The 142,444-nt window shown below is 47.2% G+C and overlaps 3 protein-coding genes and 2 long non-coding RNA genes across 10 annotated transcripts; 1 reads left to right on the top strand and 4 right to left on the bottom strand.

Annotated features, from left to right (window-relative positions):
- Window positions 1–57,268: 57,268 nt before the first annotated feature.
- Window positions 57,269–75,610, bottom strand: LOC137672765 (uncharacterized). 3 transcript variants are annotated; one of them, XR_011049629.1, is made up of 8 exons: window positions 75,004–75,610; window positions 74,556–74,699; window positions 73,412–73,622; window positions 72,046–72,212; window positions 70,464–70,589; window positions 69,086–69,420; window positions 66,693–66,823; window positions 57,269–59,821 (listed from the first exon to the last, which is right to left on the bottom strand). It is a non-coding gene; the product is annotated as an uncharacterized lncRNA (long non-coding RNA). The 3 variants fall into 3 exon arrangements; XR_011049627.1 differs by having other exon boundaries at window positions 70,464–70,586; XR_011049630.1 differs by having other exon boundaries at window positions 69,086–69,302; window positions 70,464–70,586.
- Window positions 75,611–83,195: 7,585 nt separating this feature from the next.
- LOC137672766 (uncharacterized) lies at window positions 83,196–98,030 on the bottom strand. Of its 2 annotated transcripts, XR_011049631.1 has the most exons (7): window positions 97,932–98,030; window positions 97,526–97,675; window positions 96,467–96,578; window positions 92,053–92,157; window positions 89,963–90,072; window positions 87,416–87,515; window positions 83,196–83,308 (listed from the first exon to the last, which is right to left on the bottom strand). It is a non-coding gene; the product is annotated as an uncharacterized lncRNA (long non-coding RNA). The 2 variants fall into 2 exon arrangements; XR_011049632.1 differs by lacking the exons at window positions 83,196–83,308; window positions 87,416–87,515; window positions 89,963–90,072 and adding an exon at window positions 90,120–90,395.
- Window positions 98,031–102,276: 4,246 nt separating this feature from the next.
- On the top strand, window positions 102,277–124,704 carry DELE1 (DAP3 binding cell death enhancer 1). 3 transcript variants are annotated; one of them, XM_068417157.1, is made up of 12 exons: window positions 102,277–102,410; window positions 102,577–102,688; window positions 102,895–103,015; window positions 103,398–103,538; window positions 110,160–110,215; window positions 111,810–111,903; window positions 112,624–112,766; window positions 113,517–113,675; window positions 114,583–114,675; window positions 118,129–118,285; window positions 118,534–118,798; window positions 122,223–124,704. In XM_068417157.1, the coding sequence occupies exons 1-11, from the start codon at window positions 102,292–102,294 to the stop codon at window positions 118,788–118,790; spliced, it is 1,452 nt and encodes a 483-aa protein (XP_068273258.1). In that variant the 5' UTR covers window positions 102,277–102,291; the 3' UTR covers window positions 118,791–118,798; window positions 122,223–124,704. The 3 variants fall into 3 exon arrangements, with proteins under 3 accessions (XP_068273258.1, XP_068273257.1, XP_068273259.1); XM_068417156.1 differs by having other exon boundaries at window positions 103,395–103,538; XM_068417158.1 differs by lacking the exon at window positions 103,398–103,538.
- On the bottom strand, window positions 122,235–132,620 carry PCDH12 (protocadherin 12). The gene is made up of 4 exons (XM_068417122.1): window positions 129,551–132,620; window positions 128,969–129,063; window positions 127,479–127,630; window positions 122,235–122,599 (listed from the first exon to the last, which is right to left on the bottom strand). Exons 1-4 carry the CDS (start codon window positions 132,464–132,466, stop codon window positions 122,235–122,237), a joined length of 3,528 nt encoding a protein of 1,175 aa, XP_068273223.1. The 5' UTR covers window positions 132,467–132,620.
- Window positions 132,621–140,479: 7,859 nt separating this feature from the next.
- On the bottom strand, window positions 140,480–140,887 carry SMIM33 (small integral membrane protein 33). Its single transcript, XM_068417107.1, has one exon. It carries the CDS (start codon window positions 140,885–140,887, stop codon window positions 140,480–140,482), a length of 408 nt encoding a protein of 135 aa, XP_068273208.1.
- Window positions 140,888–142,444: the final 1,557 nt, after the last annotated feature.

Below are 142,444 nucleotides of genomic sequence, written 5' to 3'. Positions count from 1 at the left end.
TCTCATCACATTCACAGGGAATAATTTCTTCCTTATATCTCATCTCAATCTCCCCTCTTTCAGTTTAAAACCGTTCCCTATCATCCTATCCCTACATGCCCTTATAAAAAGTCCCTCTGCAGCTTTCCTGTAGCCCCTTCAGGTGCTGGAAGGTGCTAGAAGGTCTCCCCGGAGCCTTCTCTTCTCCAGGCTGAACAGCCCCAACTCTCTCAGCCTGTCTCCATAGCAGAGGGGCTCCAGCCCTCTGAGCATCTTCGTGGCCTCCTCTGGACTCGCTCCAACAGCCCCATGTCCTTCTGATGTTGGGGCATATGCCCTAGGGCACCTCCTGATCTCCAGCTACAGCTTCAGGAGGCAGGGTCTCTCCTTTCTCTGCCTCCATGCAAACATCATGGGTGCCAGGGACTTTTTTTATCCGTCTCTAAACCCCTCCATTTCAGTAATGCCAGCCTGCAAAGTCAGGGGACAGCTCACCTGAAAGCAGAAGTGTGCTGGCCAACCCTGTGACAGGGCTCAGAGGCTGCCAGCACGCCCGGACACCTACGGCTGGACTGCACAGTGCAGGTGGTTTAGTCCTGAACAGCATCCCAGCCCCTGCCGCTGGCTGCCTGAGCACTTCTCATCTGCTCCAGAGCAAAGTCAAGCAGGTTTGCTTGAAATAACTCCCAGCGCTGTCGCTGAGCCACTCACGGATGCCTCTCCTCTAAGATGGGTGGAGGGGCTAAGCACACATGGGTACCTCAAGCACGGAGGCAAATTTGGTGTTCGAGCAAAGTGTGAGACTGTGGGAAGCGTCTGGACCCGATGAGGCTCCGCTGTGACTGGCGGCGAATCGCTATGTGCCAGCCTGGCAGCCAGCTGCCACCGTCCTTATGGCTCTGCCTACATGCATCCCCTCTGCAGTGATTTCTAAATGTGCAATATCAACATTGCAGTAGCACAGGATTTTTGCATGTAATTATCCTAAGGTTTATTTGAATAAAAAGATGATGGGGGGGAGGAAGAGCCCATCTAAATCTTGCAGATCATGCGGAGTCTAGCAGCTCTGCTAGCAGAGCTTGGGAACACCGATAGACAGTTAAGAGCACAGACACACAGCCATAGCTGTATTTGCTTTGAAGCGTGCTGCTGAAACATGTTGCCATTGAGATTCCTAAGCCCCACATTTTAAAATATTCATTGCCACAGCCCAGATTCTATCCCGAGGAGCAGAAATCCAGGCAGAGACGAGAATCTATCTGGCATCCCCTTGTGGCTTTGCTTCTCCTTGCTGCAATGGGAGAACGAGTTGTAAAACCAAAGGACACCCCAGATCTCCGTGGATCACAGTCAGACCTCATGGCAGAGAAGAGAGTGTCCTCCAGTAGTTATCTCTTCGATATCTGCAACATCTGGGATCAAGAATAATGAGGAATCCACAATAAGGGATCCTTAAGGAATATCCTTGCTCCTATCAAGAGCTGCAGCAAGGAGCAATAGCCAGGCAGTGTGGGCAGACTCCTGTAGTGATACCCTCAGAGTCACCTGGGCACCTTTAGAGACGGCCAAGCCGGGTGTGCTGTGTCCAGGGGCAGGATGGACATACAGGCATGACCCTCCAGCACGGACCATCAAACCCTCTCTTCCTGCGGTCAGGTGGCTTGCTCTGATCCCCTGTGTGCTCTGCTTGCCTTTCGGGATCTTGCTCACTGCCTCCACTTGCTGCTGCTACCCAGAGAAGTCATGAATGGCTTTAAGTAAGAAAAATACATGCATGCTCTTGTAACCTACAACAGGACTCGTCAAGTTTTATTCTCCCTGAGATTTCCCTAAGGTCTTGGTCACAGAGACCACATTTTGGAAGGTCTCAATGTGTAGGGCGTGACCCCAAGATGACAACAGCTGCTTCAAAATGACCTTCTTTGGGGACAGGGGTCCTGTTCCAAAGAGTCCAGGCACTTTGCTGTATGGACAGGGACCAATACCGCAGCAGCCCCGTGAAAAGGCTGAGATTAGGAGGTGCCCCAGGGGTTCAAACTGCATCTACAAATTGTAAAGTGCAGATGTTCCTCCCACCACACACAGTCCTCCCAGCAATCTGCAGACCAAACCATAATTTTTGTGGGTCAAATTTCATTAAGGAAGGCCGGGTGCTTCTAAGACATTTAACATTTGTCTCTGGTTATTGTTCTGGTGATTTACATAATGGATTAGTACAGATTAGCCCAGCATTCGGAGAGTCACTGGGTTGCTTTGCATGCACCATAGGCAAAGGATTCAGGCTGTAAATGAGATGATCTAATAACAAGCATAATTGCTGTTTTATAGACTATAAGTATTGCCATGTCAGTAGCTCGTCTAACTCTACAGTGAGGCCATTGTACAAATATAAATCCCCCAGTCACCGAATAGCTCTTCGGAGGCTCCTCCGCGCAACAACTACAGCGAGTGTCCTCGCACTGACTTAGATGCACACGGGAAGTTGAATACCTGTATAACTAGCAGCAAATTAATTGATCCAATACTTTAAAGCTGCTAGGCTGAGCATCAGAAGACATAGGGCTCCCCTGATGCAACGATTTCTGCTGTCCCAAGCCCCGGAGTGATGCTGTGGGGCAAACTGAGGCAGAAGCGCAGGATGGCCCTTTGGAAGAAGAGCATGAAGCACAGCATGGGTTTCCCTTATCATACCCCACTCCCAGTGCTTTTCTCTCCCATTCACTGGGGGTAAATTCAGGGTCCAACAATTAATTTATCTATCATCTGAGGTGTTTTGCACCGCTCAGGAGCAAGCCAGTCCCACACTGTCAATACTACAAAGCTTTTTAGAAAAGGAGAGGCTGGCAATTGCAACAGCACTTTTGAATCATTCATAGTTTTGCACAGGGGCAACTTCTGTAGGTGTCTTATTTCCTGTATGTTTGTAAAGTTTTAGGACTAAAAATAACAACAAATTGCTGTTCAAAATGTAAGCGAGGAATTAGAGCTGCAAAAAAACTTGAGAGCAAAACTGTAGCAGAGGACATCAGAGCTTTCCCACAGCCGCAACTACAAACCCAATTAATCCTGGGTTAGGCAGAATGAAAACGTGCAGCTGGAGAGATTTGCACTGAATGCTCTGAACCAGCTTTAACTTTCCATCCAAGCAATATGCAGATAGTGATGAGAAACTTCTTTGAAAATTAGTTTGAGCTCGTTTGTAACCACAAACAGCGAAACGCTGTGATCCTAACCACATGGCCACCTGAGCGCCTGTGTTGCATCCCTGTAGTTTAGCCTGTGCATTTCTCAGTAGAGAAGTGATGCTTTGGGGCATCGGAGCTGCACTCCTGCTCCTGCCATATGCTTCCCATGTGAGGCTGTCCCCATCACTTGGACAAGCTACTGCGGTTCTTGGATAAGCTACTGAGGTTCTTGGATCCCCTCCTGCAGATGGGCTCTGATCTCCTTGCTGGAGCTGCCTGGGCTCATTCAGTGTTGACAGCAATGGAGCCATGCAGCTGGGCTTGAGAATGGACTTAAGGTTGCATGGGGAGCACGGCCATTGCATGCATGGAGACACCGAAACTTCAGGGAATCACAAGTAAGGCAGTCTGGAGAGTTGGAAGTGGGGCAGACCCTCGTGGTGGCACAGGAACTGGGCACGGGGCTGGCAATCCTGCTCTAAGGATGCTTTCAAACATCTAAAAGCAGGGCAGAGGGTGGTCGAGAGCATGTTGGGGCCATGGACAGGGCACCTGCAGAGGAGCATCAGCACGTCCCCATGCAACCCTGCTCAGGGTCCTGAGGGGAGCTGAGGTGGTTTGGGAAGGCAAACCCATCACTGACCTAGTGCCTATCACTGGTCTCCCTGTGGTCACTGTCCCCACTCACCAGGAAAGGGCATGTGGCTTGGAACCAGCTCCAACCCGTCACTCTCTTCAAAGTTCATTTTGCTGGTTGCTCTGTGCTGAGCTGAGCCACATAGATGTCCCCTGCTCCATGCTGGTCTGGCTGTATCAGAAAGATCAGTTGATCCACCCAACTGGTGAAGCCGTTGACGTAAAGCGAAGGCCACCCTCCAGCCCCCTTGGTGTTGGGATAAGCTCAGCTCTCTTTACAACAGGTCACTGCCTGTATTCCTCCCTGCGCTTCCCACGCACATTGCCATGCCCATCTCCTCCGAGCCCTCCTCCATCGTAGGGGTCTGCTTAAACTCGTTGCCTAACGATTTCCTCTGAGCCTAAGGGATGAGAATTCACATCCTGGAAGTTTCAGCCTCTTATTTTGAATTAATTTTGCAAGCTCCTCCTTGGACCGAGCTCTCTGTGGGCTTAGGCATAACAGGGCCAGTGAGAGGGGAAAGTCATGTTGCTGGTTAAATCTCCAAAGCAAAAATAATCCATTTTAATGAAGGTTCACAATCTGCAATGAATGTGAAACAATGTTGTCAGCTAAGCTGTTGCATTATTCACTTTTATTTGTACAAGGTCCTTCCATTAATATTTGACTACAAGAGAATGCAATTAAAAATTTTCTACTTGAATAATCTCTCACCACTGTGTTAGTTAAAGGATAAAAACCTTTTACGTTGCTGTAGAAGAGAATTTAGCACACTGGCTCTGTGCACGTGGGTCACACAACAACTCTTTTAGTTTCCCGCACCCCATATTTTCTTCTCTACTCCCATTTCTTTGTGGTGTGTTCCCTTCAGCCCTTACCCCATATTGGCTCCTCTGTGTTTTCCTTTTCCCCTTCCCTGTCATTTTGAGTATCCCAAAGCAATCGTTTCCTTCTTAGCAGAGCCAAAACAAGCAGGGCTGTGGGGGGCTTTGTGCAGGCAGGTGGGAAGCACCCGCAGTCCACAATTCCCAGTAATTTCACGAAAATAATGGTAAGGCTATCTCAGACTGAGACAGAGCCCCACTTTGCCAGAAGCAAGTGGGGCTTTGCATTCGTGTGCATGGGTGTCTGCTGGCAGGGAAACATTATTTATTATTTAAATTTTTGCACGCATGGATGGGCACTGAATTAGTTGTAATCTGCCAGGGAGGGAGGGAAAAACCTTCCAGGATCCTGGAAGACAGTTCAGAGAAGACACCAGTTCAGCTCACAGACTAGTCACAAAAGGGAAGATGTTAGGAACAAGGGAAAGAATGATGATGTGCAAAGCATGGGGTTACATATGAGCATTATGCACTATTTCCCTTTCCAGAGCATCCAAGGACAAAGGGCATTTGGTGAAAATAAACAGAGTTCAGGTGGGCACAGAAGTGAATACGGTTGGTTTGTAGAGCATGATATGACAAGGCAACGATGAAGAAATAGGTCTGTGTGTGTACAGACTGGTTGCAGAGAAGAGGGCAAACCATGTGTTTTGAGAAGAGCTGAAGCAGGAGGACTGAAGTATCGGCTCTTTTGAAAATACTTCCCTGCTTCGCAGGCCACTTCAGGGAGCTGTGATGTACAATGAGGAGACGAACATTTTATCCTGTTCTAATTATCTCCTGCAGTCTCTGATACTACCTGCCTATGACTGTAGCTGTTGGGAGAAGCAGCTGATGGCAAAAGAAAAGTTCACCCGTGGTCTAGGAGACTGAAATCCAGAACTAGATGGGATAGAATGAGAAAGCATCTATGCATGTGTAGAAGAAGAGCCTCTTCTACAGTAGAGGTTTGGAGCCAGGGATTTTGAAGTAGAAATTTGGGGGCAAAGTGGGCCAGCCTTGGGAGCAGGCAGATGTCAAGGTGTAGGTGACCAATGCATTGGGTCAGATGTAGAAGGGACACCAGGACCAGGTGAATAACAGTACCTTAGTAAGTGGCTTTTAGGGGAAAAGTACCCCCAGGAGAGTTTTCGCCACCTCAGGGACCTCCAGATAAGCAGAGGAGCAAACAGAGTCGATCATGGGGGATAGACGCTCTGGTTCAGCAGGTTCAGGTTCAGCATCCTGTAGATCACCATTGTTTTTATGGAAGAAGATCTGCCGGGGCACACAGTGGATAGCCAGCTGCTCTCAGAGGCGGTATATAACCCCGTCACATGCCAAAACCTCACTGGTCCCTGTGGGAAATTTGTACGCTGACCATTAAACACCACCCAGGAACATGGTAACATTTGTAGATCTACATCTGCCTCCTTTCAGGACCAAGCAGGCACCTTACCGCTGTGCAACAACATCCATGCCATGGTGTAAGAAGCCACCAGCACTGTCCTCCTCTTCCTATGATGAACATTTTCCTATTTCTGTGACATACACAGCTCCACAGCTAGATCTCCTTCACCGAGCAACTGAGATTCGTTGCTGAGGTTGGAGCAGCCCATATATGTGGAACCTGGGGGAGAGGGACACAACAAACAACCAGTAGTAACTGCAATCGATAATTAGGGAATATTCTGCTCTTCCATCCTCTCCTGATCTCAGAGGTGGGCTCTATCCCGGCCGTTGGTGCGGAAGGTGGCAGTGATGTCCAGAGCTCACGAAGAAGCCGCTGGCACCATCTGTGGGCTCTTCTGAGATGCTCCGGCTGCACCCCTGGAGATCTCATGTGCCGCAGCCGCTACTGCAAGTGGGGGAATTAGCTCATCTAGTGCTAAGTAACCTGTCCATCGAATATTAAGCACCACCTAAAGCAGGTCTTTGGAGTCTCAGATTGCACAACCATATATAGAGGAATCTTTGGACCTTAAATGCTCTATGCTTCAAGTCTTCACTGATAAAATGAGGATTAAGAAGCCCATTCATCTCAGAGAGTGTTGTGAAAAATCAGTCCATTAGTTTGTGTCCCATTAATGTTATCTAGGCCAAGGAGATGAATAATTCTGTCCCCAGAAGAAGATTTGTATAGTGAGCGGCATATAAGACAAGGGGCCATACCAAACAATGAAGCTAAAGCGAGGTATTGAGAAATGGTTCGTTAAGTGTATGCCATTCATCGCAGCACAGGGTCAGGCTGTGTCTTACAGAAGCAGTACGTGTTTATAAGCAGAGGCTGCGGTGTGGTGTACGCACACAGGGGCTGCGTTAAAGCTTTGCAAAACACCCTAATTGGGATGTGTCCCACCTTGCTGGTGATCGATTTGCAACCTACGTATTGTTGTGGGGGTTTTTAATGCTGTGTTTTTCTGTGTGATAACTTCAAGAGCTCTAAGCCTTGTTAGGCGACAGCCATTAACCAGGGAGCAAGGGAACAAGCTCGTGGGGACCAGCCATCCTCACTGCAGATGAGCTGTTTCTGGAATAGCTGAGGCAACGCAGAGCCACGGTGGGGGCGAGTGCAGCTGCACACCGATCCCACCAAAGCAGTTTGCTTCCAGCACTCAGAGATCTCACCATTATCACCCACCTTTGTCATCTGAAGTGTAACCCCTTCTTACCAAGGCTGCATCTGGAGGCCACTTAAGTGTTGGAGCTCGTGAAGAATGCATGAGCTTGGAGCTGCATCCCTCCTCAAAGACACAAATCTGCTTGAGTAAGGGTGGATGCTGCCAGCAGACTGCAAGGGGACCCAAACATGTCCATCTCAGGCACCCAGGCAGCTCTTCGCTGTAGTGGTCCTCTAGCCGTTGTGAACAGCTGAGCCCAGAGCCCTCTGCTCCTAACAAGGCATTGAGGTCCTTGAGAAGGGGACCCTTTGAGCATCCAGGTGGGTGACAGGAGCATCTGCTGCATGGCCAGCACCTGCTTTCCAACACAAACGCAGAGCAGGAGGGGAATTTGAAAGAGGACAAGTTCATTCAGTGAAGGGGACAGGTTTTCTGATGCTTCTCCTGGCTCCTGAGGGAGCTTGGTTGCTTTGCACGGCTCCTTGTACGCTCCCATCAGTAAAATCAGATGCCAACAAAATCCATGGCATCAAGACTTGGTTTTAAAGATGGAATGCTTAGATTTCTTCTTCTCTGTCCTGCATTAGTCTGTAGTCAGGAAAGATTTTGGTTAAAATACCCCATTTTCTTTCCTTTCCCCCCTCAGCTCTGGAAAGAGCTGGGGTAAATGTAGGCTTCAACAGCTGGGCTTATATGCTGAGCCACAGCCAGATTTCAAATCCTCTGCAGAGCATGTAAACTCTTTGGGCTTCTAACTGTATCTACCAGAGTTTTTCTTCAAGCAGAGGTAGTCAAAGTGCAGCCTCTGCGTGTCCAGGACATACAAGGCAACGTGGAAAGACATCTCCACACAAGCTGTCCAAGTGATGTGCCCAGATATGCTCAGGGCTCCACAAAAGAGCAACTAACTTACCACCCACTTTTTAATCTATTAGTTTTAAACATGCACCAATTGCTGCACCAATCAGCTTTTGAATTTGGTGTGTTGTATATAATAAATGTAACCTGAAATATCAGTTTCTGACAGTCTCCAAGGTGTTGATGGACAAGACTTCCGATGATATAAAGAAATACTTTCATTTAATTCAGAATACCTCTACTAGTTACTAGCTTGCCCTTTTAGCAGACACTGATGTGGAAAAATCTCAGTGCAGACAGGCAGCCTGAAAAAATTAAAAGCAAATGGAAAAGGCAGTGGCTGAACAGGAGCTGGCAACTAATCTTATCTTCAGTGAGCCCCACTTGTAACAGGTACAGAGCTGCCTGGGAAGGACTAAAGGTGCTAAAATATGATGTTTATCGAATGATCAAGGAGTACTGCACTAGCTGTTCAGGAAGATTTATTCTCCATCTGTGCTTGTTTTTATTCTACTGGCATGCCTAATAAATATCACCTCTTTTAAACAAAAGCATCTCCATTTGCAAACGTGTTAGCAAACCTTTGGCATTTCCCAATGATTTTTGCCTCAAACCTCCCTGCCTGGAGGCCCATGTGTTTATCCCCAGGACTTGCCCGGATTTCTCACACTGGAGGGGCTGGAAGTCCCTTGGGTTCACTCCTCTTGCTTGTTGCCTGATAAAAAAATCAAAGATCTCTTTTTTTTTTCAGCGCACGCACTTCCAGATGCACACACAGGTGACTACCAGTAATCCAGGGAATTTTAGAAAGCAATTACCAAGTGAAAGGTCCGTATTACAAAAGCACACCAAGGCTCAGAAAGTTTTTCTCCACAAGTAGAGAAGAAAAAAAAATCCATATAAAAAAATAAAAATCACCAAATCCCAGGGCCCTGTGAGGCGGTAAGTAAAGTTTGGCAACTTCCAAATGCATAACCCGTTGTTACAAGCTGTTCCATGTGGCTCCCCAGAGGGCTGGTCCATAAAGGATAACAACCTTTGCCTGCTGGGAGCTATTAGCTTAAATGGTAGCGGGCTGCTGCAGCATTTAAGCCTGATTATAATAGTGTCATTGGATTTGTATGCGCTGGGATCCATGCAGATGGATTTCACAAAAATTCTAAGAAATTACATCCAGGAAAGGGAGTTAACGGGATGTCTCTATGCGTGGCAAGTGCTGGCTGACTAAAATTGCAAATAGAGGATCACCAGGGGAAAAAAAAAAGAAAACCCCAAGTGAGTTAAATGAGGTTCAACATTGTTATGGGGAAGTTAGGAGCAGGAACATTTTCCAGGCTCTGGAATCTGCTGGAATGGGCAGATATATTAATGATCAAAATGCCCACATCTCTCTTCTTCATTTTTGCATTAAATTCGTATTATTTTATTCAGGCAGCCTATGGGTACCTGCATTAGGTATGCGAGCACATTAAATCATTCACTCTGTTACATATGGCATTACACGAAGTCTGGCAGGTATCGTAACCCTCCGCGCAGGTGTTATCTGTAGATTAGCACTTCTCCCTTCCCATCATTTCTAGGGATTCAGAGGACAGATTTCAAGCCAGGAAATCTCATCAGATCAGATAGCAAAACCTGAATTTCCACATCCTGAAACCGAGATGGTAATTTATACCTGGCTAAAGTACATCACCCAGAAAAGCATCGATCTTGTACAATTCATTTGTCTGCCTTTGACTTGCAGATGTCAGGGCATTTACTCATTGCAATCAACTCACCTCGCCATCGCCCCATTGAAAAGGTAATGGACTATGATCCTGCAGCATCTTCTGCTCAAGGCTTTTTTGTTTCTGTTTCCTTTTTGGGTGGCACACTGAACTATTTAGTGGATCTTTTGGGCAGTTTTCTCACCCATGGAGCTGCCATAGCATCCACACTGCTCCCCAGCTTGCCGATGGGCCATTCTAGAGTTGCTGAGATGTGGCTGATGAAGCTGGGCTTCCCCTAAACATCATGGATGTGGCAGGTGATGCCACAGACAGTCACCTCAGCAAGCCCAAAAGAGCCCAGCACAGTGCAGCTGGGAGGCAGTGAGCCTTCCAGCAGCTTCTTTGCTTACAGAGCCATTTATAAGCTTCAACTTAATTAAAATAATCACTAATAAGCCTGACATCTTAACAGAAGCAGCCTGCATTCTTCCTGCGGTCACAGAGGATTGTCTGCTCCCAGTGTCTAAAGCCATTTCCTTGGCTGAGTTGTGATTTACCAGGGATGTTGGAATGAAGGAAAGGACAAGCAAGAGACACGACTTCAGACTGCCTGGTACCAGCCTGAAACAACCTGACGATAATGTTAATTTTTCAGAGCCAAGCTTCAGCATCCCCATCACATGCCCATCCTTGCAAAGACCCGGATGAAGCCGGTACGGGGGGGCACAGTACCCACGACCCGTGCCCCCACACAGGCAGGTAGCCCTCTAATTTCACCCCCACTACCAGGGCAGCAATCCTTGACTCTACAGCCTCGGCCAGGGTCACCTACCCAGCCTCAATAGGTTTAACCCTTCGTTACCTGTCCAAACCTCCACTGCTTGAACAGATGGTGCCTCATTGCCCAATAATCTTTTTAACATTTTGCAAAATCTTTCCCTCCTTCTTAAGGCTTAAGGAGAACAAAAAAAAAAGCACATACCCTATTTAGAAACATTCTTGTGATGTTTATTGGAACGGGCTGAAAGAGCTGAGGTTTGAAAATTAGTATCTGGCAAGGAAACAGTGTCCTCAGGGGCCAGAGAACAAGCCGCTCTGGGAGGAAAGTGATGGGACCAGCCTTTAAAGGCTGGAAAATTGCAAACCAAGTGTGCTCAGCAGTATTTTCCTTTATGCAGTTCTTTTATTCTTAAGATGAAAATTGCTTGGGACAAAAGCATCGGACTGATACCTGGGACACTCTGCTCCTTACTCTCCTTTTTCCTGAGAAAATACGTGGTTCTTTGAAGAGAAAAAATGTTCAGCAAGAAGCAAAAGCCAACGTGACCATTTTTAATGCAAATTCTCCGAGATCTCTCCCTGCTCCTCTAATACTGCATAGGAAATCTGTGACAGTGCCTTGGCAGGGCTGTCAGTCTGCACCACCTCTGCACCGCCAGGAAGGGAACAGGGGCCTGTGGTGGTTTTACATGATGAGAAACTGCCTTGTTCATTTTCCAGCCTCTGATCCCGCCTCAACGTGATAGTGAAGGCCTCTTCCACCCCTCTCTGGGACTAGAGGTTTTAATGAGTGGACAAAGCCGATGCTGGTGGTATCGCTGCGAGGATGCTCCTGTGGGCAGGGGTGACCAAGGTGCCCCTTGCACGGGTAGGGGCAGGCGCAGAGGCACGTCCTGCACCACCAATCCCAGCCTCAGGCAGCGTGCACAGAGTTAAGCCCCACGCTGGTATTCCCGGGGGGCTCATGCTTTAGCTGCCGCTCTGCTCCCGGCTCTGGGGGGACGCGGCTGTGACTTTCCCAGCAGTTCTTCCCACACTCGCCCTCCGTTGGGACCGAGTTGCTCCACAGAGCATCGCACCGACCCATGACCCCATGCGCGGGGCCCGGGCTGCCGCTGCACGCCGCCCCCGCTCGCCGCCCCCGCAGACAGGGAGGCCGGTGGTTCCCACAGCCCACGCCGGGGAGGGAGGAGGCGCAGCCCATCCAACGTAGCCCCTGGGAACCACAAATCATGACAGCCCCCTGCCGCCGCTCCCCGCTGGCCCCAGCACGGTGCGCGCCCAGATTGTGGATGCTGCGCTAGCAGCCGTACCCCTGAGCCAACCCCACGCTCTCTTGGGGTGCCTGTGGGATTAGATGCATGCAGAGCACATGTGCTTTCCAGCAAGAGTGTCCACGTTCCTATTCAATATACCCCCTAGTGCCCATCCTCCCCAAAACAGCCCCATGTTGATGGAACTCTGCCCACCCGCCTTATTATCATCTCGACACCAGCATGCACCAGTGTTCGGCACGCACAGCATTGCTCGCTGGTGCACACGAGTGCGCACACCCCTGGGGGATCAGTGCCTCTGGCTGATTGCTCCTCTGCCAAACAAATCACGCCCTGATTAACATTCCTCTGTCCATAAACACAACCTCAGTCGCAGTCCTGACCTGCGCAGCACCCGTACTGCCACACGCACCACAGTGCAGTCCATCCATGCAGATGCCAGGAGTTCATGCACCATCATTTGGGGGTCAAGACCCGTTTCTGCAAGCCCTTGTCCAGACATGCACTCTCATGCTAACTGGGGGTGACTCCTCTGCCCCAGGAATGTCCGTCCTGACTACAGCTGCAGAGGGAATACCGGGTGTAATGGTTCAGCAAGTGATGATTCACAGTTTCCAAGTGCTTTAGTAGTATTATCTAATTCATACTCATTAATTAGCCCCATCTGGTCAGCATTCGACTGAGTGTATAGTATGCTTGCAGGAAAGGTCACTTCTACCAGGTACCTGTACACCCTGTCTTTCCTTTGGACACAACACTCCCAAAGCAGGAAAGTGCTGGGGTGAAGGGAAAAGAGCCTGTGAATGGTGTCCACTGGTCAACCCAACAAGGAGAGAGTCCTTCCTGAGAGATGAGGTGACTCCATGGCAGACCAGATGATTTTCCCACCTGAGATGCGCCAGAGGTGTGAGAGAAGATGGGAGGAGAGCCCCATTGACTGCTCCCAGTCGCTGGGATGCCCAAACCAATGGGAAGGCGATGGAAACCCGCTGGAAGACTGCAGCAGGCAGGGAGCTGGTGAGCTGTAATCCAGTGCGCTTGGCTATTTAATGCTGCTTATTGCAGCCCTCAATCCTTCCTCTCCCTGCAAGACAAATGTGATCACTACTCCGTATGCTTCACTAGCCTTCCTCAGCAACATTCAATTCACCACCGAGTTTTGCTGGGGGGCAGGATAAGATTGTGCAGATATAATAACTCCATTCATCACCGCTGAGCAGGGGTGGGCAAACAGCGCTTTGTAAATGACTCGGGAAGTTTGGCAGCTCAGATCCCACCAATCTCCCTGACAGGCAATACCAGCATGCCCTTGAGCCCCGGAGCAGCACAGCTGGTGGAGCCAGACCCGCTGCCACCATGCCAGCATGGGCCCTGCCACTCCGCAGTCCACCAACCTGGATGTGCATGGGAGCTGATGGAGGGGAAGGCTCCCACCACCTGGTCTCTCCCAGTGAAAACACTCAGAGCAGCAGGAGCACTAAGTATGGGGATGCTGGCACCCCAGCAGTGGTACCCCAGCCATGAACGATGGTCTGAGGGCAGCTGCTGAGTTCAGTGGACCTGCAGCTCCTGGAGGGACCCATCTGCAGCCCCCCCATAGGCTTTGGGAGCTTTGCACTTGGACCCCACCAGGTTCCTGTGTCCCACTGTGGATGTTATCCATGATGAACCTGAGTTTCAAAGGCTTTTGTTGCTTTCCCAGCACACTCACACACACTGTGCATGCACAAACACACATGCGCACACACGTATACACAAAAACACACCACATATATACACACACACAGCCTGGCACTGCTGGCCAATGCATCCCCTCCTGCTCTATCCTGCCTTAAAGAAATAGCTTCCACTAGCCAAAAGATAAAAGAAAATCACAGGTATTTTTAGAATAAAAGGTGCAGACATACATGGCAGCGCTGGCTGTATCCCACACTGCCTCAACACCTGGGAAATGCAATCCTGCTGCTGACATGTAGCTTTGATTCAGAACCTGTATTAGCCCTAATTCCCTGTACCGATATCCTCTGCCGATCCAGGATCTGTGGGCAAGGAAGCCTGAGCCAATACTGCTAATTTCCATAGCCATCCTACAACCTCTGTTGCACCCACACTGGAAATTGCAAGCCGGAGCCGTGGGGAAGCGCTCCCCATGTGTGGGGCTCACACCGTCTACGGAGAAATCACTGCAGGGACATGGCTCAGTGACCTCCTGGGCAAGCTGGCTATTAAAAAGCCATGGGCTGGGGTGATTGTCGATTTTCAACAAAATTTTTGGCCTACATCTGTTTTTAGGTTTTTGGGGGGTTTTTTTCCAAATTTTTAATTACCAAATTTGTACAGAAGGAGCCCTTTGAAAACCACTAGTTCAGCGAGGGTTTGCTACTGTCTGGGCTTTTCATTAGAAGGCTGGCATCTGTTAAAGCAAATCCAAGGCGCTGACTTTTTCTTTCTTGACGCAGAACAACCTTTCCAGAGCTTAACAGAAATTTGAGTAAGGCTCTTGCTGCCAAGGATGCAAAAAAATTGATTTAGTGTGTTCAAGTTCATTCATCATTTTTTGCAAAATAATAGTTTTGAGGGTGAAATTTCTTGTGGTTGTTTTCAGCAGAGTTTGCAGGAATGTGTTAAGATGCTTCTCAGCAGAACAGTGATTACTAATGTTCATTTTCAGGATTAAAAATAAAACCAGGTTCTTATGACTATTTTCATTTCGCAATCAATTAGAAAACCGTTGCAGCTTCCTACACAAATACCATATTGTGAGTATCTCTCTACAAAATACGTAGCATACCTAGTCCTGTTTAAAGTAAGAGTAAGTAAATAAATAAATAAATGACACAATTATCAAAATGCCTTCGAGCAGTATATATTCCGACAGAGTAATGAAGTCAGGTACACACTGTACTCTGTCAAACCAAACAACTCATTTTTAGTATTCCTCCAGCGCTTTCTTCCAAGTAAGCACTATATTTACTTATAAATTACTAGATAGGCACTGTATTTACTTATATATTTCCTCCACTTTTCATATTTCAAAGAAATGGTGTTACAGGTACATTACATCAGGGGATGGAGGAGCTTTAGCCAGAACACGTAAGTCAACCCATGATCAGATCTGCTCTGCGATGCCTGTTCCCATTATCCTGGGAGCACACGGTGAGGCTCTCCTGCCCAAGCATGGTCCTTTGGTCTGAGCAACTCAGGCACACAGCTGGGCATGGCCATGCTAGGGACAGCCAAGTGTTTGGGTCGGCTTCCCTACCTTAACATATTAGAAGATTCACACAGTGAGTAGAGAGGAGAGGTTTTTCAGGCATAGGAAAAGGAACTGGCAAGTTCTTCTTACAAACCATTGAAAAGTCAATTTATTGTTGTTGCTATTCTTCTTCCCTGTACTGGAATGGGAGAGAATTACTCTCAAAGAGAGAGAAATAGGATGAGAGGTGCCATGTTCCTTCCAAGTGACACCTTCTGTCAGAAAGTGCTGAAAGTCCTCACCCTTCTGCTCAGTGATGGGTTGAGGGTGCAAACGGCTTGGATGAAGGTTCAGGGAAGAGATCTTGTGAGCTGGAGCTAGAGGGTGACCAGCACAGTAAAAAATGGAGGAGTATGGGGACACAGCACAGACAGCTGTGGCTGGTCTGGTCTGGACTGGGCAGGCTGGGAGGAGTAGCAGGCAGGGCAGGAGCAGAGCGCTAGGAAAGCCACACAGAAAATGGCAGTGGCTACAGGACATGTGCAGAAACACCACGTAACAGCATGTCCCTAAGCAACAAACAACAGGGAAAGCCACATAAAAACCCCCATCCTGTGAGCACCCATGGAAAATAGCAATACACAGCAGGATACAAGGGTCATTAGACCAAAATTCAAGGACTTTTGGTGGGGCAGCTTCATTGCTAAGAAAACTTTACAGTTTTTTTGCTACATGGAGTGTACTATGTGCATTTATTGTTTGAAATAGATGAACACTTTCACAGGGGCCACGGTCTCTCCTGAGCAGACCGAAAGATATTGGCATCATTCTCATCCCTGCATCTTTGAGTCCTGGAGAAATCTGTGAGCAGAGCCCAGATCAGTTAAGGAGAAGTGAGCTGGGACCACTGTGGGGACAAAGGTAAGGGCTTGAAGATGGTGTGACACCCAGGACCAGCCTGGGGTTGACTCCATTCAGTCTTTGCAACTATTTTTCCTCTCTCGTCTTCCAGATGCAGCTTTTCACTGGAGTTGTGGATGGCTCATGGACTATTGGGAAGGAGACAGAGCAGCCTGGTAAATACCTAGATGTGGAGATCTTGGCCACCAGTGGGGTCCTCTGAGCAGCAAGGAGCAAGACCAGGCTTCTAAAAACTACAGAAATGAAAACAGCCATAAACGGGAAAACAATCTTGTCTCTCTGATGGAAAGGATGCAAATCTCAGAGGCTGCAATGACATTTTATGCCAATGTCCTAATGAAGCACAAGAAAAGGCACATTTCTGACTATGGCTGTAAAAGAGACATTTGCATAATGTTTGTCTGCAGATTGGAGTGTTACGCTATGATAGCTTTAGAGGAAGGACAGGCTGTCCCCTTGAAAGTGTCACTGAAAAATGTGCTCCCCTCAGAGACTAAGGGACGGCATTCGTATTCTTTGTTCGGTGGAAATAAGCAGCCCAGAGGCTGCTTGGTGAGACGTTCACCAGGTCACCATGTGCCCTGGGACTGCAGTGAGGGTGCAGAAGGGTGCCCATCACCTTCCTGAGCATGTCCCAGTCTGGGAGGAGCTGGGACCACTGTGCCAGTCAGGCCCTAGGAAAAGTGGGAGCAGTCAGGGGGGATCAGCTGAAAACAGGAGCCATCAGCCCCAGGAAGAGAACACTGGGGACAAGTAGCCCCATTGCCTTGCATAATGAAATGCAGATTTCTGAACGAGCCTGGGTGCAGGGCAGGAAAGCTATTTGTCAGACAGGTATTGGTAGGCAGGCATGAGATCTCAGAAAAAGACTAGGGCAGCTGAAAAGGTTGCACAGGTCACCAAGGTGGATGACCATCCATATGATGACAATGTTGATTTTGTGGGAAAGGATCTTCTGATCAAATTTTACTTAATAAAACTGGATAGAAGCAGCCAGCATTTATGTGCTTGATGAGGAGTGTAACAGAAAGAGAGCTAATTACTTATTGCAACCTGTGGCTTAAAAAACAGTCAGAAAGTTGGTATTTGAAATGCTGCTTTCACTGGCCTGGCTGCTCCAACAGAGCACGGAAAAAGCCATGGCCACACCACCAACCCCATCCTTCCCTGTGCTCGGGGAAGGGGACGTGTCCGTCTCTGAGCTCAGTGGAAGTGGAGCCGTACCCAGCTCCCACTCTTACCTGCTAAACCTGCAGGAGGGCTCATGTTTACAAAACTTGACCTTCCTCATAGATTCTAACAACAGAAATACAGGAGCTGAGAGTAGACACCAAAATGGACTTTTAAAAAAAATGTTTTAAAGACTTCTATACTTGGAAATCTCCTGTTGGACCTCAAAGTGGACCTGTTACTCTCTGTTCTTTGGATGATTTATTAATTACAGGCAGAGTGACGGCAGAACTGCAGTTCCCTCAGTCCTGGTGATTTGTGTGAGACTGGAAAAAACTTCGCCCTTTGCAGGAATAAACCCCATGTGCATAGCCAAAAAAGGGAATGTAGTCCTTAAACGACTACACACACACAGAGACACACAAAAACACACACAAATATCTGTTCATATACATATATAGCTTGTGGTGATGTGTCTCATGCTTCAGGACTGAATCTATTTTTACGCTTTCATAATGACCATGGAAGAGCATTTCAAACTAATCTCAAAGAATAACACCCTTTTGTTCACAGGCAGAGATACACACAGAATGGACTTGGCTGAAAAATAAAATAAGACTTTGAAAGAAGGAGAAAGAAGAAAGCTACCTGAATAACCACAGACTTAGAGCTTCTCATCTTGTTGCCACAGCATGAGATATTTCTCCAGTTTGTAGAAAGAGCTCTGGGTTCCCATCTTAGGAAGGACACAAAGAACAATATAAAATGTCCTTCAAATTCTGAATGAAAGGAGGCATTTGATACTGTTTTGGAAGTAGTTAAATACTGTGAACACTTGTAGAGATCTGTTAATTACAGAGTACCTGCTTCTGGCTGCATGGAAGCTCTGACATGGAAGATATTTTAGTGCATTCAAGTAGAGAGCAAGAGCAGACACACAAAAAAGTCAAATCAGTAAGTGGACTCTTGTGCTCTTTCTTAAACTTAAAGCAAGTGCCAGACTTGGAGGAAAAAGCTGATATTGTTTCTTACTGACCAAATCAGACAGTAGAACTCAGCTTTATTTCTCCAGAAGCAGAGCAGGTACACTGTGGTATGAACACGGGGGCAGGCATTGTGTTCAGGACAAATATTTAGGAGGCTCATGGTGTGACATGAGCATCAAACAGGCTGATGGAAGCAAAGGGTCAGGTTAGAGAGTTTTTTTGGTGTTTGTCTTCAATAATTAATCACCAGTGTGGTCTGTACCCCATGATACGCCCTGACTGCTACGTGTTGGGTGCAGGCTGGGCGCTGAGCTGCACAGACTGCAGGTTGGGAAACTCTGGGGCTAGTACAGCCTCAGGGTGCCTCTGCACATCTCTCTGCTCATTACCTGCTGCTCCAGCTTCCTCTGAAGGAATCACTCCAGATAATGCATCTTTATTTGTTTTGGAGGAATTAAATTTAAATTCACAAAGAAATTCAATGAAACTACATAATAGACAGCACAAAGCCCACGAGCCCCAGCTCCGCATGCCTTCAGACCAGAACAAAATCCATCTTTTCAAAACTCAGGTATTACAAACTGGGAGAAAGTTTTTGTGAGAAAGATGCCTGGATTAGAGCCAGGTCTTGAAACAACCAGGAGGCAGCCTGACCTGTTGTTCCTAAATAAGGACCTAGAAAATAGCTTCTAACCAAGAAAGCTTTGAGACCCAGAACATTCGTATGCGAGATCCAAAGTTAGGATCTTAAATTCCTTTTCAAGAACATCAGCAGGAGGGGGACCAAATAAAAACTGTCACTGATATTTTTCTTGTTGTCATTGTACGATTACAAGTGAAAGCAGAATGGGCCTTTTTGCATCAGAAGATATAATGCAATCTGTAGGTGTTCTAGGAAGAAAGAGAAAAGAATAAGAAGAATGGGAGGCGGGGAAGATGAGTGGAAAGTTACATAAAACTGCAAAGTCAAAGCCATTTTGGGCAACACCGTCATTAGGAAACATAAAAACCATGAAGGTTGGGTTTGAATTGCTGTGCTTGGTGGCAACTTGGTAACATAGAGAGAGCCTGCCCATGGGGCTGTCCCAGAGTGGGCATCCTCACAGAGCCTGGCCAGGCACCGTGAGCGGGTTGGGTTGAATTTCTGACTTCCAACAGGGGATGATAAAGAGGATGTGAGCCCCTGTCAGGTGTCTTCAGCCTGTTCAAGCTCCAGAAGCTTCTGAGCAACTGGATCTGACATAGGGTTTCCAATGCAGCAGCAAAGCCAAGGGGAAAGGTGAGGGGTCCCTTCCCTCTGGGGGAAAATTTCTTGAACCCAGAGGTGTTAAGACCATCCACGCTGCCAGCTGCAAGGTGGGACAAACCCTGCTGCCCCTGCTGTGCTCCTCAGCAGGGATGTCTGCTCTGGTGACACTGAGCAAAGGGATGAGTGTTGTCAGAACCTGCACAGCGAAGGATGGATCTTGTCTGTCGGGCAGGACAGGGTTGTGGCCGCTCACCTATGCAGCCAGCGTTCATCATTAGGGCAGCAGCAGAGATAAAAGCCAGAGTAAAACCACAAAAGTGCAGAGCGTGGCTGAGCCGCGGGGCAGAAGGGAAAAGCACCGCACAAGAAATTGATTCCATTAAAAAGTAATCTCAAATTTAATAAAAGTTATGATTTGATTATAGCCATAGAACCGGAGGGCAGGGAAGGGAGCGCAGAGAGAGGAGGTGGGGGGAGGCACCGGGGAAGGGGAGAGCAGCTCTCGGGTCTGGCCGAGCCTCCAGCACGGCTCTCACAGCCTGCCTGGGTGCACAGCTTGCCTGGCTACTGCCTGGCTTGTCCCCGAGCATCTCTGCTCCTGCCTCCATCCCCCTCCGACCGGCAGCACAGCTCCCTGCGCTGAGCTTCTCTGTCCTCACTGCGGGAGTCAGGCACGGGAGGGTGATGCAGCTGGGCAGGATGGAGAGCATCACAGGGGAGCTCATCCAGATAAATTCAGCATTTATGAAATCAGTGCGTCAATGTGCTTGGATGAATGTAGAGGAGCCCTTATGCATCCCAGAAGATGCTCTTGCTTTTCTGAAGCCTCCTCGCACAGCTTCTCTGTGCAAACCCACCTGCTCCACTCTGACCTGGCTTCTCTGGCAAGGCAGCAGCAGCCCCTGCCTGCCCCTACAGACGCGTCCTACCCTCCCTCTGTGCATTGGGACTGCCACAGGGGCAGGCAGACTCGGTGGTTTGGGGCAGAACAGATACCACAGGGATCTGCCTGGAGCAGCAGATGCTGAGCTGAACCAGGTGGCTGCTGGTAGAGCCCAAATGCCAGGGAGGAGCTGATGAGGCTGATATCTTGAGTGCCCTCAGCTGTGACACATCTGCAGCCTTTAAAAGCTGTCCTTGCCCCCAAGAACTGCTTGGTCTAGGAGCACCCCTTTCCTCTGGCTGCAGTGGGGAAGATAGCACCTGGTTGCAGAGTGTCCTCTCCTGGTAAGCTGAAGCTACCCTTGGGGGTATGGTTGGAAGGGATGTGTCATGGTAACACCAGCAAAAGGATGATGTAGGGCATGGGTATAGGTGGGTACTAGTCTGATGTTGATCCAAACCCCAGGTTGCTACAGGCGATGCAAGCAGTTCCGCTTGTTTTTGCTGGGGGAGGAATGGGTATGGCCTGGGGGGGGGAGAGAAGGACCACGGTGGGGAGATGCTCTGTTGCTTTCTCATGACAATATTAGTGCTGAGCAAAACTGGTTGTGAAGGAAAACATAGAGGAAATTCCTTGTTCCCAGAGAGGTTTTTCTTGCATGTTCTATTAGATACCAAAGAGACATGATTCTGCTGTGCAAAATAAATAAATAAACGCAAATTGTGTTGGGTGTTAGGGTAATGCGAAAGCCCAACCCCCGTCCTGTCAAAAAGGAACAATAACTAGGTCTGAGAGTCCATGTCTCCACTGAAATTGCTGTCTGCCCCCTCTCCAATTTCTCTGTTTATGTTGATAAGGTTGGCAGCTGGATGGCTGCCAGTGTCTTGACAGTAAATGTATATGAATGATATATGTACATACATAATATAGTTACATGTTACAGGTAAAGATGTTTCTTTAAGTGCAGGTGACAGGCAGTGGTTGTTAGTGCAGACATATATGCATGCACATATATAAAGAAGGGAAGAGAGAATAATTAATATAGCACCAATTATCTGGGTTTTACCTTTTAAGCTGAGCTATTATGTTATTTGAAAGTATGTGCTTAGGGAAGTAAAGAACAAAAGAAGCAAATAAAAATGTGTTAGGACTAAAAGAAATCTGATATTAGGAATTAAAAGGAATCTAATGCTGGTAGAAGGCCCACTACTGAGTGGGCATGATAAAATTGATGGTAGTGTTTCTGAAAAGGCAAATATGTTCCAAAAATATTTCTGCTTGATAATTAAAAAAAAAAAAAGATAGTATATTGCAAGTTTATGGAGCTAATGAGATATTTCTCATTCTAAACTGTAACTATGGTGGTTATTAAAATGTATTATTGAGTCAAATGCATTTAAATTAGAGATGCTGTGCAATGGGCTTCCAAGTGTTTTGGAGAAACTCCTGGGGAACTTGTGGCTTAATAGTACGTACTGTGGTAATGTGAAATACTGAGAAAGCTTCAGAGGATGGGGAGAAGGGAATGCTGGGCCAAAGCAAAGAACAGAAGGAAATTGCTAAAGTTATTTTGCTGAACACTGATCCTACATTAAATAGCAGGAGGGCTGGTAAAAGATATAGCTTATAATTAATTGAGAATATAATATTGTTATAATATTATATTAAGGCCACTCAGCAGGCTTTTCTGAGTGTCTCTGGTAAATGACTGTAAATCAGTAAGGATAACTCTTGGAGTGATTTTCTTGGGTCCCTCTGTCAGTCATGTGCGGTGTTGCGTAGCTGGAGAAACAGGAGGACAGAGGACTGCATGGGGCTACTGGGAGCTCAGGCAACTCTGGAATAGGAATTAAATTCAGGGGTTCAGAGGAACATCTTGAAGCTTCAAAAGCCACAGATAATCCTCCAACATACCTTAATGTACTTATCTCTAAGTCTAAAATACCAAACACTACAAAAAGCAATGTGTCAGAGGTAGAAAGCAGGAGAGGCTGTAAATGTTGTCAGTGTCACGGGCTCCTGCAGCAACAGGGTATTTGCCCAGTGAAAATGCCTGGGTGGCCTTTGATAGTGTAATGCCATCTTACAAAAGCAGCTGAAAAATGTAAAGGCATCCCTGTGATCCTTGACTTAAGGAAAACCTCCTTCTTGATCCGAAACCTGGTGATCAGGTTAATCCTGGGCATGGGAGCAAGATGCATCTTCCCATGCCAAATCTACCTTTACCTATGGCTGCTTGCTGATGCTTCAGAAATAAAAAAAACAATCTCAAAATCCAAGTTACTCATCAAGCGGCAGAAATAGTAATTCTTCCTGATCCCCAAGACCACAGGATTATATATAGCCTAAGCATGGCATACTAAATAAATCTCCTTGCATCCCCTGTTTAGATATACCAAGAACCTCTACACCCAGCCCCTCATATCACAAGTGGCAATTTCTCACCATCTCCTGTCTGGTGTAGGATGCACAGAGTTGCTTGGGATGAGGTGGTGGCGTGGGTTTGTGTTCTGCCTGTCCTGCAGAAGTGCTGGGCAGATGGGAGTGACCACTCCTGGGGTGAGCTCATGCTGGTGGGAGCAGTGTTGATGCCTGACTGCCCCAACCTGCAGTCATGGTGCCCTTAGAGGGAGGCAGGATGACTCAGCTGATGTCATGGCTGGTTTTACCAAGAAACTAGAGAGGGACCTGAAAAGCTTATTGCTGCATTTTGGGAGAGGAGAAGCTGGCTGCTGCCTCTTCATCATCCCATTTTCTTTTCCTTCTTGATCTTCAGTGTGGTGCTGCTCTCTGCAAAGCTGTCTGACTCACTGCTGCTGAGTGGGAAAGTGAAGCTCACTGTGAACTTGGCAGTTTAATTTTCAGATTTTGATCAGGACTCAGTTTATCAGGAAGGCCAGAAGCTGAACCTCGCCAGTGGGTGCAAACTGGGAGTGATAGCTGATGGGCATGTGCCCTTCTCCCAAGTCCTCCACACACTGAGCCAGCTCTGCTGCCGGAGTCATCAGGAACACTGTTAAACCAGCACAGCTCCTTTTTCAGTTGTGGGGTTGTGGGATTTTGGCATCATGTCAACTATTCTTGAGACAGTTCCCAAATATACTCTCTTTGTGGTTTCTTTTTTAAAATTTGTTGTTTTTCTCAGATAGTTGGTGCACAAGTGTTCTCAGCTATGTAAAATGGGTTCTTACAAGGCTTTTAAGTAAATACTTGTCTGGATGGATTTGTGCTTTATTCTTCTGCTTGTAGCTGAGTCATTGGAACTGTAAACTGTGGTAACAAAAAAATGTTAGCTTCTGTGATTTTGTTTTTATCTGTGAAGATGATGTCTGGTCTACAGTTGGACATGGCACTCTTTACATTAAGTGCCAGCCCATAATAACTTTATGAATTCTGTGGTTCCTTGAGCCCTGGCAGCATGAGAGTGCTCAGAGATAAGGACAGCAAGGTCTTGGCTCACGGATGTGGCTGGTCCAGCAACTGAGCTCTACATTCCTACTGCTCAAAACGAGGTTTGGTTATGTCTAAGCAAGAGCCAAGATTATCCTCAGAAAATCAAAGGGCTGCTTCTAGAGAAGCAGCAGTTCATCCCCAGCAGCAGAGCTCTGCATTAATGTCTCCAGAGAGGCACAGGGATCTCTGGTTTCACCCCCAAGTGCTACACCTGATGATCATTAGTCCCATGTTTTGCTAATACTCAGTCCACTGAGGCTCCTGCCAGAGACACATGTGATTACCTGGGAGAATTCTCATGAACTTGCATGAAAATGTGCGTCATCCTTATCTCAGCAGCCTTTGTGCAAAGATGAAGCCACCCTGGTCCTTAGTGCAAGCAGTTTACCCCCCACATCCTCGCACCTGTGTGCTAATGCAATGTTTTGTCTGTGCAGTGTAGCAACTGTGAGCCCAGGAGACAGCTTTTTATTCAAAAACCGATCTTTGGGCTGTGCTACAGAGCCCTTGATGGGGCTGTTGAGTTTTTCCTTCCTATTTTGCAGTACCTTTCGAGTCCTAGGGAAATGTGATGTTTTATCAGGCACTGATTTTGCTACTGAAGCAAAATCCTTGCTGCCACTCACTTACGTGTCATGCTCTCACAATACTTCTTTGGACCTGACTTTTTTTTTATTCATTATTAATCATGGGAAATTGTTTCTAAAGTGGGATGTAATTTATTTATTACCAAGTCTTCCAGTGGAATGTGATTTGCTGGAGTCCTTTTCCCTGAATTGTGCTTTGGCAAATATGATAAGGCTCTGGAAGTAGGACAGCTTTGATGCTGAAGAGTCACTCTTAACATCCCAAACACGCTGTTGTAAATGTGGCTGTACCCTCCCTTCTGTGCTTCTCTTCTGCTGGTGCCAGAGGCTCCTCAGCTCTTCCTTTTAAAATCTAAGCTCTCTCCCTCTGCCATTGGTGGCAACAGGTAGGGCTTGAGGTGTATTAGACCCACTCATATCATATTACATCAATATTATTACCCTTGATAAACTCATAGGAAGTAGTTTAGGCAGAATAAACTTTTTATGGAAGGAAGTGAGCAAATGAAATGATATATGTATAGTAAAGGCTACTTGCTAGCCAATGAATAGGTATTTTTTTATGGTCTGGTATGTTATTCTGTTTGTCAGAACTATCCCTGATTTTAGGATTCAAAATTTTTTTGTATGCCAGGGTGTTCATCTTCCCCATGAAGTGAGGGTCAGTGGGGATGGGGGGGGAAAAAGGGATTTGAGTACTCCCAATCAACTAATATTCACTGACACCCACTGCTCTGCGAGCATCCACAAGAGCCTATTCCAGCCACAGACGTATTACGAGCTCCAAAAATAATCTGTGTGGAAGGCGGAAAGCTCCTAAAACTGGTGTTATAATCTGTAAGACCAGAAAAGCTTTCTTAGTCTAGCCTTGATCATATATTTTTTATGTAGAGGAATGCCATCTCTTTCATTTCCTCTGCTCTCCCTCTCTTACAATTTACTTTTTTTACCCATAAAAGTCTGAAATGTCCTTTTGCACTTCTGCTGCTATTGTACCCAGGATTTTAGTGGGAACATTTGAAAAATAAATACTAGCCAAGGAGCACATTCGTTTTTATTACAGCTATTCTCTCTGCATATGCAATGGTGAATTAACTCTATTTCTGCAAGTATCTTGATTTTTATGTATTGGTGGAGAGAAGCGAAGGCCATAAAGCTTGTTTGGTCCTGTAGACACTTGTGTTCTTAAATATGTAAAGATACCCCAGCGGAGCCCATACTGTTCCTCTATTTTGTGTGCATTTCTATTTTAGTGCATGTATCACTAGCGATTTCCATTTTGTTTAATTCTCTTCAAAAGCTGAAAATCTCTCCAAATCTGTCTCTCTTCCTATTTCTGAGACTGCCTGTTATTGCTGCAGAGTTATAGCATGACACTGCCTGAATATAGGCAATTTTCTACTGCAAACATGTTATCATTATTCCCTCAATAAATTTATTTCTCCAGAATCTCTGGGGCAGTAGTGGCTTTGCTCTAGTGAGCACTAGAGACAGCAGACACTTGCTGGCCCTAAAGCTTTGAAATAGGTGCCTTGGTCCATCCTACACTGGGGCATTTTGGCAAAACCTGTATCTACCTAAAACATTTTAATTTCCTTGGGCTTTTTGACCTGATCCTAATGCATCTCTGGGTTCATAGTGGTGGGATGCTTGTGGATGTACAGACTGGAGCTCAGTGCCTTGTTTATTGAATTTCTTTTATGGTAGCTTATATCCTTCTGTCTTAATCTCATTTTGTCCTTTTTTCCTCTCCCAGTCTTTACAGTGGTAACTGTCTGTGATATTTAAATGCCCACATACATGATCAGTAGATCAGTAGATCCTAAGAGTAAGATTTTTATCTCATCCATTTAGTAAATGCTGGGTATGGCTTGCTTTACAAGTAAATCTGCATGATGTGATGCTCACAGTGCATGGTCTTCTCTTCAGTGGTCACAATAGTAATAAATAGGTTTATTGCTATTGTCAGAGACATATGTTTTAAGGCCAGCAGGGCCTTCATGATTATTTGGTTGGAGATTATGGATTGCTCAGAGCAGAATTCAAAGCACTGAGTCAAACTTAATAATGTGGAGGGGAGTATGCGTGATCTGAATACATCGCTTGGGAAGACACAGCCCTTATGTAGGTATCACTTGAGTGTGGAGTGCCAGCATGCGCTTGGCTTTAGTCATGTGAACAGTCATCTCCCTTCTCAAAGTCCACAAGGCCATCCCAAATCAGGTGTCCTAGACTGGAGGCGATGATCTTCTACATGCTCAGAGTTTCCTTTGCACTGTGCAAAAGTTGCACATTATTTACAATTTGTATTCTCGCAGCAGCTAGACCTTGGAATGACAGTGTATGTCAGCAAGCTGGCTAAAGTCTCTTAATAAGTATTACATGAATCACTGCATCCTTATGGTCCTGAAGACTTTCTGCTTTTCTGAAGGAACCGCTGTTCCCAGAGATGCCATCTCAAAATGACACATCTCCCCCAGAAAAGCACATTCCTCAAGGGGTCTTTAGAGCCACTCGGCTGCACTTAGGCCCCGCTGCGTTGTGTGGCTGATTATGATGCTCTGCAAAGAGTTGTTTCACAACTATGATTTTCCAATTACTTAAATCACCTGGAACTGAGAACTAAACCAGAGTTCCCTGTTATTTCTTTTTTCTATTTGTTTTGAGTGGAGCTTTTAGTCCCATTTTTCTTCCTCCAGAGAGCACTTGCCTAATGTCTAGTCTTGCCATCTGGGTGGAGGTGTGCAGTCCCACCCACTCTTCCATTGCAGGTGGGCTTCAATTCAAATTTAGGATATCTAACTGCAGGCATCTACATGAGAGCTAAGTGTCTGAACTGCTGTTAAAGTGACCACAGTAGGATCCACAGGGCACACAGACACCACAGGCAGCTAAATTTCAGTGCCTTAATCTCCAGCTCAAACATATCCTTCCCATGTGGGCTGTATTTCTCCTGCTGAAACCAAGTGAAAGAGGGATGCTTTCCTTGGCACCTGTCAGACCAGCTCTTTTGGGAGGTCACAGCCAGGGCATTAGTAGAGTGGCCCAAAGGCACTGCTATATAGACAGCCACAGCAAAGAGGAGCACCTCTGCCCACCCCAAGCTGCCTGGCCACAAGCTGTTGTCACAGACCCTGAGTTTCCCAGAGCTTTGAGGTCGATCTACCCAGACGTCCACCTTACTGCTAGGGCCCAAAGAAGACCCAACCCAAGCATTAGACAGAAAATACACTGAAAGTGATTAAAGGTAAGCTGATCAGACAGAACATTTAAAAGGCTTAGCAGCTCTTCCCCTGCTCAGGATGTCTTTTCAGGCAGATCCTTGCTTCCGGACTCAGGTGAGTGATTTGTGGATTTCAGGATTGCAGCGAACTCTGCACAGCCACTTCTTATCCCAGGAGATCTTCCCTTTCCACTTTCTCCTAGGCCTGGCTCTTTGATCCCTGTCCCTCACCATGGGCTCTCTGACACTGCCTGGGTTGCAGGTTCCCAGCTCCACCAGCCCAACCTTGATACCACCCATCCTGTCCTCTCCAGCACCTTCTGCCTGGAGCAGGCTCAGCAGCAATTTGCCATCCCTCCATGGTATATGACTTGATCCAAACTTCTTTCAGGAAGGGGAGACAGCTGTGAGTGTCTCCCCCACCCAAGATGCTTCATACAGGTCCTGGTGACAGCAGAGGGTAGGTGGGTGTGCAGTTGGGTAAATTCCCATGACAACCATAAATGGTCTTTAGCAGATAGGGGGACAAGACTGGATAAGGATTTAATACATAGCAGTTCAGATCTTTTTGATAAAAGGAGCCTAATTATCTGAGGAATTCCTTAATTACCAGTCCTTTCATAGTATACACTCATAAAAAGCAGCTGGAACTTGGAATTACCTATCCAGAGCAGTTCACCATATTGTTGCTTCTGTGAGAACAATGTTATAAGTTACATACCAGTTAAGCTGTTTTAATTAACCAATTATCTATTCAAAGTTTCTTGTAGTTCTCTTTATCTTTGTTCTTTAGCTACAGTACAATATGTAAATTAGAGTAAATTAAAGCACTTTATTAGACAAAATAGAATTAACAAGGAAAACAAGAAGTTACAGTGAACAAAACACAGGGCACCTGATCATGCTTGCAACATGTAAAATGATAACTTCAACTCTAGCTGTTAAAACAGATGAAGCATAATTAATTAAATCAGTTAATCCAAGTCATCCTACAGTTGCATTACCAGAGTAAACTGTATCTGCAATCTGCTGGCAGGGCAGATAACTTCTGGAAGAGTGTCAGAGCCCTCACCAGCACTGTATGGGCTGCTTGTTGTCTGCAGGAGACCATCTGTGCCTGCACGCCCTGTCCCACATCAGACTTGCACTGGGAGTGGGACTGGCACTGATGGGACTCTGGGCTGATCAGCCAGCTTGTATCAAAGTGCCCTTAAAGCCATGTTTCTTCCCCAGTGGGACCTAATCTGCAAGTCTTGCGAAACACATAAGATAACACTCCATACAAGACCCAGCAGCAGCTGTGTGCTCTCAAACCACAGCTGAAGAATCCCCCCATCTCTTCCCTCCACACTTTCTGCAGTAACCCTGTTATCAGAGCACTTGTTTGGGGTGCAGGGCAAATCCCATCCTTGCCTGACACATCCTCTACCTCCAGGCAGTGTGTTATTTCCTGGATGAGCTATTTAGCAGCACGTTCTCAAGCAGTGCTTAATAAAGCCCCTAAAATCAGGATGGATAGGCAGGACTGAATAGGGTTGCCTCTCTCCAGGGCTTTCCTCCTGGGTTGGGGTCCTTGTGGGAAAACCCATCGGGGGGCCAGGACCTCTTGGCCATGTTGTGGTCTTTCAGCTTTTTCATACCTTGACTGCCATGTCAAGACAGGCAGCAGCTTCCTGTGAAAGCAGGTTTTTTGCCACTGAGAACATCACGTGTGCTGGGCAGGCAACAACTATTAACAGATAAAACCAGGCAAACCAAGGATATTATTGCCAGGCTTCATGTTTGCAGGTTGTTCTTTGCATCAGCATTGCTCCCACACAGCAGCAGCCCCTCTCCTTGCGAATCAAGGGCAGCATTGAAAGCTGAAGTCCCTTGCAAGGCTTCATCTAAGTATGTGCTTTCAGAGAAGTATTTGGGCACAGTCATCTTGTCACTTGGGTAAACAAGACACAACTATCGGGCTCAGTTTGGGGCTTATCAATCGGAACCAGCGTGAAAGTGAGTTCTCCAGCTCGCAGTTGCAATGACTGGTTTCTCAAGATAAAGTAAGAGTGCATTCAAGTACTTTTCTCTCAAAGTGATATGAAAGTCACATTGTTGTTACTCCTCATCTTATGAGCCGGTTCCCTAAATCGGATTTCAAAGAAACAAAGTTAATGGGATGCTCATCTGGGATGTGATTTAAGGCATTACCAGATGGATTGATGGCTGCTACCCCCTCGCTGCTCCCTCCTCCTTCAGCTTTCATGAGGATGCTTGGTGCTCCAGGGAGAGGAGTGTTGAACAAAGCACATGTGTTTTATTCAGCCTCTTATGGGCAATGCCTGTTGCGTTCCTCTTCTTGGCAATCCTGGCACTTGCTAATCAGAAAGTGATCAGATCTATGGGTAAAAAATAGGAGATGCCCACCTGGAGCATGTCTTCTCTTGGCCCTTCCCAGGAAGGGAGTAAAGCATATTCTGTATTTTGGCTGCTCCCTCCTTCTGGGAATATAAAAGGAGATATGTCCTACCAGTTTGGGTAAGACAGCTCCAGTCATCTCTGACCTCTGATTAATTGTACAGCTGCAAGTTACCCTGGGATGTCTGTTAATTGAGGCACTGGCCAATAATGATTTGTGCAAGGTGCAGACTGGATGACCTGCTCACTGGGAGGCCACCCCCAGCTGTCCTCAGACATTCTTCTCTAGCATGTTCAGACATTGGTACTGGGCTGTAGATCTCCATTTCAAAGCTGTAACAAGGTCCCCCAACGCTTCTCTCTGTTCATGGGGATGTCACTGATGGTGGGGAGCTGGGAGATGCGTCACCCCACTGCCCCTTTGCCCTGCCTCCCCTGCCTGTTAGACCCAAAATGTCTTTATGGGTAAAATGAGAACACATCTTCTGTGGAGCTACAGATTTATTGTTAGTCTGATCACAGTCTGAACATTCTAATCAAAATATAACAAACAGTTATTATCCCAGTTACAATAATACTAATGCTCTGAATTAATATGGAAAAGCATCATTAATACAGTCATAAAAATGCTGATGGTGTCTGTGTCAGGTTATGCTCACCCTTCTGCTCTTCCTAAGCCTCATGGCACTGGTCGTCCTGGAGCAGAAAATGGGTCTGGGTGTCAAATGGGTCAATGGCATCTCAAGCCCTTTACCAGGATGAGCTCAGGGTGGCTGCAAGGGCCCCTTCCCAGGGGTGCTTGGTGTTACCTTTATACCTTCTCTCAATGCAGCCTGCTTTCTTGTCACTGCTAAATCTTGCAAGTTGCACAAAAGCCCCTCAGCTCCAATTAATGTAAGGAGTTGGTTGTTATGCAATTACCACTGAGGTTTGCTGCATCCTCATGCAGCATTTGTAGAGCTAAGATGAAACAAGTTAGGCAAGTCACTGATCAGTGGCGATTGCAGCCAAGATGAGCTAAGACCAGCTCATGGGCCAAGGCGAGCCCAGCAAGCCCCATCACCCTGCTCTTCAAGTGCAAAGCCAGCAGACGTTCCCGGGCCATGCGTAGTGAAAACCATGTTGGATTTGGCCATTTCAGTAGTGACAGTATTAGTGATAGTTAACGGAAAACTCAATGCAGTAAACAAGCCCCTTTACTGCTTCATGAATATCCATTGCTGATTTGGATATTGTTCCTTATGTTAATAATATTATAATATTAATTTTAGTTCAGTTTAACATTATATTGCTTATATTTAATAGGTTGTATATATTAGAGAAATTAATATAAACATTTTATCTTCCTGTACTTTTATGAGTTATCAAATATTAGAGCCAGGTAGCTTTTAAGAGATTTTTTTTTTCCATCAAAATGTTATTCTATCAAGAATGAAGCTTTAAACTGGAGTAGGGCTCTTTAGATGCTATGAGGATTTAATCAAGGAAGCCGTGATGATGGCTTTTGGTTTCAAAATGACTGTTTTTTACAATAACTTTTTATTTATGGACAACTGTAACACAAAGATTTTTTTAACACTGAAGTTATATCAGGATGATTTGTTGCAGATGGTTTAATCCAGTCCCTGTTCTAGCTTTTAAATGTGATAGGTTCTGAGATTTTAAAGGTGTAAGGACACTGTGGGAACTAGCTTTTGTCTGAAGTTCTTCTGCCTTTAGGCCTTGATTTTTCCAGCATTAGTAGGTGTTCCCTTGGGGACCCAGCTCAACTGATAGGAGGTAATTGTGAAATCTGAAAGGGCTCCCTTATGACTCTGCTCTTCCATTCCTGCTTTGAATGGCTGCAAGAGAGTTTAGCTATGGCTATGCACTGCACAGAAATTTTCATTGACTCCCTGATTTTGGTGCAAGAAAGGCTCATTAAATTAGAGTCTTATGTTCTCCAGAGGAAGGGTTGCTATCTGCTTGGGATTACAAAAACTTTCAAAAAAGCCCAAGAAGCCTTACAGAAAGCAGTGCTAGCAGCTCTTTCAAAGCAGAGGGGTGAGAGCTTGTTTTAATAATACATTGCAAGAGTTGACACTACCCAAGCATCTGCTAACTGCCCTCAATTTCAGGTTAAAAAAAAAAAAAAAAACTTCTTCCAGGGAGAAGAACATATTTATAACTGTAGGCAATAATTAGAGGCTGGTGATTCAAGGTACTACAAAGGGAACAGTAAAAAAAAAACTGGGGAAAAAGAGCTGAAAACTACTCAAGTACTTGTTCCAGGATAAATTTAACCTTCCTGAAATTTATCCAGGCTGAGCTTTTCCCACCTCTAGAGAGACACTGCCTAGGGCTGTCTTAAGCCAGTATCTGTTCTGTGTCTCACCTCATTCTGGTCCTACAATGTGCTCCTGCATCTGGGAAGCACCTGCAGGATGAGGGAGCCTGTTGGGCAGCAGCTCACCTTGCGATGATGTTGCCCTGGTCTCCTTGGCAGCTGAGAGTGGTGGGTGCACCCAAGGATCCACACCCAACCCCTCTCTGCTTTAGAAAGAGCTGGGTTATGTCTCAAGTGCCTTTGGCTTCATCTCCATCAAGTATAACAGGAGTGCAGGAGACTGCTCTGATGAACATCCCAACATCTGATTGGGTGAATCCCCGTCTCCATATTTTCTCATGTGCAGCACTCAGTCCCCGAGGTATAAGATTGATGCAGACTGCTCTTGGGCTCTTCGTATGTGCCAGACACTTTAATCCTTACCTTGCGTACTATAAGAACATGTTCACAAGCTTTATACAAACTTTTAATACCTGATCCAAACAGGATGGAAGCAAGGTTTCTGAACAAGCAGCAGGGCTTGACCAGAACTATTAAATAGTGATTTTTATCCATGCTCACACAGGTCTTGGATGAAGGAGTGGCGAGTACATAGCATAACAGATTTTTTTTTTCTTCTTTTTACAGGAGCTTTAGATTAAATAAATTTGTGGTAGCTGGTAGGATAAATTAGATAGGAGCTGGTGAGAGATAGCAGGGAGGATTAGTGGGCACTTCTAGCAATAACATAGAGCAGGTCTGAGGTGAGAAAAGTTACCCAGTAAGTTGGGGGGACCTAGGCTCAATGGGACAAGAGCTGAGGCTAGGGTTGGGGAAGGACTAGTCTAAAGATCTCCCTTTTCTACATGAGCAGTGTGGTCACTATATGTTTTGCATATCACAGTGTGACAGTAACATCCACTGCTCCACTCTGCAACTAGAAATTCCCTCTTTCTTTAATTTTCCAGGGATGTGGAGCAATCTGGCAAAATCTTGCTTGGTAAATTTGTGAAGAAATCCAGGAGATAATATTAATTCTGTATTTCTCTTCTTCATCAGATCACTGCCCTTTAAATGTGCTCATAAAGTCATTTTGCTCTTGTATTTCTTTGCAATATCTACAGAGAGGTACTTAGGCAAAACTATTTCTTTTTCCTGAGTGCTTCTCCATTGCACTGTTATCATTTGCACATTAACAACGTTTGTCCCCCATTTCTCTTGGTATTTCACCTTCACACTTTGAAGGAATTTCTTCGGTCCTCTCATAGCTCAAGAATATTCTTGTTTGGAGAACAGTTTTCCCTAACCCTGCAGATGTCCAGACCCTTTGCAGTACCTCTCACTTCTTTTGCTGTCCTTGCTTGACCTGGCTAGTTGGACCAGACCAGTAACTTTAAGTTGCCTATTAACTACTCAAACTAATTTTGCGCTGATTAAGTGCAACTATAAACAGCCGTCTCCCTGCTGCACAGTTTCTCTCAAGGAAAGTGTGCCTTTCCCAAAGAGTGTTTTTGCTTTGACTGTAACATCTGTGACAACACAGAGCCATTTTCTAAGAAACATTAAGATGTGCTACAGACCCCTGATGCCTCTAGGCTTGCTTGTGGCCTTGTGCAAAGGACTTACTTATCTGGTCTTGTAGCTCTTTTTTTTTTTTAAAAGTACTAAAATACACCAGGCAAGATGCAGAGTGTGCTTGTATGGACAGCTAGTTTGAGGTTTATAGTGCCTAAAGTTGCTTACTGAGTGCTAGGGGTGTGCTTCAGTGTGCTGAAGTTGGGTGATGATGATGACTAACCCAGAAAGCCACCATGTTTACCACAGCACCTACGCTGCTCACCATTTTTATCAGAACTGCCTCACAGAAGGGTTAGACCATACCTTCTATCTTGCAGAGAAGCTGTTCACTCCTTGGCAGGTTCATTTCTTTTAGACTTAATGTGTCCAAACAGCTCAGCACAGGCTCAAACCAATGCTGGAGCTGTATAGGAGAGGGAACCAGATCATGCTAGTAGTTGGGTAGGTGACACAATGAGCTGTGTCCATTAGTATAAATCAACTGAAGAGAAAGTGATAGTGGCATTTTCTCTATACCTAGCAGCATTCACATAAAGCCTTCTTCCAATGGCAAACCTTGGCTGACCTGCCTCATGACCTCAAGGGATCTTCAGCTCATAATTCAGTGAGGAAAAAACAGTCCCCATGCTCTTGGTTTTGGAGTCCCCTGCACAACATGGGCACAGCCCAAGAAGAAAAGTGGCAGTGTGGTTTTACCAGTGTCCGGAACATCTATGTTCACACTGGTAGACCCTCTAACTCTCATCCTTCAGGTCTGTCTGGGATGTGATCACAGTGGTGACAGGACAACAGGGTCCCCCGGCAGAGTCTGAACATGATCCTCTTGGCTGGGTCAATTTTTAGTGCGGTTTTGCAGTTAACACCTAGGAAACTTGATTTAATCAAGGATGTCAGGAAGGTGCTGGCTCGTTTGGGCATCCAAGACCAATATGACCAAAGAGTAGTGTGGACCCTTGTCCCTGATGCCCCTTTGCTTTCAGCAGAGGAGCTGCCCTTTCTGAAGGGGTAGGAGGCAGGGGAGTGGGAGGGCAAAAAAACTGGGTGATAGAGAGCAATGTAGAGGTTTGTAGGCAGCATCACAGCTCCACAGCCATGCCGTGACATCAGACCACTGGTTTTCTGCCTCTCTTAGGGTATTACTACTGGGACTGCAGGAGGCCCTCTCAAACCTTTCCATATCTGGGTATTAACGTGGGATTCCCAAAGCTCAAGTGAGTCTCATCTCCTGGGGCATGACACCAGCCTCTTTCTTTCCATGGCACTTATCTCTGCAGGCTGCCCTGACAAGCTAGAGGACAGAAGCTATTTTAGGTGGTGAAAGGCTGGCTTGACACATTCCTGCAGAGAGCCTCCCCCAGTGCCTGTTGAACTTGGGTAAGCTGTCAGACAGAAGCCCACTAATTAGTGAAGACCCTCGTGCCACAGCTGGGAGCAGAAGGGGTGTCTCTGTGCAGCTCTGTACACAGCAATGACAGCTTCAGCTTTGCTATTCTGTCCTGGCTTGTTTTTATTGAAACTTTGCATAGATGTGGAAAATGCACAATTAGAGGCTGTTATGTGATTGATTTCTGGGCGCAGGGGCCTTTCCTCCTTGCCTGGAAGGTCTGGCAGGTATTATTTAAAGAGCTAATGAATGTTAATGGGCACATTATTTGCAAATCTTGAAGTGGAATATTAGATCAGGGCTCCTGTGCGTCATGGTAATCAGCTTGCTCTGGCTCGGGGGGAGAAACACCCTGCAGTTGCTTTGTTGTACACTTTTCAGATTAATATCCTTTTTCCAATCCAGCAGCTTTTCTCTGGGTGTTTTAGTCGAAGAAGCAGATGGCTCACATGCTGGTATTTGATGCCTGACCAAAGGGATTGTCCTGCTCAAAACCACCCCGCCGGGAGCACGGAGCGAGTTTCCTGCTTTGTCTTCTCCTGATGAGGAAAAAAAAAGTGCTTGGAAGGAGGCAGGGTTGGGCTGGCTTGCCCACACCACAGCAGCATGCCTGTGATGGAGACCAAGGGCAGGGACGGGCAGGCAGCATCTCTCCTGCTCAGTGCCTGTCACAGCCCATGTGAACCCTCCTCTGGATGGACACTGGCTATGGGAACACTGAGGTCTGGCCATGGGACCAGCTCACGTGGTGAGCATCTTGCTGGGCTCCCCACTGCTGCTCCCAGCTTTGCTCTGAGCTGCCTTTCCCTCCGTGCTTCCCAAGCTTATCTTGTCTGCTGCCACTGACCACCACCCTGGTGCTTCCCCCACACCTCCATCCCTTACCCCCAGTGCCCTCCAGTATGCCTGCATCCATCCAGAGCCATCTGCCAGCCAGCGTGGGGGCCAGTCTAGACCTCTGTGCAGGTTGGTGGCCTGTCAGCCCACGTCCTCCTGGTTAGTGACCTCCTGCTGAATGCTACAGGTAAGGCTTGAGTCTTCCCCACCATGCTTCCAGTGAGAACACAAATAAAGGTTCTTCTCCTATCGTGTTTTCTGACTTTCACACAACTCCTAGAAATGTGTTGTCTGTGGACCCCTCCCAGCTGTGGCTTTGACTGCCCCGTCAGCTCAAAATGCCTGGCAGACCACTGAATAGCACACAAGTCGTTTCCTTTAGGAAGCCAAACAAAAAGAAAGGAAGAAATCACAGGTGACTTTCCAAATGCCTTTGCTGGAGCCTTTCCCAAGCACTGGATGAAGGAATGAAGCTGCTGTACAGTGAAAAGTACAACTCTGCTGTGCATCAAGCGGTGCTCGGGGGAGGATGTTGCTCTATAGCATCCAAAGTGAGCCGCAAAAGCGGTGAGTTGTGAGGCTGGACAACCTCTGGGTGACATGAAATTGTGATTTAGGTGTTATACTTTGAGTGTTGCTGCACGCACAGAGGACCCAGGTGAGATGAGCAGCACCAGGGAGCCGTACCGTGGGAGGTGGTTGCTGCCGGGTGCAATGCGAGTGAGTGATGGGGGAAGGCAGGCAGGACGCTGCAACAGTAAATCAGCAGATTAACGATGAAAGAAGATACAAAACGTACCTATATATTTCCAGGATCCTTCTTGGTGAATCAGGAGGGTTTCTGCCTAAGAAGGGGAAGAGTTTTCTACTCTAGTATATCTGCTCTGTTGCCTCCAGACTTCTCAGCATCTACCCACCCGTTCTCCTTAGCTTATTCGTGCCAACCTACTCTGTATTAACAGCAATTCAGATATTAACAGCTGCTGTCCACGTTAATCAAAAAGAAGCTTAATACAGGTATATGATTACTGTCTGAGCATTGTAGAAATGATACTTGGTTATGTCTTAAGCTAAAATAACAATATACACTTTTATCCAATCCTGATATGTTTATAAATATATTTAGATGGATATAAATATTTATAAATAGTTTCTGTAATCTTCTGTAATTAGGCTTTAAGCTCTGTGACAGACAGCATCTGTTTGATCTGCGTGCACTCTCAGTGTGTGTGTGTGGCAGGTTTTTTTAATAAAAGTGATGAAGTCAGGCAGATGCCTCTGAAGGGAGCCAGTGTACCTTGCTCCTTGGGAGAAGGCAGCCCAGACCTGCACCAGCCTCCTGGGTACAGGAGGAGGAGGCGAGGAAAAGCCAAGCTGGGAGGGGAGCAGGGGGCCATGGAAGGACAAACAGCCCAGATGCTGTGGCTGCTGCAGCTCTGCAAGTTATTGTCAGCTGGAACTGGGTCTGGGAGGAAGCACCAGCCGGCAAGGACATGGTGGGTGGGGAAGCTGTTCATAAAACCCTTTTTATTTCTATTCATAACTCTTTTTATTTCTGCTCTGTTTGACTGGGTTGCTTGAAGCTATCTTCATTTCAGAAAAGAAGAAAGTACCTTAATATATGGTCAAACAAAACTGGCCCTTTTTGCTCTAAAAGCCTTTTGGGGATGCTCTCTACACAGATGAAATGGGGTGGATTTTTCTCAGGGCTATAGGCACCTGCTCACTGCTCAGGACCAACTGATGAGCGTGGTGGCAGCAGGGCAGGATGATCCATGGCCACACAATGCCACCAGTTGCTCCCACAGGTACCTCCCCTACGCACAGGTCCCAAAGTGTCTGCTGGGACAGAGCTGCATGCCTGCCTCAACTGCTCCATGCTTGTCTTTTTACAGCTTGGGACAGGCTGATGTTGCTCAGATGGCTCCTGGCTATTCAAGCAACACCACACAGTAACACAAAGCAAGCAGAGGAGGATGCTTAGACTATGCCATGCAAGGATCTCACAGCGACTCTGGTAGGACAAAGGACATCTGCTGCTGGGTGCCAAGGTAGCTTGATGGGTGTGTTCAGTGAGAGAAACAGAAGCAGACATTGCAAGAAGTTTTACTGGGCCCACCAATTGGTTTGTTGGGGTTTTTTTTGTTTTTTTTTTTTTCCTGGAGAACCCTCTTTGGGGATGATGACACAGTCCATACTCTGGGGAGATGATACCAAATGGTGCCATGTGCAGTGGGCACAAGCGAGATGGGGAGGAGAGGCAGAGTTTGCCTAGTCCAGTTCAGATGGGTGCCCTGGAGGGTGCTCACACGCAAGGCTTTGATCCCTGGAACTGTGAGCCTGAGCTGGAGAGATGTACCCGGCTCCCAGGGGAACTACTCTGCATTTCCCTGCTATGCACGTTGCTTTCGAGATGGTGGATGTGGATGTGTCCCTGCACTTGGCCTCTTTGTCCAGCCAGCCCAGCTGTGTAACTACTTCTGGTGCCTCAGAAGAGCATGTTTTGCCCATGGCCTTGAGGGAAAAAGGTCTTTTGGGGGAGATGGAGGGACCTTTCCTGTCATCAAGGCTGAGGAAGAGGACATGGAGGGGGATGGGGAGGTTAGTATGTGTGGGATGGAGACAAGTACTGGGAATGAGAGAAAAAGAGAAAGTGAGGCAGATGAGAACACAGCCAGACCGAAGCAGGAGCCTGGGGCTGCGTAGGAGTGGGACACTCATCCAGTAGTGCGGAACTGGCTGTGCCAAAACACTGGGGCGGGAGGAAAACCCTTAGGAATAGGGACTGACTGGACTCTGGCTCTGTTTTCAGTCCTGCTCTCAACCAGGGGTGCTGTGATGCTCAGTGGTAGATGATGGTGTCTTCCAGCTTATGTGTTTAAAAATGCAGAACTGACTGAAAAAAAAAAAAATCAAATTGCACACTGAAAAGCTGTAAACGATCTTTGCTTTGCAGCTTTGACTTGGGCCCTCACTGTGTATCTTTAATCTTTCAGAAGTCTTTAATCAGAAGAAAATCTGGCTTATCCCTAAAGCCCAGGGTCTGAGCCTGTGCAGTGCAAAGAGGATCCTCCAGAGCCTCCTGGAGGAGATTGCATGGAGACAAGCAAACACGCGGCTGTAGCTGTATGGGACAAGCACATCACCGCACAGGACAGCCCGGTACGCCGTCCAGGGAGCTGTGGTTGGCGGCGTTCGAGGCGCTGGATGCAGAGGAAGAGAAGTGATGCTCAAGGCGTGAACGGGGAAGAAACGAACCCGTGAGAGCTGCGAATGAATAAGCAGGCTGTGCATTTCAAAGGGAGAGTTGAAAAGCCTGGGAAATGTTGTCCACACTCACCTGGAGGGAAATTTGCCGGTTCTTGTGAGCCTGGATTTATTTAGGGGTGATGTTGAGGATTTGCAGGGGTTTGGTTTTTTAGAAATGGGGCAGTGTGGCTTGCTCCCAGTTTGCTAAGAGATCCCACAAAACAAGTAGAAAACATGACAAACCAGTGGAGCCTGTGCAGCCCCTCGGCTCCCCACGGTGCCAGCCGCACCGCTCCCGCAACATAAGCAAAGTCAACCCTGCCAGCGCTGCCTTTCAGTTTAAAGCTAAGTGCATCTTCAGGCCTTGCTGGGACAAATTTTTTTGGCATGAACAAGGATTTCCCCACTGCCTTAACAGAGAGCAGACTTGCTTTACAAATGTTTTCAGGCAGAGCTGGCCAGGGTAGACAGCGGATCCTGCCGGCTGTCCTCTGAGAAGCGCCTGCTGCCTGCGCTACCCGGGTTCTGCTGCTGGCAGTTTTTAGTTGTCATAAAACGCTCAGAGGAAATTCTGAGACCTGGAAATAATTCTGCTTTCGGCCTAAAAGATGGGAGAGGGAAAGGTACTTGAATTTTCCAGAACCCTCCCTTCCCCTGTCACACGCTCCTGGCTCCTCTGTGGCAGGTGGGATGGGAATGGCCATAGCAGCCTTTGCAGACAATGTGGATGGTCATGGAGTATGATGGCAAGTTGCAATCCTAAAAGAAACCTGAAAAACACTCAACATCCTTTAAAAATTTGCGTTTTGGTTTGGTTTGTTTTTTTTTTTTTTAAATATTCCCTTAAAATAGCAGCCATGGCTTAAATTTTATGAACTGGGGAGGAGGGGTCTGTTTTTTAATTTAGAAAATGTCAAAAACATGTTTGGACCATTTTAAATTAATTTTTCTACTTCAGGGACAACCTGAGGCTTTTAATTGCTTTTTAACGTTGTCTCACTTATCTGGAATAACACTTATTTCAACAGAAAATACAAAGTCAGTCTGGCAAGAGGCTTGGGCTCTCGAGCTGCCCAGTGCGGTGGGATGAGCCGCTGGAGCTGGCTCCCAGCAAAATCCCCAGACTGGGACACGTTGCTCCTCTGCAGTGCTCAGCCGTGGCCCCAGCTCTCAGAGGTGACTCAGGAGACCCAAGAGGACGTGGCACCACTTGGCTGGCCAGTGGCACCCAGGGACGGCAGGAGGGGAGAAGCATGCAGGCATCCGTGCAAGTTCAAGTTGCCACAAAAGAGGTCCCAGCCCAGAACCCATCTGAGGAGGCGGCTGGAGATGTGGAGAGACCTGGGCCACCACCGGGACAACTTCATAGACATCCTAAAGAGAGGTGAGACCTCCATGGGTCATATAGGTGCCCTACAGCTGCTGTTTCATGAGAGGCTGGGGTAGTGCCTGGTCCTCCCAAGCTCCCTCTGCTCCCTACTTCTGTCCCCTGCATGATGGAAGGGTGTCAATGGGGGCTACCAGCACCGCTCTGCAGGGTTCATCTGTGGAAGCTGCTCTCTAGGTCCATGTCTGTGTACCTGGGCTAATTTTCCAACAGCTCAGCTCACCACTGGGGCTGGCTACCAGGACCAATGGGACTGGCAGCAGGAACCACGTCTGCCCCCGATACCACCCTCCTGCACCCCGCATCCCCTCCTGTTTCCCCACCTTCCCACTCTGGTTCCCTGCTCCTGTTTTCTGTCCTTCAAGAAAACACAGCCCAAAGGCAAAGGTACGCAGGGATCCATCGATTTCCATGCTGCCCTTTGCAGCGCTTCTGTCTGGAAAGCTGGTGTGTAATTGAACAAGGGGCTGGCACTTGTACCGATGGGAAGCTTCACTGAACCATTAATATCGGGGGGGCTTGATAGCAGCTGGAGGGGGAGGGAAAGCACCAGATAGCTTAACTAGCTCCCTGCCACCTTCCCCCAGCTACCACCCCGCTGCAGACTAGGATAGGGAGAAATTCCTGGTGGAAATGCCAGGGGGCTCAGGAAAACAGACAGGTCTGAACATACCTGGGTTTTTTTGCACTCTGCATGTGCCGAGAGCAGAGGGATCAATGTGGTCTGCCCCCAAGAGCTCCCAGACTATGCAAGGATCAGTGAGAAGGGACAGAGGTGGTGGTCAGAGGTGGTGGTCAGGAGGACCTTCGCACCTGGGTGACTAGCATACGGCAACAGGAGGGATGGTGGGAAAGGACTAGGGTGGCTGGGTACTCAGCTGTGGAGATGTGGAGACAGGAGGGCTTGGAAAGAAAGTGATGGGAATGACTTAATGAGCATAGGAGATTGTCTGAATCGTGCCCAGGTGCATGCCTTGGGAAGAAAGGTGTCTAAGACGCAGCCAGGCACATGTCCTACCATTTGGGATCAGATAGAAGGGCCATGCTGCAGGAGAGGTCTTCAACACGTGCCAACTGGGGGATTCCCCAGTTCTCAGGACTGCGGCATGTCTTCAGGAGTTGAAGTGAAACACCACAAATGTCAAAGTAGCCTTCCTCATTAGGAAGACCTGCCAGGTTTTTTGGGGCTTGGTAGCCCTCTTATAAACTTTGTAATCAATAAGATAAGCTTTCCATTGCTAGAGTGAAACTTATATTATTTTGTATTGTTTTCTCATATAGATTTATTTGGCATCTCATATGAATGCAGGTACAGTTGTATGATCATGGACATGCCAGTCTTTAGGAACAACAGTTCCAACTGAAGTAGGCAACTCTCCCAGACCTTTACTTTGGGAAAGGGAGATCCTGGATGTCCCTTTTGTCCAGATAAAAAGGTCAGTGCAGGACACTACTGAGGTTTTATCCCAGCCCATAGGTTTTCAGTGAAAAGCGGATGGACAGGGTGACCTTCACGGTGCCCACAGACCCTGAATGGTGAGAACGTTGGCATAACAGGCGCATCAGACCAGGACAGAAAGCATGTGCACCAGTGGGGCAAGTGGAGGAGTGGGCTGGATATTAATTAGTGCAGAATAAGACAACAAACAATAAATGTTAGAAAATAACAGACCCCCTGTGGGTTTAAATTCAGCACCAATGCAAAAGGTTGAGGCTACATCACCCACCCAACCAAATGATTCTGAACCATATCAGCCATCAGGAAGATGGGGGGGACAAGGGGGTGTAAACCAGCCCAATACTGCGGGGACTTCAAATACTCCCAGACAGAAATGGACAGATCTCTGGAGATAACACAGAACATAACCAGCTCTCAGGACAGATAGGAGAAGCAATGCTAGATTTAATCCTGAGCACGTCACAGGGCTGGTTTAAAATGTTATTATTGAAGAGTCCCTTGGTAAAAGTGCCCGCAACATACTTAAACTCAGTAACACTGTAGGAATTTTAAAATAAAAACGAAAAAGTCCATTGCAACTTCATTTCAAAAAGGCTATCCACATAAAAGTGGAAAGGCTTGTTAAAAAGAAATTAAAAGCAGCCGCCAAAAGGGTAAAAATCTTTCCAGGGGACACAGACATTGTTTAAAGATCTTCTATTCAATGATGAGAGCAAATCTATACAATTATCAAAAGAGACTTTAAAAGGACAAAAAATTAGCTGTTCTCATTAAAGAACCACCTAAAGGAGCCTGTCAGAGGTAAAACAGGATCCTTCAAAAAGTAGAAGTCGTGTCCAAGTGAGGAAATAAAAAAAGAGCACGAGATGACAAATTAAGCGTAAAACTATGACAAAGGAGACAAACTCTTTGTTTTTGATGAGCAGCTTTCTAAGGCGTAAAAATCTAATAGACCCTTTTTCTCAAACCCCTTGGCAGCTGAGGAGCTGCCTGGGGCTCTTCCCACCATGGAGGACCCATCTCAAAACCAGCTGTTGTTGGAAGAGGTTGGGGAGCAAACTGGGGAAAATAAGAGTATCAAAAGGAGTAGAAGGCATTCACCCCAGAGCCTGAAGGATGTCTCGTATGAAACAGCCGTTTAGCAGTGGTGTGGAAGGGACTGTTTCAAATAACTGTGGTACCAAAGGAGCTGAAGGTGGTAAATGCGATGATATTTTAAAGGGCCCCAGCAGGAATCCAGGGGACTGTAGAGCAGCTGATCTCTGCGCTGGGCAAACAGAAAAATATAACAAAGATGTCAGTAGGCACAAGAATAAATATGAAATAGCAGGGAAGAGTCGGTGCAGGTTTTGCAGAAGGAATTCCTGCACTGTGAGCCCTCGGAGAGCCGGTGAGCTTGCGGAGCAGGAGGTGCATTCGGCAAAAGCTTTGGAAAATTGTCATCATCGGGGGCTCTTAGAGAAATCAAACCACTGTAGTGTAAAAGAGAAAATCCTCCTCTGTCTAATAACTGCATAAGAGTCTGAAACACAAATTAGGAAGAAATTAGCAGATTTTGCAGTAGAATAACGGTGCCAAGAGAGGCACCCAGGGACCTGCGGTGGAGCGTCATCTCCAGATCAGGAAATGACCTGGAGAAGGGAAAGAAAAAAAGTTATGGGATGAAGTTGCTGACAATATTTCAATATTCAGAGTTGATGGTGAAAAGCTACGGCAAGGTCTCTCAAACTGAGCAATTAGACAGTAAAACAGGAGTGAAATTCAGTAGCAAGACGTGTAAAATCACATGCATGAGTGAAACCATTTGTACTTGAACCAGTCATAAGCCTTAAATGAGCTATTAGTGCTCAGGAAAGATAACTTAGTCCTTGCATGCTCATGTTGCAGGTAGTGTTATGAAAACATTGCCTCAGTGATCTGTAATAGCCTAAAAAGTAAATTGAGTGTGGAAATTTTTACGGGAAAAGTGTTAAACAAAACAGAAGAGATCAATTCGTCATTGTGCAGATCAATAATTCACCTGCTACTTAAATATTGTTTGCAAATCCGTTCCCTCCACTGGAGGAAAACAGAAAGACAGGAAAAACCCCTAGAAACTAGAAAAGATTCAGAGAGAGGTGGGAAGGATAAGGGCTGGGGAACAGCTCTGCGGGTGGAGAGATGACATGGACTGAGACTCTTGACCCTGGAAGAAGTGTGAGTGATGGGCTGTGCGGTGAGGAGCAGCACGGGAGAGATTATTCATGGTTCCCCACAGCACAAAAACTAGGGGTATCAAACTACAGATCAGGACATTCGAAACAGGCAAGAAGAAAATGCTTTTTTCATATTCTGTATGCCTAAACTTCTTCCACCCAAGGTGATGTTGTAAGCTTTGCATGGGCTGCAGGAGACCTGAACAACTGAAGGGAGAGCATCTGCTGGGAGATACAGCAAGGTGGTTTGGGCCCCATCGGCCTTACAACACCAACGCAGGGGGATGGTTTGCTTCTCTTAATTTTATTTATGGTTTTTAAGCTTCATGTCAGAATCCATCAGGAAACTCCTGAAATGGGTGACCTGGGCCAAGCTCTAATTTAAGGTCAGAGGAGGATGAGGAGGGTCTCCATGCACATGTTTCTGTTATGTCTAGTCCAGACTGGAAACTGAGAATCTGCCTTTACTACAGCACATGGGGTTTGAGGTTGAAACAGGCTCTTCCTTGTTGTAGGGGACATCCAACCACTTTTGTAAGGGGATTCCCCATCATACATCATGCTCATCTTCCATTATTGTAATGAGATAATCAGGATGATGGTTTAATTTCTTGAACAGCATTTGAGGAAGATCATTTTTAAAATTCATCTCATGCTTCAGGAAAGCTCCAGTCCTACAAGCAGATGAGCATTGGTGTAACTGCACACATGGAGGAAGGCAGCATCTCTGGGACGAGGGCCACGTGACAGCTTCCCATCTGATCCTTTGCAGAGTTGTGCTCAGTGCCAGCTGAGGGCTGGCAGGTCATCAAACAGGCAGGAAAAAGAAAATAACAGGGCACAGCTTCAAAGCACATTTCTAAAACGAAGCAGAACCCAAAGCACGTTTCCACCGCAGCACTGGGGAAAAAAAATAAATATATATATATATTTTGCTTACAGACTGCAGTTCTGCCATGTTCAGGTTTAAACCATCGGCCACGGAGCAGCGGTGCATAAAGGCAGCGCTGTAATTTTTCATTCTGCTGTCCTGAAAATGGTTAAACCATCATTTGTTCAAGGTTAAACCACCCAACAAAAGTTCCTCTTGTGCTGAGTAGAAATAGGCAGATTTTCTGCATGAAAAGGGAAATACATAAAGTTTTGAATACTTTGCATTTGAATGGAAATTCTTGCACTGCCAGAGCCCTGCCAATGATGTGCTTGTAACGGGGAATCAACGGCGACGACAGGGCTGGGGAGCATGTGCCCGGCGCAGTGGCTGCCTACCCGCACCCCGATGAGAAAATAATTTATTTTCTCAATCGAAATTTATTTCATGAAAAGTCATTATTCTAAAATCAATGTAAACAAATCAAATGGCAGAGGAGAGCAGCCCTCCAGCACGGGGAGCAGCCTTGGTGCGTGCTGCAGCCAGCAATGGCAAAGATGGGCTGCTGGCATGGCAGAGCAGCTATGGACCGTGGCAGCCGGGCTTACAGAGCACCAGGGCAAAGATTCTGGTATGTCCTTCTGGTCCATGGGACATTAAGACATTCACACTCTAATCTTACCCCCTTCTGTACACTCCACAGCATTTTAGCCGTGGTCTGCTGCGTGGGATGCTCTGGGCAGGGAGATGTGGGGTCAAGTTGTTCTACACCCACCTCTGCAGGATAACATACACACACACATATATATATTTTTTTTTTCAGATTTAGGTATTTATAACCACTGTAGATCATGATCTAGGAAACTAAGGTGATTTTTGGTGCTGACACCAGGTCAGGGTGCACAGCAGCTCGTGCTGATGGGCTCTACATCTGCAAGAGAGGCCCCAGGGATTAACCATCATCCCATTCAGATGCAGTAACTAGGCAGAAGCCCTTAGCAAAATCTGCTGGCCAATTCTGACACACGCAGCACTTTTTTATAGCGCTCTCCAACGATTCATTGGAAAACAGAAATTTCTCAAATTCTCAGAGAAATAAATGCCTTTTGTTTTGGTTCCTTCTTGACAGGCGTATTTATGATGATCACAAAGAAAAGATCACAACAAATTCTGGCAAAAAAAGGAAGCAAGAAGAGAGAGCTGAGCTACAGATAATAAGTAACAAATCAGGAAAGGGAGGAAGATAATGGTCGTGATTAAAAATCAGATGCTGTGAAATAAAGAACAATGAATATAAGAAGTAAAGGTATCCATTAAAAAAAAATCCATATCCAAATGTGTTATGGACAACAAGAAATCATTTTAAATTATCTGGAACAAAAGAAATTCTAGCAAAATTACAGTGCTATAGATCCAGTTTTTGATAGGTGCAGTAATGCTGTCAATAATAATGCGGACAAAGACCCCAAAACCCTGCTCTGTGAGACAGTGAAGACAACATATTTCCAGCTCTCGGTCCCCATCATTTTCTATTCCAACAGCGACTGCGTAGCAGCTACCAAATTGTTAACACTTTAAATAATGTTAAGATGCAACCTTAATTAACTGAAATAATTATTAATTTTTAAAAGCTTTCAATTAATTTTTAAACTACTTTTCATCTGCAAGATCAACCAACTTGTTTCTAAATTTGTGGAGAAAATCACTAAATATTTTAAAGGAATGACAGATTAAAGCTGGTGTCGCGGTGGTGTTGAGAAGAGGGTGAAAAATGGGGCTATGGCGCATCATCAACCCCCTGTAACACCAGCTCAGGTGTGCCACTGTCCCCCTAAGGCTTCTCCCCTCCCTCCATACACCCCTACTCCTCTATATGCTTAGGCTGGGTCTAAGCTATAAACTACCCTCCTTTGTTTTCCCCTCAGCATCAAACATACTATATTTTTTTATAAGCTGGGGGGAAAAAAAAGTGTTCCAAAAGCATCTTGCAAGCCTGCGCTTTGCCTTTGATGCAGAAGTTTATTGTCCTTGTTATTCTGGAAAAAGTTTTGTGACATTTTAGTTTGTTGGGTCACAGCAGGTAGAAGGTGACATCGAAGGCTTGACTCATGATTTGTGAGATTAAGGGTTATTTTGGACATTCAGGGGTTTGCTCTCAGTTCAATCACTGCAACTCAGGCAGAGTATCAGCAAAATAGTTGCAGGGTCGCTGTGACCCTAATTTTATTAGAAAACTTGAAGCAATACAAGTGAACTGATGTTTAACCAGGGAAATGACGTATTCCACCCCTACTGCGAAACCTCAGCAAACAAAAAAAATCAGGTGATTTGGGTTCCAAAAGAGCATCTTTAAGAAATAACTCCCTCGAGCCTTCCTTGAGCTTCTCCTTCCTTCTGGCACACCGCTTCTCTCATTTGGCCAAGTTGGGGAGGCTTTGCTATGGCAAAGGGATGATAAGTCGCTGGCAGGACTTTGCTTTGCTAGAACGGTTATTTGGGTGGAAAGGAGCGTTTTGTGCTGCTGCTGCTTTGTTTCTGCCCAGCCGAGCCTGGACCTTCCCTTGACAACTTCCAATGTGACTAGTTGGAGTCAAACTACCAAAAGTAGCATGTGTTATTTAAGCTTTGTCTAATCTCAGCCTAACTGGGCAGTGAACTGGCCTGGAAGGGCCCCTGTGCTGCTACAGAAAGAATGAACACCCGCTGGGGTACGCTGGCACCCACACCCTGGAACCCGCGGCTTTTGGCATTGCCAGCTGTCCTGTGTTTCAGCAGGGCTTTGCACAGCGGTGTCCTGGCTCCTGACACCAAGCAACGGTGGGAATAGCTGGAGGGACATCAAACATCCCCCAGAGCAAAGCCACCGCTGTGTGAGGGCATCACGGGGAGCTTTAAGCCTGGAGAACAATGCGCTCCTCTCCCGCTGCCCCCAGGAATTGCATGAAATTCGGTAATTCGGGTTATGCAGAGCCAGCAGGCTCTTGGCTACATCTGCACTGAGGTTATAGGTGAGCCTGAGCCCATGCCCAGCTGCAAGTTCATCCTGGGTGAGTGATGGAGAGATCAGAGCAGGGATGCTGGTGCTGAAGTGAAAGCTTCAGCACACAGTGCTAGGCCAGGAGACCTGCCCAAAATGCAGACAGGATGGTAACATCCATGCGTTGATCTCAGGTGGCCACCAGCACTGTTATGAGGTCCCCAGTGAAGTAAGGGCACCTTTAAATCGAAGCAGAGGATACTCCTCAAAGAAAAATATATCAACAGAAGCGTTAGCTGGGAAGTTTCTCTAGGTTTTAGCATCTTCCTTCTGGTCCCTCTCACTTAATATTGAAGACATTCACTATCTTCTGGCAATTCAGTGTTTTCCAAAGCAGTCCGGACACGTGACATCACTCATTTTGATGCAGTACAAGCATTAGAGATTTTTTTTTCTTTCTTTGCCTTAACGGGTTTCATTTTGAATAGAGTTTGCTGAGTTGAAATATCTTTCATAGCAGGCGCGTGTGTTTTCCCACGCCGAAGACAGGAGAGGGTGTATTTTATCTCCTGCACCCTGGGCTGAAGCCCCGAACTCAAACTGCGGCTGCACTGCCTGCTTGCCCCCATGCGTAGGCAGGGCTGTCCCATCCCCAGCGGCTGGAGGGGATGGATTAGCAAGGGGAGACTGTGGCTCTTTAAGCAGGCCTGGCTGGGGAATCGAGATGGCACTGGCTGGGTGTTTGATAAGAAACCACACAGCACTGCGTGCTCTTCATCTCGTCCCCAAGGACCACACCAGCTGGGACAGGCACTGATCAAATTGATCTCCCAGGCGTCTATAAGAACTGCTGTTTGTTTTTGCAGCTTCTCCTTGTAACCCACGGCACCCACAGAGCTCTGAAGGCAGAGAGTGCATTTGGTGGTGCAGAGGAGGCTTGTGAACCTTTGTGCGAGAACCTGTTCCTCAGTCACCTGTAGCACAGGGTGTCACACCCCAACGCTTTTCTAGCATTTTCTAGCGAGTGCCTCTCGAGGTATCGAGCATCCCACTTCCCTGGCCTCAAACTCGCCCCTGGAGGGAGATGTGCATTTAGCTTCCCCAAGCTAAAGCCCTATTTCAAACCCTCCTCCACTGGTATTTGAAAATAAGTGGAGTGAATTGAGCTCTCATCTCCCCACTTCCAGAAGCCCAGGAGAACGGCTCAGAAAACTTCAGCTTCTCTGTTTCCAACCTGACCAAGCTTCTAGAAGAAGACAGAAAACCATAAAAAAAAAGAAAAAAAGTTACCTAGCCCCTGCAGCAATGGTTGTTATTAACCATCACTGGTGCTATCTCAGCCCGACCACGTACCCCAGAGACAGACCACTTGGATCACGCTGAATGCCTGGTTACGTGCCCAGCCCCACCCCAGCACACCAGGACAGCAGAGCTGACAGCGTATTCACACCTTGCACGGCACCAACCCTGCCAGACCAGGGTCAGCCCTGTGACACTGTGGTCATACCAGGGATGATGCTTGTCCCTGGCACTGCTTGGGCAGGGTAGATGCTCTCCAGCTGAGAAGGGTGGGCAGGGTGGTCACAGGTGCTTCTGGTCATCAGCAGAGCCCTTAAATTCCCACCAGCGGGGCAACACTTTAAGTGGCAAAGGGTGTAGAAGGACAGGCTCCCCTTGGATGTGCTGGAATACTTATATTGTACTCGTAAGGACCTGGTCTGGCTTGTACGCCTGTTGGCCTAACTGATGATGGCTTGATAGCTGCAGCAGGGAGCTTGTTAATTGAATTCCCAAGGGACTAATTACAGCAGGAATAAGAGACCTCTCTGTCATCTCCCAGGTTTTTCCACATAACTGGATTTGAGGGGGCTGCAGGAGCCAGGACTGGTTGGCAAGAGGCAGCTGAGGGAGCTGTGCTGCCCCAGCCTGTGGTGTTGCTGCCCTCCTGCTGGGCACAGAGAGGGGTGATGCCAGGTTTGGGGGAGATGCCATCAGCTGTTCCTCTTCTCCAGGTGCTGGAGAGGTGCTTAGCTCACTGGGGACAGTGAGGTGCTAAGGTAAGTGGGAGGAGGTGGGTGCAGCACGTGCACCCCTCCAGCTCTGGGGTGTTCTAAGTCCTGCTACGTGTCTCCTGTGGTCCTGTTTGGTGGCTCCTGGCTGGGTTCTTTCAGCTCCTCAGCTGAAAATGGCACAAAACAGCAAGCAAGGACGTGTGCAGACCCCATGCCCAGGAGAAAGGGCAACCCTGGACAGGGGGGATTAGGGGGTCCCTTCAGGATGGAAGCCCTTGGCTGCTGTATAGCTGAGCAGCCCCACCAGGGCAGGGCTTGACGCAGCTGTGCGGTGCCAGACGCACGCGAGGGCCCCCAAAGCGAGACCCCCCAGGCTGAGTATCACAGTGGCTCTGGTCTGCAGGAGGGTTTAAAAGTATGTATATTTATATGTGTATCTGTACAAACACAATCCTCCTTTCTGCTTTCAAAGTCACCATTAACTCCAGCTGTGCCGGCGATGCAGTTCACAGCACAGACCTGCAGACATAGACACGTGCTGCCGGAGAAGCAGTGAAGGGGGTGAAGGACTTCCCCAACCACCTTAGTGGCTGGGAAAAACAGTGTACTGCGCTGCTACATCCTAATCCACCTCCTGGCCCTGCCTATTTGACAACTTCACCGACTGATACACCATGCAGAAAATTATTCTTGGCCATTAAATGGTTTTATTGCAGTCAGGGAGTCAAATCACAGTAGGGATGTGCATTTTCACCTGGCCCTGGCTATGTGTTTTGGGGCTTTGTGGCAGTTTGGGGATGCCTGGGGATAGGTGGCGTGCGTACCATTGCCCAGTGCTGCTGCTGCTACAAGGGTGCAAAGTGATTTTTTTTGTCATGGGGTAAGGAGAATGGTCGTCCCATACAGCTGGAATAGAATTTGGGGTACTCTATGCACAAAGGATGAGCTGTGTATGAGTTTCACCTCCTTCCACCAAAGCCAGTAAGGGCATTGCTGGCCCTTGGGGATGAGGAGGGCTGTGCTGAGCCGTGGTTTGCAGCGGTGGGAGCAGGACCCATGTCTCTGGCAGCCTCGGCCATGACCCCAGACATATCTGCCCAGGGTCAGCCCCTCTGCTAATCACCATATGCTCCTCTCCTGGTAGAGCGTATGGGTCCCCGTATGCTACTGCCACGTCCAATCTCATACGGTGTCCCTGTTCCTCTTAAGCAGCAGGTTACAAGTGTTTAAATGCCTTGAAAAGTGAGTTACTGAAAGGTTTGTAAGGGGTACGGCAGCAGTGATTGTCGTAGACTGTTGGCTCCTCTGCCTGCAAATTTTGGGGAAATGATGCAGCCCAAATGCCTCCAACTGTGCTTCCTGTTTGCGTGACCATGCTGGTTTTTGAAGCACCCAAAAGAGGGACCTCTCAGGATGGGGAACTGCAGCTTCTGCAGCAGCTCTGGATAAACCTCATGGCAAGATGAGCTGTCCCCAGAGGCTCAGATTTTGGCAGAAGGGGCTTCAGCCCAGTGGAACCTACAGCACCCCACAGACCATGGGTCTGGGGTGCAGGTGTAGCCAGGGAGAAGGTACCTGTCAGTAACTGCTCGCAGCAGCTTGTTTTGTCCTGGGGTAGAGGCAGAAAGAGGTTTATAGACCCGTACCCAGGAGCTGCAGCTGGGTCTTCCACCTTGGTGACTCCAGGACACCAGAGAGCAATAAAAGGGACATATCTTAAAAATGTAGGAAACACCTCGCTGGGAAAAAGGAAAGACAAAGGGTGAATTTAGTGTAGCCAGAGTTTAATAGAAAAGGAACTAAGGTTAGAGGCAGCTACAGAGAAATAAAGGAAATCAATTTTTGAATGGATTTGCCTGTACTTCAGATTGGTTCCAAAAAGCTTGGAGTGATCTGGGTAACAAGTTGCTGAGATATTTATCCTGCTTCTGGACAGGACTATGGTCTGGCATATTCCTTTGATACCCCAGGGAGGGGGTGTGTATTACAGATAAGCTTCCACTTCTTTCCTTGTGGTTATAATCAAACCCAGATTATTTTTATTTTTTTTTCCCCAAAGAGTTCCCATTATTTCTAATTTAGGGTTTGTTCCCTGGGGGTATCTGCCCCGTTTTAAAGGAAAGAAAGGGGCTTTTTCTGGGGGCCAGCAAGGCTGAGTGGGCATGTGGTTACCCAGGGAGGGTTGCAGGATTGAAAACAAACCTGAAAGAAAGGACGTGCCTGCTGGGGAGAATATTTCTGTTCTGTGTCATTGTGTATTTTCTGTAATTGAAGAGGTCCAGGTGCTCTAATAAAACCCAGCTCTTGGGTTTTGTACTTTTCCTTGGGGAAAAGGTGCAGGCAGGCTCTCCCAGAGCCTGGCTCAGGGACCTTGCGGGGTTTTGCTGACTTGTTATCAATAATAGAAATGATGGTAATGAAACATCTCGGGGAGCTTCAGGTTTTGTTTCTCCTTCAGCCTTCATGTCTCAAAGGTAAACTATGACACCGCCAATATTGAGTGCGGGGTTGTTTGAAAGCATTGAGGCTCCAGTTCATCAGAGGTCACGTTTTATTTGATTTTGGCCAACTGGCAGTTCCCTGTGTTTGCATCTGCTCCTGGAAGTAAATGTCTTCTCCATTTCTTGCCAATGCCAGCAGTGGCTGAAGCCTTCCTGGGTGCCTGGGGGTGTGTGTGGGGGATCTCTACCACCACTCTGCCCTAAGGCTGGGGACCAGAAAACATCCTGAGCCCCACTTCTGAGGTCTGACATTGAGCCTCTTCCAGCATCTATGGCTTCCAGGCTGGAATACCTGGATCCGAGCCACAGATGGAGCAAAACTATTTGAACCTAGCAGGAAAAACCCGTTTTGTGAGCAGACCTCTCATCTATCCTACCACTGCCTCTCATGGTACCTGGCTGATCTGTGCTCATAGGGTGGCCAAAGCTCCCAGTTGCCTGGAGGAGGGATCGGGGTCAGGAGCTTTCAGCATTGGTGCGTGGATGCCTTCCAGCACCCGCGATGGTCTTGCATGTGCAAGGTGCATGTTTCCTGCCCTGGGAAATGCTGGGCTTGTTCCTAACCAACTGTCCATGGGCAGTAAGTCCAACCTGAGCATGCTGAACACATCAGGGTTTGGGTCCTGCCAGTGATGTCAGCCCTCTGGAAGACACGAAGACCTTACAAGATCCTTCTGTGTCCTTAAGAGTGATAGCAGAGCTAAAAAAGATTGATCAGAAGCTAACAACAGAAGTGTTTTTGCATTTTCTTCTGAAGAGTTAGGTTTCCAAGCTTTCGTTTTCAGATTTAAATAAAAAAAATATGTATCTGGGGGGAGGCAGGCATATTTCATAAAGAGTTCAGTATTGTCCAAAACATGACAGTGAGCCTCCTCTATCTAAAATTACCGACACAGACCGCTCTGGAGCAGCCCTCCTGTGCTCTCTTTGCAGGACTGCCAACAGAACTGCGAACCCAAACACCTGGACTGGGGACCGGCCTTGCCATCTCAGCTCCTTTCACAACACAGGTACAGGTTGTTTTATTTGTTTTTATTGCTGCTTTCACCTTTCATCTAATCAAGGTGCATTTTTTTTCATTGTTTTTTTAATCAGCATGGCTTTTTGGAAGACATTTAGGGCATCTTTTTAAATGGTCTTCAACAACTCTAAATTAATCACTCAAATTATTCCAATAACTTTCCTCCCAGTTCCTAAATGTTTTCAGCGGGGCCCTTCTCTGGCCACAGTATGTGCCTGTATCAGTGCCCGGGCACTGATTGTATTTGGGCAGAGCAACAAAATCAGGGCACGGTAGGTAACGGTTCATAACGAGTTTTGTTTGGTGATCAGTTCACCTTAATCCATTAGAAAAGGGGCTAAGACAACAATATGCTGAAGGTAATGAATACTTTGAGTCGGAAAATAATCAGGGTATGTTTCTGAAGCTTTGAGGATGTGTGATTAGGAGCCACCCAAGATTCACAGAATCACAGAATCAATGAGGTTGGAAGAGCCCTCTGGGCTCATCGAGTCCAACCATTGCCCTGACACCACCATGGCAACTAGACCATGGCACTAAGTGCCATGTCCAGTCTTTTCTTAAACCCCTCCAGAGATGGTGACTCCACCACCTCTCTGGGCAGCCCCTTCCAATGGCTAATGACCCTTTCTGAGAAGAAATGCTTCCTAATGATTCCCCAGAAGCCACAACAGCATGGGGTGTGCTGATTTCCCTCTGGGTACAGTGAAACCAGAGTCAGTCAATCTCCATTGCTCCCTTTAGGGTACAGTATGGGGACACGGAGGAAAATTCTCCTCCTTTTGAAGAGGTCACTCAAAAATCCCCAGTCCACAGGCACAGGCTGAGGAGCAGCAAGTTATCATGTGTCGGGTGTTTTATGGGAGGTGCTGGGGGCTGGCTCCTGCCTCCTGGCACTTTCTTAGAGGGAAAATACATCCTGAATTACCTTGTTTTCATTTCCAATAAAACTGCACGTTGGCAGTTGCCTTGGAGCTGATAATCTGACACGGTGCTGTGCATCTGTGAATGTCTGTAGCATGGGTGTGCCGGTTCTGTGTTTGAGACTGACAGTGCAGCACTATATTTTTGTTTTCCTACCACTATACTGTGCTTCCAGCACATCATAATAAAAAGAAACATGAAGGTAGGCGATTTATCATGATACAAAAATAAAAGGCATAATAATGTAAATTATGGACATCATTAACCCCAACTGTTGCTCTAAATGGACACAAATTCCACGAGAAAATCATCTTTAGGTTAAGCCATGACAATTTTCTCTTAAGGGCTGCCCTGTAGGTGCTGGAAGACCCATGTGTCCTCTTCTCTTGAGGTTTGGAGAGCTGGCTCAGAGCCCTGTTAATGCACTAACAGCAGTGTAAGGTGCCTGTTCCTCCTTGGGTGCCGCATTGTGCCGCCTATGGAGGGGCTGCAGTACCCCCAGGCATGCTCCTGCTCCACCAGCAGACCAACAGCAGGCCAGGCAGCACCGATGGGACTCTTCGGGCTGCGGTGGATGTGGACCTGTCATCATCAGCTCCTCATCTGTTCGAGGCAGATGAAGTTGATGGCACAACTCATCTCATCCTGCAGTAGATGTCAGATAAGGGCAGGTGAACTACACACCACCCCAAGCGCTATGTGTCCCCTCTGGCTGTGTAGGAAGCCAGTAACAGCCAGCTCGGATGTCTCACTTGGATGTCTGACTTTGCTGGAGGTGAATCCCGTGCCATGCTGCTGTGTTTTCAAGAAATATAAAGGTGTGAGGGGGAATTGGTGTTGAATGCCTCCTCCTTTCCAGTTGCTCCCCTTCCTTTCTGCTCACTCTTTCCCCTCTTCAGAGAGGACAGAGTCTGTTTAAACTCTTTCATCAGATCACCCTCATCAAAGGCAAGTGGGCTGCAGCCTGAGTGGGATTTCCCAGCCTCCTCCCATCACCCAGATTCCTAAAGCTTGTTTAAAGCAACTTAAAACCTTCCTGTGTAGAATTTTTCCTTGCAAAAATTAGACCTTATGAAAATAAATAATTCCCAGGGGAAATTTCAATTTGATTACAAATATTGACTTGCTGGGGGGAAGTTTTTTTAAAAGAAAAATCCATTTGGAATCAACATTTTCAAATTAAACATGTATGTTCGCTCTGTTATAGTACTTAACTTGGAAAAATACCAATTTTGTTTCCACTGGTTGGGGATTTTAGGAGTTTCTTGCATCCATCTTTTTCTGCAAGAGCTGAACAAAAGAGATGCTTTAAAATTGGGCAAAGAAGGGAAAAGATTTGTTTTAAAGGATTAAAAAAATGTAATATGAAATGTTGTAAATCATTTTCATGCTTCTAAAAAACCCATAAAAATGCATAAACGTGTATTAAAGCTGTAGCCCCAGGAGATGCCTGAGCTGCAGAGCAGACACGGCGGGTGATGTTCCTCTGGTGTCACTCAGATTCTCTCCATCACCCCACTGCTCCCGTTTACAGCAGGTCGGAGTGATTTTTGCGAGGACGTGGGAGATGAGCAGACAGCTGGGAAGAACTTGGTGGTTCACCAGCTTAGAGGTGGCACCAAGCTGCACATGGGCTCCCCATAATTTCTGGCTTGAACCCATGAGCGTGGCAGCCCTCAACACCTAGAGATTCTCCCCTAGAGGCATCCAGGCCAGCAGATATTTGTATGGGTCACTGAACTCCATGTTGGGCTTCACACCCCACCAGAGCTCTACTTCAGACACCTCTGTGCCCTTGTGGGGTTTGGGCCTCCTGGACACAGCAAAAACCAACTGCTTAGGACACGTATTTTTGTTCCCCCCCCCGCCCAGGTTCTCTCTTTCTCTGCTGAGAAGTGATCCTTCTGCTCTCAGAAACGCTGGAGTTGAGCTGAAACACTTCAGAAACCTCACGTATTTCAGAACACGGGGTGCTTGGATGTGAAGGCGTGCGGCTTTTGCCACTTTATGGATTAAAAAAAGGTAAGAAATCAACTTAGCTGCACCCAATGTAGGAGCCTTGTCAAGGGAGAGGGGCAAATGGTTCTTCACACAAGAAGACCCTGGTGAGCTCTGTGTCCTGCTTGTTTTTGGAGGGGGAGGAGTGGGTAGGAGGAAGAAGGAGCTGGAGGAACAGCAACCTTCTGATGTAGAGAAGGTTTCCACGCGCGGACATTTGTCCTGCGGGAGGTATTGACAGGGGCCAGCCTTCAGCCAAACATGTCTCTGCCAAAATAAAACCAACCCATTTATTTTAAAACGGAAAAACGATCATCATAAGTGACGCTGCCTGGAGTTGGGGGCTCTCTTGAAGCCTGAATGAGGGGGCAGAGGGGCTAAGCTCTCCCCGGAGTGGGGGACCACCCCAGGTCCCCAGCAGCATCAGCTGCTCAGGTGCCTGCTGAAGATGAGCAAGCTCTAGCAGAGACGCTGCTCGCTGGAGGTACCCAGGTATCAGCCAGAAATTACTCCAGACAGTGCAAGTGCTTTTGAGGAGCACTTTATTAATAGATGCAGACAACAAATCGCTGATAATAAATGCACAAAGCCCTCGGACTACAGGTCTGTTTGCCCAGGCGATATCCCCGCTGAGCGCAGCAGCCGTCCGTCGCAGCGGGAGGCACCCGGAGCAGCTCTCTGCCAGGAGAGCCGCACGCTCACATCAAAGCGGGGAAACGAGCGCCTGAGCTGTTCACCACAGCAAAGGTGCGATTCCTGCCCCTGCCCAGCCATACCCCAGCAGGCGCCGGGCTCCAGCCAGCGATGCCCGAGCCTGCCTTGCACCACACGTGGCCCAGTGAAGCCGGGGACCTGGCTGCAGTCCCCCGTGCCTGGCGTTTGCCCATCTCTGCCGCGAGCAGTGCGGGTGTCCAGCACTTGCTCTATGATTCCTCAATTCCTCTTTCTCAAATAATCGTGTTTCAAATACTCTGTGCAGACATGATTAAGCTGTTTAGGACAAGGGATGTTGCCAATGAGGATAACCTCTCTTAAGGTTAATTAATCATTTGTAAACCGACCTTTGGTTGCATGCATTATTCATCAGGACTCCTGAACTAACAGGCCAGATCATTTTCAGCCACTGGCTTTTTTGTCGAAGTCCTTAGTTATTCCATAATCGAGGGCAATTGCAGAAGTACAGGGAGGGCAATGCCCCTGGGTGCCGTGTTTGCACGGGATGCTCATGCCTGCCCGTCATTTAGACCACAGCCCCAGTTTAGGCTGGACCACAGCCCCAAAAGCAGCTTTTCTTCCCCACTTGCGTATTTCTTCCTTGAAGCCTGACTGACCTTAAACTATCTTGAAGACTCCTCTCCAGGAGCTTGACATTTAAAAGTGCAGTGACAGAAAATAACTTCTTCTAAAAATATGTGTAACTTATTTACCAGCACGAGGAGAGGGAGAGAAGAATTCAAATGAAGGCATACATATACATTGTGCCGCTCCATTGTGACTTTGCACTGATGCCACGTGGTAGCACCACCTTCTCCCAGCAAAGCTGCTCCCTGCGTTACGGTGGCATGCAAGGCTTTTCCCCCACGTCCAAACCTGGGACTGGCCGAGGAGGAGAAGGGGTAAGGAGAGAAGGGATCCCTGTGTCCCTTCCCAGGCTGCAGGGAGAGCACAGGGCAAGGCTCCACTCTTGGGGAGTGATTTAACATCTCACAGCCACCAAAAGTGGAAGGCAGGAAAAGAGAAGCCAGCATTTATTGAGAAAATACCTCATGGATCATTCTGTGTCAGGTTGTATAAATGAAGAAGAAAAAAAAAAAAAGATTAAAAAAGAAATCAAAGACCAAACGCTGCACAAGTCGGTGAGCTCAGTACTTGGGAAACTGCTTGTATCTCCATGGAGAAAAGCCTCCTGCACCCCATGTCCTCCCAGGCAAGAGCACACCCTGCCCAAACAAGCTCTTCACCCCCTTCCCTGCCCAAAACCACAGCGTAGCCAGCGGAGGAGTCTCCTGAACATGAGGCGTTCATGTATCTTTAATTATTGTTTCAGCCACATAAATCCATGCTGAATTAAAATTCATGATGGTTCTAGGGTACAAGTGCAAACAATTTGTTCGGTAAACTTTGCTCTAATTGGCATTCTGAAAATTTCCTGTTAATCAAGCCCCTTGGGCTTGGTTTACCAGTGTAGCTCTGCCTGCGAATGTCAGTGCTCAGAGGGTGCACACGCGTACGCTGATTTCAAGGGTCTTTATACGATATTAACTCATACACCTTGTCCTCACTTTAATTTGCAAGTAATTTTTTAACAACCTTCTGTGGCCCTGTCTTTTATCTCGCTGCTTCATTACTCGAGGCAAGCGAGCGAGCGGAAGAGCGTTTGTAAAACCTGAAACACAACTGCACTCAGAAATGTCTAGGATCTGAACCGAGGACGCCTGAAATTCCTGCCTGCAGGAGCCACGTTTCCAGTGGCACTTGACTCCAAGTGGCCATGGGAGAAGTGAGAAGACGTTCAGGTCAGCGCGGTAAACGTCAGGCGTGCAAGCGGTGCCGCTGCAGGGAGGCTCCAGCCAAATGTGCCCAGAAACAGGGTTAGGGAGGTGGGTCATCCTCTTGAGCCAAGGACATGAGCAGAGCTTGTTTTTCATCCCATCCCCATGTGCATGGAGAACATCAGAAATGACTCCAGGAGATACCAGGGTCTGGGGGGTCCTGCTGCAGAGTCCCACTTCCCACAGACCACCCAACAGGGACTGACTGGCCAATTCTGGGACCGATCTGCCAATTCTGGATCTTAAGCAACACCCTCTCTGCAGTCATGTCCAGTCAGTCCCACCTGGGACCACCGCCAGGAGGATTTTAGGAGCTTTCAGTGATCCCACCCCTTCAGTTTTGCAGCCTTATCAGGCTAGTCCTTAACTTACATCCCAAGAGATTTGGGAACAGGAGAAGCTATGTATAACCTAAGTGTCTCTTCCCACCAGCACAGTAAGACAGAAGAATAGAAATAACAAAATAATGAGCATCTGACAGAGATCAGGGAAGCAGTGGAGAAGCTCTCTTGGACGGAAATATGCAGTAAGGAAACATATGAGAACTGACAGCTCCCAGAAGAGACCAAAGATGGTGCACAACAGCAAACTGCTCCCCTGTGAAAGCAGATAAGAAGCATAATTAGATGGCATTACGGCAGCAGCAGGATCTGGAAGCTGGAAAATCATACGGAAAGTCGAAACGGGTACGTGCTTGGGGGGGAGAATAGAGGAGTAATACAGGTTCACAGCATGAAAGCAGCTAAGTCTGCACGCACAGGGGTTTGGAGGCAAGCAGCAAGAGTCTGCAAATATATTAGATGTAAAAGGAGAACAGCAAGGTGTGTAGGGGCATACACGTCTGGGGAAGGAGAATGGATGGACCGTTCAAAGCAGGAGTTCACCCCATCTCCCTTGTTTCACTCTTTATAAAAAGGTTAATTGTGAATGAAACTTAATGAAACAGGCTTTGAAGGGAACTGTGGAGAAGGCCAGCATGAGGAAAGAAGTTTAAAGCTGTTCGGATATATCAAATCTATTCAAAATAAGATGATCTGATGAAATGCACCCAAGAACGTTGAACCCTTGGTGGTTATCTTCAAAATTTATGAAGGCATAGAGGCCCCTGGAGATGAGAGAAGCACCTCTCATTAAAGACGATACTTTAGGAAAAAAAAAAACCACATCATCTTAATCTCAATTGCCTGAAAGAGGCTGGAAGAAAGTATTAAATGAGCAACTTGTAAGATGTAAAATGATGAATAAAATCAAAGTACATGGGTTGTCAAGAACCGGTCTTGTCAACCTAATTTAATTTCCTTGATAAAGCACCAGGTGTACTTGGATGGCGAAGCAGAAAACATGAGTGAGGCCTTTTGCATTTTCCCATGGGACAGCCTTGACCAAGCTGAGAAAACACCTTCTAAAACCAATCAGAGCTCAACTGGCAGCGTAAGAGGAGGGATCAAGGGAGAAGGAGGCTTTTCCAGCCTCCACCATGGTTCTAGAGGAGGGGCTGTCAGCCTTCCTCTCCATACAGCCAATGGGCCGCCTTTCCCTGATTTGGCAGCCCACAGCTTTGCCCAAGGACAGCTCCTTGCCCAAGGAAAATTGAGACTAAACCTTTGTTATGCTGATTTGTAGCGTCTCGTGTTGGTTTATCCTTCATTTCCCAATGACATCAGCATCCCCATGCATATTTAAGTAGAAACATTTTGATGCAGCATTATCCCCTATTAACCCCAGATACTGGCATCGAGCTGAGACAATGATTTTGGTGGAGCTTCAGTCACTCCACCCAGTTTGGAAACGGTGCAAATCTGTACAAGCAGCCTGCGAAGCCTGCACGTGAACGTGGAGCCTTTGCCGCTCCGCCCCTGGCCCTCCGGATGGACGGACAGACTGAGGGATGGGGACCCTGGCAAGCCCCCACCAAGGGACTTTGTGAGCTGTAAGAACGGCTGCTGGAGGAATGCAGGAACAGAAGCTTTTGATACAGTTTCAAACAATGTGTAATTATCAGGTAGCTGAAAATTAGCCCATCTGTGCCTCGGGAAAAGACAATGGGAAGTTATGTGTTACTAACGGCTGAAAAGCGCTGGCAACACAAAACAGGAAATTTTCAGTAAACTTTTTTCTTAAGGTAATGTAATTACATGGCATAATCCCCAAATCTCCTGACTTTTTGGTGGTTTTTGATAAAGCTTACAAAGTCCTCATCCTCCCTTTTTCCTCTCTCACCGCAGCAGCAGAGTCTTTGGCATTTTGAGCAGCGCCAGCCGTCTGGCTGGGCCACCTAAAGCAGCAGATGTGGCTAACACAAACCGCCTTTACAACAGAATAGCTAACGACATGTATCAGGTTTTTCTAAAGCAGATTGTAAGTAACCACAGAGCCTTTGCCACAGCCTCGCGATCTGAATGCAAAGCACCCGAGCTTGTAATACTTATTTTGGACAAAATTTCTGTGCTGGTAGAGTTGGCCGGCCAGAGTCTGGGTCTTGATCCAGGTCAATGCACATGGAGGCATCAGCATGGTTCAGATTTAGGAGCCCTTTTGTTTTCTCTGCTTTTGGTCCCTGCTGATCCAGCAGGGACCCGTGCTTTCTTTAAGTGCCTCGAGGATCCAGTGATAAGGTGTTTGGGGGTTGGTGAAGCAAAACTGGAGTAGCGTAAAACTCATGCAAGCAGTCCAGGCAGGGTAAATAGCTCATGATTTTTTTATTCATACTTTTGTCTGTGGAATAACTGGGAGCAAATTGCTTTTTCCTTTCCTAGTCCAAATTATTCAGAAAATTTTTCTGCTGATTTTTGCTCTTCTCCCTTTCGAGAGCGTTTACTCTTGAAGATGGCCCGCTTAGCTCTGAATGGAAAGCAAATGTTGCCTTCACCTTCAGTGAACTTTGAAGCAATTGATTTTTACCGGCATAAAAGAAGAGCTGAGAAGTGACAGCTCATGGGCTTTGCGGAGGATGAATTTTGCCATTTCACGACTGTCCGTGCAGGAGGATGCAAGCGTCCCAGCAGAAAGATGACAGATGCTCTTTCAACTCATCCCTGTTCAGCCACCAGCCCTGTCCTCTTTCACACGTGCGGTCCCCGGACCGCCAGCTTCTCTGCAGCCACCACGCAGACACTTTAAGCAACTCATAATAGGGAGGACTCCAAGGAAAATTATTCTCGCTCGCTTTTGTCTGGTAATCTGAGGTCAAGAAAACAAACTGCTTCCTCTCTGCTTTCTCCAGCGCTGCGGCGAGAAATGCAGCCAAGCTCCAGCACCGAGAATAAAGGCAGAGCTGGCACAAACACAGGAGCTTCTTAAATGACTTTGCCATTAGCCGGAAGGGCTGCAAATTGAAGCGAAGATAAGCCCCTTAGCAGTTCCCTTCTTTAATCCAAGCCTCATAATAGCAGAGATGTGTTCCTATTCAGTGGGCTTTATACAGAGGCAGGTATTTCATTTACCCAAAAAACCCCTGGATCGGATAAATTATTAATGTTATTTATAAAGGCAATTCTGCCATTCAGCAACTTCTTTTGGATCCCTACGCTTAATCTCGCTGCTTAGCATAAGATACACTCCAGTTAAAAGGCAAAATCACATTTCCTTACAAGGCCTGCGAAATAACGGAGTGCTGAGGTGCCTGAAAAAGGGTTGTAGTTTAAATTCCGCTTTAAAGACTAATACATTTATCAGTGGCAAACATAAACCCCGACTTCCACTTGCTTGCACCCTCCCTGTGTGCTGGAGAGGGCCTCACTCGCACGCATCAAGAGCTGTCAAAGCTACTCAGTGGGAACGATGGAGATGCAAAACACGCTAGTGCTTATATGAGCCTCTGTAAGGCTCTTTGGTGGCTGGGTGGAGCCGTGTGGTGAGACAGCAAGTAATCCTGTTCTCTCTTATAACGTGTCCTATAATGTGTCCTGCTCTGGGACGCCCACAGCCATGACTTAGGCCACTGCAGGCTCAGCCCTACACCTGCTCCATGGATCAGGGTGTTACCAAAGGCAGACACACCACAAGAAATATCCAAGCACCTCATCGAGCAGAGGTGTGGGCTCACGCAGTTGGGCGATGGAGTAAGGATGTTCCGAGTCCCAAAACAGGTCCTCAGAGACCCTGGGGGAGCTGCCACCCCGGTGGCATTGCAGAGCTCAGCCCCAGCAACACCAGTGTGGTACATAAAAGAATCACAGAATCACAGAATCAGTCAGGTTGGAAGAGCCCTCTGGGATCATCGAGTCCAACCACTGCCCTGACACCACCATGTCAACTAGACCAGGGCACTAAGTGCCATGTCCAGTCTTGTCTTAAACCCCTCCAGAGATGGTGACTCCACCACCTCCCTGGGCAGCCCCTTCCAATGGCTAATGACCCTTGCTGAGAAGAAATGCTTCCTAATGTCCAACTTGAACCTCCCCTGGCGAAGCTTGAGGCTGTGTCCTTTTGTCCTGTCGCTGGTTGCCTGGGAGAAGAGGCCGACTCCCACTGTGCTACAACCTCCCTTCAGGTAGTTGTAGACTGCAGTAAGGTCACCTCTGAGTCTCCTCTTCTCTAGGCTAAACACCCCCAGCTCCCTCAGCTGTTCCTCGTAGGACAGACCCTCCAGACCCTTCACCAGCTTGGTCGCCCTCCTCTGGACTCGCTCCAACACCTCAACATCTTTCTTGAAGTGTGGGGCCCAGAACTGGACACAGTACTCAAGGTGCGGCCTCACCAGTGCCGAGTACAGAGGAGCAAGGGAATAAACACGAGAACCTGGGAGTCCTGGTGCATGGCCAACATCGCTATTTCAGTTGCAACAGTGGGACGTGACGGACCAGATCCTGCAGCGGAGTGCCAGTGCTGACAGGTAAAGCAGCACCCCCCCCCATCAGCAGGGTGGCCATGGGTATTTTGGGGTTAAATGCCCACTCTGAGCAAGAGGAGAGCCAGCATCTCCCAAAAAAGATGTGCTCAAGCCTTTAGGAGGGGAACAATAGCTTCTTACTCGCACATCAGGACTACACATGGAATTAACTAAAATGTATCTCCCCTGCAGCCCCACGTACGCCCTGGTAGTTGTCACAGCACAGCTGCACACAGCCATAAGCCGTCCTCCAAATTTGAGGGCAATGCACACATTGTGGGCCAGGGAAGGGGAGTGCACGGGAATTGCAGGGAGGTTTAGAAAATTTCTCACGAAATGTTTTCTCCACACAAGATGTATGTTCCCTGAAATTCTTTTTTCAGCATTTTCCTCTCCAAAGGCTGCACGACAAATTGTTTAATTGAGCAGCCAGCGCTGGCTGATGTTTTGTTTCAGCACGATTTGAACCAAGGCAAAGTATTTTTGTTTGCTAAACTCGCTCAACCTTTTCACAGTAGGGTTACGACAGCAATGTGTATTTTCCATAGATGTCGTCACCCCGAGGGAAGGAGCACGCAGGAGGTTCAGGATCCATTTTTTCTCCTGGGCTGGGTGCCAGGGACGAGCGGCAGCTCGCGAGTGGCAGCGTGGGTTGCCTTTGATCAGCCACGAGCAGGGAGGGCTCCTGCAGCTGCGCTTGAAGCTGGAGATGTCTAAGCTACGGGCACCGCAGAGAAGTGCACTTTTATGTCAAAACGACTTTTAGAATAAGATTTTAAGTTTGTTCAGGGAGCTCAAATGAAATATTTAAACACAGCATCTTAGTAGCATTTTATTCTCATGAAAATGCTGAAATGCCATTTGCAAATCAGAACTGCTTTAAAATTTGCTTTGAAATAGCAGTGTCTTTATGCAACTGTTTTGTTTTTTTTTTTTTTCTTTCCACGAAGAAACAAATGGGGGGAAAAAAGCTGAGATATTGGCCATTTCCTCACAAATGAGACGTCTGCTTTTCAGTCTCTTCTGGTGAGTCTGTTTGGAGCTACCGTTCCCACTTGGAGCAGGGAGAATCAGCCTCAAGAGCAGCTTACATTGTTGTATCCAGCATTCAAATTACATTATCTTTGTTTCTTACACTGACAACGAGACATTTCGGTTGGAGAACTCCACTGGGCATTAGAGCTGCTCTGAGGGGTTTGCACAATTTGAAATAAATGTCATAAAAGAAATAGCAAGTTCTTGTATAAAAGCACAGCTGGCCTACTTTTTTTTTAGTGGGGCAGTTTTCACTTTCTTTAGGTACAGTTTATTCATTTGCAGTTCTTTATTTCCCTATGTATATATTATACCTTGTTAAACACGAGAAGTGAGCTTGCTTCAGTCCCTCCTCAAGACTTGGATGGCTCTGGGCTACCTGTCAGAGCCCCTGAAGCTCTTTGGTGCCTGGGTCTGGGGGGCATTTGGGCTGTACTGAAATTCAGTCACTTTAGAGTGACTGAATTTTGAGAAGTGCATTAAACTATTTTTCAATGGGAAAAGCAGGTTTTTAGGCAGTTCTGGCCAAATTCTACATTTGAGGTTCAAACCACTGTTAAAAAAGGGTTATTCTATGACAGTGACCAAAATATACTTGAATTCAGTATCTTAGCAGGATCAAAAAGCCACAAATCCCTTAAGATGCTGTCTGACTTTTTTAAAAAAAAGGCTTTCTGATTTGTATACAGTTTGTTCATAGGGTTTTTTAATACAAAATTCAAAGAACTGTAAGGATAAAGCGTTGGCAAGCAACATAAAAAAACTGCTTAAAAATAACATACGAAAGTGTAAGAAGAAATGTATATAATTTATCCAAAACATTAAGGATCCAAAATAGCTGATATGGTTGAAAAGAGGAGTAGAGTAGGCATGAGAAAAATCCTTCAGAACTGAAGGCAGGTCTAAACAGAGCGTGCAGACAGAAGCATGTCTTGGCCATTTAAATGTACACTGATAATGCCAGGCTAGTACAAGATTTTAAGGCACAAAAGGCAGCTCCTTCAGCAGCCAGCATGGGTAGAACAGACCTGGGAATTTTCTAGTCCCCAAGCTGTAGGGGAAGCTATGGTGATCCTAGGGGTTTCTCTTGGGCTCAAGCTGTCCCATACGTTACCAACATTAAGGGAGCCAGGCTGCAAACACTGCTCTTCTAAATCCTCCCTGAGATTTGATCCAAATGAGCCAATGTGAAGTCTCTCACAAGTCACAGGTGCACAGTGAAGTAAGATAAAAATCAGTCTGTTACAGCAATGCCATAATCAGTTCACACAGTCTCCAGCTGATCCCAATTTCCCCACTAGTTCACCAGCTCACTGATGTTTCAGGCCCTGCTGCCTTGCTCACAAAGCTCTCACAGCCATTTCCAGCACCCGAGCCTGCATCAGCTCCTCTTGCTGCTTCTCTCAGAGCCCACCTGTGCACATGTATCTCCCATGCAAGTAAATCTGGCTGCAATTTGTTGTGCCCCAAAAGCAGATCCTAATTAATGGTGTTCCCACCATATGGATGGAACAGCACTTAAAATGTAGCTGTGCTTGGAAACCTACACACAACTGGTGGCACGTTAGCCCATGCTTTTGGCCATGTACCTTCCTCACTCACCTGTTTCTTGCTGCTACAAATAGGGAGGCAAAAGTCCTGTGATCATCGTGCAGGTGATTAGAGGAAATTGCATTGCTGAAGCGCTCCATAGCTGCAGCCGTGCTTCAGCTCTTGACTTGCCTGCTGGTAAGCTGCCAGAGAGAAGGAAGTGTAGGCATAAAATGAATAGCAGAAGAGATTGCAGGTAATTATGTTTCTTAAGCTGTTAACAGGATTGGCCATTTGATAAATGAGAGGATTTGGGAATGTTTTGTCATTGACAATTCATTGTAAGATCCGAGTGGAAATGGGAGCGTTTCTCTTCCGTAGCACGAACAAGAAGGAAATTCTCCTGGGATGCTCACACACTGTGAAATTCATCTGAAACCTGGATGCCAGCACACGGAGGCGAAAGGACAGATATAGGACTCCTTCTGCCGAAAAAAAAGAACCAGGTCTCTTACACATGCTATTAATTTGGTTTTGATGCCTGTCTGGTGTCCCCAGAAGCTTCTGTTCTTTTATGGTGGCCCCCCCACATCCCTGCATATGGTTTTTGGTGCCACCAGGGTCCTTCAAATCCCTCCATCTGCTTTTCAGTGCTCTGAACCCCTCTGTCTCCCCTCTGGTTCCCTCAACCTCTTGGTTTGCTTTTGCAGTTCCCTAGGTAGCTGGAGAGGCAAAAGGGAAACCAGCGCTGCTGTTTGTCCTTCCGCTCCAACAGTGCCCCTCGGGGTGGTTTTGAGTGCCCCTGGAGTCCCTCTGTTTCTTTGCTGGTGCCCTTAAGGAGGGGGAGAAGGCTCCCCCAAGTCTCCATCACAGCTTTTCACTTCTTTGCTTTACCTGTGTTTAGCAGCCAAAGCCAGGTTATTTGTATTGCTTTGGTTCCCCTGTAGTTATTAGCAGGGCAGGGTTGCTGGGAAGAAGCTGGTGCCCACCAAATCTCATTTTCCCAGCAAAGCCTGGGCAATGGGCAGAGGAGACACACTCCTTGCTTGAGTCCTGAGAGCAGTCTGGAGCAAGGGCTGGGTGCCTGAGGAAGAGAGGCAGGATGGGGGCAATGAAGCCATTTTCTTTTCTTCGTAGCATATCCTGCACTGGGCAAGCGATAGCAGAAATCCATTGTTCCAGACAGCCTGGACATGCACACACCCCCCCACACAGAGACAGGATGAACAGCCCCCTCTCCAGTGCCCCTACCTGGGGAAGAAGCTTCTGTGGTCCTGCCTGGCTGGCATTCCCTGTCCCTGAGGAGGTAGGTAAAGCAGCAGCTGCCTCTTTGGGAGATTTAGGTAGTAGGAGACACAAGTTCGTTCCTGTAGTTTTATATTTGAGCTCTTCCCAAGAGCAAAGTGGTGGTTCAGCCTGAACAGACTTATTGGGTAGGAAGAAGATACATGTTTTGACCTCAGCTGCATTAGTTGGTAGCAGCATCCCAGAGGGACACAGCCTTGGTGGTTCTGCCCTGGTGCCAGCTCCCCAAGCAGGACAATGTCCTGCCCATGAATCGTGCTGCAGTTAGCCTGTTTCTGTACCAACTGCAAACAACCCCAAAAATTGCACAGGGAAATAGGTTTGGTCTGTTAACACACTCTGCTTTAGCACCCAGGGCTCTTAAAGAACAGTGATCACTGCAGAGCCTGGGTTATGTGGAGGCAGAAACCCTGAGCAGCATTTTTATCCTCACACAACTCATTTGGGCTGCAGAGTGAGGTCTCGCCTGACCCCACCCACCTCTGCACTTAAATCTCATCTCATTACCCCATAAAGGAAATCTTTTTATAGACTTCTCTTAAAGGTTTCCTTACAAAGGAAGTCTTTTTTTAGAGACTTCTCTTAAAGAGTAACAGGATGAGACTTAAGTACAGAGGTGGCCCAACTGGAGCAGCCAGTGCTGCCAGGCTTTGCTCCCCAGCCCATGTGAACAGTGTGGGCACAAAAAAAGCCACTCGGGTCTTCTGCCCTCACACAGCTCCGTCTCTGCAGCGATCACTGTTCATCTTCCAGTTAAGCTGGCGTGCCCTTGTCTTTCCAGGTGCCCGACTATTCTCCCCTGAATAAACGCTTTCTGTATTGGAACAAGGTTCTATATTGGAACAAGGACTTCAGCAGCTAGAGCTGTGTTTGCTGGGCCCTTGCTGTGGAGTGAAGAGCAAGCTGGGCTGAAGGGAGCATCTGTGAAGGCAGAGAAACAGCCCATTCTGGCACTTACCCACTGTAAGGAAATAATAACTGCTGCAGCAAGACAGCCATGGCTGTTTGCTGCCCCCTTTTAGCTCCACCAACACAGCAACAAGCTCTTCCTGATGCAGGAGCTGTGGGACAAGCTGAGGATGAGGAACAGGGCAAGGTCTGCTCCACAGATCTGTTACCAGGGATTAAGTAAACAATGCACTGAATAAACCAAAAGTCACCTTGTCTCAGTTGTGGCTTGCTCCACTTTTCATTTCCAAGAGGAAAACTAACGCAGCGTGATGCCAGCATGCTTGATTCCTGCTCAGCGGTTCCTGTAGTGCGGCTCCCCAGCGAGGGCTGCAGGGAAGTGGCAAATGCAGGCCCCTTCCTCCTGTGGCAGCTCCTTAAGGAGTAAATGAAGGCAAAATCCCGTTCCTGCTCCTTCAAACAGGGTCTCTGGAAAACAAGGTCACTTACACTTTGTAGCTCAAATTGAATTCTAACATGGTGGCCCCAAGCAGTTGGTTCAGGGCAGGCAAGAGGTGAAATAGCACTTATTCTTAGCAATGTGCACCTAGGAAAAGAAAACAGAGAAACAGCAGGAACAGAAATTCCTCTATAAACAATAGGACTCAAACCCCTGTTTTCACCCAAGCAGGGGCAGGTGTGCAGATGTGCACACTGGATTTGTGCCCCCTTGCTCCAGCAGCCCCCAGCCCCAGCAAAGCCCAGGGCTTCACTTCACACGCAGCAGGATCTAGAGCTTCAGCCACAGCTGGGCAAGGCATAAGCTCTCCCAAAGCTCATCCAAAAGCACAGGGCAGCCACAGGAACACAACTACCACCTTGAGTAGGTTGTAGCCCAAGCAGAGAGATGCTTGTTCTTGCCAGCACATTTAGGAAAGGAAGATGGTTTGCCAACACACTCCTGGGGCAGATGCATGAGAAAGACTTCCCAAAGGGCTGACCCACACTGTCAGCCTTTGCCATTTACAAAACCCTCGCCAGCCATGGGAACTAGAATGATCAGAAAAAGCTTTTATCTACAAAGAAGTGCATCTGACAAGGGAAGGCCAAGCCAGCTGCTACCTTTAGTCCCAGCCAGCCCTACGAGACATGCCCACAGGCAACCCCAGCACCACGAAGACGATCTCAGTCCAGAAGCCAACTACCACCTGCTTCAACCAGCCTCAGCTCAGCAGCTGACCCCCTGAAGGGCAGCCCTCCTGCAGCCTTGCATCCCTGTGAGGGAGGCACCAGGCCCACTGGGCGTTCCTCTCAAACAGTGACTGGGAAACAAACTTTTCAGCTCAGATTTAACTGTGCTCCTGTTTGTTTGACCCCCATCAGCCTTTCCCATGGGGAGAGCACGGTCCAGCTCCTGCCACTGCAGTGCAGCACGCTGTGCTTTCCCTGCAGAGCCCTGAAAACAGCCCCCCACCCATCACCTCAGTCAGGGGAGCCTTGCAGAATGCCTGGAATCACCACACCTCTGTCTAGCAGCAAGGGGTCCCCTCCAGGTCCCCCTGCCTGGGTGTTCTGGGCCCAACCAACCCACCAGAAATGGGGTACAGAGGCCCCCCAAAGCCTCCTTGGGGTTTAGCTTTGGTCACTCACCACTTCAGGGCACTTATCTGACATCTTCTCCCGTGTCCACATCCTCCCTTGTACCCCATATCGTCAAGGCTGTGCTCCTCGACAGGGACTTCTGACACTTCATTGCAGCAAACAGCATCGTCTCTGCTGAAAGAAAACTCCTTGTGAGTAAATGAGGGTAAAATCACACCAACACCAGTCTCTCCAACACCACAGGTCCCAGGTCAGTCTCCAGCCCTGCAAACTCCAACCTCACAAATGCTGTTTGGGGACTGACTTGCTGCTGGGGAAGATCCCAAAATCCCAGCAGCTTCCCAAGATGCCCTGCCTGAGAGGGAATAGCGTGCACCATGTCCCATCTGATGGCCCATCTCTTGTACCCCGAGCAGAGCTACAGGCCCACCATGCACCCTGCCCCACAGACCCATGGGGGATATGTGCAGGGACGCCATTTCGCACCAGGACAGAACAGGCATGCATTTTCTCTCTCCTTTTCTTCCAGAAGCCACGCTTGGGGGTGGATTTTCATGGAGGGGCCAACAGCAGCACGTCTCAGCCCTCGCACAGGGATCCTCCCCAGCTATCAGCACCCTTGTGCCCACAAGTTCCCCTCTTCCAGCCACCCTTCCATGGGGTCTCTGCACATCAGAGCAGCGGATGGGCCCCAGGTGCTGCAGGCTCAGTCCCAGCAGCCAGGAGCTCTCCCACTCCTGTGCAATGCTGCCCGTCGTGGCTCCATTCCCATTTCAGGAACAAGACCCACAGCCCTTTTTGGGGCAGAGGCCTGTGCTCCTGGTGCAAGCGCTCCTGGTGACACAGGCATCCCCCACGTCTGCTCATCCACCCTCCTCTCTGCCACATATCCCTGCAATCCAAAAATGCCCACAGACCGTAACAGGGAGCCAAGCAATCACACACACGAGGAATGAAACTCCCCATCTCCTGAGTCAAGTTGGAAGAGTAACACACCAGCGATCTCTTTGCAGCCCTCCCGAAACCCTGGCACTACAGCCCCCACACTCCACACCAGTGGAGATCAGGCACCTCCGCAGCACCTGAAGACGAACCCTGGAGAAAAAGGTGAGGGGGGTCAAAGAGCCTCAGCCAGGGAGAGTGTGCCTAGCACCACAGTACAGGATGCAAAAGCCCTTTGGCTGCCCTCCATCCCAGTAGCTCTGGGGAAGAGCCTGTGCCAAGGCAGAGGGACATCTGCCCCTGGGAACAGAGAAGCTGCTCTAGCTCCAAGGAGAGATACTTAAAATTATTGCAGTTTCCAGAGACAGAAAGAAAAGGACCAGCACAGCCACCTGATGTTGTACCTGCCCTGGAGGGGCAGTGGGAACTCAGGGTAGGGCATCGATTGATGTGAGAAAAGAGGCCAGCCAGCAAGGCTTTGGAGGTGAGACAGTGCAATGTTATTGGTTCATTTCTTACAGAGAAGGAAAAGGCAACACAATAAAACTTGCTTCTAATGACATATAAAAAGAAATACAAGGACTTGAAAGGGCGCAGGACAAACTTACAGATATCTGTGCTATTCATTAGACCGTGCTCTTTCCCTTCAGAAGATTGTTCCCAAAAAAGAAGGAAAAACACCCCTCACCTGCAGCTCTTCCACCAACTCCAGAGGCACGGCAGTACTCAGCCAGCCCCACTCTTCCACCAGCAGCCCTGGCACAATCACAGCACGGCTCGACGATGTGGCTGCTGCCTCCAGCCATCAGCTGCTGCCCTTCACCTCCCTTCCACCACAGCACCGCTGCCTCCGTCCTGCTGGATAAATCAAGTGCTCACTTTCTACTCTTTTTTGATAAAACAGATGTAGCATTAAAAAAAGAGCTGAAATTAAAAAACCCTCTTCTTCCCCCCTCCACATCTACCAGCACCTCTGCCAATCTAGTTTGGTGCTGGCAACCTCCAGTCTCTTTTAATTACCCTTGTGGTTCTGTTTAAATGTGTGAGTTCCCTTGCTTGGGAAGTGGTTAGTTCAAGATCTGTGGTGTGAGTGTCTTTCCGTAGAAAGACCTGTAAGTAACCTTACTAATCTATTATCATCTTTTTTAAGCTGCTGCCCAGGTTAAGCTCCATGTAGCTATCAGAACCAGGCACTAGCATTAAGGAAGGACTGTGTTTCTGAATGCTCACCAAGAGAAAAGGAAGTCATTTAAAGCATTTCTTAAATCTCAAGTGACTTTTGGTGCCCCCTGAAGCCTTCCATGTGGCTTCCAGTACTAACCAGAGCCCTCTCTTTGACTTTCAGTGCCCCTCCAGAGGCTTCTGTGTGCATTATGGTTTTCAAAACTCGTGTATGAATTTTGCTGAATTTTTCTGCCCCACAGAAAATGCCCTATTCACGCATGGGGAGGCTCTGTAGGTACCTACACCGATGTCTGGAGTGTTTCAGCTCCCCTGACCATATCACAACAGCATCACAGAGAGATGCTTACGGGCACAGCACAAATCAGCCTAGTCAAAACGTACAACTCTTCCCTCCGTGCTCCCTGTTCTGGGTTTTGCATATTCTCACTCCTCCACCATAATAACGTGTGCCCATCTGCAAAAGGTGTCTTAAGGCTCCATCACTTGCTAACAACCACAGCCTCTGTACGACAGATGAACCAGAAAGCAATAAGGAGGTTTTATGTGCACAGAAAGACGTAGCCCCAGCAAACAGTGCTGGAAGCAGCAGCGAAGCCTCCCCGCTGGAGGAAGGCTCAGCAAAGGCAGCGTGCCTAGTACACCGTCTCTCTTCCAAACACTAGCCAAGACTGGAAAGGACAGGACGGTCCACGTCCTTGGTATCCCAGCACTTGACAGAGTAACTGAGACTTCCTAGTTAATCTAGTGGAAAGAGTTTTGAAACAACTTGAAGGAAGCGACACGAATATGCAGCAAATATAGTCGAAACCTGCTGTCTATTGAAATGGCTCATTAATACTGCGCAGACAAAGCAAATGACTGATGCTTACCGCAGAGTTACCAGCGAACATATCTGTGCTCGGATTATCGAAGCGGTGCAGAATATTTCACCCCATATGGTTCGCCTGAAGAGGCTGTTTCAGATAATGGTTCTCATGTTGTTTCCATGGAATTTCAATATTCCCCAGAAGACACTCGCTGGAGCACTCCAGAGCAACCTTGTGTCATTTGGTGCCGCGTGAACTAGCAGAATGCTGGGTACTTACAATTAAAAGCGGATTATAGAAAAATAATAATGAAGTTCAAATTTGAAAAAAAGGGAGCATGAAATGTTTTCATTGGAATCAGGTTAGTAAAACTAATTTTCAACATAATTTTTTTAATGGAAAGTGTCACTCATAAAATAATTTCATGTACACGGATAAAATTAATCAAAGTCACTGGAAGGAAAGTAGCACAAGATTAAGTATCCACAAAATATGCCTAAACACCAGCGATCTCTTGGCTGGAAGGATGGAAGGAAAGAACTGGGACTCATGCTCCATCTGCTATAAAATGAAGAGATACAGTGGTGCGAGTACAAGAGAAAGGTTCACTAAGGAAAAGCCCTTCAGATTCAAAGCGCTGTAACTGTAGTTACAAGGAAAGAAAGACACCGGGCTTTAAGGTACAAAGAACGCAAAAACTGTCCTACTCAGACAAATCAAAGGGCCACGGACTCTCTCTGCTCCTGTCTTGTGACCTGTAGTGGCTGCTATGGAAAAATCTTACAGCATAGGATAAAAAAATACTCTTTTCCTGCATCATTTTCTGGATTGTCAGTTAATAGCCTGTGGTCACAGAAATTTACAGTCCAAAGCAAACACAAGTGAACAGAGGGAGAGGATACAGCACTACGCAGGGCTTTGTTAGTCCATGGAGGAGTAGCTGCATGCATGTATCTCTACACGTATGTATTCTGCATGTTTATCTGCCCATGTACTCTGTCCAGGGACAGGACAGTGGTGTGAGGAGGCTGGTGTGAACAAGAGATAAAAGCTTTGATAAAAGGAGGATCTCTGACATGGTGATGAAGCACAAGGTATACACTAGTCTGGGGAGCATGAATAGCTTTTGAAAGAGAGGGTAGGTTTGCCACCTGAACTTCAGTGACCGTGTCATAACTTGTGAGCCCTCTTTTCCTGCTTGCCTTACCTCCAGCTCTGCTGATGTTCTATCAGGATGCCTCTCCAGACAGAGGTAGCACAGGCAGCCCTTCCTTGACAAAGCTGTTCCCCAGATACTGCTGCTGAAGATGACAGCATTCTGGTAGCCTCACTCTCTTCTGTGGCCTGGTATCTACAAATAATGAGGTTACTGATAACAGTAAGATGCTGTCATTCTTTATAAAGACCTTAAGTAGACCGAGTCTGAACGCACACGCTGTGCTCGTGGTTTCATGTATTTGCTGCCAGACCTGCACAGGAGGCACTGTGTGATGCTGGGCTTCATTCCACATTCTTAACAGGCAACACACTTGAATGAGCACAGATCTTTCCATCTCTATCCTGTGGACATTCCCTGGCCCCACCCGTGCCTGTCCAGCTATCTTTGCTTCTCCTCCTACCTTACAACTGTTTACCTTCTAAGTCCTTCCACTCACCTTGCTTCTGAGGTCTGCCGGCATGTACTGGCTCCTCTGCTGTGCACTGGAGGCAAAATCCTGCTCATGCCTGAAGCCAAGAGTGGTGCTTGTTGTTGGACAAGGTCTCTGTGGAAAACATAGCTGAACGCTGGCAAGTCTCAGCTGAACATACGTAGACTGACACGGTGAGAGACTCAGGACATGTCAGATTTCAAATGAAAAGAAAAAATGCACATCTTTCACCGGGGTTATTCCTTTCCTAAATTTCAATCCCTTAATCCAAATATTAAGCTTCTAGCTTGTCCAAAGTGGGCTATACGGCATTGCTATCAGGGCGGGTTGGTTTTATATATATATTCAATATTAAACATATATCACAAAGATATATGTATGTATTTAAAACATTGGGAAAATGGTATCTTTTTCCTAATCCTTTTGCCATTTTACCTGTCACTGTAAAAAAATGTGAAAAATATCAGACTGAGTCAGACACTCAACACGAAATCTTAAAACAATTGACTCATGTGGTTAAAGTGTGGTAGTGATAACAGCAAAGAAAAACAAAGACAGAAATGTCAAACACTAGTACTGCGTATACCTAGTTGTAAATCAATAGCCAGGAAAACTCCTGACCTACATGAACAGAAGCACGAAACAAAGAAACCTCAGAATAAAATCCATGGCTGACAGAGCTTAGCACAAGAAAGTTGTTTGCAAAAGAAATCCTAGCAACAGTACGGGGTCACTGCTCGGTGCAGACAGGAGAACTGTGAAGGATTATGCAGAAAATGCAGAAGTGTTCAAACAGACTTTTACTCGGTATTTGGAAAGAAGGATGATTTGCTTTCATTGCTTGAAGATGATGAAATACTTTCCAGTCTATTAGTAACGGAGAGGGATGTTAGAATCTATCAGCAATGAACATTTTTAAATCAGCAGGCTCAGAAGCTCCAGCACAGTTGGCAGAGAAGCTCTCGGGTCCACTAACGTTGAATGTTAATAGCAGCAGATTTGTAAATGCCCAACTTATAACAATCTATTAAATGTGAAGGGAAGCAAAGGGAATCAATGAACCATCAGAGGAAAGAGCAATTCTGGGTCAAAGCAAGGCGGGGGGGGGGGTCCATCCTATCTATCGTTAGAATGGTTATGGGTAACATGGAGTCCAGTTCTCCTAACAAACTGGAGCCACCATCTTTCCCAGGCTTATTTAACCTGATGGCTCTGAGGTACAGAGTTGTCACTCGGCAGTCACTCAGACCAAAGTTTTCTTGGTAAGAAAACTTTGACTTCTGGGTTACCTTCAAACCTTCTGCTGGAGTTAAGAGTCAAATGAAAAAGGATAAAGAGCTATGGGCTCAAGCCCTGCTCCCTCTTATTGCCCACAGGCAAGGTCAGATAGCTTTCTAACCAGGATGTAGTTTTTTGTGAAGCTTTTCCTTAGGTGCGTACTTCTCCCAGTGACCATGCACGAGAAGTGGCTGGCTTGTGGCCACGAAATGTCCCAAATGGGCACAGAGAAGCTCAGGGAGCAGCACTCAGGAGTGCAGCGCTGTGATGTGGCTCTCCAAGCCAGGTGCCCTATCTCTCCCAAACCACACAGGCATCCACACCTTCGCTGGCTTCAAGTGCCAGCAAGAAACCTACTTTAAACAAGTTTGACTCCCTCTTCTTTGTAACAAGTTGCAGTTAGAAGTGACGTGAATTAAATCAGTGCGTACTTCGCACCACTACGTAAACTAATTCAAACAACTGAGTGGGGCTAGAAAACATTATCAGGTACTAGAAGCCATTACTGCTTCAGGATAGTACTGAAACACATTAGACATGCCCAGCTGTGCACAAAACTTTGTCTTTGGAATTTACTGATGTTTTCAATGCCCCAAAAGTGTTGCACTAAACAAGCTAGTGCATAGTGGCAGTTGTAATACACTCTGTTTGATCTCCCATTTAATGTAATGAGGCTTCACTGAAAAAAAGAAGAGAAAAAAAAAAAAAAAGATTAATCACAATCCTATGTGAATTTATTTATGGATCACAAAAAATGTTTCTAGAATATCCAAGACATGGTTGAGGGATAAAGTTAGATGAAGTTAGGATTTATCTCGATTACCTAACCTGGCATTAAAATCCTTTCCACTGATCAGCAAACAGAGGGATAAAAAGATTTCAGAGACATTATGTAGGTCTGGAATAATTCCCAGTACGAGTTCCTATAAGAAGAGGAATTGTGGGAGGAATACAAATATTAATCAGAAGAAAAGGTTCTAAATTGGGAAACTGCTCTGGCAATGAGACAAAAGTCTAAGTCATTAGTGTAACAACCTCTAATCCCTATCAGAGCAGCCAGTCTCATGACAGAGATGGACGTGAAATGGCTTTCTCCATAAATATTTCAGTTTTGATTAATTCTAACATTCTGTGCCTGGACGTAACAAATATGTTGTGAAACATATCGTGAAAAAACAGAGACATTTGGCTGAACAATCCAAAACCGTGTAGGAAACTCATTTTCTAGGAAACGGAGAAACAAATTTTAAAGCTGTTTTCTTCTTAACTCAATGCAGAAAATTCCCCAGTGTCCAACTCTTTAAAATAACTTCTCCCAAAAAAAGCAGCCTATCTAATTAAGTCCAGAACCATGCTACCGTTTTGACCCTGATTTCCATTGGCAACTCCCTGACAGGCACCAAAATACCTTATTAAATTTTTTCCAGGGATAGTAGTTCTGATTTATAAAAAATAAGTAAATATTTTCTAGGTCAGAAAAGGCAAGAAATGCCAGGAACAGTCCCGCGGTCACAGAATTCAAACAGAGCATCAGGCAGTAAGCTCAAAGTCCTGCTACGGTGACAAGTACTCATGTAAAGCAGATCATCCCTATCCAGAGACTGAAGAACATACATATGCATACCAAAGCTCGGAGATTACTCAGAGCACTCTCTTTTTTGCCTCTAATTACAAATCTTTTCCTTTCAGAGGCTGCGCCAGTATAAGAAGCTCCTGTGACAGCCCCACGGTTGTGACAGTACAACTGTGTTGGGGCTACATATAAAAGTGGATCAAGGTGGATCCCAGGTAAGAATAGTCCTGTTTTGGGAAAAGTATTTTTTACGCAGCCCCATTCTCCGTCCCAGGTTTCTGGGCAGCCTCATCATGATCAAAAGGGGTTGAGGACAGAAGGGGGTGCAAAATGCTTAAGTCTCATATTGGCACTGTAAGAAATGCACTTGTAATCATGGTCTTTGGTTGACAAAGCAGGAATTTCATGTCAGAGAGGGAGGCTGCGGTGGTCTTCTACCAGGTTCATGGACATGAGGCTCAGGCCCTTGGTTGCTCTGGGAGAGGATGGTTCCTCAATCAGCAACAACAACTCCCGGCAGAACTTGCACATTCCTCCAGTAAGTTTCACTTTGAGCTAATGAATAGTTCCCAACTTTAAAAAAAAAAAAAAAAGATCACCAAAGTACTAACGCATTTTACCACGTTGCAGCTCAGCATGCTTACAATAAAGGATATAAAAGTTGCCACCAAATTTACCCTCATTTAAAGGTTTCCACTTCTGATGTTATTATGGGCTTATGTAATACTGAAGTGTATCTTAAAGACAGCTGCATTAGATTCCAATCTTGCTTTTAAGTAGTGCTACCAATCTAATTAAATCATCATTCTCTGAGTTTGCACCCTGAAGACGAGCAATATTGCTTTCCAGAGTACTCCGAGTCCTTCTGACGTCTGTGGAGCCAAATTCCTCGCTGCCTAAGCACACAGAAAATACCTGCAAGCATTTAAGAGCCAGGTGGAAATACCCTGGGGACAGCCAGCGGAGTAACTCAAAACAGAAACAAGTATTTTTCTAAAGCACAAAATGAATAATGAAAATATATCCAAACAAAATGGAAAATGAAAGCAGATTGAAAGAGGAAAGTTTGGGACGACTACACACAGCTTTATACCAAACTAAACTTCAGTTCTCCCCCAGACCGGAGAGCTGGAGATGCTCTCCAGCCTTACTCTCCACAGCCCTGCGTATCTTGTTAGCTACTCTGCTGAGACGATCCATCCGAACTGACCATGTTTGGGTCATTATTGATTGCATTCAGGATCCCATCTGCAACTTCAGCAATGACTGGAATAGCGCTGGTCAGTGAAACCCAGGGAGTTTGGCCAGAGCGAGATCAGTTGGGCTGAATGCGGTTGTTAGCAATTTAAGTCTTCAAAAACCACTAGAGCATTGCCCTAGTAAAGACTACATTTAGCAAGTGAATTGTAGTACCTGCATTTCAAGCCCCAGGCAGGAGCGTAACCAGCCGCAAGCCCTGGGAACAGCTGTACTGCTAGTGGCTTCTAGGATTTTCTTCATTCAGTCAGCTCCGAGGTGCTGAATAACATGAGCTACGAACACTGCTCCTGGTTTCCATGTTCTGGACATTACCTGTTCTAATGGCTATTGTTTTATGGCTACCAGTCTCCCTCATTTCCTAAAATTTCTGCACAGGAATTCTTTCCCTCCCTTTCCCTCTCCTTCCCCCAAGTCTACGTTGGAGTATACCACACTTTCTACTCCTGAGATCCCAGTTGTGGTTCTCTCTTCGTGGTGTCCCGCTGACCACAAGAAGAGCTATTGGTGGGTTGTACACCAGTTTCTCACTCATGGTCTCTGTTCTGGCCTAGAAATTGCCTTTATTGTCCTACTTAGCTGCCTCAGAGTCCTTCCCGTGTACCTCTACCTGGCTTTTGACAGTTGAACGGCCTTCCTAATTCTGTTTGGCATGACGCTGGCTTCCCATCAGCCTTCCAGAAATTCTGAATTCATTTATACTTTTGACCTACACAACAGCCTCTGGCAATAAGTTCTACAATTTAATAATATGTTATATGAGAATGTATGACTTTCTGGTTTAGACCTGATGCCTAGTAATTTCATGGTGTGTCCTCAACTACTTCTATTCTTAAAAATAATAGCCATCCCCTCATTATTGTTTCCTAGCTAGGTAGGAGATCTCAAGATCTCTGTCCCATGCCCGACTATTTTCTCTGTCCTGATATGAAAACCGTTCTGTTCTCATCCACTTTCTGTGGGTGGAATTCAGATTAAAAAGCTTTGATTTAGTGTTGGAGTTTAGATATCTACCTCATAGATTGACACCTACAGGTAGAAACCTAAATGTAGGTGTCTAAATCTCTGAGCTAAATAACTCCCACCCATCCTTTTTAGTTCTATTTTATTCTTTATGAAGACAGGATGAGCAGAACTGCACATATTAATCAATAGGTGGGTTTGCCAAACATTTATACAGTGACATAATCACTTAATTGTGTTTTTCTTTTCCTTTTTTCCTTTTCTAAATACTTCTCTCAAATTCAGTTTGAATTTTTTATTGCTGTGGTCACTGCACCACTGTTTTCATAGAGTTATCCTACAGCGACTCTTTCTGAGTGATAATAATGTAATGTTCAATCTGTAATTGAATAAGTATTATATATAATTGAATACGTATATTCCCAAACTACTTTGCATTTATTAGCATTGACTTTCACATGCTATTTCTGACACAGCCACTCACTGGCATGAGAAACATCTGCCTCTCTTCTAAGGGTTGGATTTTACTATCTCAGCTAATTTTGTGTCACCCACTAACCTTGTCACCGCAACATTCACCCCACTTTCCAAATCATTTATAAGGATATTGAAAGGCACAGGTCCTAAATCAAACAGTTGCATGACTAAGCTGTAGAGCTCCTTTCACTGGGAAAAGGGATCTTTTCTCCCACTTTTTGTCCCGTTTTGTCTCCATCTTATTTACTTACAAGAGGACATCTTACTATCTCAGCTTAACTACTTTCAGAGTCTTTGCAGAAAGACTTACTGACATTTGTTTGGAAGTCCATACACACTTTATCAACTAGATCAGCCTTACCTACATGCTTGTTGACATCTTCAAAGAGTTCAAATAGATTTATGAGACATGGTCTCCTTCTGCAAGAACTGTAATGACTTTTTCCAAATAAATCACATTTATGAAATTGTCTACCGGTTCTCTTCTTTATTATCACAGTTTTTACCAACTTATTCAGTTTGGAAGTGAGATTTACTGATCTGTGGTTTTCCACTTTTGTCCTGGAGTCCTTTTTCTCAAGGCTGAAGACACATTTGCCACTTTCCATCCTTCTTGCAGTGTGGTCAACTTAAATGACACTTTTCATGCTACATTTAGCTTTCTCATAATCTAGTGTTTGAGGTCTTTCAGAACTCTTGATTGAGTATCATCTTATCTTGGTGCTTTCTTACTCTCCATTTTATTGATCTGTTCCAAAATGTCCTCTGCTGATACTTCATTTAGGGACAATTCCTCATACTCTCCACTGCTTCACCACTAATGTACCCCTTTCCAGCCTTCCTCTATAATTTGTTCCCTATTATTACAGTTTCCCACCCCTCTGCCAAGTTTCTGAGGCATTTATTATGTCAATAACTTCCTTTAAAAATCAGAAATTCTAGTTCACCTCTTTTAGGCTTCAGTTGCAGCATTTGTATAGATATATTTCTATATTTTTTTATTGATCTAGTCGCCCATTTTTCATGGGGGCTGCTTAGCTGGGACTTTAATTGCTGAAACCTTTCTTTGCTATTTCCTTCCTTAATGTTATTGATTTCAGTTCCTTCCATTTCTCTAAATTACAAGAATTCTCTTACTTCTCTGAGGAGGAGCTGCGAGCTTGAACCATGTGCTGTTGCTTATTTGGTGAGTTTCCACAACTGTCAACTATAAAAATACCTCGTTGCTTTTGAATGTTAAAACTTTGCAATCTAGTTTCACACTGATTTATATAGCTTATCTCTCTTGTAAAAACTACCTCACCAACGACCGAGAATCTGCTTGTCTGGTACTGTGACAATTTATAACACTCATTCCACTTTCAAAACTTCTTTCCTACTCATTCCTCTGTCGTCAGTACCCACATCATTCACAACACCAGCTCCCTCCAGCGCTAAGTGGGGACAGAAAAGTCCAGCAAAGGCCTCAACAGTACTGCAGAAAATGAGACTTCCTCCCATGTTTTAATAATACATTTCATTAACACCTCCCAGTTATGAGACTTTCATGATCGCTCAGTCATGTTTAATTTTTTATTTTCTCTAATTCCCATGTCTTTTCCTGGCACGCTTCAGGTAGTCAGTTATTCCTTGTTTTATATTTTGGTATTTTTTTCCTCTTTCATACATGTGGCATGCAGCACTTGTTTCTTTTATTTCATACTGGTGATTTCTGGACCACTTTCTCCAGTTTCTCAAGATCATTAGAAGTCTAGTCCTAACCTTCAAAGTGCATCTTGGTTTATCCACAAATTTTATGAGTGAGTTCTTTGTTAAATCATATAGGTCATCAACTAAAAAACAGAATAGGACTGGGCCCAGGACATACGCCAGCAGGACTCCTGTCAAAATAACCTCCCAATCTGACAGTGCACCATTGTCACTCACATTACAGTAAGATCACGTACCTTCTCAATGATGAACCTCAAGCTATGAACTGCACAGGGCCTGCCAGGACAATGAATTTGGCTGTGGTCTCCCTCACTCCTTTCTGGATCCAGACAAGTCCAGAGGGAGGAGGGCTGCTCGATGGATGGACTGTCTTAAGTACACTGCAGGCCATCTTTGCTTGGAGCCCACTTAGTGCCTCTGATCATGGCAGTATGTGAATCTGTCTGCACTTATGCAATAAATCTCATTGCCCCAGGAAGCACTGGCTTTTCTACGCTTGCACAATACAGTTATGCATTAGAGGAAGGGCTGCAACATATGGTCTCTCCCTTATACAGAAACAAGGTAAGTGTCTCACCCAGCCAGAAATACTGGGCACACTGATATAGACCATATTTCTTTAGTCTGCTTCTGAGAGAATCATGTGGAACAGTTTCAAAAGCTTTCCTAAAGCAAAATATGTCCCATCTGCTGCCTCCTCTTCATCTACTAGACATTATTTTCTCAAAGAAGGAAATTAGAGTAAGACAGCATGATTTATTCTTGGTAAATCTATGTCTTTTTTTTTCTTTTTATCTTCTATTTGCTTTAAATTGATCGTGTAATATTTTTTCAGACTTATTTCTGGGAAGAGTGGTCTCTAATCCCCTGATTTCTCTTTTTCAAAATAGTAAACTGTGTTTGCCTTTCTATAATGCTCAGTGATATCACCTGCCTTCCAAGAGCTTCCAGAGCAGTCACTAATGCTTCAATAATTGCTTCAGCTACTGTCTTCATTGCCCGCACTGCTCTCACCGCACATACTCAGAACAGTTTGAGGCCAGAGCTTCTAATCTGGAGGAACAAAGCGAGAACAAATACAAGGCACAAAAAGAGCGTAAAAGGGCATGAGGGACCAGGCCAAGCTCAGACTGTTTGCTCTCCTCTCCCCTTGGAGGAGGCTCAGACTCCTCTCACAATGGATTGTTTAGCATAGCACAGAATAGCACAGCGTAGTATCAACACAGCAGGAAGCTGCCTTCCAGCTGAGGAAAAGCAAGCTGACAGCTCCAGGAAGGCTATATCTGAAAATACATTTTCAGTTGAGAACTTTGGGTCTACTGTGCTGATGGGAATTTAAATACCAGGAGCACACCAGCAGCCGTGCATGTGATGACAGAGATTTGCTGACTCGCAGGCAGAATATGAAGGGGTCTTTTATGAGACACCTAGGTGTAGGCTAGAAAGGGCTGGGGAGGAGCATGAGGTCCTACTGCATGTCACGAATTTTACAGGGAAATGCAAGCGAAGGATCCTGGAAGGCAAAGTCAGACTGCTGGCTAGAAGATTTAGCCCCAGGGTACTGTTGACAGTTTCTCTGAAATCCTTCGTTATACACTCAACTCCAATTAGGCAGAGGGGAAGAAGACGCTATCTGGAGGTGATGGTCTCCATCAAAAGTCAAAAGTGCAATCAGACTTTTCACAAGGAAAACATATATGATGCGTTTAATTAAAGTGGGAGCTGGGGGAAATCTGTCATGAGCTAAGGCAAACAGATTGCTAAGGGTTGGCAAAACACAAATACTCTGTGTATCCAGCTAGTTCAGAGAAAAAGCTTACGACAGGGATGGGAACAGTTCATAGGTGAAACTGTATACATCAAGATGACATTGGACTAAGAAGCTAAATGAAGGTGCCCCCCAAATTAAGAACTATAAATGCATGTATATAAATTTAAAACTTTTTAAAAAGAAAGCTAGATGAAATAAAACCCAGGTAATATAATCAGATCTTGACACAGCAGAAAATAGTAAATCCCACTGACAAAACCAATAGTATACCATAGTATGTGGCCATAAACTATGAAAAGAGAGTCATAAAAGTCAAAGGGGTTTTTTTATGTCAAAGAAAATGTTTTAAGGAATCTAGTCAGACTAAAATTCTTACTGGAAAAGACTATACCCTGAAACTGTCTGGAGTAAGGATGTAAATATATGAGCAGTTATCGGATCAGGCACCAGAGAAAGAAGACTGAGCGCTTAATGTTGAGAGGTGAAATACTAAACATGGGGACCTCTATTATTCATAAATAAATCAATATAATGACAAAAAGGAAAAAAAGGTTAGAGAACCAATTTATAGAAACACAGTCTGACTGCTTTTCAGAACTATTAGCTCCTGAACATCCAAGAACAGAGGCTGCTCTCTACTTAATATTATGCAAGGTACAAGAGGAGTGAGTTCAAGAAGAGGCAGTCAATGAACGAACAGAGTATATGGGCTGCTCTTACAGAACAGAAAACTCTATCTTGGAGTGCAATGGTTATGACTTAGGAGGTCTTAATGGGCAAGGAGCTCACCACAAACGCTCAAGGTAAAAGCGTGATAAAATGGGAGAAGTGATTACAAGTATGGAATCTGTTCAACCTCTGGGTACAGCATCATTGAAACCACCAGTATATCTAATCCTGGTGTTCACATTTAGAGCTGTTGAAAGATTAGATTGGGGGCAGAAAAGAGCCATAAAAAGTATATGAGGAGAGAAGAACATGTAACTGGCAAACTTAAACAGCTCAATTGTGGGGCAATTCGATAAACACTTTCACAAGGGGAAAATATCAACCAACACTTTTTAATCTAGCAGAGACAGAAGAAAGACTAAGGGCTGAAAAATGAAAGTGATTCAAACCAGCAATGAAACACACATTTTTTAACAGCAGTGATGATTAAATTTGGGAACAAACTACCACCTGAAGTGATGGATTTTGCAACTCTTGACATCTGGAACATATGTTCCTGTGAAAAGTTCAAGTTTTGATAAATAAGAATTTTTTTTTCCCCTGAAAAACAATTTTGTCAGAAAATTCTTAGCCACTGTTTGGATTACTTGTCTATTTTAAAGCACCAGAGAAACAGCTTTGTCCATTGCAAGCTGGTCAAAATGATAATTAAAAGCAGAATAACGGAATTCCGAGATAAGGAGCACGATATGGTAGGAGCTAATTATCACAGTGTCTGTAATGAAAATTTTGTGTCACTAATATTTTAGAATTATTTAAACACATTTTTATAATAATGATCAAAATGGAACTGCTTGACATAATCTACTTGAACATTCAGAAGCCTTCTGACAGTCTTTTTGAGGCAGGGCCTATTCCAGAAGAATCCTGCATGGCCAGATATTGTGGATGCTACAGAAAGCCAAAGCACAGACCAGCATGCAAAGCCCACACTAACAGCCAGAACACTGCCTAATATCACAAACAGGTATTTCACTACAAGCTTTGGCTTTTATGTGGAGGTGCTCAGTGGCATTATGCCAAGTATAATTTTTGTAATTGCAATCAAGGCACCAAGAACTCTTGCATAAGTGCTTTTAATACACTATGGGAATGAAATATGACACATCAGGCACTGACAACTTGTAAAGCATCATTAAATATACCACAATCATTAACAAATGTGCCAAGGAAGGCTAGTACATCTGTATGTAATTCAAGTGGAGGAGTTGGGCTCCACATTATAATTTTTTTTGAGTAAAATACTTTAGAAGACTCCAGATTACCCTGAGTCAATAGAATGTGAAGCATCACTGTAAAAAACATCCTCTTGGGATTCTTCATTGGACTGATAATTGTGGCACTTCTCAGTAAATGTCAGGCTTATCAGTGTTGTGAGTAAGCATCAGTTAGCTCTCAAACAAGCTGACTCTGTTCATTTTTCTCAGAACTGCATGTAATATTCTCCTGGCAAGGAACAACTCTTTTAGTAGACTGCATCACAAATTTGTAAAAGAAGCTTGCCTCAGCTCTGATCCAAAAACCAAAAGAGATCTAGGATAGATTAGATGGCTACAGAAAGATGTGCTTTTTGACTACAAACCCTGGATCCCTTGGAGTTAAAGGGATACAAGAAATATAAATTTCTCCTTTTCAGATCATAACAGATGCACTAATTGGAAGAAAATGTTCTTCTTAATACTTGTTTACCTACTTCAGATCACATCAGTAGCTTCAAGTACATTTTTGACCTGTGAGTGGTTAATGACATCAATATTTGCAATACATTTTCATCCCTTTATAAAGATCCTTTCTTTATTTCCACCACGTAGCTTTTCTCTTTATATTGCTAGATGAGACCTAGCAGCATCGTGGCGAGATCTTCATTAGCATTCAAATAAAAATTCATTGTTTGCTTGTATAGTGGGGAGAGGAGTTCAGCGTTCACTGTTCAGTGTTCACCGTTACCATCAGAAGTGTTTACATTCATACCTATGTCTCATTTTCTTTTGACAGAACATAACAAAGCACAAGAAAGACTGCACTGGGTCAGATCGAAAGTTCCTCTACTGCAGCATCTGGTTTTCAATACAGATGCCTGGGGAAGGAGTTTAAGAACATACCAGGCATGCAGCGGTGCTTTCTTGGAATATTCTTCCATTTTCCAACAATATGTGTCTTGGGACTTTTTGAGCCACCACCCTTGGCTTTACTGTTTAACAGGTTATGCTTTAACTTCTCTCCATTAACTTTTCCTGTTACCCCCAGAGCACAAGCAAACTTTGAGCATCTGTAATCTCCTATGGCAAGGGATTTTACAGCTTAATTATAAGTTTTGTAAAGAACCATCAACCAGATTAAATTGATTTCTAGTTGTTTCTTTGGAAGAGACACTAAAGGGGCTTCTCAGTTGGGAGAGAAAGTAACGAGGGGGATACAAGTGAGACTTATAAAATAATGGTCACAGCAACAATAGGAGACAGTGCAGGCAGATGGACCACTGGCATGACCCACTGGAGCATTTCTTGTGTTACTATGACTAGGTCATCTTAGTTGCATCTTCAGGACCATTTCAAGAGCTCTAACAAACCTGTGAAATGTGGTTTCCCACTAGAAAGAACTTTCCCTAATACGTTGGGTTTTATCCATTTAATCATTTTATTCTTATAATTTCTACTCACTTGCTCAGTACAGACTCCAGCGTGACGGTCTGCAGTTCTCTGCTTTGCTCCTGGGGACCTTCTCAGCGATTGTTGTCACATTTACCATCTTCCATCCCTCCTGCAGGGAAACTGATTTAAGTGACGGGTTACACACTATAGTAACTCCATAATTGCATATTTGTTTTCCTCCAGAGCTCTTGAGTGATTACCATATGGTCTTGGCAATTTCTGACTCTTCATCTTATCAATTAGTCCTAAAATGCATTTTAATGTCATTTAATTTGAGACAGTTCCTTACACTTGTCCCCATAAGTTTGGCTCTCATGGGAAAATAACCTACCTCAACCATAGTGAGCCCCAACACAAAGCTTCAGTTTATTTTTCAACAGCAGTTTTCCTCTCTTACAGTAAACCTTTTAGAGACTGGTCATCTATTGAGCAAACCTCAGGAAAAGTACCTGATTCTGGCAATTTTGAAAATATTTTTACTAGTATTTTTATTATTCCTTTAGTGAGTTTGCACCTTAAAATTTTCCCTTGCCTGCCCTACAGATTTATCTTCACAGTTAATGCTTTTTTTCAAAAAATAGTTTCTTTATTTGCTCAGAAATCCCAGATTTTGAATACTCTCTTCCACTCTGCTGTTACAATATTGCCTTTTTGGTCCCTTATAGAATTATTTCACTTAGTGATATATTGCTCTGAGCTTCAGATAGGGTGTTTTTATCTAGTTTCTCATCTTCTGCATCTTTATAGCAGCTGCTTTTAATTTCCTTTTAAGAAGCTCCTGTACTTTTGAGTAGGTCCCATTTTTAAGTTAGGTATTACTGTGAGGTAGTTGTGGGGGAAAATCAAATACTCCTAGGACATTCTGTCACTAATCCCTCTGAAAAAAAGCTAAGTATCCACTGAAGTGTTTTCAAAGAAGGGAGGGTTTGCAGGAAAGAGGTCATCTAACACCTCCAGCTGGAAGAGGAAGGATGGGGAGGGCTCTGCCACAGCACTGCAGGGAGCAGGGACCTGGATGCTGGGTGAGGCGGGCAAAGGAACCTCTAGCACGAAGCTTTCAAAAGGGCCTGTGAGGAGGCTGTGTCATGGCCAGGTAAAAGACAGGTAGGGAATGTGGAGAAGCAATTCCCGAAGGAGGATTCATGTTCAAAAGCGGGAATGTGCCTGTGTCAGCAGAATGATGTGAACTCACTCGTTCAGAGAGGGGAGCTGGAAAGATCCTCTGTTATCACAGGCTCTCTATACTGACCCAGGCGGTGTGCATGGAGCAGAGCTGTCATATGTGGCCTTTCTTCAGCATGCCGGATCACTCCTCTGCTAGGCAGGCTTTGGGGAGGCTGCGGGGAGCTTGGGGTGAAAGCCCACGTGCATTTCCCTACACCCTGGCTCCTACCTCTGCTGCAGTGCTCAGCACCCTTGTGGCTTGCAGGAATTAATGACTCACGGATGATGGAAAAGCTGTGTTGCTTTTCTGGGTGACTGGCATCCAGCTTACCTAGAAATGATCACACACCAAAAAAAAGAGGGGCCAGCCCCCACGGGATGCAGCATGGGCCATGCACCTCTCTCTGCAAGGGCAAGCATGCAGGCAGGAGAGCTCTCTGGGTGTTACATCACAGGCTGGTGTCATCCCACACTTGATGTGACAGCGGTTGGTCAACCCCAGGGTACTTAGGATACTGGTCTGTCCAGGCAGCTTTCTGCTCACAGATGTAGGTGTCACAGCACAGCAGCACCCTGTCTGTGGGGACAGGCTCCCTCCTCACGCAGACAAGGTTTACAAAATGCAATGTAAATGGGATAGAAAGCAGGCAGCTGGCAGAAGGCAGGCAGGCCTGCAGATCCACGACGCCTCACAGAAACAAATCTACCAGATGTTTCAGCCTCACAAGGGAGCCACTCGCCTGTCCTACTGCAGGAATTGTGTTTTGCCTCCTGTTGTGCTGGCTTCCTGCAAGAATGCTAGAAAACGCTGGTGGTTTGACAGTTACTTTCCCTTCCTAAAATTGGTGCTAGCATAGGTTTGTGTCGTTGGTGAATATAAACGAGAAATAAATCAGAGCTTGGAGACATGCCGTTCTCCACTCTTCCTCCAGTGTGGCTTTTTTACACTGCTGCGCTGCAATCTGAAAAATGCCATCTATAATGAATACTAAATAGTGGGAGACTTTTTCTCAGCAATGTGTTACTAAACCTGACTGCTGTGCAGTGTAATACGCTGGGAGAGAGTGGGGGCTTGGCTGTGTTTCTCTGTTTCATGCAGCCATAGAAACTGTCAAGCTCAGGTGCCTCTGTGATCTCCAGGCAGCATGTCTCCCTACATCCTTTCCTAGCTACCCATTTATTTTTAAAATGTTCCATTGTTACTGTAGCTCAGTTCTTTCAGCCAATTTTAATGTCATTATTATTTCTGTCTCTTTAAAATTTATCTACTTATGCAATTTTAATCTTTTTTTTCTTCCAAACCAATTCATAGTAATACGTTAACAGCTGCCTCGTAGTGGAAGTCACATAGAGCTGATACTCAAAAATCCTCACCGTTAAGAAATGACTCACCTCTGTGTTATAAAACCTGTACTGCATTGCCTTGCACCCCTGTCCTCAGTATATTCACGTGTCTCTGCTTCATCACCAAAACCATTTCTGACCTTGCAGTGAGTACCTACCTGTGGAGGGTATATGCAAAACCAAAGGATATCAGAAAGCAACAACACTTTTCCACACATGAATAGCTTCTAGCGTACCTCTACAGCTCCTTAAGCTTAAAGGACCAGGAAGTAGAAGGGGATCTATATTGCAGAAGATGGTGAAAAAAGGGATGAAAGAAGAAAGAGTCATAAGAGGACCCACCACACACACTTCAAAATTCCTGCAGCCAGCATGGAATACACCTGCCTCTGTTCTGGGAGCCTGATGACACTTTTGACTTCCCTCCTCTGCCAGCAGTCCCATCTTCCAAACAGTTTAAGGTACGACCATGATGATAACTCTACATAACAAAACGCACAGCAGAAATGGTACTGACCCAAAGGCTTGTTAATGCACAGCATAGATAGGAGTTTCTTGGGTGGTATTTTCTTGCCCTTTAGAGTATTGAATTCAGGCAAAAACAAAGTTTCTGAAAAACAGCAAATCGTTCATACCAATGCAATGCATATTCTTTCTTCCTTGACTCATATACTGGAGTGTTCATATAAATACACGTACACTTCCTACACACAGTATCAAACACTCCAGCAGAAGTGCTCTAAGACAAAGTATAACACCTTGGTTTGGTAAGATCAAACTTACAGTCACATGGGCACACTGAACAGGACAGACTAAAACTTATCACACACGCGCTTCTCGTCGAGCTGTGCAAAGGTCATTCTGTTCTGTGAATAAGCCCGTGTCAACAGTGAGCATATATTAGAGTTCAGAAAACACTTTGCTGAGGAGATCCAGGCTTTCTGGGTTAAAAGGTTATGAAATTCAGTCTAATCTCTATTTCTATTTTCTTAGATATTCACTACCAATCTATTATAGGCAAAGAAGTCAGTGCAGCCCAGAATTAAGGTTTCCCAACTTCTTCTTTTACATGACCCTAGCTATATTTCTACAAGACTGTTCAGACTTGTAGTTCAAACTGTTCAGAATTCTCTCAAGCTAGCCTGAAATTTCTTTTTTAAATTAAGTTGATTTGCCTCACAATTTTTCAGACTGAAATAACTTCTTTTTGTGAAAACGTTCCTTCCACCACTCTCCTGAGAACCTTTTGTGTCTCTGTGCTTTATCACAGGAATTTCACATTTGGCACAGGGTTTCTCCTGGTGAGAGGGTTGAATCTGTTGCCTTCACAACTGTCCCCAATGTTCGTACACTTTCAAACAACTGGAACCACTAGTGGTCACCTTCTACAAGTCAAACAGAATAACTAAGATACCAGAAGATTTAATGTCCAGGAAAAGAAAAACACCAGAATAATCTGAATTATTTCTATGTGCATAGAAACTAATAAGGAGGTGAGTATTTGTCAACATTAATTCCTCATGAACAAAACAAGGTGACTCAAACTAATTACCCTCTCTGATGGATGAGACTTTGTGGACAGGGAAGAAGCAGCAGATACCACATACCTCAATGTCACTGAGAGGCCTGACATTGTCCCACTCAATATTTGTGAGTGCAAGAATGCCCTGGCTTGAAGTCACAACACAAATCTGGTTGGAATCTACACCCTGAGAGTAGTTTCCAAGGGTTCACTGTGAAATTTGAAGGACAAATTGAATGGTTACTCAGCTGTTCATAAGTTCCATTCAATATTTTATTGATAGCCTGGATGAGGGAATGGACTGTGTGTTTATTAAATCTGCCAAGATTAAATCTGCGAAGAGTGGCTACAAATACATGGGGGATAGCAGTATTAAAAACTTTTGACAACTTGGACAAGTTGTCTATAAATATAGCAGTCATCTCACTTGTAAAAAACATAGTATTTTAACTTAGGCAGGAGTAAAGTGCACAAATACAGGACAGACATCAGCTGGGCAGAAAGCAGACTGGAAAAAAATAAAGATCTGAAGGTTCTGATAGATCACAAGCTGAACAGAGGTTATTGTCCTGAGCAAAGAGAAAACACTACACAGATATATTAACAAAAGAATTACCTGCAAGACATCTTGTAGGTCCTTTGGCTGTACTCAGTATTAGTAATGCCTCAGTGCAGAGGCACGTCCAGTCTTGGGTACTGCTCCTCGAGAAAGGCTGACAGGCTGAGCAGCAAGAATAACAATAATGGTTAGAGGTCTGGAAAACATGACCTGAATCAAGAGACTGAGAACAGGAGGTGCTCAAAAGAGAGAAGACCACGGAGAGATGCAGTAACAGTCCTGACAGAGTCAGGATCGCTGCAGTAACAGTCTTGTAGCAGATAAAAGTCTGCCACAAAATGGAAGAGAAACAACAGCTCTGCATATGCCAAGAATGTCATAAGCAGATCTGATCCTGTTGTGGAAGAAGGAGATGGACCAAGTGATCAGCTGAGATTTCTTCCAGCTTCACTTTTCAATGATTCTGTGCTCAGCTGATGCTGATCAGAGTTTGTCTGTACTCAATTTGTCCTGATGTACCCCAGTGACTTCATACAGCAATTGCTCATGCACATTTACATCATTTCTGCATTAACATCATCATTAAGGTTACAGTGTTTTACATTCATCTTACCATCTTAAGACTATCTGTCTTACAAATACCTTATCAAAACACTATTTGCCAAACCAGCTTGACTCGCAACTCATTAATCAAAAGCCATTTTAATAATTAGTCCTCAAATAGCAATTCAATAAAATCTTTGTATCTCAATTTTCCTTTCTATCCAGCGCAATGGGCAAAAGGGTTTGTAATCATTTGGCACCACTACTACCAGACTCAAAGAATCTAGATTAGAGCTGCTGGTGCCAGTCTCCCATTCCCTTGCCATAATTTTAGAAACTAGTACAATGTTAGAAAAAATTGTGTCCATCTTGGGCCTCTCAGTTCCAGCTTCTTATAGATGACACCAGAACACTGCTGCTGCCATTAGCATGCGGTCCAATCCCTGGCCACATAAGCAGGATCAGCACTACCCATGGCCATTCTGACATCGGAAAAGATGTACTTAGAATCTTCCCCAGGTTACCCATTTCAGTGATTATACATCCTATATTAAAAATGTATTCCTAAGGTCTCTGTTAGTGCAGTGGCCAGGCAGGGCAGCTGACTGACATTACTGCTTCTTAGTCACGATTACTTACTCAGGGTGCCAAGGGAAAGCATTGCTGCCTTATCAAATAATTATAATCAATTACCAACATTGATCAGAACCAGCTATAGCTCAGCTTCCCACAGGATCCATCAAATTAAACCGTTGTGCTGTAGTACTGCCGGAAGGAGAACAAAGACCCTTGTGAAGTTGTGCAGGTTCCGAGATTTATGAAAATACAGTTCAACTTCACTGGCACACAATCGGTTAAATCACCATCACATAAAACCAGAAATAATACAAGCCCCAGAGCTTGTTAGCTCTGCATGCCCTCACACCATTGTTAAATTGAGGTGATATGTCAGTGAGTGGAAACCCGAAAGATTCCAGATTTATCATCTTAATTCTTTACATTTTTTTCTCAGGAATTCACACTGCTGTCATTTTCTCTTCCACTCTGACTACCTTCTTTGTAACACACTGGCTTTCTTACTCTTACTGAATAATTCCTGATCTATTATATCTATAATTATACTAATAATTAAGCATGCCTTTTCATCAGCTAGCAGCTAATTACTTCTGTTCCTACCCAGCTTGCTCAGAAAACAGTCAATTCATCTGTATCCATATCACTCTCACTGTTGCTAAGCAGTCACTGCTAGTCAGCAGTTGCACTGTAACTGGTGGTATTTGGTTCACCCTGGCTTTAAGTGTATTTTGCAGTAGCTGAGTGGTGGTGCCTTTCAACCTCAGAGTAAATGTTTTTTGCTAGTAAGCAAGCTTTAGTCACATGCTGAAGTGCAGCACCTGCTTGACAAAGACTGCTTAACCCCACCAGTTTCAGAGCAGCTTTGGAGCTGTTAGGAAGCAACTACCGCTTACTGCAAGGAGCAGTCCAGAACTGGAGGGAGCTGAAAAGAACCAGCTCACAAACCAGCCTCTACCACCTACAGTCTTAGTCCTTCTGTGGTCAGACCTTATCCAAGATTTTGTTATATGCAAACTGAAGTCATGAAGTAGTCTGAGCTCTCCTTCTCTAGTACTATCACTAGTGAAGAACTACTTGCATTCACACGCTGTCCTTCCAGACTTCTTGGTATACAGGATCACTCCCGTGTCTGCTAATGTGAGAACTGGACACTGTCAGCACAACTCTGCTACCTCACCCTGGTTCCCACCAGCACGGTGTAGATGGGCTCTGCCCAAAAACACTCAAGCTAGTTAGTACTGAACCTCAGTGATGTGGTGACAAATCAGCCCAGATTGCTTTTTTTCCCAAGTACCTGTCATTTTATCTGTTGTAGGTTGGAGAGAGAAGCTGATGTTCCGGGGTAGGAATTCCCACCATCTCCAGCACTGGCAAGTCACTTCCTTCCCTGTTTCTCAGTTAATGAAATTAGTCACATTAACATTAGTGAAATGTTAATGGCTGGTATTTCTAGCCTTCCTAGAGACCAGGCTAGGCCAAAACCCTTCATCCTTTTATCTATTTCATGACTGCATACTCTGAAATGAAGAAATGTTGGCAAATGCAGTGGTTGTGCTTGATTCCAGAGAAAGGGAATCCAAAAATGAGGAAATTTGTTTAAAAAAAATGCTCAGGGTGGCAGTCAGAAAGGTAAAATGTTTTCAGATGGCAGGTAGACTATTTTAGGATTCTACACTGGAGGCTCAAAGCAAATGCATATAGCCTGTCAAAAAAGACTTGAGAGAAAAACAAAAAGCTAGCATCATAAAACAGCAGGATCAGGGAGGCTGTTGGAAGTTAAAAGGTATCCTGCAAAAAGCTGAAGTTGTGTCTGAAAAAGGAAAACTAAAAAGAACATAAATTCTGGCAGACTAAATGTAAAAGCACAATAACATAGACTGTAGAAAGAGTTTAGAAGCAGTTTGCTAAAGAAATAAAAAAAAAAAGATAATAAATCCTTCTTGAACACATCAAGAGCAAGCAGCTTGCAAGAGCCCATGAGTACACAGGTATGAAAGAAGCACTCAGGAAAGATCATGCCATCACAAAAAAATCCCAAACACATTTTTTTTTTTTTCAAATCTCTGTTCACCTGGAGAATCTCAGAGAAACTCTGAAACCAGCATCTTGTTTATAAAGCATTCACAGAAGGCTTGTCTTAATTTAAGGTTGTTAAGAGTAGATTACAAGCCAGATAAAATGAATAACAACATGTCACTGGGCGCAGATGATATTCATACAGGATTTTTACAGAATGTTAAATATGAATCATCTGAGCTAATACCCTTAGTACATAACCTTTTGCTGAAAATAGCTGTGATTATCAAAGGACTGGAAGGTAACTAATAAGAAATCAGTTTTTAAAAATGAATTCAGTGGCAATTCAAAAAACCACAGATCGCTAAGTCTAATGTCCATATTGGTTATATGGGCTGAAGCTCTAGTAAAGAACAGAATTAGTGAATACATGAATAAAAGTAACACATTAAGGAAAAGTAAACATGCCTTTTGTAAAAGGAATCTGAGCCTCCTAAATCTGCTGGAATTCTCTGAAGGAGTCAAAAGCATGTAAATAACAGAGATCCAGCTGAGAAATTTTCTCTATATTTCCAACTCACCCCAAGCTTCCAGAAACCTCAAAAACTGAAGGTCTCATCAAAGGCTCTTAAATAAACTAAACAGCCAGAGACTACAGGTAAGGACCTCACAGAGTTAAATAATAGTTTAATATTGGAAAAAGAAGATAAGACTAAAAGATGAGTTTTCCACAGTGGAAGATGATCATCAGTGGAGTCCCATGGGGATTAAGGTCCATGGTGTTCAATGTGTTCAGAAGTGATCCAGAAAGTAGGCGGAATAGTGAAGATTTCTGATAAAAACTAAATTAATTAGGAGAATATTTACTACAAAACCTCACAGATCTCATGACGCTGAGCAGCCTCATGATAAAGTGGAAGAAAAATTTCAGCCCTGACAACTATAATCTGGCTATCCACAAAAAGCAACACTAACTTTACAGCCAGAGTGATGGGCTCTGAAATAGCTTGCACAATTTAGGAAATGCATCTTGACATTATAATAGCTAGCTCTATGAATATATCACCTCATTGCTCAATAGCAGTCAAAAAAAGAAAATCAAAAGTTCAGAATTATTAGGAGAGAAAAGTAGGACTTTGCCACTGTATGAATTCATGGTGCATCTGCTTCTCGAATACCCAGTGCAGTTCTGGTACCCTCACCTCAAAAAAAACCCAAACTGTAAGAGGAAACAGAAAAGAGACATGGCAGAATGACAAACATGGCAAGTATGAAACTGCTTCCATGTGAAAAACGAAGTTAGCATGCAGGAGTTGAATAGGAAGTGATCACTTACCATTTGTCTCTCCCAATTGTACTGAGCAGGCCAGGTGCCAGAAAGGGGAGACGGACAACGTGCAAGAGCTCTGTCATGTGCCTTTTTGTTCAGCTGCTGAAGCCTTCATATTCTGTCAGACAAGAATGTCAAGGGATGGGTGAGAACTGCGACAGCTAGGTTTCATACACAATCCCAGCATGTTCTCAGGGAAAAATACAATGGGAAAAAGGAGGAACAAAAGACTGCTGTACTTGCAGTACTTTTTGTTTCCATCACTTCTAAATCATAATTCATTAGAGGTCTCCACTTCCTTTCCCATCTGCCCTCCCCAAGGTACAATTTCAGAACTAAAATAAATTAAAAAACACTTAGGCAGCATTTACTAACACCTGACTATGGCACTCCAGCCATGTTCCTTGCCAGTCTCTATAGCGATGCATTTTAACCCAGCTCCTCTCACCTTTTTACGTTTCTCTCATTTTTCAAACTCCTTTGAGCATTGTGGGTTCGGGTTGTTAATTCAGCTCCTTCAAGGACAGCACTACTTTTCATTCAGTTGTGCAGTGGCTAGTACCAATTGGTCCCATTCCTGATAACGGCCTTAAACTACTGGCGAGCTATTAATAATCTGCAAGCAATTATTTTAATTGCAACCGGGTGTCTAGAATTTAGGAGTGTACGAAGAGTTCCTTCCATCTCAAACATTATTGTCCCATTGAGCACTTCGGAGTTTAGCTCTCATTAAAAGTAATAGAGGGAAATAGTCTGTGGCAAACTGAATGTGTTTGTTTCACAGTTCACCTCCTGCTCCTCTACACTAAAACATACTCTCACTCAGCGGCAAGACCACAGCTGTTGCTATCTTCTACTTACCTTCTAAGTGCAATATTTAGCTTGAGGGACACTGAAGTTTTCTGTTTGTTAGTTATCAGGTCAATAACTCTCACCTTATCACTCCAGTTTCCATTCCGTTGATAAAACCTGTCAGCCTTCCTTGAGTGGTTCCTGGCGCTCAGAAGAAATCACATTAAATTGGCACAACCAAGTAAATCTGTAAGGGCTGTGCTCCTGACTTACCAAAGGGAAGGGGGGAGGGCTTGAATTTCTCTCCCTCTTCCTTCTTGCACAGCTCCAACGTCCAAGTGCTTAGAGTTGTGTTGAAATCCTCCCTACGGATTCAGCAGTTCAAGTCAGCTCAGGGCTTTGAATATGGCCCAGAGGAGATGTCTGTGAAGCCAAAATTGATACGTTTAAATGCAAGAGACAACAATCATTTCTGCAAGTATAAGCTAAAAATACCCAGAAGAAAGTGGAATTCATAATGGAGATTTTAAAGATCTGTGACATACCAGAGACTCCACAAGGGTTTTAATGAGAGAGAAACCAATTTAATGGGTCAGTGTGAGCAGATGCTTTGCTGGGCGAGTCGGCTATAACGTCTCACGTTCCCGTTTAATGCCAGGAGCATCACCGCTGTGCTTACCATGGCTGCGACAAGCCCATGTCAGAGAGGCGCATCGTCAGAATCCGGAAGAACCTTGATAATCAACGTCTCCACGTTGTCAGATCACAGAGCCGAGCCACAAGCACTAAAAAGGAGGCAAAAGCTGACAAACGAATGTTTCTAAAGGTAATTGCATGACTGACCATCTCCAGTTGTCATTTTGTTTAATTATTATGCTAGGCATGAAGCTAAACCAGCCCGTTAAGTTGTAAAGTCTGTTAACGCTGCGTTAACAGGGAGTTGCTGAGTACCAGGGTTAAAATCTGCAGGCCTCCCCCGTGAGGACACCTCTGGAGTGTATGTCACCGTTCACAGCAAACCCAGAAATAACTTCCGCGGACCATTCAATTATACGCAATCCCTCTACTTGCGGCATGGCTCATCAATCAGGTTTTCTGTCACCACGTCTCTTCTCATAGCAGTCACCAGAAGGCTCCGAGCTCCCTCCGAATTCATGTGACATTTACTGTCAGGGGCTGTCAACACCAAGATTCTCCCAGGGCCTCCGAGTTCATCACAAAGCAACAAGATATATCCCCAAAACGCGCTCCCAGTTCCAGCTCTGGATTACAAGGACTGACTGAGGGGCTTTGCAGCAGTCAGGGAAGAGTGAAACCTCAGTGCAACCTACAGCTTATGCCCAAATACCTTCGCTTTCTTATTTTCTTGCTACAAAAATACAACCGCATTAAGAGAGGATTTAGGCCCTTGATTAATTAAGACTTCCTCAAAAATGCCCCTTATAAACTTACTAAGAGAAAGATGAGATTGTTTACTTTGAAATTTAGCCTTCCCATCTTTAGCATTGATCCTGCATTCAATCTCTGTTTAACAATACAGTGACCTAGTGGAAAAAATTTCTAAAACTTAATAAATTGCAGCTGGCAGTATTGACAGAGTGTGTATATGCACATTTGGTTTTGTATGAACATATTAGAAGAAATCTAATAAAGTAAAACAAACACATTTTCTTTTGTCTGCGAGCTGTGAAACTAGATCATCTGTAATTACAGTGTTCCAAGTATACTTGGTCAAAATCGCATGGTGGGTTTTTTTAGCCATAAATTTCTGGCTAGAGGGAAAAAAAACCTGTTGTGTATCCAAGCTAACATGTTCCACTAAGTTACTTCGCTCAAGATGTAGAAAAAGAGAAATGCAGATGAAAACCTAGAAGCACAAACAGCTCCAGCACCCAGGGAATAAAGTTCCAGTGGCAAATGTGCCTCAAAGAAATAATGAAGCACTTGGAGATATGTTGATTTTGCCTGGACTTTAAGGGGGCACTGGCACTAATGAGTGTTTAAAGCAGTGAATAAAAGAGTGCTTTCAATTACAAGGTTTTTAAAAGACCTCAGAATGTGTACAACCTCCTAGAACTTCGAAGTATGTTTTTAACTTGCTTTCTACAACCAGCCTGGTTTCCTCTTTCCACCAAAATAAATATATTTTTTAAGGAGCACAATATTTATTTCCCTAAGGAGCAAAGTATTTATTTTCCTAAAATTATTGTGTGATAACAAACACAGTTTTCTCAGCCTCTTCTCGTACACTCTGTGTGCTAGCCCACTGATCACCATCATCTGAGCCCAACAGTCCAGGCACTTTTCCATCCCATTTATTGTCCATTTACCCAATCCATACCTCACCAGTTTGCTAAGATGATACTATGGGAGACTGTGTCGAAGACCTTGCTAAAGTCAAGGTAAACAACAGCCACTGCTCTCCCCTTGTTCTCTGAGCCAGTCCTACCACAGAAGGCAATCAGGTGGGTTAGGCATGATTGCCCTAGTCAGATCCATGCTGGCTGTTCCTAATCACCTTCTTGTCCTTCACAGCCTTAAAACAAAGTTTCCAAGAGAAGGTGTGCCATCACCTCCCAGAGACCCAGGCTAAATAGAGTGGTTTAGAGTTGCCCAACCCTTCTTCTTACCCTTCTCGAATGAGTGTATCATGTTTGCCCTTTTTCAGTCATCAGAATCCTCTCCCAATTACTGTGACCTTTCAAAGTGGCCCTGCAAAGACATTGGCTGCTTCCCTCAGCACCCTTGGGTGCATGGAACAAAATACCAACAATGGTAAAAAAAGCTGTAGCAAGACACTGCACATGCAGCAATTCCTCATGGCTTCTCGCCTCTTCCTTCTCAACGTCCTTTCCACTCTCTGACTGCAAGTTGCAAGGACACAAACTAGCTGAGCTGGAAAGACCGAAGCAGCAGAACACGCTGTCCTCCTGCCTGCATAGCTCGAGGCGTTTCTCTCTACAACATTTACTACTTCAGCCACGTTACTCCACGCCAGCCTACAGCTCTGATCTTTGCTACCTCAACTTTGTTCTTGCTCTGGACCATCCCCTTCCTCATCTCTCAGAATCCCCCTCTCGTCTCGTCTTCATGCTGTGATTTTCCTTCTCCAGGGTAAGACACAAGCGCACAGCAACTGCACAACTGATGTTGTTCAACTCCTGTGGCATCCTCACGATATGAATCAAAACAGATCAGCTCTGCTATTGACTTGCCGGTTGCAGAAAAGACAGAGAGTATCGCACACCAGATGGCTGGGGACTTGAAAGAAAACTAGGACTAACGGCAGTAAAAATACAGTGATTAGCTGAGAAGATCTTGGATGAACTAATACCAACAAATGCAGTTCAAGTTTTTGGAGCATTAATTACTGATATCAACTTGATGAGCGAGAAAATTAAGGCAAGATTATAGAGTGGAGATGCTGATATTTCTATTTTGCATGTAATTTTCATCCCCAAATAAACTGTAGTAGCTTAGGAAATACCAGCCTACTAACACAAGACAATTACAGACACATTTACTAAAACAGACAACTAAATGACTTTGTAATTAAGGTATTAAGCCAAATCTGGGGTGAAAAGGATAAAGGATTTGTATCCATATGACACTACAAAAAAAATAAAAGCTATGGAAAACCAAAAGAAATTCAATAGGTTAAAGCAAGCGTTTAGGCTGATGAAAGAGAGTGATTACGTATATCCTGGAAAGCCACACTTGGAGCTAAACTTGCAGCCGGCCAAGCATAAAACACAGATAATACTGAACAAGAACTACGAGTCCATAACAAGAATTACCAGCAAAGAGAAAACCATATTCTGGAGAGAGAGACAAACTGCCAAAATGACCAAGAATTTCTGTGCCTATGGAACAAAGAAATAAACATGAAAGTACACTGTTCAGCTGGAACGAGCTCAGGGGCGGCAATATTCACACTTCTGAAGGAACCCACTAGGGCAAGGAGAACATAAAGCCTATCTTTTCCTCACACTGGCATGCCACGCTCTCAGTTGGGAACTCTGCCATCTCCTGTTGCAACACGGTTCAAACAAACACACAGACACACAGCCAAGGAAACCCTCCGCAAGCACGTTCAATCACAAAATCAGGCCGACTGCCGACAAGACGTTTTTACAACCCAAACTGTAACCACATCGTAATGCATTTTTTTACACATTGCCATTCACAAATGTTTTGCTTTTATACCCATTTCCCAAATATAATTAATCACCTCACTGATTAGAGGAAGATTAACAGAGTTTCTGATCACACCTGGAATTACTTTTTTTGTTATAAAAAAACTACTTTGCAGTATGCAATTTCTTGTCTAACCCAACTGCAGCACAACCCAACATCCATCTGCCCCACTGTTGCAGGCCATTCTGGGTCAGGAGAAGGCACCATTTATCAGGTAGTCACAGGCTCGGGCATACTTTAGCACTCCCCACTACCCATTTGGTTCCTACATTTAAGTCCTCTCCCCCAGGGCTCACCTCTGGGCTCAGGGACTCCTCAGAGAAAAACCACAGCCGGCTGCCCCCAGCCGCTTGCGCTCTCCAAGGGGGATTTATCCCCCCGAGCTACAGGGACTCTTCCCAGGACACAAAGAAGTACAAGGGACCCCCCCGGGCCTTGAGGGGACCCCCCAGCACCCGCTGGGCCTACAAGGGGACCCCCAGGGCCGACACGGCCCGCCCCAGCCGCGGCGGCACGACGCCCCCCTCCCCACAGCTCGGCCCTTCCGGGCCGCAGCGCCCCCCGCGCCTTTCCCGCGCTCCGCCGCGCGCCGCTCTAGCTCCTCTCTATGGTACGGCGCCGCTCTAGCCCTACCCGCCCGGTGGGCTCACGCCGCCTGAAACCCCTCCTCGGCGCTTTGCCCATGCGGGCTCCGCTCTCCCCCCGTAACCCGGTGTGGGGGCGGCCGCCGCCCCGAGGGAAGCCCCGCCGCGACTAACCGATCCCTTCGCCAGCTCCGTCCTCTCTATGGTTCAGGCCGCCGTCGCTGGGCAACGCGCCCTCTCTGTGGTCCCGCGGGCGCGATGTGGCGGCTGCTGCTGGGCCGCGGCCTGGGCCGCTGCTGGCTGCCCCCCGCCCGGTCCGCCTGCGCCGCCGGCCCCGCCGCCGAGCCGCCCGACGGCCGCGGCCCCAGCCCCGAGCGGTGAGTACGGCCCGGCCCGGGGGCCAACAGCCCCGCCGGGCCGCGGCGCTGGCCTGCAGAGAGCGTGGGGTGTCCCCCTGCCCTCAGGGCGCTGCTTGGGGCCGGGGGGGGAGTCTGAGGGGCTGATTTCTGGCTTCACGGTGTTGGTGTTTTCTGGTTGTTTTAGAGCGCCCGGCTGTCGGGATGGACGGGCCCGGGATGGCCGGGAGCGAGGAGGAAGGCAGCAGCCGCTGCCCGGCGTGGTGCCCCGCTGCTCCGTGCTGGAGGCAGTCACCTGGGTGAGGAGCAGCAGGGTGGGCGAGAGGGATGTCGCCAGAAGACCTGGGGGGGTGTGGAAGGGGATGGGTGCTGCGGGAGCCCCCAGGGAGGGGAGCCGTGGTGGGAGGGCTCCCCAAAACGGAGCTGTGGCCAAGCTGCCGAATGGAAATGGGACAGAAAGAGGGAGTGGGGCTGTTTTCCTTGACTTGTGTCTGCTTTTCTCCAGGGAGCACTCGGTGCGCTGCTTCTGCAGCTGGTCAGACAGATCTCATGGCTGAGATCGCTGCCGGATGGCAGGAGAGAGCACAGGTCTCTCTGGCTTGCTTCATTGCCCTCTCAGCAGACAGGTTAGCAGCTCTGCCTTGTGAGGAGGGGTTGTGGGAGGGCCAGGCTGTTGGACAGGATTTCTGCCTCGTGATGTGTTAACTAAGGCTGGAAGAGAGCTTTTGTGAGCTGACAACCAGCTTTCAAGCTGTCTGGGGAGAGTGAGGGCTGGTGTCTGTCAGGGGAATCTCGCTGTTTCTTAATGATTTGGTGCAATCCCACTTTGCATCCCGCATGCCCTTACCTTTGTTTTCTGTTCTGAACTCTGCTCCCTGAACTTCCTTCCTGCTTGGCTTTGTGGTCAGAGCAGAGAAGGATGCTGGGTAGACATACAGTTCGGTGTTGTCTCCTAAAGCAGACACTGCGCAGCTAACGGGAACTGTTTTGCACTCTATATTTCAGCAGTGACTGAAGCTTCCACCAGCAGTCCCAGCACGCAGCTGGGATCCCACTTCCTGCAGCAAGGAAGTCCAGAGGTTGTACCAGAGAATTCATCCTCAGGCATCCCCTCAGGGCAAGGAGAGAGCCAGCCCAGGGCAGAAGTAGGTATGTGCAATGTGCTGCGGGGTAGGATACTTGTGGCAGAAGGACTTCTGAGTCTCTGAGTTTCCCCAAGGCAAAGCTAGGAGCTGAGAAGTGTGTAGCCATTTATTGAGACTTGAGGAGATAGCGTAGAGTGGAAAGACACAACTTGGGAGAGGTGAATCAGGATTTCAGAGACAGGAGGAAAAAAGCTCCTGAAGGCAGGGAGGAGCCTGTGCTGTAACTGTGGAGGTGACATTGGCTTTACCAATACTGATCTGCATTAGCGACCTGATTACAGCATCCAGTTTCTGTTCTTTTATTGTGGACAGTTGTGTGCAGTCAGAAGGATTCGGGTGAGTAGTGCACCATTGATCTGGGAGACTTGTGTACATGGTGTGAAACTGAAGGAATTAATTTCTTCCAGGAAGATGAGGATGTATTTGCAAGCACTTGTGCTGTAGATAAGACAGTGGAAGCAGGTATCAAAGATATTCTTATTAAAATGAGTTTTATAAAAACAGGAGGATATACTTCAAAAAAATTGAAGTCTCATCCAGGAAAGCATGTCTTAACGTGTTAAATTTAAAGTCATACCAAGGAAGATCAGATAAGGCCTACAACAGGGCTGCTCACTAGGTGTATAAACACTAACAATGGCTTTAGGAAAATTGTTACAAGCAGGAAGCCTGGAGCAGATAGAAAGGGGGACATCATATGATCACATTGTAGAAGAGGCACATAAAAAAGCCATCCCACAGTTGCTGAATAGATGATGTAAGGTGCTGCAGAAAAGGTCAGAGGGGTTCCCCATTCTTTGCTTTCTTCCAGATTTTTGGCTTTCTTCTGTGCTGATTTAAGCTACTGCCCATCACTGCTTATCAAACCCATCTCCTGCCAGAGGTTACCATTCCCATCAGTTGGCAAATGGAGCAGTTTTGTTTCCATGTCTCCTAATTAGCTCCAGGAACACAGCCAGGTTAATTTACCTAAACTGCCAGTTAGACTGTTTGACCCATCTGCTTTTGCCTGGAGCGTGTTAAGAAGGACTCAAACAAACTGCCTCACTGGCAGATTGTTGGACACGGACCTCTGGGAGAAGTGGTGGGGAGTAAGTGGTGGGGAATAAGTGGAGACAGTGATGCCTTCAGTTGGCACAGCTGAACATTCCAGAGCGAACGTGTATCTATGTCTGACAAACAGTTTCCTGCTGAGAGTCAGTAGGAAGAGCTTTTAGGCAAACTGGTAAATTGAACAGTGACAAGTCACTAAGGCCACATGCTCTTTGTTCAGATGTTCTTCAGAAGCTGTGAAATCGCTGAGCCTCTAATGATGGTCTGTAATCCAGTGCTTAAATCTGCTGTATGACCAGAAGAATGAACACCGACAAATTGGACACTGGCTTTTAAAAACAGGGGGTTGTTTGAGCCGCAGAACTGCAAAAAGGGTAATTCTAAGTTGATAGAAACTATGTTATAGAACAGAGATGTTAGATACCTGGATGAGTGTGCTATATCAAAGAATCAAAGGTCTTGGAAGGATTTAGGAAGCCATTCCTCAGGCCAGCTTGCTCCATTGCAGAGACTTAAGAAGTCCATTAAGAGTTCTTTGGAGAAGTCAATAGGCATGTGGAGCAAGATTATCCAGCTTCTAGCTTTCTCAAAATCTTTCAGCCACGACCTAAAACAAAGCTACCTGGAGAAATGTAGCTGATGTGAAGGAAGATGGAGGGGCTGCTCTTGCGCTAGTAAGTCCTTAAAATACAAGAAATAGTTTTCACAATAGAGAGCTGTTACTGGTGGATTCCTCTAAGTCCTTTGTTGAAACTTGTTCTGTTCAGCAGAGTCAGCAGTGATTTGGAAAAAAAGAGATGACAAGTGAGGTGACAGAAGAAGCAAATGGTACAAAATTATTCAGGACAGTCAACTGTGAAAGTCACAGCAAAAGATTGCACAAGAACTAAACCCAGGGTAATCCCAAGGTAGGTTAAATTAGTATACACAGGGGAATGGAGCTGTAAATACACACATGGAATGAGGAGTGTCGAATTAATAATTATACTGCAGAGGGAACAGTTAAAGTCACCATGGATATGTTTTTGATAAGGTTAAGTCAGTGCTCAGCAGCAGTGAGGCCAATTAGATGTTAATTACTGTAAAGGAAGGAGCTGAGGACAAGACAGCATCATAGGTTTGTGTAAGTGTGATGCAGCCACATCTTGAACACTTAAGGAAAAGACACTGTCTTAAAAACAGTAACAAAAATGACATAGAAAAGGATGACAAGGAGACAATTACATACAAATAGAGACTCTTCAACTTAAGAAAGAAGTGGCAGAGGGTGTGCTAGTGCTCTGTGAAGCTAAAAGTGTTGAGAGAAGTTGAATAGGGACAATATTTTTCATAATACACGTATTAATAGGCAGCACAGAAATACTCAAGTAGTGGGTTTGAAAAAAGGTAAAAGCCAGTATACATTTGGCTGGGGCACAGGTAAATTGTGGAACTCATTGCTACAGACCAGAAGTATAAATGGGTTCCAAGAAGTGATTAGGTAAAATTACACATTCAAATTAAACTTAATTGGTCCAGCCGAAACCTCCTGCCCAGAAGATCATAGAACCAGAACAGCTGATTGCTGGAAACTTCTGCCAGGAGAAGCATGACTTTATAATCCCTATTCCTTACACTTTCTGCCCAAGCATCTACAACTGTCAGTTGTCAGAGATAATATATGTCAGAAATAATTTGATTTTGCTCAGTACATAAGTCCTCAGGTTACATTCTCACATTATGCTGTGCATCCATTTTGTGGGATTTTACTGAGAAAAGTCAGGGTGAAGAGATTCAGTGATTTTCACTGAAGAGTCTGAAAAAATGCATAGTTTTGTAAAATGTGGGAAGTCCTGTGAATCTTTCTGTGGAAAGTTTTAAAGTGAAGCTTGGTGATGCCTTGATGATGCCTCAGAGTACGCTTTGCTTTCTACAGAAAAAGCTGCCTAAGGTTTAGGATTTTTTTTTTCTGGTGTTTAGCTACTGAAAGAGGATGAGGCTGGCTAAATCAGAACACAGCAAGAAGCTGGAGAGAGCACAAGGAAGGGAAAGACAGATGCCTGGCAGAGGATGCAGGGGAATGTGGTAGTAAAGTCTTGCCATTAGAGAGCAGACCTCCAGAACTTGGAGTGGAGCAGAATGTACCTTCACTTCTCCAATTTGCTGTTGCCAGCAATGGCAAAGAATCTTCTGGAGAGAATTCCACGTCCTCACCCTTTCTTTCAGTGTTTCAGTTAATTTCCAGACTTGCTTGTGCTGGTCTGCGTGTACGCTGACAATCTGCTGTTGCTGTCAGCTACTTCGTTACCTCAAGTGGCAAAGATCTTTGTGATGGATCCAAACATCCCGGCTTTGCAGATGAGCCATACCAGTTTTCACAGAACACAATGTGATAGAATCTATTACTTTTAGTGTGTTTAAAAAGAAAACTTTAGGAAATTCATTTAAAAGTTGCTATAAATAGCATTCTGGATATTACTACCAGCGAGTCCTCAGCTGCATGATGGCATCCTATTTTTTTCAGGCAATTCGTGCCTCACTCGAAGCTTTTTTGCTGAAAGTTAAAGGCACATAGTGAACGAGCAGGTGATTACAGCCAGTCTCAGTGTTATAGCAGCCGAATGCTGCCCTGGGGAGTTGTATTTTACCCCTGGCAGAACTGTAAAATTCGTTATTTCAATTCTGAGATTACAGACATTTCAAAAGTGTGTTTTCATTTCAAAGCACAATGAAACCAATTGGAAACACTAAAATTTTCCATGAGGCAGAAATCCTGGATTTTGTCCAGCTCTTGTTGTGAATTCATTCTTGTGAAGCGTTTGGATGTTTTGGGATGAGCAATCGCGACTGTCTATGAGAAGATTATTAATTCCTCATTTGGAGCTAGCTTTGAGCAACACTTGATTAGTACAGGATGAACAGAGGGGAAATACAAAATATTTATTAGCTGCTGAATATGTGAGCACCCAGTACACTGACAGCAGCAAGACTGCATGGAAAAAAGGATGCGTAGTCATGTTACATCATAGCACATGTTTGAAGAAGTAGAAATAAAGTTGCACAGAAAATTCCAACTGTGATATTCCCAGCTTTTGTGTATTCCAGCATACAACCTTAAGAATAATTTAACGTGGTTCTGTGTGTGCAATACAGCATTGAATTTGTTCAAAGCCTAGATCCTATGAAGTGCTGCTGAAGCTTGACCGTACTTTGGGAAATAAGAAACAAACAGTTGGGGTGAACTTGTATTAACTAGTGTGAGGTTGAAGGTTAATCTAAGCTGGTCGTCCCATTCTGCTGAAGTGGGATGGGGTTCTGCTGCCAGGGGTGCTTTTATTTCTCTGGTTAGTGCTGAAGGAACCTAAGCATTGTTTTTAGATTGTGTGCCTGATATTAAGGCAGCTGCTCTGAAACAGGCAAGTCATGAAGATCATGATATCTGTGGAGAATTTTGATTTGAGGTTTGCCCAGCCTCAAAGGTGAATTCTGAGAGAATTCATTCGTCTAGTCCTTCAGGAGATGGGATGGGGTGTCAGGATCAGTTTGTCCCTGTGTTTTCTTCCAAATGACCTTGTGCTCTCCAGGAGTGGTAACTAATCTGGGGAAATTACTGGGATTTGGGTGAGGAGGGGTTTCTAGTGGGAGAGGGGCATGAGACAGTTTTGCAAGCTGATAAAATTCAGAATTAGTTTCTGTTTATTTTTCATGGGGTAATCGTTTGTCCAAATTACAACATGTTTTCTCAGTAAATGACCAATCTCTGATTTAGGAGTAGATGTCTATGCTAAACGTAAAGTTTCTTGAAAGCATGAATGTACTAATGTTGTTTAAACAAACAGTTGGGAGAATTTTTAATACAGACAATTTTTTTTCATGAGATTTGCTGTTGTATGTATGGCAGAAAACCGAATTACATCATGAGGGAGATACCTGAACAAGAGAGAGTTACGGTGAGAAAGATCAGATATTCTCAGATCAGGCATAAAATTAAATGTAAAGCACAACTAATAAATTCACAGAGTACATTACTTTCGATGGAAAGATGAATAGAAATCGTGTTTGCCATAGCGATCGTGCTTGTTGGGTCACTGGGGCTTGTTCAGATAAAATACATTTTAATACAGCCAGAGGGGAATGGTTTATCTGGGAATAATGAGGCTGCAGCCGGGACACAGGCCAGGGCTTCGTGTGCATTGTAAGACGGTGCAGGCACTGCAAGAAGCAATCCTGCCTGTTGCACACTCGTTTCTGCCACTGTGCTGGCACAAGTGCTTGTGTAGCCGTATAGTGCCAGGAATCAAGGAATCAGGGACTGATTTTTCACTCCTATTAGCTCCCTGCTCTGCAGCCACACAGCTTGTGGGTGGGATGGGGAGACATGGGGAGGGCACAGCTAATCCTTGCGTTAGCAGCACTGGGTCGAAGTCATCCAGGCCTCAGCACCTGGTCTTAGGTGCCCGGTGGGATCCAGCTGCTTATGATGATTCAGGTTAAAAATAATTGGCCTCAGTCAGCCCTGGCCTGTTTGTCCTCTTTGCTGGAGGTCACCATCCTCTTAGAGTAGCTGGTGTAAATGCCTGTGTAATCACTTCCAGCACAGTTCTGTTAAGAGCAAGGTGGCTTAGCTTTTGCTGTAGATGTGTTAGATAATTCTGATTGAAACTGGTCGGATAGTGGCTGAACACAGAGTCCAGCATATCTAAGAGGGCAGCGATGAGCAAGTGGGGTACCCTGGGGTGATAACCTAAGCCTGCATCCGATGCAGCCAGAATAGCACATCTGATCATCCCCTTGCAAAAGCAGAACTGTACCCTGGAAAGGAATTATCTGGAAAAGGAGCTAGGGAGGCAAGCACCTAAGCGCTGAGATCTCGGTGTGATGCCTTGGGCAATGGGAATTGGAGCACAGTTCTTCTGATACATGCAAAGTAGGCAGTTATGAATTCGAATAAGGAGGCAATTTTACCCTTCCCGTGACACTGGTGAGAGGGTCCGCACTTCAATGACAATGTTGAAAATTCAGGAATAGTGGCAAAAAGTCATAAAATTAATCAACTCAGGCAGAAAAGTACTTCAGTTGAAAGACATGAACAGCGCGGTCTGTTTAGAATCACAGACAAGAATCAAGAGGGGTTGATTAGTCGTATCAGGACTTTCAAAAGGAGAATGGGCTTTTTAGTAAAGAGGAAAAAAAGCCTAGAAGAGCCAGCGCCTGGGAGAAGAAACCAGATGTATTTTAATTTGAAATGAAGCACAGAGGTTTAAAGCAGCAATTATGAGTTGCTGGAACAAACTTTGAGAGGAAGCAGGAGATTCTCTACCTTCTGGTGTCTACAGATCAAGACTGGGGGCCTTTCTGGAGGAGGTGTGTTAGCCAGCTGCAGATTACAGGAGTGTTTTCTTGTGACACTTGGTTGCTTTTGATACAAAGGTCAGATTGGTCGGTGTTCCTTCTGTTCTTAATATCCCTGACTGGGTGGGTGATTGGTCCTCTAGGAAAGAGCTATGGAGTAGAGAAGATGGGTAGAGGAGGAAGAGGTGTAGATACAGCATTGCTTAACCTTGCTTTTTTTGTTCTTTTTTTTTTAATATAGGGGAGTTCCAAATCCCTGAGAGCTCCAGCTTGGGGCCAGTTCTCCGCAGTGCAAAGGTACACTTTCATTTTTCGCACCCTTCGTCTGCACCTGAGGCCTCTTCCCTACAGGCAGACATCACAGTGCCACCCCAAGCACAGCCTGAGCAATCCACTCACGCGCAAGACTGTTTTCTGTCCTGCACAGCTGGAGGCCAGGAGAAAGAGAGAGGTGATGTGCTGTCCTCTGCTTTAGCCAGAGCAAAGTTCCAGGAACTGTGAACTGGCATCCCCATCCTTTAAGGTGTCTGTAACAGGGGTGCTAGTAAACAAGCACTGAAAGAAAATGGCAAGGAAAAAAAACCCAAACAAACAAAAACCAAAACCCTATCCAGGAGCTCTTGTCTGTTCTTGTGTATTTGCATATTGATGCAATCTTTCACTAGGTGATTACATGCTGTTGCTATTTTGGTTGTTACCAGACAACCCATGACTGGAGAAGGTGGTATCACTTTTCCTAAAGCTGCAAATCAGGACTGGCTCTTGTCTGTTATGGAGAGGAGGACACTTCTGGCTTGAAGAGGGTGCATCAGCTTGAGAGTCACAAGGCCGTAAATTATATTATTGTTCTTGTTGTGATTAAACCTGCTAATTCCTTGCAATTCACAGCCTTAGGTGCAGACAAGTCCCCGTTTTAAAAATCAGTCAGCTGAGCAATTCCTCAAGGACACTGTGAACAGAGTGGAGATAAATTCAGTATTTAATGGAGTGAGATCTTCTCTCTGGCACGGAAGTGACCTCAGCTCCCCCACCAGAAAGGCATTTGCTTGACCTGCTGAGGGGATGAGTGTCGAGCTCCCCGTCCTGGGCCCGTGGAAAGAGTCTCTAGCTCATTCGTAGGTCGTGGGGCAGGTCTCAGGAAAGGAGGGGAGTCGGTCCAGGTCTTGTCCTCTTGTGAGCGGCTCTGAGTGCTGGCTGAGCAATAAAGCTGTTGGGTGGCCAGGGGTGTTTTTGCTGGGTGACTTCCCCGAGTGCGGAGGCACCTCAGCTCCTGTGCAGTGTGCACTGCTGCCACTCGATGGCACTAAATTTGTATGCAAGCGGGGAAGCTAAAGCTGCAGGCCAGGCTAATCTGCCTCCCACCTCCCGGAGCTGTGGTAAAGTAAAAAATACTGTTCATTACCGAGGAAGAAAAGACATTGTCTCTGCTGTGCAGGATTTTATTAGGAGTGTGCAGTGTTCAGTAAGCTGCCAGTGTGGGCTCCACTTAAATTGAGTAAAGCATGTACAAATATGCCAGTGCATGTTTGGCAGAGACTGTGCTGTTGACGTGCTCTGGGAGGGCGAACAAGGGCTAACGTTACCTTTGGAGGAGGGAGTTATGAGTGATACCAGGTATTTGCTAAATTCTGAAAGGTCTGATGATGTCTGAGAGGCTACACCAAGCTCCCTGGACAGAGGGGAAGCGAGCCATGTCCACACAGCTTCCCTAACTAGACGGCTGCATAGAAGAGGGAGATTTTTTTGTGGACACGTGACACCAGATTACATCACCCTCTTGATAACTATAGTACAGTACAAATGTGTCTCACTGCTCAGTTTCCAAGAAAGAATCTCCTGTAGGGTTTTTATGTTTTTGCTGTCTTAATAGCTTTCTTCTTTAACTCCTCAGGGTGACCCAGCTCAGCGAGGGCATTTAGAGGAAGCTGCTTTCCAATTGCAGCAGATTTTCCGGATTGACATTTCCATTGCATTGAATATCCTCGGTAATGTGGACTCGGATTTGTTTTGTCCTTAACCCACACATTTCTCTTTTTGAAGGACCTCCAAATTGTTGCAGGTCTTGTGTGAAGGCAGAGATGGCATATACCCAAGCTGAAACCTCCTTTCAGCGATTTCAACTGTGCTTTGAGAGATTTATTGCCCTTTGTCCCATCCTGCCACCTGATTTATATCAGCATACTTAAATCCAGGCATGGTTGAAGCCTGCACTGTTGTTCTGACATCTGTAGTTGGAAATTAAGCCATCTCTTGTCTTTTTTGCAACACGAGCTGTCGTACCCTTGTATCCTTTTTCATTGTCTGAGATCTCAGTCTTCCTGGCAAGCTGAAAAAGCAATTGCAGAATTGCAGCTCTAAGAAAAGCTGAAGGAAGATGCAATGATCTAAGAAAAAAAATCCCTGCCCTATATACACTGCTAGTTGCAGCACTAAAAAAGCGAACCGCTTCTGTGCGAACCATACGTTGTGTTAGCCTGTGATCCTTCTTTGCAGTGAGACTAGAAAAATTCCTAAAACGCAGTGTTGTCATTTTACCTATGGAAACTTTGGTCCTGTGGAGTGAGGGTTGGTGAGCCAGCCAAAAGTGGAGCAGAGCGCTTGGCGTGGGCCAAGGAAGGCCCAGTAGCTGTGGGGGGGTTGCTGCATTTGAGGCTGCATTATGTCTTATTTTCTTTTCCCCTGTTTTTACATTGTATTCTTCTCAGGGATTGAAAGTATGAGAGCGGGCCATCACAGGATAGCCTATACCTGCTTCAAACTGGCAGCAGATCGAGGCTACAGCAAAGCCCAGTTCAACGTGGGTCTGTGTTACGAGCACGGCAGAGGCACGGAAAAAGACTTGGAAAAGGTATCCACGGCTTGTAGGGTTGTGTGTGTGCAGCACAGACCAGGAGAGTGGTCTTTGTTGGGTGCACAGGCGCTTTTCTCCTTTTGGATGGGTGTGACAGTCTCTGAAGTCTCGTTAGAAAATGCTGGAAATATATAAACTGTGGGTTTGCAGTGCTGGCTTCAGTGTCATAGATCCCCTCAGAGCTGTGCTCCTGAAATCCCCTTTTTCGTAGCTTCTGAGGGCTTCTCATAGGTACATGGGCTGTGCCACTAGCACCCAGGAGAGCACCGAGGAGAAACCTGTCATGTTACTGTATTTAAAACACCACATCCGAGGGCTTCTTTACGTCTGAGCCATCCAGTTTCAGTACCTTAACCACAGCCTGCCACCTAGTGCGTGCTGGCCGTAGGCAGCATCTTCTGTAGCTGGAAAGATCTGCAAAGGCGCCTTGTTTTGAGTAATCGTGCAGATCCCCGTTGGCACAGAGCAAGCTTTGGTATTGTTGGCCCAGTGCCACCCCTTTCACTAGTTTTGACTAGAGAAGGCAGAGTGGTTAGAGGGCTCTCCTACAGTTGCAGTCCACTGTCTCACTTAAACAATCTCATGTTCTTCAGTGGGGAGGTGCGGGAGAGCTGCTGGGGTAAGCGTGTGCAGCTTATTATAGATCTAGACAGAGAAGTTAAGCTTGTTCTGGCCAGAGGGGAGTCATGTCATGGTTGAGGGCATGTGTTACCTGAATCCTACACAAGTGTGTTTCTCTTTTTCCAGGCAGCTTTTTATTATTTCCGCGCAGCCAGCAGCTGTCACCCCATGGCACAGTACCGCTACGCGAGGTATCTCTTAAGCCACAGACCTGAAAATGAATGGGACAGGCATCAGAAGGCAGTGACTTTCCTGGAGCAAGCAGCAATGGCTGGGATTACAGAGGTTAGTGTCCACAGCATAGGAGTTCAAAGGAGAGAGCCAGCAGAGAACCCTGTCTAAAGGATGTGAACCACAAGACATCCTAGAAAGCAGCATTTGTGGGACTGGAAGCAAAATTCTTCCTACATATTTATATTCCTGACAGTGTATGGGAGCCAGCCCTGCCTGCACATGGGAGGCAACTGGTTACCCACTGTGTCAACAGGCATGGGTCGTCTGTTTTGCTGTTGGGCTTTTTAATGTGGCTCTTAGATCAGACACCTGGATTAGACTGTTGGCTTAGAAAAACTGACCTACAGTTGAAAATGTAGCTCTGTGTTTCATCTCCTCTCAGTTCTGAGAGTACGGGTTGCTTGGGTGGAAGAACTTCCACGAGATGCTTGAAGTAAGATCATATCCTCATATTGTATCTGTGACTTTTCAAGATGATTCATCCGCACGGATCTGTGTACCCTGCCCTCCTTTCCTACTCTTCAGGAGATACATTTAGGCATGTGCCATCTTGTGTTGCGAGTGCCAGTCGTTCTGGCAGTGAGTGTATCTCATGTAGCACCCTGTTCCAGGAAGCGCATCTGCTGTATCTTACGAGTAGGAGCTGTTCTCTGGCTCTGATTTCCACAGTGCAGTTTGAAACAATATTCTGTGTCTTACAGTGTTAGTATGGTGACGTTAACTGCACCTATCGTGGAGTTCTGTAGATCAAATGTGATTTTTTTGTGTTTACCATGTCAGACTGATTTTTTCCCAGACCAACCCCTTCTCTCAGCAGGCTCTGCAGCATGCAGGGTACTTAGCACACTCGTCTTGCCGCAGTAACCCCAGCATTTGAGCAACTTGCAAAATCAGTAAAAGAACTAGAGTAATTAAGGAGGAAATCCTGGCTGATTTGTACCGCGTGGTTTTGTTGCAGGCACAAGCTTATCTTGGAGTGTTCTACATGAAGGGGCTGCAACCTAAGGAAAAGAGAGGTCTGAAGTACCTGCAGCTGGCAGCGAAGAGTGGCGTAAGTAATCCCTTTGCAAGCTATGATTGTTCTCAGTTTAGGGTCATTGCAGGTTACAGGTGGCAGATTTCAGGGCTTCCTGGAAATGGGAGTAAGTGTCAGGATTTTACCACACAGTCTGAAAGGACAGAGTGGAGCCGTGGTGCATCTTGGAGAGGAAACAGGCGCTGGGGTGCAGACCCTACAAAACATGAAGGTAGAAACAGCCCTATTGAGTTGGAGTAGTTCTTACAGCACCAGTGCTTGTATTCATCTAGCATAATTTTACAAGTTTCCCATTATAGAGCATCTACACCCTCTTCAGTCAAACTTTCACTGCTGTATCATTTTGAGAACTTTGTTGTTTCTGTCTTGAATCTATTCTTTAAAATTGGCCCATTACTTCTTGCCTTCTGTAGAGAGGGTGAAAAGACTATTTCTGTTTCTTTGCAGGGACCTTTAATGTACTTAAATACTTGAATCCCCGTTCAGCCTTCCCCCATTGTTTGAGTTTATCCTCACACGTCACGTTGTCTAGATCCCCAACAATTTTCTTGCTTACTGTTGAACTTTCTCCAAGTGACCCAGGCTTATTTTTTTTGAAGGGCAGTGCCACAATCTCAGCATAGTACTGCTCCTGAACCTTTACGAGCACTTAGAGTAGTAAAGTATGATATCCCATGTCTTGCAGCCAGGTTTCTGCATCCCACAGTTCTGTTTCTTTACAGCACTGTGACATTGTTCCCTTGTTTTCAGCTTGCACTGCATTGTAATAGCTAGGTTTTTTCTGAAGAACTTGTTCATTTTAACTTCAGTTCCCACAGCTTTTGTGTAATGGAAAATCATGAATAGCTATTCCCTCTTCTTCTGGCCAATATTTCTGATTCTGGTCCCCTTTAGTATGTCGTCTCCGAGTCATTTCTTTTGCAGACTGCAGAGCACCAGTTTAGTTTGTCTCTCCATGTAGTTAAGCTGTTCCATTTTGCTTGTCAGTCTTCTCTCTATTTTTCTAATTCTCCTTTGACCATCTGAAGGTGCTTGGACTAAAACTGGACTCAGGATGGAGGTATGCCAGGGATGTGACATAATGAGATCCTCTGCTTTCTTCTGTATTTCCTTCCAAAAATTCCTAATATTGGTTGCCCTTTTGCCTGCCACTGAGCAGTGCCTTGATGGTTTCAGGGAACTATCACAGTGGCTCACAAATTTCTTTCTATAAGCACTATTTTGCATTGTCAACACTGTTTTCTTTGTGATTGTGTTGCCCACTCTTAGTGTTGTGAGATCTTCTCTAATTAATTCTTTACAGTAAGTTTGATCACTCCAAATGACATTACATCACTTGCAAACTTTGCCACTTGAGTTTTCACCCACTTTTAAGAATGCAGATGCTGTCAGATCGCTGGTGGGACTTGACCTGACTAGCCACAGCAGCTCAGACATCGTGATAAAATATTTAATTCCAAATCTGCTGAAGATCTCTGATAAGCTGCATCTTTGACTCCATTCTTCCAGCCTGATGCCAGATGCGTATGCTGCACAATATAACAATGAACTATCTCATTAAATAGATGATTGTCGTTTACTGAATGCCTTGTAAGCCCTTAACAACGGAAAATCTAGCAGGTCCCAGGGGTACCCCCCAGTAGATCAGTGTTTTGCATGTTTTGCTCACAGCCATGACGGTTTTCAGAACTCAGTCATCTTTCCCCATCTCTGCTTCCCAATGGATGCTGGCTGCGGAGGTACCACAGCCTCACCTTTGGTGGCAGCCTTGTGCATAGGCTCCCTGGGATGTAACCCCACACGTTCTGCTGGGAGAAGGGCTCCGTGAGTATCTTCTTTTCCCATTACCCTGGAGTATGAATTTATGTTTAGTTGGTTAAAAGAATACTGGATATGGGTGAAGCAAGGATGGCACCATTTAGCTGCAACTCCAGAAAAGGAAAACAGGCACAAAAAGCCATAAGTTCAGTGTTTCTCTCTCAGGTTGTTGCTCTGTGCTAGACCTGAGGGGGGAACGCTGACAAGTGTTCCTCCAAACACGATGACGCTTCAGAGAACTGTGTTTTACTTCAGTTACCGCTTTTTATCCTCCCTTATTTTATGCGTGCAACCATAGAATATAAAAACCATATTTAAAGAGTGTTGGAGAACTGAGTCTGAACTTCAGATTTCAAAGTATATCATAGTCACTTATGCCATGCTAATTTGGGGTTCACTTCTCCTTGTGGCCTTGTCTTTGAGGTGTTCATCATATAAGAGACGGCTAGTGGAGTACTTCATACTTCTTTAACCCTGTCTCTTGTCGCATCTGAAGTGCTAATCCTTCAACGTGTTTATCTCATCTCTAAAGAAGTTTATTGCTGTCATAAACTGAGACTTGCAACATTTTGCAAAGCACCCACTCATTGAGTCCTTCGCTTTCCTCTACTAGCTACAACCCAGACAGCAGCACTGCAATATGTTCTTTTCTCATGGCTTTATTAAAACTTGCTACTTGCTTCCTGTTTTCTTTTTTCTTCTTTTCTTTTTTGCAAAGCCTTGTTTAGATCATGTTTCTGGCAGTCATACTCTTCAAGTTATGTTGCCAGCTTCTTCACTGAAAAAGGTCTGTGTGACCACTAGCCCATGCAGTCTTTTCAATGTCTTCAGGACTGTCGACTTGCTTTCTTGCTATCTGTGAGACCCAGTTCCTCCTATTGGATCTCAAAGATAAAGTGCACAGCTAGCATGTAAACGTATCACGGGTTTGGATTTGGCTTCACTGGCTCATCTGCAGTGACATCCTCTACTTTCTAGTTCATTCTCAGCAGTTACGTACGTCTGAGTAGTTCAGGTGCTTTTTCTCTAGCACTTATTTGCTTGACTTCATTTCTGCTGCTTGAGATTTCTTCTGGAATATAATTAGGTGGGGCTGAGCAAGATAGTGGTGCACTGCTTGTGTTGAAGGCCTGATGCTGCCAAGGGGAATCTTCCAGCCCTTGGCAGCAAGTACTTCTCTGGCATTTGCTGTGTTTTTACAAGACTTCTGCGTGAACTGTAGTAGGGCAGGCCACAGGGCGTGCTCAGAGCTTGGGTGTGATCAGGATGTGGGTGCAATCAAGGCTGCCCATGTCCTCTTAGCTCTGACCCCTGAGACAATTGGGATGCTCTGCAGAGACAGCAGTTCCTTTGTTCCCCTGACGCAGACCTGGATGTTGAAGGGAAATCAGTGAATTTAATTGGAAAGGGATAAGAAGGAGCGGAGTCAGAGATAGCTGGTAAGACATTCTGTTTCACTGTGTGCTTGGAGAAGGGACTAAATTCCTGAAGATATGGTCTGAGTGACCCCAAATATAGAGTAAACTTTAAAGAAGGTGACCAAAGACAGAGCAGTAAACTGTAAAGAAGGTGTTAAAGACTCTCTGTTCTCCTTCTGTCGTCACTTCTCCATCGTGTGGGGCTCATTGCTGTGCTTTCTCCTGTGGCTAGGATGCCCAAAGCAGGTATCACGTGGGCGTTTGCTATGAGAAAGGCCTTGGAGTGCAGCAGAACGTGGCAGAAGCGATGAGACACTACCGACAGTCAGCTGCTGCGGGGAACAGGGACGCTCGGGAGAGACTGCGAGTGTTAGAAGAGGAGGTGGAAGGTACCACGGGCAGACGGGGAAGAGGGTGTGGGACTGCATGGCGTGGTGACCCCATAAAAGCGGGGCCTGTATTGCCAGAGGAAAAGTAGCCCAGGGCCATGGCAGGAAGTCGTCCTTTTTACTGAAGGGAGCACTTTTCTTTCTCAGTTCGTTCCACTTCTTACCAGCTATTTCCAGTCGGGCTGAAGTGGAGAAGCCGTTCCCATAGTCTGATGCATCATTTATACCTTGTTTTAATGTACTTTCAGATGTGCGAACAAAGCGTCCGTTCCCTTCCAGAATAAGAGCCTCTTCCTCTAGCCCCTGTTTCTGGGCTGTTGAGCGTGTGCCTGCAGGCTTCCATGTCACCCAGCCAAGCCAACCTGCCCTCACCCTGTCCCACTCTTGGAGCGCAGACGGACTGCACATGATGACGCTCGGCGGCGCAGGATGGAGCCATGCCCTCAGAAGCAGGGCAACGCCACTGGAACTGCAGCGCTTGGAGCCCCACCGCTGCTGTTCCTAGAGCAGTCGGTAAGTGAAGCAAGCAGGCAGGAGGGAAGGCAGCCCTTCTTAGTCTGCGTGGGGCTGGAAGCAGGCTCGCAGTGAGTGGAAAGAGAAAGCTGTCTGTTAAGAGAGCAGGAGCCATTTTTAAATACAGGGGTTTTGAGAACGGACCTTGTGATATCTCCTACGCCACCATGTCATCTGGTCCTCTGCCTTCCAGTACAAGAACCTTTCTTATGCTCCTACGTTTCCATATAGAGCTATATATAGACTCCCACCATGCCACGGTGATATGATTTGGGGCTGTAATTTCCATAGCCATGCACATCTTGCACGTGGTCCCCCAGTGAGGTTTACAAGCCACCATATGGTGATGTTGGCAGCTAACTCTGGAATGGGCCTGGCCTGCACCCTCTGAGGCAATTTGATCTCACTTCAAGGCCAGCTGTTCTGATAGTGGTTCTGCTACCAGCACAATCTGGGCTTGTCTCTACATTGCCATTGTGGCAGTTTAATCTACTTTCAAACCTGTGCAAGCAAGAGAGTGAATTCTGATTATTAGGGCGCAGGTTTTTGTGGGGTATGGCTTAGGGATCCACCTGTACTGGTGAGAGTAACGGCTGTCCTCAGCCATCCTGCACCACTATCAGTGTCATTATTTCTTCAGCTCTAGCAGTGAGCTGCTCCCATGGGTACACCCGTTTTGAGTCACAATGAGCAAGGTTTGCTTCAAAATTTATATTGTACGTGTTTGCTAAGCACGCCAGCTCATTTTCACTGAGGTTGATAAGGGGTGTTCCCAGCGGGCAGTAACCACTGTCAGGCAGACAGCAGCAAGCAGCTGGTATGATAATTTCTTCCACTAGGGCAGCTGAATCCGGAAAAAGACATTTGTCCACACCAGTTTAAACTGGTTCAAGGGCATCTGTACAAACTGTCCAGCTTCCTGTAGCCATGGTGCTCTGGTGCTTTGTGTAGATCAGGCTCTGGAAAAACAAAGGCAATGGCCCCATCCTGAACTTGCTGTGGTCTCCATTCAGCAAGGGAGGGGCGCAGCCAGAGCTCAACACATCTGATTGTTCTTCTAGTCTGGTCTCTCTTTCTGCTCAGACCAAACTTTCTTAGACCATTTCCTCTATCAAGCAGGATACAATTAGCAGGAAATTCCTCGGGTGGATTTCCTACTCTGTGATAATCCACAGCATGCTTACGCATTGGTCAGGACAGGTCGGGGTGAGGGTTGGGGGGGTTGCAAGCAGTTTGCAGGATCAGGAAATTGAACCAAGAGAGAGGAATTTGTCTCCTTTTTAATCTGCTTGTTATAATGTAATTTTGTGTAAAGATTGTCCTTTGACTGTCACATCAAAGTAACTTCCCAGAGGAAGACGTGAGGTTGTGCTGTGTGTTTGTCCTCTGTGTGCATTCCCAAGATGCAGAGGAATCCCACAGGGCTGCATCTCCTCACAGTCACAGATGTGCGTCCCTTGTGGTTTGCACAGCTGCATCTCAGTTAGAATTTGGCTCACTGTCATTGTTTTGGTGCAAGAACCTGTTTTGTTTGTGAAACAAAACAGCGAGACATTTCTATTAGCAGTGCAGCAGTATAAGCAAACTGGGGCAAACCCATCAGTGTAGTTTATTGACAGAGATGGGATCATCTGTAAAGCACTTTGGAGACTCCAAATACAACAGTGGATATTTTGGATATTAAAGAGTCTACCTGAGGAGATCTTACTCTCTTGCTTTTGCCATTTGGTCCCAAGAGCAACAGAAAGAGATAACTTTCTCATTTACTCTGCTTTAAATTATCTGTCTGATTGTCTGCTGCTGTGGCTCGTGTGTGTACACACTAAAAGCAGGGCACTGTCACCTCTAGGTGCATGGAAAAGGAACACAGGTAGGACACTCTTGAGATGCTCCAGGATCACGTCTGCTGGGCCGTGCTGCCTATTCTTTTTCAACTTAACAGTAAAATGAAAGCCAAAAATATCACCCAAAGACACCTGATGCGACAGCCCCACCGTGAGCAAATTAGCTTTGGAGAAACCCGTGTTGTGAACTGCATTATCGGTGGAGTCGTCAGTGCAGTATTTTTCATGTAAAGACGGTGCAGGAGAGCAAGCAGTGTGTGTACAGCCCTGCGCTGTGACGGAGGGGAGGCTGGCAGTGTCCTCAGCCTCGCTTTTGTAGTCACTCAGCAAGCAACGGCGTTGTGCATTGCTAGCAGCAGAGGTGATGGCTTACCCTCATTCCCATGGCATGACTCTCCTCTTCCTTACCTGTACAGCCTCTTTGCCAGCATGCCAAAATTTGTTCTGTATCGTAGTTGGAAGGCACAAACTATGGTACAGAAGGGAGTCTTCACGTGTGCATGATGCAGAAGCGCTCACCTGCCATCCACGCACCGCTGCGTAAGCCTACAAACGCACTCCAGATGCTTATGCCACTGTTGTCTTTCCATTCTCTGTGAGCACAACCCCCCGTGGTTAACAGCAAACACCTGTGTGCTTCCTCCTGTTTCTGATACCTGTATCTGAGTTTTCCTACACATGCTGTTATCCTGAAACTCCTATAGCTCACATACATACAGGTCAAAGTGAAAACTCATAACACGGTTGAAGCTCGTGACTGAATATTTCAAAACAGTGTTTTCACGCTTCCCTTTTCCCAGATTACCTTTGGCAGACTCCAGCCATCTGTTGTCTGCTTCTGGGCAAAGACTACGCTCCAAAATCCAATGGCCTCAAAAGAGAGCATGGAGAAGGAAATTGTGGGCGCCTAGTGCAGCCGTAGCAGAGATGCCAGAGCAGAAGTGCTGATTTTTGGGGCATTTTACAAAATGCCAAGTTCTCAGTGGTAGAACCACCAAAGCTGAAAGGATCAGTGGGTGACAACAGGCACATCTCCCTTTCTGAGTTGCCATTTCAGGCTTTCTGCAGGTACATCATTATGTCACCTATAATGCACCTTGTTCCAGAGATGGTAGTGTTAGAAAAAAACAATTTTATTTAAATAACAGCTGAGATCCTGGAGCCCAACTCTGCAGCATGTTGCCAAGTCTGTGACTGTGATATTTTATCGTCCATGGTGCACAGTCTGTGATCATGGGGATGTAGCTGACCGTGTTGTGCTTGTGGTTCATCTAACAACCCCTCCCTCCATCAGCCTGCCCTGGGAGGAAGGGACCCTCCTGCTGTTGTGTGACTTGAGTGTGATGGTAAGGTGAAAGCTGAGGGTAGAAGAGGAGGAAAGCTAGGAAGGCAAGAACAGGCAGGTAGAAGAGAACTAAACAAGGTGAAATCAGTCATGGAGAAATGTGATGGGGTGAGGCAAAGGAAGAAATAATGCCTGTCGTGATCGGTCTGGATGTGGATGATACAGAACCCTGTTAAAGCACATGTGTGCACCCCAAATGCAGAAATAAGCTCTGATTCTTATCTCCTTATCACAGCCGTCAAGCTGCCTACAGAACAGGAGCACTGTCTTCCAGCCCAAGGCTCTTCCCACGCGCCGACAGCTGCCGCAGAAGCCCCGAGCCTGTTTCATTGTGGACTTGGACCTTCTGGGACAAAATCATTTCAAAGAGGGTGCTCATTTCTGAAAGGAAAGTGCTGGCCAGTCTTGTCCCAGTGGCATTCGAGTCAGCCCCAGCACCTTTGCCGAAGGTCTCAAAGGTCCTTGGTTTCTCCTGCCTTGCAGCTTCCTCGTCCTGAGGTGAATGCAGAGAGTCGGGGGAGAAGACGTTGTCCTTGTAGCTACCACTGAGTGGCAAGGAGAGCCGAGCCACCCATGCAGGGTCAGCAGCCGTCAGCCTCTTGAGGGCCAGCTCTGGAGGGAGTGAAAACAAGAACTGTTGGTGAGACGTGGAGTAGAGGAGAGCAGAGGAGAGAAGAGGAGGCGGGGGGGGGTGGGGGGGAAGAAAAATAAAGTATTAAGAAATGAGGAGACTTCCTGAAATCAGGTGTGAGAGGACTGATTGTAAACAGGTCTAGAGATAAGCTATCAGCAGCATCATTCAAACCAGCAGCTTAAACCAAAAAAAAGAGATCTAGTTTAAAAGTACTGGGGGTTTTTGTTTCTGTTTTGTTTTTTTTTTTTAAATATAATAACCATTAGGCTTACTTTGCTTTCTCATTTGTTGCAGCCTCAAGTGGCACTTCACTAAATCGTTAGCAAAGCCAAAGAAAGTGAGGGTTTAGGACTGGCTAAAGGGGCAGTGACAATAGAAAGCTTTCAAGGGGGAAGTATCAGAAAAAAAGGTCACTAGTGGACTTCCCTTAAGGGTCACTCTAGGGTGGGAATTTGCTGCTAAGTAGGCATATTGATACCAAAAAGAAATGGGTTATTGTGAAAGCAATAATAACAGAAGTAGAATGAAATTCTGGATTATAAAATGCACAGCTGGATTGTTGAAGACTAGTAATAAAAAATTGAGCTATAAAGTAGTTGTTCATCAACTGGAAACAGCTGAGGAGCAGTGGGAGCCTGGTGTGGGTATTGGTTGCAGGCTCCCTAATGTACCAGTAACGTGATTCTGCCCTGAAATGGGCAAATGAAATCATATGACGTGTTGGTCAAGGTATTCCCTGTTGGCAGGAAGACATATTCGTGGTATTGTTACTAGGTTTGGCAAGACCTGATTAGGAGTGTTACATACAAATCTGATTATCCATCTGTAGGAAAGAGGATCTGAAATGACAGAAGTGCAGAGAAAACTACTGAGATGAAAGCAAGAGTGAGCCCAGGCTTACGTGGTGGAGACCTCAAGAGGTAGGGGTTGCTTAGCCTAAGGACAAGTGCTCACTGGGGATCTCACTGCAACCTGTCATTATTTTGATGAGATAAGCACCAAAGGAAATCTTTATGCTTAAAATAGTGTTGGCAAAAGAAGAAGTGATTATAACTGTCCGTGAATAAACATACACTGGAAATTAAAGGAAGGAGCCTATGGCAGAGTGAGCCTGGAATAGCTTCCTCATCAGACAGCGGGGAAGGAAACGGGGGCTCTTGTTTTTAAGGTAGAGCTTTGCAGTTGGTAAACAAGGCTCCGTGATGTGGTGCACAGGCGCTGCCTTCCAGCCCCGCATTGCTTCATTTCCAAAGCATGACCGAGAACCGCCGGGAGGTTTGAAGCCACCGCCAGGTTTGTGAAACACTTTGAGTGAGCTGCAAAACAAATAACTGGTGTCTGGTAACACACCACCCAATGCCACAACAGTCCCAATCAGATGGCAAGAGCCAGTGTCATAACTGTTATGTGGCTCTGACTTACAAAGTGACCTCTGGGAGTCCCCACACTCATGCATTTATGCTGCTTCCAGAAGATAATCGATACCCTGCCACAGCCTGGGACACGTGGTCCCCAGTCAGGGGCTAGTCAATCACTGAGACAAGTCTCTTTCCTCAGCCAACTAAGTAATTAGTCCTTTTTCTTTGGAAAACAGCTGTGTCCTGGGGTGGGATGGGAGTGAGGGCTGGGATTCAAACCTGGTAGGGGGAGAAGGGCACATACATCACTTAAATTGTGTTTCAGCTGAAGCCCCAAATTCTTTGTGTTCCTTAACTTCCAGAATTTATTTCTGCAATCTCAGTATTTTCTTTCAGTCACAGTGACTGTTCCTTAAGAGATCTCCCAAGCATGCTAAGTCCCATGTTTTTGCTCTAAGACATCCACAGTTCTCTCCTCCTCAATCTGCAAGAAGCCACTGCATTCCCTGAATATTCTGATGCTTCAGCTCTAGAGCAGAGCACAACAGTAGTGTGCTCGCTGTGGGGAGAGCCAAGACTCAGTGGGCTGATGGTCCTGTGACCATGAAACCTTATAATTAGGTATGTATGTTTAATTTGACCGCTAACTCTTTGCTGCCTTATTGTAATGGTGTTTTGAGGGGGGGTGGTTTTATACTCAATAAAGTTACATCCCTCTGCTGCTGCGAGCGCTCTGTTTCACTGGGGGGGGATAGGTGTTAACGGGTGGTGCTGAGCGCCGGGAGTTCAGCCCGCGGCTCAATGCTGATGGCATAAACAACCACATCGAGAGCTCACTGGGACAGGTTATTCACACAGTTCCCCCCGCTGCAAATAGCACAAAGGCCCAGCCAGCCTCAGCCAGCTGTTGTGATACTCCTGAGCACAAACCATGCTTCCTTCCTCCCTCTCTCAGGATGCAAGTCCACGTCTCTGTTTGTGTTTGGGAGAGGAGGAAGGAGTCCGGCAGCTCCGGCGTCTGCACTCCATTGCCTTTTTGGGAAGGTCTGGGCTCATGGTTAAGATTGTTTTTCACCGCTGAAGCGGGGCAGCCTTGTCATGTCCAGCACTACAGCATGGGCAGGAACCCACGCTGGCGTAGCCTCAGCATGCACCACTGGTGTTCACTGTGAAATCCCAGTAACTTGGCCAAAGAGGGGTTTTTTTTCTATCACAGAATCAACCAGGTTGGAAGAGCCCTCTGGGATCATCGAGTCCAACCATTGCCCTGACACCACCATGTCAACTAGACCATGGCACTAAGTGCCATGTCCAGTCTTTTCTTAAACACCTCGTGAGATGGTGACTCCACCACCTCCTTGGGCAGCCCCTTCCAATGGCTAATGACCCTTTCTGAAAAGAAATGCTTCCTAATGTCCAACCTGACCCTCCCCTGGCGAAGCTTGAGGCTGTGTCCTCTTGTCCTATCGCTAGTTGCCCGGGAGAAGAGGCCAACTCCCACTTCACTATCAAATGCAAGAAGCATGGGAGATGGCACGTCATGGGTATGCCTGGCCATAACACATATTTTCTAGGATGGTACCTGTCTGGGCAGGACCAGATCCAGACAGATCTGCTGAGCAGGTCCACCAGTCCCCTTCACTGGGACTGGTGCATGTCAGTACACCCATGGGATGGAGCTGGGCAGCCTGTTTGCTCCCTGCTCTTGGCTGCAGGACCTTTAAATCTGAGGAAGCTTGCAGCTCTCGTTTCACCCAGCCTTTCCTTCGTTTGCTCCTTACTAGAATAAAAGGGCAGGAAGGCAAATGGAGAGCAGCAGCGTGGTTCTCCCTCTAAGAGCCCAGAAAATGCCCAACTCTGGAATTAAAACGACCACAGCAGCCAACCCCAATGAATTCGTCTTGCTGCGGAGGAGCGCGGAGGCTCCACAATGCAATTTCTGCTACAGGACGTGACTCAGCTCAACTCTTTCAAATTGAAATGCCAGTAGAAGAGATTTTTTAGAACAAGTCAATAAAAGGAACATGTAGAAAATGTCAGGCCCAGATGGTATTCACCCCGGAGTGCTAGAGGAACTCAGATATGAAATTGCTTGGTTTATTAACTGCTGTTCATTAACTACTGCTTCAAATGAATACGGTATCGGAGGAAGGGAAGGCAGAAGTTGTGACATGAGTTTTTAAGCATGTGAGGGTGAATCTAGTGCAGGCAGATTCATAGAAATCATTATACACGAGGCTCGGCAGAGAGCTGAGTGCCTGCTCTTTGGACAAGAACTGATGTGACGTTTGCAGGGCAGGGAATTGCGTTTTGCAAATTTGTTGCTGTCTTTGGAAGAGGTAGATGAAGAGTCCTGGTGGACAGAGGAGTCTTGAGCTTGCAGAAGGGCACCATCCAGGCTCACAGGGGACCTGAGCTGTCCCTGAATTAACAGCCAGGTTCTGTCAGGGACCAATATGTGTTAAAAGCTGGGAAGTGAGGGTAGGACTAAATAATCTTCCCCACAAAGGGAGGTCATTAGTGGAGTCCCAGAGTATCCATTCAACATAGTGAGAAATGACGTAGAGAAGTGGATGGCATTGGTGTTGACTCCACTAAAACACCCAACAGGATAAGAGCAGAGGGTTGCTGAAGGACCTAATAATACTGAGGGCTGTGAGGAAAAAGTAGCTGGTGGATTTCTGTGTCATCAACTGTTGGATAATTGTCACAGGGAATGACACAGCATGTATTGATGACTCTCCCACCACACAGAGGATGGATTTGGGAGTCACCACGAACAGTTTGGTAACAGCTCAGCATGGAGCTTGGGCAGGACAGGAATGAAGAACAACCCAGAAGTCCTCCTTATACCACCAGAAGACCTCCTTATACCAACAGTGTAGATGTATCCTAAACACTGTGCACAACTCTGGTCACCACATCTCAATAAAGATATGCTAAAATTAGTAACAAGTTGGTCACAGGAGATGAGACTGGACTAGTTCAGCCTGGTAGGAAAGAGGTGCCTGATGGGGCTCAAAGGGTCTATGGCATCATCAGGGGCTCGACAAGGACAACTCTTCACCTTTCTCACTCTGCGTGGACTAGGAGACCATGAAATGAAGGGGCTCAGTTCAGCATGGGAAGCAGTTCCCATGGTGCATAGTTAAACTGGACTTCACCCCTACGCAACAACAGAGGTCAGCCTCGCAAATCAGCTCAACAGCAGATACATCCATGGGAGGAAAGAGCTACCAAGAGTGATTAAACACATGAAAAAATCCAACGTGAAGCTCAGCAAGTCCCTTTGCTGTAACTGCCTGCGTAGGATGGTCCATACATGCTGTCCCAAGCACCTGCCACTGTCAGAGCCACCCTAGGAGAGGAGATGTCCCCTGGCTTGCTGCAGGCCAGACAGTTTTAACTTCTGATTGGGGTTAGTGTGTTATTTGAGGAGATCCCGCTGCTGGAGCCCCCCACCAGCCCCAGCATGTTCCCAGTAGCAAGGCCACCTCACCTGCCTGCGGCTCCAGGAGGGTCTCCAGCTCTTCTCCCACCAGCTGCTGCACGGAGAGCTCGAACCCGCTCTCCGAATCACGGTCCTCCGCCTCGCTCTCTCCATGCCCGCTGTCCTTCGTGCTCAGGCAGTCAGCATCCAGCCCCGCAGCCCTGCGAGGGGGCCAAAATGCTCGAGTCAGGCTTCAACCCTCAGCACAACCCTGCCCCGCCGATGACTTTGAAGGTGGTTGTCTTCATCCCCCATAAAGTGACCCAGAGGTGGGGTATGGGCATCCTCCCAGCACATCATTCACAGCACCAAAGGCATAATCATTTTAGTCCCCACCAATTAATGAGTTTTATGTTTAAAAAACCAAACACACACATGAACAAAAGCACTGGGACCAGGAGTGCCACGGACCCTCTGAAAACTGGGCCCTGGCTGAGTGCTGGGCTACCCACGGGGCTGCTCCACATTTCTTGCCCAAGAGGGTTTTTACCCTTCTGCAGGGAGATGGGACATGGACATGGCACTTAGTGCCATGGTCTAGTTGACCTGGTGGTGTCAGGGCAATGGTTGGACTCGATGATCCCAGAGATCTCTTCCAACCTGATTCTGTGAGATGCTGAGCAAACAGGGAGCTGCTGGCTCTTCCCTATGAATACAGAGGAGCTGCCCATGTGCAGAACCAGGTCAGAAGCATCACAGCCCAGCCCAGCCCCAGAGCGGCTCTCCCTCCCTCTCCATCCTCAGCAGATGGAGATAATGATGATGAGAAAGGCAGAGAAAGCTGTGTCTGCTCATGGCCTGGACAGGTGGGGACAGGGGGGACACGGCAAGGCAGTGATGAAGCCCTGGCATCCTCAGGAGCGTTCACCCAGAAATGTCACAGCATAATTTAATGGGAACACCATAAAGTTTGTCTCTGGGAAATCTTCAGCACACATCTGGGATAGCTCCGCCCTTCCCATCCCTGCTAGCAGGGTCTGCCTCGCTAACCTCCTGGCCTGGGGACAGGGGCCCTGACTCATGTCAACAGGCAACAGCTTCTCTAAGAAGGTACCCAGAGCCATGAGAAAACTCATCCTTGTGCTGCTGCCTCCAAAGCTGGGACCCTCTGTGCTCATGAATGCACCTTTCCGTTGCCCTTGAACACATTGGTGTTCTCCTAGCAAGGACGGGCAGGTGGTTCATGGCTGCGGGGAAGCTCAGGTAGGTACGGAAGGAGCTACCAAAGGTCCCCCAGGAAGGAGGCAAAGGGCAGCCCTAGGAGGTAGCTGGATACCAACAGGGAGACAGGACCAGAGCAACACAGCCATCCCCTGAAGGGAGGACCTACCTCCCCAATTTCAGGTCTGCAAAACCAGGGTGAGGTTTTGCTGTGTGTGTCTGCCACCCTGGTGTCCCCTGCCCTTGGAGGCTCTCGGGGCCAGCGGGGCTGAAGCAGAGGCAGCCGAGACACAGGGGAAGGGGGCGTGGGGGAGGGATGGGCTGAGAGCCAGACTTACCTGCTGCCGTTCTTGGCTGTGTACTTGTTTCCCCTGTGGTTTGTTTTGGGCTGGAACTGGCCCTGGTGCAGCAGCGAGAGCAGCTGGGAGATTTGCTGTAAGGCAGGAAAAGCCTGTTGAGCCCCGGCGGTGGCCACTCAAGCTGCTTCCTGCCAGGACGTCCCCTCCAGCCCCCCTGGCCTTTTTATAGCGTTTCCTCCTCCTGCAGATGGTTCAGCAGCCCCATGTGGGGGGGAAACAAGCGCCGGGCAGCCCACCTGGCCCCAGAACTTCCCCTACGCCGGCTCTGCCCGCATGCTCCCCTGGGAAAGTGAGCATGGGGTGGACCCCTTCCCTGTGTGACAGCCGTCCTCCACCCCAGCTCCCAGGGTGTCCTGGTGGGCGTGGGCAGACCCTGCCCGTGGTGGGGTGGCCGTTCATCCTACCCAGCCTTGACTCCTGGGGCACCTCTGCCCAGGGCTGGGAGAACTGACCAACCAAAGACCATCAGGTTGCACGTTCCCACCACCCCAGTGTGCAAGACCTGGGTGAGGAAGGATTTGCGGGGTCCACACCTCCAGCAACGCGCGGGGCAGCTCCTACCTGCACCGGGGGCGACTCCATGGCGAACTCCCCAGTGGGGCTCTGCTCCGCCAGTGCCACCAGCGACAGCCGGACCAGGCTCCTGAGGATGTTCTGGTGGGGCTGGGGCTGCTCAGGTTCCCCGGCACCCACGGGCTGGCTGGGTGGCAGCGGGGGCTCTCCCACAGGCCCCTGCGGTGGCTTCACCAGGCTCTTGTAGTGCAGTGGTGCATCGGGGGGGCTCACAGCCTCTTTCACCAGATTTTTCGGTCTGTGGGGCTGGCAGGGCCGGCGCTGCAGGATGGGTGGGTTGAAGGTCCCCTGCTGCTCATCTGAGTCTTTTTGGGTCCTCTGATTTCTCAGGGTCCTGTAGAGAGTGGGGGTGAGGTGGAGGGGAGCCTGTGGGGAGTCCCCCGGTACGGGGGACTCTGTGCCGGGCAGATCCTCCTGGCAGGGACGGGGGGGCTCAGCCTCCCGGGGCCGGCCCCGGAGCAGTGGGACAAGGTGGATGTCTGTCTTCTGGATCTGCCTGTGCGGCTTCTTGAGCTGCTGCTGCCTGCGGGCATCCTCGGCCTCCCTGCAGTTGTAGGCCATGCCGTCCTTCTGCTCCTTCTTACGCAAAGACAGGGTTAAAGCCAAAAGGAGGAGGCACCCGCCCAGGAGAGCGGCCAGGCAGATAACGGCCACCACAGAGGGGCTTGGCCATCCAGGTTCCCAGGATGAGATTTTGGAGAATGCCCCATGATGCCGGAAAACTAAGCGGAGCCGGGCCAGGGTGTGCAGGGGGATGTCCCCCCCGTCGCTCACCCGGACCACCAGCTCCCGCTCACTGCCAGCGAGGCTGGTGGCATTGCTGGCATTGAGGAAGACCTGCCCCAGGAGAGGGTCCAGGATGAAGAGCCCAGTGTCATCCCCACCCACCAGATCATACCGGAGAGCCCCGTTGATGCCAGAGTCCGCGTCCCTGGCTGCGATGGTGAAGAGGAAGGGAGCACTGGCACACAACACGAGTGTTGCGTTGGTCACTGCTGCAGTCCCTTGGGCGCTCCCGTTCCCGGGGGCCACCCAGGAGCACCCTGTCTCTGCATTGACCAGGACAGAGAGTGTGGCTGTGCCTCCCACCAGCGCCGGCACAGTGATGATGGGTGCGTTGTCGTTCTGGTCGAGCACGACCAGCCTGATGGAGACATTGGATGCCAGCTTCGGGTGACCACCATCCTCCGCAGTCACCAGGAACTCCAGGCTCCTCACCTGCTCATGGTCAAACACTTGGAGGGCAAAAACATCCCCGGTGATGGGGTCGATCGAGACCAGACCCAAAGTGGAGGAGTCAGGGATGCTGTAGGTGATTTTCCCGTTGAAACCCAGGTCAGGGTCAGTGGCACGGACAGTGAGCAAGAAGGCAGGTGCTTGGCTGTTCTCAGCAACGGCAACCTCGTAGGTGGCCTTCTCGAAGGAGGGGGCATTGTCGTTGACGTCGCTGATGCAGATAGTGAGGTGCTTCAGCACAGCCAAGGAGAGGTCTCCATGGTCCCGTACCACCAGCGTCAGGTTGTACTCGGCACGCAGCTCCCTGTCCAGCGTGGCGTTGGTCATCAGCACGTAGCTGTGGCTGTTGGTCCTCTTCAGCCTGAAGTGCTCGTACCCTTGACTAAGGGAGCAATGCACTTGCCCGTTGCTTCCTGAATCAGGGTCACTGGCTGTCACCAGGGCCACGAAGCTGTCTTTGGGGAGGGCTTCGGAGAGCACAGGTGCCCGCGCAGCCCAGGTGACATGGACGTCAGGAGCGTTGTCATTAACGTCCAGGACTTTGACCAGGATCTTGCAGTGCGCTGGGATGGGGTTGGCACCCAGGTCCCGGGCTTGCACGTCCAGCTCGTAGGCGTGTGTTTCCTCGTAGTCCAGCGGGTGCTTCAGGATGACGCTGCCTGTGCGGGCATTGATGCCGAAAGCGCTCAGCACCTCCGGGGGTGCGTGCTTGCTCAGGCTGTACTCGATCTCCCCGTTGGGGCCCTGGTCGGGGTCGGTGGCCGTGACCGTCACAAGGAGGGTCCCGGGCAGAGCATCCTCCCGAACCTCTACCGTCAAAGAGCTCTCTGCAAAGATGGGGCTGTTATCATTGGAGTCAAGGACGATGACTTTAATTAAAGCGGTACCTGATTTTGGTGGCTCCCCATGATCCGTGGCCGTCAGCACGAGGTCGAAGGAGGAGTGCAGCTCCCGGTCCACTTCTTTAACCACAACGAGCTCTGCGTGCCTCGTCCCATCGGAGCTGGAAACGACCTCCAGAGCAAAGTGCTCGCTGCGGGAGAGGGTGTAGGAGCAGTGGGCGTTGGGGCCAGTGTCAGCGTCCAGGGCTCGGTCCAGCGGGATCCGTGTCCGCAGGGATGCGCTCTCCGACATCTCCAGCTCCAGCTCGGGTGTGGGGAACCGCGGCGCGTTGTCGTTGACATCCAGCACTTGGACCTCCACGTGAATGAGAGCCAGGTTTCGGGCAGCCAGCACGTCGAATGAAACCCAGCAGGGATCGCTGTGCCGGCACAGCTGCTCCCTGTCCACCCGCCCGGCCGTGCTGAGCGCCCCATCCCCGCTCCCCACGCGCAGCGGGAACCTCCCAGGGGTCTCCATCAGCTGGAAGGTATCCGCCGTTTCGCCGCTCTCGCCCCCCTCGAGGTGCTCGGCCAGGGTCCCTATCACTGTTCCCGGCGGCACTTCTTCGAACACCCGGTACTGCACTGTGAATGTGGCCACCTCCTGGGCATCGGCGCAGAGGCAGAGGTACCACCACAAGGCTGGGAGGTGGAGAGCGGAGCGGCTCAGCAGCAGCATGCTGCTGGCGAAGCCCACCACCCCGCTGCCCCGGCATGCCGCCGCGGGCCTGCCCGCCTGCCGCTGCATGCCCAAGTGGTCCTTACGGCGAGCACAACTCCTCGGCATCCTCTCCCATCTCCAAGTCCCACAGGCGCCAGCCAACAGTTGGAACGGAGGATGAATGGTGGGTGAGTCCAGTGGTTGTCCCCTGCCCTGCCATCACCGGGGGAGGCCGGGAGAGCCAGCTGCTCCCCGGGCTGAAACGCTCAGCCCGAGCAGAGGGGACTGCCACCGCCGCGGCTGCAGCCGGGAGCAGCGTCCGGCCGGTGGGGCGGGAGGTGGACCAGCCGTGCTTCCTATGGAAACCCCACCTACAGGAAAAGGGAGGACCGGGCTGGTGTGATGCCTCGGCGGGGTGGGGGCTTGTGGGACTGCACGCTTCCCATCTGGGAGAGAGGTGTGGAAGTGTCCTCGGTTTCCAACCTGCAGGGACCATCGCTGCTGCCTGCTGTCACCTGCAAAATGCATTTTACAGAAGGTGTGATTCTACACACAGTCCCTCACCCACCTGCAAAACCTCACCCATGCTGTGGGAAGATGCCTGCAAGGGCCAGCGATGATGATGGACTTCTGCTCTTGCGTTACCCGAAGGCTTGCTCCCACGCTCTTAGGTTTCTGACTTCCTCTGATTTATTTTCATTTTTGTCTAGATCCATCATGTAACCCCTGCTCCTTGCCCTGCCTTGTGCTGCCGGTTTTGAGGGTGATGCGCCCACGTCACCTTTTCCAATGAACGTCTTTTGATTATGTCACTGCTTCATTTTCATCTGGACACACCAAAATGAGCTCAGGAATGACTGGGAGAGTTGCCACGGCAAGCACAGGCAGGCGTGCACGAGGGAAGAGAGGAGGCTCTGGCAGATGCCAGCTGTGTCCTGCCAGGCCTCTCCCCATCCCCTACGTCCGTCTGTCCTGGCCAGCTCCCCCCATCTTGGCACATGCTCTATCTCTGACTCAGCTCTTTGATTTCCCCAGCGTCACTCCTCACCCAGCACTGATCTTGCACCACCAAATCCTTTCCTTGCCTTATTTCAGCCCCCGCCTTCGAGCCCCCCACGTGAGGCCGCACAGCCGAACCCCTCACTCGCCCCCCGGCTCTGCACGCTCGTGCCCACGCAGGGGGAGCACAGCCCAAAGCTGTTCCAGGTACAGCTGGCTGCCTGCAGAGCCCAGTCACCCCAAGCTGGGCTGTACTCTGGGTCTCAAGGTGACTGGAGGCATTCGGGACAGGGAAGGTCACTGCAGAAGCTTCCTTGGCCGTTACGGAGAGCCAAGCATCCTCGTGGTGTGGTTTGAGTCGCACCAGCCACATCATCTTTGTCTTGGCCCCCACGTCTGTGGGCAGCCTCCAGCAGCCCTGCGGCTGCCATTGGCGTCCCGTGCCCGCCTTGCCCCTCTCCTCCTGCTGTTCCAGCCTTGCTGGACACCCCCATACCCCCATCCCTCCCCTCACAGCTCTGATTTTCCCAGTTGAGGCACCTCATTGCCTGTCTCCCCTCCCAGTTCCCTGCTCTCATCACTTGTCTTCTATTATGGTAAATTTTAATGCCACAAGGAACAGCAAAATCAAAACCACCCCGGTCCCAACCAGCCACCTCACCCCGGGTAGGTTAGTGCCACCTCTCAGCACACTGGGAGGAAGGGACAGGGCAGCTCGGCCATGGCGGGGGGAGCCAGGAGACCCGGTGCTATTCCTGGGCTTGGCCCCAGCTCCAGGTGACCTTTGCCAAGTCATTTCCCTGCTTTGTGCTCTTGCTTCCTCCTCAGCCGAGCGAAGCCAGCCCAGGGCTCTCCCGGAGGGATGCTCCCCTGCCCGCCGAGCTGCGGATGGAGGAGCGGATGTCTCCCAGCCCGTGCCCTGCTTTCGGGCGGGGTGGTGGGAAGGCTGGGGGGAGTCTCATCCTTCCACCTCCCTTTTTTTATGCCTTTGCTTTTCAGGGATGGTGAGGGACAGAAGAACCGCACTGAAGTATCACCAAGGAAAGGAAATAAATATTATGCCTGAGAACCGTGGGGGTCCCCCAGAAGAGCCCTGCAAGAGCAATCCTTCTCCCCATCTCCTGCCAAGCCATCTGCAGAACAAGCCAACCTCACCCAGTGCCCCACATCTAACCCACCACTGATGTGCCAGGAGATATATTCCCCCCGACACCAGCACCCACGTGTGGTGGACCCCACTTGGTGCAGCCCCTGCCCCACCAGCTGGAGGGAGTGACGCCCCTTTAGGCTTCTGCAGCCCCAAACCGCTCCTTTTGCTCCCCAAAGGCAAGGAGGCAGATGGGATTTTGAGCACCAGCTTGCTCAGCCACCCTAGGGAAAGGCCGACGTGACAGTCCCAGTGCTGCGAGGAGAAGTCACAGTGACTGAGACGAGGGCTGTGACCCCCTCCTGAGCACCGTCCCCCCCACCAGATGGGCCGTCCCCAGTCTGGCTGTACAGATACCAGCACTGGTGACAGACCTGGACTGCCCAGGAGAAAAGGAGCTGGAGGAGCCAAGGCGTTAATTATTACGATGCTTCAGGAATAAATCCCTGGAGGCTGGACCCGTGACCCCACGCCGTCAGGACATCAGCAGCTGGCAGGGAGGATGGCTGCGGGACGCCGCAAAAGCCTTGCTGAGCTGCAGACCACGCCGGCAGCACCTCGGTGGGAGATGGGCAAAGTAATGCTGGAGTATAGAAAAGAAATTGGGGCTGAGCTGAGACTTGCCAGAAGCACGGACAGTAAAGTAAGATCTGGTGCTAAAAACAAAACATGTCTCCTCCCGTTTCCTGCTCACACACAGGCAGGTTTCCAATCTGCAGGTGCTTTGAGACCTCCACAGACAACATTGTGTCTCTGAACATAAAATTTGCCCCTGAGGAGGTTGGCTGCACCTGAAACGTTTCATTTAAAGCTCAGAAAGAGCATCAGTTACATTCAATTATTGCAGCAGTATTCTGCAGCTTCTGCGTGGTGCCATTAGTGCCCAAAGCAGACGTAAATGCTATTTACTGGTGTGAAAATCTGGCTCCTCTGGAGCTCAGCTGCTCTCCAGGCTCCTGAGGACACCCCAACCTCCCAGGGGTGCAGAGCTGTACTCGAGGCACCACACACCCGCCATCCATCACATGGCAGAGAGCAGCCCGACCACATTATTCCAAGCTCTGCTGCACAGCTGGAGGTGTTCAAATTTTGTTTGTCGTTTGGGGTTGGCTCCGTGCCTCTGCGAACCATGAGCTGTGCAGGGATCATGCTTTTTTCCTCAACTGTCCCAATTTTTAGCCCTTCAAAGACAGGCTTTGCTTCCCTAGAAGCATCACTCCCTTTTCAGCAGTAAAAATATATGTTTTCTTAATCCATCTGTGCGTTAAATGTTTTAGGATCTCGGTACAGATGCGCAAGATGGCTCAGGACCTGCCCCATCTTCAGCCGCCTGCAGGGATTGGGGAAGCTCTTGAGGGACCTTTCTCAGAAGGAAGGAAACATTTCACCCTCTCACACCAAACAGCAAATACAGAAACCTGCAAGAGGTGGATGGACCTTCTCCCAGGGGGTCCTGGCTCTCCCTGTGCTCATCTTGTCCATAAAATCAGGAGGTGACACTGTCTGGCAGTGACCTCCACATGCCACCTGGTCCAGCCTCCCACCCCAGTCAAGTCCCTTTTGGGCTGGGTTGCTCAGGACCTCACAGAATCACAGAATCGTTTTGGTTGGAGAGGACCTTTAAGACCATCAAGTCCAACCATTAACCCAGCACTGCCAACCCCACCACTAACCCATGTCCTTCAGCACCACATCTACACGGCTTTTAAATCCCTCCAGGGATGGGGACTCCACCACTGCCCTGGGCAGCCTGTTCCAGTGCTTGACAACCCTTTCATGAAGACATTTTCCCTGATCTCCAATCTAAACCTCCCCTGGCACAACCTGAGGCTGTTTCCTCTCATCCTGTTACTTGTTACCTGGGACAAGAGACCGACCCCGCCTTGCTACACCCTCCTTTCAGGCAGTTGTAGAGAGCAATAATCATCCTTCATCACAGTGAAGGCTTCTCTGTATCTCCTCACACCAGGGAGCCCAAAACCAGGCACATCCCTCCAAACACAACCTTACCCCAGCTGCCCTCTCACCGATGCTGGAGAGAGGCAGGAGCAATGACCACCCCAGCTTGCTGCCTGCACTTGGCTGCCTCCACCACAAGAGCCCACTGCTGCTCCGCGCTCAGCCAGTCCCCAGCCTCTCCCCAGCCTCCAGGCCGATGGGCAGTGAGGTGCAGAGAGCCACCAAGTTCTCAGCAACCCTCCAATGAGGGTCCCTGAGCCCCCTCACCCCAATGCAGAGGTCCTGGTGGGGCTCAGCTGGCTGCCAGCTCTACAGAGAGGCACCGGGTGATGCTGCAGCTCCCTCCATCTGCTGATGCTCTGGGTGCCTCCCTCCATTTTGCACATTTTTAGGCAACCCTGCAGCACCATGAGCAAGAGTTTCTTGCAACCCCAGCTGTAAAACCCCTACTAAATGCTCCTGGGAGCGATGTGCCTGTGCAGGGGTTATATAGGCGCTCCCCCCTGCAGCAGGTGAACACCCTAATTAGGAGGGAAATTAAAGGAGATGCAAACTATCCCTAATCAGGGCAGAATCAATAGGTGATGCAGTGGCTTTTAGAAGCTCCCTAAGGCAGCAATCTGGCCTTGAGGAGAGCTGGAGCTCCTGCTTGCTGTGCTCCAGGAGCTCCCCTGGGCAGGGGGTGGGATAAGGAGAGCTACTATTGCTCTGCATTCATAAAAAGATTATTGTTAAGGAGGGGAAGAAAGTCATAAGTGAAATAAATTGGAACAAGCTCCGTGGTTGAATAGAGAGTAATAATGTTATGATAATTTGCATGCCCAGCCTCTGCCACCCCTGAACCCTGATGTATTCTATAAAGTCTTGTGCTGCACAGAGCAATCCTATAAGCAGATAGTGGTAGAGATGGTGAAATAGAAGAGAGGGGAATCTGTAAAAATGACATTTGATTGGGTGGAAAAAAGCAATGAGAAGCTGAGCTGCGATATAACCCTTGGTGTCCTTCTGGAGGAGAAAGCTGGCAAAAAGATTGTCACCCGTTTATACCATCGAGTTTGCTATTATGAGTCTTACAGCAATTTTAAACTTTTTTTTATTTCCTGTATTTCAAAAGGTTATATCTAAAGGTCTGTTTGCAAATGAAATACATGGCAAAAATCCTGAAGGCCAGAACTTCAACACTAGACTTTCCAGAAAAGGTCATACAGAAGACGGGGCCGCTCACAGCTCCTGGGTCGGAGGGATCAGGGCACAGGACAAGTGTGGGGGAAATCAGCACCACCGTTTGCTGCTGGTTTTCTTTGCTTTTAGTTTCACAACCCGAAATACCTGAACGATGGCAAAGCGCTTTGCAAGGGTGGGGTTTCCCCAGCCCCTTCACTGTGTAAGGGACAGATCGAGGCCACAGCGCTCTGGAACGTACATCAGACCTTTGTGAGTCCCCAGCGGCTGCAAACCAGTGAGTTCTAGTAATAATTACCCATTTTATCTTCCTCTTTATTAATAGTTAGACATTTTTAATCTTTTTGTTGCAAACATGACATTTCCCTGCTGCGGTTGTCCTTCAGTGGGAGCTGCCATGGAAGCTCCTGTGTCTCTCATTAAAGGCTTTGCCTTGAGCCAAGCTGCTCCCTGAGCTGAAGCGACACAACCACAAAAGCCAGGTGATGACTCCGCCAATTCATCCTGGATGGGTGACACCATCTCAGCGCACAGCCGGTGTCCTCCAGATGACGTGTAGCCTGTCTAGATACCACAATGAAGATCTTGTGATGGTTCTAAGGGGTGTTCTTAAGCTCTTAGACTGAGCCCTCACCGTGGGTGACCACCTGGATTGTCACAACCTACAGCCATCGTTTAAAGAGATGTCCCTGGCACGTGGTGAGCTCTTCAGTTGGTGCTGCTAGTTCGGGATGGATAAATTAAAAAATAAGCCCTGTGTTGACGTGCAGAGGGAGGTGGGACTCTCAGTTATTTTCAATGGAAATGATAGACCTTACCTCCCCTAACACAGGTGTGGGAAAGCTGACAGTCATGGAATCATGGAATAGTTTTGGTTGGAAAGGACCTTTAAGATCATTGAGTCCAACCGTTAACCCAGCACTGCCAAGCCCACCACTAACCCATGTCCCTCAGCACCACATCTACACAGCTTTTAAATCCCTCCAGGGATGGTGACTCCACCACTGCCCTGGGCAGCCTGTTCCAGTGTTTGACAGCCCTTTCCGTGAAGACATTTTCCCCGATCTCCAATCTAAACCTCCCCGGCACAACTTGAGGCCGTTTCCTCTTGTCCTATCACTCATTACCTGGGAGAACAGACTAACACTCACCTGCACTGTCACCTCTGGAAAACAAAAGGGGGAAAATACCAAAACAGAAAACACCCCCCTCAAAGAAAAGTAATATAAATTACATTTATTGTAAAGACCAAAATTTTCCAGCAAGTCCAACCACTACTTAGCTTTCAAGTAAGTGAGAGGAAGGATGCTGGAGCATCTGCCATGCCAGAAATACCTCCAGCACCCAGAGGAACAGGTAAAAGATTCCATTTCTTGTCCAACTGTGCACAGAGGGATCTGTGCCGGGGATGCGGTTTAGGACAGACACAGATCTGGCTTTTCTGTTCTGGGGTGGGGAAAGGAGAGGTAGGAACCGTATTTTGACTTCTGGGACTATTCAGCAGAATAAATCCTTGAGGGTGATGCCAGAGGCTGCACTCCCTCCCCAGGGAGGGACTGAAGACAGGCTTCGATGTCCAGCTTCCACCGAGTGAGGAGAAACGAAGACCAATTTCTTGTCCGAAGAGATGCCTGGTGCCTCCAGCAGCAGAAAGACTCCCAGGGCTGAGCAGGTCACCACGGTCTTCTACCACCAGGAGCCTTACGGGGCTCAGGATGTTTCACCTCTCCATCTGCTCCCTCTGTGCCACCTCAACAAGCTTCTGCCCAGGATGACCAAGCCACATCAACATCCAACCCACCGTGGCTGGCCGCACCAACCTCACCATTGCTCCCTCCTCAGCTGGGACATGCCCTGCTGCTTCCAACGCTGAAACCACCCGAGTACCCAGGTCCCCGAGCAGAGCTTCCCTTGGCACAGGGACAGCAGACAGCAATGGGGACAATGAAGATGACCACAATGAAGATGACCTCTGGTCTCCCCATCCCTGCTATTGTGCAGAGATGCTGCAGGCTCTGCCCAGAGTTGCACATGTTTCTCCACCAGTTCCAACACCTTGAGATGTTCAGCCAGCTGCAAGGGGTGGCTGATGTGCCGTTATCACCTCTGCCATGTCAACTCTCTCGTCTCACCCACCTACACTGGTGGACCGGACACGTTGTCCTCTGCTGTTGGCTCCACCGCTGAAACACCAACACGGGTTCAGGTGCTGCCTCCTCTCCTCTGGCTGTTTGCCATGATGGGCTGAGCCTGCTGCCAGGGCCGGCAGGAAGGAGGACAGTGGCTGAAAGCCCTCCCTCGGAGGAAAGGGGCTGTGGCATGGAGGAAAAGAGGGGCTGGAAGCCTTTCTGTTCCATATAAATGGCATAATGAGGACACTGTGCATGTGGAAACATCTTTAATCTGGAAAGCAATTCCAGATGATGTAACTTCCAGCTCCTGCCAAGGGGCCGAGCATACGCCCAGAGCTCCCCAGCTGGGGCAAGGACCAAGGCAGCTCTCCTGGCTACTCCCAGACAGCGTGGGACAGGTAAAACCAGGGTGAAAAAAAACAGAAGAGATGCTAATGCTGTCCCACATAGGCTGACCCAGCCCCAGAGCCTGGGCTGGGGACCCAGCTCTTACCTGGGGACAGTGGCACCCCCCAGGCTGGACTTTTGGGGGCTGATGATGGGTCACCGCAGTGACACTCAACCTCCTGGCTGAGCCTACCTGGGGAGAGACACAATCCCGGGGAGCTACCACCTCTGTGTGTGGGAACCGGTGTGTCTCGGGCTAAGCTGACATCCCAGTCACTATTTTTCCGGTGGGCCATGGTCCCTTGAGTCCTGCCCAGGTGGCCCACAGCCTTGTCACAGGTACGTGATCTCGATGACATTGGGCTCAGCGCTCCCGCAGGGAAGGTGATGCTTGCAGGAGCACTGGCAGCTCACGCCGGCCGGCTCCCACGGGCAGGGCTGGGCAGGCAGCTTCTTCTGGGAGCCCAGCTTCTTCCAGTCCGTGAGATGCACCCCATTGTCCAGGTCCTGCGGCATGGGCTCGTGGTAGAGGGTGATCTGGACGGTGCGGAGGTGAGGGCCGTAGTGCACCACGATGATGATGAAGACAGCCAGGAGGACGAAGGCAACGACGATCGCTGAGATCATGGGCAGGGCATCGGCTTTCTTCGTCACGCTCTTGACAATGGAGACGGGAGTGAAGGCGGCTGCGTCCTGGGGCTCGGGCTGCCTCAGTTGGCTGCTGGGCGCGGAGGTGTTCATGGCTGAGCAGGCTGACCTGGGACAGAGAAACGCAGGGTGGAAAGGGGTGACCACGGAGCAGAGGCCGTCTGATGTCCTTATCTCCTGCCTGCACTTGCAGCTGCCGGGGAACGGGGTGGTCCCGTAAGTGCTCCCTCCCTCGGGCTCGTGGGACAGGATAAATTTTGGTGGTTATATCTGGGGTTATAGGACAGTGCCCTGGACATGTTCAGCTGGGGAGGCGATGCCCTGCATCCCCTTGTCCTGGACACCTTTGGCATAGGGCTCTTCCCTCCCCAGTACACCTTGCTCCCTGGTGGGGAGCCCTCCACCCTCCCCTCTTCACCCCCAGCTCCATGGTGCTAATCCAAGACCAAACCCCACGGGGACCTCCCTGGGAGACCCAACCCCTCCAAAACACACCGCAAGGCATCCCACACCACAGCCGCAGATTCCCATGGGAGCAGGGGGAAGAGGAGGGAGGGAGAGCCCTCCCCAGCCCCGCAGGGTACCTCGGCATCCCCACTGCGTGGGAATCATCATCTCCAGCGGTGAGGCTGGGAAGCTGATGGCAGGACCAGCAGAAAAACCTCCGGGATGGTTCTCCAGTGTAGGTGCAGCCAGACTCACCTCGGAGGCTGCCACGTCACGCCCCGGGGCAGAGGAGGAAGCGCCTGCTCATCCCACGGGCAGCAGAGCTGCTCCCTTACCTACCCAGTGCCACATCAGCGCCGCCGCCCCCTCCCTCGCTGTCACGCACCCTGGTCGGAAAAAAAAACCCTCCTCTCCCCTGCTGCAAGACAAGGGCCCTTTTGTTCGGGGAGAAAGCACCTACCTCCCCTTCGGCTGCACACACGCAACCGCCGGCCGCCTAACTGCAGGAAACCTCCCTCCTTCCACCGGCTCGGCGTTAAAGTTTAATGCGGTTAAGAAATCGGTGTAAAAAATCACCCTTCCACATACGAGCCCTTCGCACAGCCCGGCAAAGCGTATCCACACAACGCCCCGGGCTGGAGGGACCCGCGCCCCGAGAGGTGATGCAGTCCCGGGGTTGGTTTTCTCTGGCGGGGGGTCCCGCTGCTGCGGAAGGACCACTGGTCAGCACCGCTATGGCCAGCAGCGGTGTGAGCCCACGGCGAAGCCCTGGACCCTGGGACCCGCCCGGGGTTGCAGGCAGGAGCCAGCGCCAGGTCAGCGCTCACACATCTCTCCCCTCAGATGCAGGGATGCCATCGAGTCCGGCAGCATTTACCCCTGCACGCAGGCAGGTACCATCCCCCTGGTCCAGGGATGCCGTGCGGTCAGAACCTCTGCACCTGGAGTAACCCCGAGCACATCTCAGAACAGAAAGGATGGATCCTCCAGAGTTTTAGCCATTCCAAAACACGTCTCCCCATCTTTCCATCCCAAAATAACACTGCTCTTACCTGGAGGCTCTCAGCAGACAAGCTGGGCTAAATATTTGGGCTCTGTCTTTCCTGCACATGGGGAGGACAGGGTGGGAAATGCCTCTTCCCCCATCCAGCCGAGCATCCAGAAGAGATCTGGCTGCTCATTAGAGCTTCTGGGAATTTGCAC

This window comes from Nyctibius grandis, chromosome 22 (genome assembly GCF_013368605.1).
Source record: "Nyctibius grandis isolate bNycGra1 chromosome 22, bNycGra1.pri, whole genome shotgun sequence".
Taxonomy (NCBI): Eukaryota; Metazoa; Chordata; class Aves; order Nyctibiiformes; family Nyctibiidae; genus Nyctibius; species Nyctibius grandis.
The sequence above is the reverse complement of the archived record's forward strand: the minus strand, read 5'-3'. Positions and strand labels throughout refer to the sequence as shown.

Coding starts and splice junctions, on each gene's coding strand:
- DELE1 (XM_068417156.1), top strand. CDS start 102,292: ATGTGGCGGCTGCTGCTGGGCCGCGGCCTGGGCCGCTGCTGGCTGCCC. Junction 102,689..102,894: donor TGCTGGAGGCAGTCACCTGG/GTGAGGAGCAGC, acceptor GCTTTTCTCCAG/GGAGCACTCGGTGCGCTGCT. Junction 110,216..111,809: donor CAGTTCTCCGCAGTGCAAAG/GTACACTTTCAT, acceptor TTAACTCCTCAG/GGTGACCCAGCTCAGCGAGG.
- PCDH12 (XM_068417122.1), bottom strand. CDS start 132,466: ATGCCGAGGAGTTGTGCTCGCCGTAAGGACCACTTGGGCATGCAGCGG. Junction 129,064..129,550: donor TGGAGTCGCCCCCGGTGCAG/GTAGGAGCTGCC, acceptor CCTGCCTTACAG/CAAATCTCCCAGCTGCTCTC. Junction 127,631..128,968: donor ACAGCCAAGAACGGCAGCAG/GTAAGTCTGGCT, acceptor GCCCCCTCGCAG/GGCTGCGGGGCTGGATGCTG.
- SMIM33 (XM_068417107.1), bottom strand. CDS start 140,887: ATGAACACCTCCGCGCCCAGCAGCCAACTGAGGCAGCCCGAGCCCCAG.